Source organism: Mya arenaria, chromosome 9 (assembly GCF_026914265.1).
Source record: "Mya arenaria isolate MELC-2E11 chromosome 9, ASM2691426v1".
NCBI classification, from domain to species: Eukaryota; Metazoa; Mollusca; class Bivalvia; order Myida; family Myidae; genus Mya; species Mya arenaria.
Genome location: NC_069130.1, coordinates 62253397 through 62397575, shown reverse-complemented (window position 1 = coordinate 62397575; position 144179 = coordinate 62253397). Strand labels below are relative to the sequence as shown.

Here is a 144179-nt window from a genome sequence, read left to right as displayed (position 1 = left end):
TAATTCATTTATTTAAAAAGAAAGATTATTGCGTTCGCGAATTTCACTTGTAATAAATTAATAAAGAATGCAACTTATGGGAAGCGGTAATCATTAGTTTGTTCGAAAATCAACTCAGAGTTGTGGAAACCACTGGTTGTTTGAAAGTTTCAAAGTGCTAAACAAAAGGGAGGGATAAGATGTCGCGATATCGTTCACCTGATTAGACAAAGGGTTCTTAAATTATTGATCGTACAACACACTGGACGCCCCCGCATGTAAACCGCAGGTACAACTATAACACGTCATGATTAAATCGGGTTTTAATAAATTGAAAACGTGTGTTTTTGTTTAAAATGTTACAAAAGGCGTGTATTCTTACAATTTTTAAATATCTAAAGTTTAGGATATATAGTTTGTCACAAAAGACAATATTACAAAAAAAACATACATAAATATCAAAGTAATCCCTTTATATTTCCATATCGTGAAAAGTAGCCTAGCACCTGGCAGCCATGTTTTTTATGAATCACAATGGGATGAAGGAATTTAATAAATGTTCAACTTTCTGGGAAATTATATTGAGATCAGGTCAATGGTTTCTGAAGCGAGGTTTTTCATATAGAACAAATGATGGTAACTATGCAACTATGTTTAATATGAATCAGCATGGGTTGGACAGAGGATCACCATAGGAGCATTTCAGTGGAATTATTTTGAAATCCGGTCAATTTCTGAAGAGAAGGTTTTCAAAGTTAACCATAAAGGCAAATAATGAAAAGTAGCCACGCCCCTGGCAATAATGATTTCAATGAATCAACATGGGGTGACATAATTTGATAGAGTGTCACCTAAGAAACATTTCTGATCAAGTAGTTTAAATTCGGGCAAGGGCATTATGCGGAGAAGATTTTCAAAGTTTTCCAAATAGGCATATAATGCAATAGATCCTGCCGGTCATGTTTTTTTCGAATCAACATAGGGTAAAGAAATTTGATAGTAGGTGACCAAAGGAAAGTTTCTGAGGAATTATTTTAAAATATGGCCAGTGAAATCTGAGGATAAGAATTTCTAAGATTTCATATAGACATACAGTGACAAATACCCCATTGTCGGTCATGTTTTTTCACGAATCAACACGGGGTGAATACATTTGATGAAGGGTCACTTATGTTGTAATTGGGCCAGTGGTTTCTTAGAAAAAGATTTGCAATATCTTTCATTTTGGTTGCCATGGCAAATAGAGTTCTGCATAAAAAAACTTTTATTGAAGGAATCTGAAAGTTCACCCAAGGAATATTCCTGTGAAATTAAGTTGAAATTGTCACAGTGGTTAAGGTTAAGAAGTTGTTTAAAGGTCAATATTGACGATGGATTGATGACGAACGGACGTCGGACAATCACCCTATCACAACAGCTCAAGCTGAGCACATTGTGCTCGGGTGAGCTAAAAACTATGTTTGCAATTTTTTTACAGAAAATAATGTTCTTATTATGACAAACAAATTAATCTATGATAGGTCAGAGTGCTAAAATTAAATCCTACAGACTATTACAATTATTATGTAAACTACAAGTATTTTATTTATGAAGTTTGTCGTCGATATTTTGTTACAACCCTTGTATGTTTGCATATCGTAGGCTACGTGCTAGACGGTTGCAACTTATCATATAAATGAAGGCATTACAACCGTATTGTACTTATTCCTGGGTGTATATGTATCAACAATTCATACTCACAACGCATATATTGCTTCTTTAAGCTTTTTAATCCATTTCTGTAAGAAATAATACGCCATTGTTGTGTATTCTAAGATACCTTTCGAAGTTCTTTTGAAAGGCAGAAGTAAAATACTAAAAAGTAACAACGACTTCTTACAGAATTAATGAATATGGTGCAGAACAAGAAAGCAACGATTTTGTAAGAAATATATAGATTCTCTAAAGCGTTTTAGCGTCTTAGCTTTAACGTAATACAACTTGGGCGAGCAAACAACAACTTGCGCCGTGAAACAACTGTAAACATTGTAAAATACCTTAAGTGACCTATTTGTATCACAACAAAACACAATATGTTCCTTTTCAGGATCGCCGAAAATCAGGAAAAAACATTGCTCACGATCTATGTGAACGTCAACACTGAAAATGCAATGAAATAAAATAAAATAAGGGTGCACAATATCTTTGTTAATTAAATCACATACTCAATCCAAACAGTTAGCAGGCTAAATAATTTCATACCCGCTAACATGTGTTATTCAATTATGTATTCAAGTTATTTTATAAGCTCTGTCTTATTTCATTCAAAACACTTGAATTGTATGAATGATTACCATTTAAACTCTGCCATAGAAAATGCGGCCTCATACTTGGAACTCGCTTCGTCGCCATAGATATACAAACAACACTCAGCAAGAACTACAAATTTGTGAGGCCCTGAAAGATTTAGGTCAATTTAAACAATATGAAAACACTTTATGAGATTAAAACAACAACTATAATTCGAAAGAGCAACACCAGCAAACGGAAACTAACAGTTGTCGATGTTTTTCAGTTTAATTTGAAAATTTAACTCGGTTGTCTAACGGCCAAGGCTTTACTAGATTTGCACGCTGTCGACGACGACAACAATACTACGGATTTCACAATTCCTCGCCACTCTTTGTGGATGATTACTATGTGTGTACACTTATTAGGTTGGCGTTCAATTTACATAGAATAATCTTAAACTAAATAAACCACAGACCAATTTAGGGTGTTGGCAAATTAATCCTTCTAAAATACAAACATTTCAAACGTAAAAGGGCTCTAAGCTTAGGCTTATCCCGCTGCCTCAACTTCTCATACAAACACTTTGGGGCGACTTTTACCAACGTTTGAGCACCTGGAAGTAACAATATACAAGGGTTATCAAGACTTGTACACCTATAAAAACACAAATTCACAGTAATATCATTTCTTATACATTTTATGTTATAAATATCGCAAAAATATTCACACTACGACGTGTTCTTTTAAAGGCACATGTAGCAATTGAAGAATCAGTACATTTAAAACCGAAATGATATTGTTTTCACAAATCTGTCAATATCATCAAACCATTTTAAATTAACGCTTTATTTCGCGTCATCTGTTTTGTAGGTTTAGTCTTTTGAACCTCAATAAAGAGGACGGCAACATATATCAACATCAAAAATAGAGAGAGATAGAAAACAAGGCATTTTTGACTCTGAAACTAGTCTAATGAGAACACAAGTTTAGATGCATGTTTTTTTCCATAAACAAGGTTAGTTTAGTCGTTTATAAATAAGTACTTTATTCACAAAACTTCATATCCCGACTAAATCATTTTCCTATGTTAAGAATTGCACTGATCATGTGATTTAATAACTTAACAATATCTGTAAATAGTACGTTTTGCCTGAACCTTACATACATGTTTTATAACTAGTCGCCTTGCAGGTATATATAAACGTGTTGTTTTATTTGACCATGATAGTTGAGGCCCCTATCCAATAGTCTTAAAGAATACAGTCCTAATGTCAAACATGTTAAATTTGTCAGGACGCCACAATTGGCACTAAGTTAACTTTTATCGTATTCTCAACTAGTTCTGGTAAAATTCATTTTTTTACAAATGATTATGTATCAAAATCAAACAGCATTACTCTAGTAAGACAATTTCGGAGTGAAATATAATATGGACGGTTGTTGATACTTCGGATTTCTTTTTTCCCTATATCTGCTATTTTGTATTGTATGGTATAAAACAATTATTATATAGACAATTTTGACATTTATCATTTGGTAGTGACATTTGACATCCAATACAGACAAAAGAAATGAACAATAATGACCTATATCGTTCATTTATGGCATTATTGGGCTCTGAACGCAGTTGGGCTGAATAAATTTTGCGTAGGCTCTCCACACACGTTAGCCAGCCCAACTGCGTTCATAAAAACCTTAAGTAAATACCATACCTAAGTGGGTGGGTAGGCCAAAAATGGTAACGTTGCAAAATATCGTTATTATGTAGGTATGAGGTACATTTACTTTCATGAGTACAAAATACATGTTTTGCAAACTGTTTTGTTATAATAAGTAGTTAAAGAAACTAAAAGGGAAGCAATTAATTTTCCGAAAATTGTTGTAAATCCGTTTAAATTTAATGGAAGAGGTATCACGGCAATATGAATATACTTAGTATCATGTTCCAGACTATCCAATCAACAATGTGTTGTGGCTTCCTGGTGATGTCTTTCAAATAAAAAAGATATTCAATAAAATTTACTTCCTAGTTTCTAATGTCTTTCTTCGAATTGAATAAATCATCACAAACCAACAATAAATTGTTAACTGGATAGTTTCAAACGCTTGCCATCTGAAACTATTCATTTTTTGTGTAAAAATGCAGATATTTATCTACCTAATCTTTTATTGAAATTTATGCGAAAACCTACAGAAACCTAATTCGGCATCGTGGCAATTTCTTAACCCGGTAGTGATATTAATACCATATGAAGTCACCTGCCATATTGTTATTTAACCCTGGTTTAACACTTCCTTCTCTATAAGATATTTCGTTATAAAACAAATTTGTCATTTAAGGTTACAATAAAACAATAAAAGCAACAAGAACACGCCTAGTAGCTGAACATTCGAAAACATATCTGTTAAGAGGTAAAAGGCAAGGGACCAAACGACAATTCAAGACACAAACGTATACACACCATATACATAACTGCAAGAAGCACAAACAGACAAGACCACAAACGCATCAAAATAGTTCTACCGATAAATTATGAGATAACCGCCTTGGAACGGTTTATAATATGATATACCATGGTATTAAAAGATTAAAGCTTCTAACACCTCGAAAAAAGATGCTGAGATTGAGTCGGTATACATGTTTGTATTGCAATGTTTCAAGCATAATAGTACTTGTTCATTTGATATATTTCCTCCGACATCTGACAAATGCATGGCGACGGTTTTAGAATGATCTTTTTCACAAAATGTACGGATATAAGCTAGAACATACCGATATTTTTTAAGGGATTCTCCCTCGCTGTCAAAGACATTGCCACAAAAGTAGGCAGGAGTCAGTTTTCAGCCATACACCACTTTATCTATGATAGAAAAATTAGCTGAAACGATAGAAAAAATTCGAGTGTCATTTTATAATATGGTAAAACATGTTCCAAACACAGTATTATCACGTAGATTACTCCCAATATAAGGACAATTCTGAAGAGTAATACACAATTATATCCTTCATAGTGGTTTATGATCTAAGCAGTGAATAAACATTATCCTTCACTGCTTAGAAAAATGGAAAAACTGTTTGAAAGTGTTCAAGGCTTTTAAAATTTAGCCATCTCTTACTTCCTCACCATGTGTCAGCACTCACAGGACTAGGTTATTTGCAAAATAACGTAACATGCGTATACAATTTGGTGCGTCTTTTTGAAAAAATACAACTAGCAGTTATTTATATCTTTGCGGCCGTTTGGCCGTCGACTGTAAAATGCACAGAAATGAACTGAATAAAATTAAGGTTTTCATTGGTCATTAAAAACTTAAACTAGAAAGCCCATTGGTCGTTGTAAAATAAAGAAATAAAATAAATGGATATCGGAGCTCTAAAAATCTCTGATTATTTAATTATTTTGAATTTTTTTATATCCTTGCGTTAAAAGATATTCCCAGAAAAGTAAGGAAGGTCATATTTATACGGTAAAATGAGACATACTTAACAAAAAGCCCTTTCGGGTCGTGCCCAATTCTAATTTTGCCCAATTAGCTGATGATATAGAAAGAGAGGGATACTGCTGACCAATTGCTGACCATGTAGATAAAGATGGAAATTCTACTCTGAAAGTAGTATAAAGAGTCATTTTATATTTAAATACGTACTAGTTGTTACAGATATATTATTGTCCAAACGAAAGTTCTCAAAAACTTAGTTCCTTTTCGTAATATATATTGATGCCCTACAGTCTAATAATACAGCATATGGCGTCTCGTTACCTACTTAAAAGCGAAAACATGTTTGTTTTGTTACAAAAAGTTTATAATAGTAATTATACTAATGATTATGCTATTCCTTTCAAAAATCTCTACTGACTCAGGAATAAAACCCATTGGCAACAGCAATTAAACCAGCCATAATCTCTTTAAAGTGGCGAACATTCACACCATTCGGACATTACTTATCCCGCTGGTTTACCACGGCCGAGTAACTTTTGCTAGTAATATAGTAAATAGATTAACTGCTGTTTTAATGTAAGATCAATGAAGTCAAGCTATTTTGTAAGAGTGGCGTTGAAAAAGAACAATTATCATCCATATGATTAAGCACTGAGAAGATAAAATACCAACTTTAAAGTTTCAAAATATCGTATAATAGTATACATATACATACGAGGTTAAATTACTGAAAGACTGAATGTCGGAGCGGTACGTGTCAAATTTTATTACTATATGTATAAACTATATTTCATAAACTTTGAAATAGCGCAGGTCCCATTGTTTCTTCCTGTCACTAAACATGTATTCCGTTATAAATGAGATCATAACAAAACATTTCTTTCAACTGCCCATTTTCTTTAATCGATCTATTTATTTTTCAAGATTTAACTTTTGTTTTCCACATTCAACAAACAACTCCCAATCACCACTCAAGGTAAATAGACAGTATGCCACATATCTCTCTGAATTATTTACCGACAATAAATTTGATCGTCAAGCAAAACTTATGTAAAATACAATAAAATACATATATTTGAAAAGTAAATGACTTTGAAATGTTAACAAATGACTATTTAAAATTTTGAAATAGCTTCTCTTATGAATTCAGTTTGATACCTTCATATTTGAAAAATCACCTTCAAAATATCCATAACTATTTATAAATATCAAAGTAAGAAGGAAAAATCCCATTTCTACATCGTATTTGAATATTTATGCAAAAAGCTACAGAAACATGATCAGTAGCTAAATGTTTAAACATAAACTCGGTTTAGTGGCAATGGGCAAACGCCAAAGACATAGAACACAAAATCACAAACAAGCAACATAGAAAAGCACAAAACTCTACAAACAGCACAGTGCATAAATACTATATATATATAATTGGTATGTTTATCAAGAATCACTCGAACAACATTATTGCATTCAAGGTCACTGTAACCTTGACCTTTGATCCGATGACTTCTAATATTAATAGGGGTCATCTACTAGTCAGACCCAGCCTCCATGTCAAGTTTGATGATCAAAGCTCCAAGTTTAGTTTAAGGGCGATGGCTGCAGGCATTGTCGAGGTATCACTCGGATTCTTTTATCATTCTAGGTCACTGTGACCTTTGCCGGTTTCCCGATGACTGCCAAAATCAACAGGGGACATCTACTAGTCAGGTCCAACCTCCAAGTCAAATTTGAGGGTCATTGGTGCAGGCTTTATCCAGTTATAACTCAGACAACATTTTATTATTCAAGGTCACTGTGACCTTGACCTTTGGTCTGATGACCCCCAAATTCAATAGGGTTCATTTACTGATCAGGCCCATTCTTCAATTCAAGTTCGAGGACCATTGATGCAGGCATTGTCGAGGTATACCTCGGACAACCTTTCATCATTCATGGTCACTGTGACCTTGACCTTTTATCTGATGACCCCTTTTATCAATTGGGGTCATCTACCTGTCATGCCCAGCCTTCATTTCAGGTTTGATGACCATACGTCTAGGAATTGTTGATTTATCACTCGGACAAACTTTGGTGTACCGACCGACCGACCGACCGACTAACATGTGCTAAGCAATATACCCCTCTTCTTCGAAGGGGGGCATAATACATTTATTTCAAACATAAATTTCGTAAACAATTTGACGCGCTTGTCTAAAACACTACAATGGATATCATTAATGTAGTTGATAAAATGTTTCTAATGTGTAAGATCGCAATATAGTTTACTAATGTGAGAACTAAAAGCTGTATTGCAGGAGTGACGTTGAATAATTATCACTCATATTATCAAACATTAAAAAGATAAACAAACTGTTAGCTTTCACAATATCATAATATACATATTTAAATCAGAAGTGGTACATGTCATGTTTATATTTATAACCTATATTTTGTAAATTTATAAATAGCGGAGGTCTCATTTCCCACCCTGTCACCCCGTCGATACATATTAGATCATCACAAAACATAAATTTAAACTGCGTAGATTCATTACTACATTCATCTTCCTGCCTTTCAAGATTTTATGAACTTTCAATCACCACTCAGTGTAAATAATCGTTATGCCACATACCTCTGTTAAAGAGATACCGCCAATAGCTTTTATCGTAGGATTATCGAAGCTTAATACCCATGCAGATCAACACTGATTACAAATAAAATTCATTTAATAAAAACATAAATTATTTTATATTTAACAAATGACGATTGTAATAATACACAGTAATAAATTATTTAAAAATTGGAGATAGCTTCTCTAGGAAATTCTGTATGATACCTTCATATAGGACCTAAAGATGTTTACGAAAATGTTCAAAATATTCAAATCCTTTTAACAAATATCCAAAAAGGAAAACAAACCCCCTTTCCATTTCCACAACGCGTTTCGACTTTACTTAGTTTTTATCATGTGAAAGTATAATGATTTGAACAAATGTAGCAAACTTGACGTTGGTATTTAGTCGTAACCATTTCTTTACGGTGCTCGATGGCTCATGAAATATTCTTATTATATTATCTATTTATATATTTTACTAAAAGTATTAATTTTATATCATTACTTTAATATCATTTCATAATATTATTATAAGGCATACCTTACTTTTGAGTCTGAAATCCAATGCGCAAATGCGCAAATAATGATTAAACATTTGTCCAATCTTTATCTTTTAACTTCCTGATATGAACCTATATGATTTGTAGTCTAAATATAACACAATCATTATTGAGAAATATATAGAAATCAAAATAATAGATCATGGATATATACGTTAAGACGATTATTACAGAGGCTTGGGTTTAATGATGTATGGTTAAACCAAGGAATTGGTGATATAGATTTATTTTTGAAATTTTTTAAGCAAAGAGTTACTGATATTTTTATACAGGTTGGACCTCAGAATTAACAGTGTCTACCAGAGCTAGAACCTATGTGCTATTTGCAGATTTCAACATTGCAACATTTAAAATATGATAATAATGATAAGTATAGAATTGCAATGTCAGTAATAAAGATGTCTGCGCACGGATTACAGGTAGAGGCTGGCAGATATGGAAGGGAATATCCGCCAGGACATTCATACTGCTAAATGACATTGTGATGTTATTAACTTGCTTATGCGTTCTGCAACATGACAACTGCATTTTAGTTTCTTACATTTGATGTACAAGTAATTCATCTTTCTTGCTTCTTATTGTTAAGGAAACAATCGTTTCATGAATATCATTCATTCTTGCATGATATTGACAAGTGCGTTCAACCTTTTTGTTTGCTTACTGCAATATTGAAATGTTTATTTATACTATTCATAACTGCATTCTATGTTTTTCTTCGCGCCTACTGAATGTAACGAGCAATTAACTTCCTTGTGGATCTTTCGTATTTCTTAACTTGATTGTTACTGCCTTTTGGAATTTACATTATTCATGTTTGCAGCCATTTTTTTTTTTTTTATAGAACAGTTTCCCTGAAAAAAAAATAAACCAACACACACGGCAGTAATCAATATGTAAATTTGCAGTACAACGAAAATTTTATTCTGGTAAGTGCATTATAACATTACAGGGAACCAATAAAAATGTCAAATTCTAGCGCAAATTACTATATACGGGAGACCACTCTCGACAGCAAATTCAGGTGTTCGGCAGTTTCCGTGGGTTAAACGGTGAGAGAGTCCAAACTTACCCGTCTACTTCCGTACTTGTGTTGTTTTCGTTGGAAATGATGATGCGGGAAGTTTTGTCTTCAAATGAGTTATTATCAACAAACGAATAGATCGTTCGATTGAAATTACAGAACATACACTACTACTGACTGACAGGGATATATCCTGTCGGCAAAGGTAATTTTACAAGCTTTAAAAGCCTTTTCGATGCCTATTTCTTATTGACATTTTCTGTTTGCATACGGAACACATTATAGAAAATAAAAAAAAATGATAGAAATCAATATGTGACGTTTAATGAGTAGAACTACTCTTACCTTAGACTTAGTCAGTTCGTACCCTTGTCATCTCATATGCTGTTTGGTCAACTGGTTCTTGAAAGTTGGATATGTGTGTTGATTATGCACCAGTCAATTGCAACCACGCCCCCACCCCCATGGTCCGGGGAATAGCAGGGACTTTGACTTTCGGTCCAGCCAAGCTCGGGCAAAGTCCTCACCCTGCAGGGACAAACTGCTCGTGAAACCCCCGCCAAATGCCCCCGCACCCAAGGGACCCTAGGAAAGGCCCATTACCCACTATATTTGGCGGGAAGACAAAACCACCGCAGTCACCCGGCACTGCGGGGCCACCTGAAAGGTAAAAACACGGCCCATTTCCCCGGCTATCCCCGGTATACCCACGTGCCTGGGGGCCCGTGGTTACAATTAACTGGTGCATTATTATGTAGTGTTAAATTATATACCCATGTACATGTTAAATAAACAATGCATCTCATACTATTAATTATAATTAAATTTGCTATTAGGAGCTGGTCATGGACCTTTGCCGTCCTTTATCCAGAGCCTTCCACAGCGATGGCAGATATATCGCTGCTTGGATCAACACTTGACCACGCCGTTGAGTCCAGGATCTCAGTGGCAGCCATGACAACATCAACAGAATGACATCTGCATACATTTTGCACCTCTTCCTTGTGTAAGAATAAACTTTCCAAGACCTCAGCATCAACATTTCTGTATTTAAAACTAAAAATAATAACCTGTTTAAAACATATTAGTTTATAAATAATTATATACAGACAAAGTAAATTATATCATTTGTTTCATAAATGTGTTTTATTTTAAATGCTGTAAACGCCATAGTTTCATACCTGTAAAATTACTGTTTAATGATAGTCTGTTTAATCAGTTAATTGTATATGGGTAACATTTGATGTAACATCACTTAATGGATTTTTTTTACAAAAAAGTCATTGCGAATATGAACAGTTTTCAAATGAGTACATTTAAATTGCAGGCTGTCAGATTGAAACATCTCTACTCTGACAGAATGAAGTGAATGAATCCCCAGGATTGTTCCTCAGGAAAATCTCTTCAACCGGCTGTTGACAGTTTGCATGCTCTTTGGATGGAATTACCTTATCTTGGCTTGCAGAGAATCTGTTATTTAAAAAAACTGGGCTGCTTTGTGTTATTGATTTATTGACCTTAAATGTATTTTATATGTATTTTGCCACTATTGTAAAAAACAATGGGCATATACACTAGCATATGTTTGCAAACAGACACATTTTATTTTTGTAAATATCTTGAAAATACATTTTGTAGGTTGACCTCAGACCATGAAAGAATAATGGTAGGTTATCTTTGACCAGAACATGACCAGTATTGTTTTTGAAGTTTGTTGGTCAAAGGTGATGGTCATGGCAAAGAGTAGTTATTCTGCACAATGACTCTTAATTTATTTGACCTTATACCATTGATATTTAGTGATTGATATATCAGTCCAACACATATGTAACAGGGTCCTGCTGAAATTCAGCAAGAGCTTATTAGCATTGCAAATCATTATTTGTGCATGTAACTGTAAATACTATTACGCTTTGTGTCAGAAACTTGACCATCACAAATTAGGGTCATTGTTGATCTTTTCTTGTTTCATTATTTTGCATGTTTTGTCTCAGAAGCATCCTTCATTTAAGATTAAACAATAGAACAGATCTCAATTGTGTGAAAAACTGCTGAAAATTTTAATTTTCTTAAAGCGTCTTTAAGTAACTTTTGTAACCATAAAACATCAATTATCAATTCAAGGGGGTGAAAGCAAAAAGGTTCTATCTGCTTCTTTATTTAATGTCACTTGGAACCTTTTTGCATTCGCCCATGTTATTGGAAATTTAAGAAAAAACTATCTGATCTTTTGACAGCAGTCATATATATCACTGTTTTCTAGACATCTAGCAAAAAATACCTCATTCCAAGACAATTAAGATGTCAAATCAGTTGATCCGGCTGTGAGAGAGCAGCTTAAAACAAAGACTATATGATATGTTATGTTTCAGAGTCAATGTTTTTGTATAATTATATAAAAAGTTTTGCATTTACATGTTATTAAATCTGTGTAATTTATTCAACTTGCTTATTATGTCAATATTGTAAAAAGGTTATAAAATAGGCTAAATATGCACCATGCACATGAATTGTTTAAAATCACCCTGAGCCTCACTGCAAACATTTAAAACTGTATAATTTTCATCTCTGAGGGAGAGGCATGTGACAAAAGGTTGCGCCCTTAGTCATCTCCTCTTATATCAATTCCTGCTTGTATTTAATACCAGGAAATCACTGGTATAAATTAATAGTAAAACATTCTTTATGGTCAAAAGTCAATATTACAGTCATTGCTTTTTAATCAAATTATTTTAATAAATTTATGTAAGATCTTTGCACATACTGACAGATAATTGTCTTAATTAGTTAAATGAACAATAAAAGGTTAAAATGCAGTCATATTTGACTGACTTTTAAAAAAGCCCAGTGTACAGCTAAGGCGAAATGTTTTTTTGTTTGTTTCCACAAACCTGACTGATCACTATTTTTTCTGCTGGACCTACACTTTTTTGCTGTAGTGTGTATTTGTTTTCTTAATTTACCCAAAAAAACGTGTTTTTTAGTGAACATGTAAAATTTTAACCATGTTGACAAGCTTGACCATTTGAAGAATAAGGAGGCTGTTGGTGTCCAGTTCAAGGTTTGGGGCAAGTTGGCATTTTCACTTAAAACTCCAATACCTGTTACACAGTTGTTCAGGACCATCACACTACATGTACACCCTATAATATTCAAAGATATCCCAGGTAGTCATGATCAACTCTTCAAAGATACCTCAGGTAGTCACGATCATCTCTTTATAGATACCCCAGGTAGTCATGATTACATTTTCATAGAAACCCCAGATAGTCATGATCAACTCTTCATAGATACCCCAGGTAGTCATGATCAACTCTTAATAGATACCCCAGGTAGTCATGATCAACTCACCATAGATATCCCAGGTAGTCATGATCAACTCTTTATAGATACCCCAGGTAGTCATTATCACCTCTTCATAGATATCTCAGGTAGTCATGATTACCTCTTCAAAGATACCCCAGGTAGTCATGGTCACCTCTCAAAGATATCCCAGGTAGTCATGATCACCTCTCAAAGATACCCCAGGTAGTCATGGTCACCTCTTCATAGATACCCCATGTAGTAATGGTCACCTCTTCATAGATACCCCAGGTAGTAATGGTCACCTCTCAAAGATACCCCAGGTAGTCATGATCACCTCTCAAAGATATCCCAGGTAGTCATGATCACCTCTCAAAGATACCCCAGGTAGTCATGATCACCTCTCAAAGATATCCCAGGTAGTAATGGTCACCTCTCAAAGATATCCCAGGTAGTCATGGTCACCTCTCAAAGATATCCCAGGTAGTCATGATCACCTCTCAAAGATACCCCAGGCAGTCATGGTCACCTCTTCATAGATACCCCATGTAGTCATGGTCACCTCTTCATAGATACCCCAGGTAGTCATGGTCACCTCTTCATAGATACCCCAGGTAGTCATGGTCACCTCTTCATAGATACCCCAGGTAGTCATGATCACCTTTCAAAGATACCCCAGGTAGTCATGGTCACCTCTCAAAGATACCCCAGGTAGTCATTATCACCTCTTCAAAGATATCCTTTTGTAACGATGCAGTTGTGCAAGCATACTTTAAGACTACGATCCAATAGGCTGGTCGAGGGGAGATCAATGCAAACTGTACATGGATGGTTTGTGTGGTAAGGAGCCAGCTTTTTCAAGGGAAAGTTCTGTGATTAGTTAAACAACAGGTCAAATTACTGATGGTGTAATAGCAAAAGTTAGTGTTTTTTCAATGTATGAAGTTGAATGATAAGCCATAGCTGACTTTAAAGGAAATTCACTTGATGGTTTAAGCCTGAACAGACGCCAAGATCAATCAATGCTTCAGATCCTTGATCTAACGTGATTTGCAAACAGAAGTGTATAATAGTTACTGTGTACTTTCAGAAGAATTAATTTGTGACACAATTCACATTAGTTCCACTTTATGTTGATATTTCCATGCAGATAAGTAACCATACTTGTATGAAAAATTTCTTAATTTCACCAAGCATAGAAAACTACCTACAATAGAAGTGTTTTTTGTCACAGACTCAATCATGTCATCAAAAATCCACACAATTCTTTCATATTATTTCAATCTTCTCTTCAACTTTGGCCCATTTCAGATGAACTTTTTTCAAAGCACATAAAAAAAGACCTTCATCATATAGTTTCTTGTAATTCCTTAAGGTGAATCCAATTCTGTTTATCTAGTAGTTTCTTCATATAATTTCAATATTCTCTTTAATTTTGGCCCATTTCCGTTGAACATTTTTTTTAAAGCACAGTAAAAAGACTTTCATCATATAGTTTCTTGTAATTCCTCAGGTGAATCCAATTTTGTTGATCTAGTAGTTTCTTCATATAATCCATTCTATTTTTGTAGATCATCTTCTTAATTTGATGTTCTTGTAATATCTCAGGTTAATCCAATTGTTGATCTAGTAGTTTTCTTCACATAATCCAACCTATTCTTGTAGATCTCTTTCTTAATCCAATGGTTTTCTGACGTTTTCTCTACATGTAATCCCATTTTTATGTTTTTTCACTAAATTAAAAGTTATCTGTTTCTTTACACAACCAGTTAATTAAGACTTTCTTTCAAGTCTTTACTGATTCTAACCATATTTCTTCAATAAATCCTGTGTATTATCTGTAGACTTCAAGCATCATTATTTTAATTTCATAGTTTTTTTCAACTGAATCAAACTTAACATAACTTTTGAATCCAAAATCCAATCTTAGGTCAATGATTCCAGGTATTCAGTTGATAAACAGCATTGTTTAAGATTTAGAACTTCACATCAGGTGTCATCACCATAACTATTCATATGAAGGCATATATATACCAAGTTTTCTAGATGTAGTCCTTTAATTAAAGTGAATCGCTTATGTTTTTGGACCAAAAATTAGTTTTCCTGGTATTGCATCTGAAAACACTTCTTTTATCATTATTTTATGATATAAAAATTGCAGAAAAAAATACAGTGCTTAAAACAGTATTTCGGTTTTAGTGGGGTTCGAAACCACGCTGGTAAAACCAAGAAAACAGTAGAAAACAGCCGGCTAGTCCACAAAACCACCAGGACTTTAACAAAAATGGTGGATATGTTGACCTGTTAAGGAAACATTCATAATATCATGTGATAACATGACTAATGCATTTAAAATTGTGTTCATCAAAACGATATTGGAGCAAATATCAACATTTTCTGAAGGTTCCAGCTTTTGGTAATTTTGTTTTAACACTCCTTATGATTTGCCACTCTTTATTTCGGAATTAATTTTAAAAAAAGTGCATTTGACAAATCATGAGCAGGTCACTTTAAAACATATCCCCTAGCAATGGTCACCAGTATAGAAATAGACGGTCAGTTGTCTAACAGCAGCACCTTGAAATGTGTATGTCAACTATGAACATCAGTAAAAATGGTCATATGTCATCTACAGTGCTTTATAACGTGCCCCCCAGCTATGATCACCAGTATAGAGATTAGTGTTGTGTCGATGATTGATTATAATCGACAATTGATCAGAAAGACCTACGTCGGCAACAATCGATAGTGAAATTAGAACAATCGATTATGGAAACAAGGGATGTAGTCGCTACTGACTTATTTTCTTTTTCTGGTTAATTCTAGTTAATGTTGAAATGTAGAGGTGTTACTATATGCTAATTTATTTAGTCAGATTCTAAACAAGGCAGTAAGTCACTACATACCTTATTTCAAATTTTCTTTGTTATTAAACTACTAAAGGATTGGTTCTCAACTTCTCATGTTAATGGTTTAAAAGAGGTTTATAAGACATGTTACGGTTTACTTCATACCATGTAACAATTTAGTTTTCGCAGTTTTTTGAAAGAAAATTTCTTGCAAAACATAGAATATTCAACTGCTTGTTGTTATTCTTGTTACTGACTGAATAATAAAAATTATTATAAAATAAAATAATATTATGCACCAGTCAATTGTAACCACGCCCCCCCCCCCCAGGTCCGGGGAATAGCGGGGACTTTGACTTTCGGTCCAGTTAACCAAGGCTAAAATCCCTGCCCTGCGGGTACGAACAGATGGTAAATTCCCCGACAAATGCCCCAGAACCCCAGGGACCCTAGGTAAGGCCCATTTCCGGTTATATTTAAAGCGAAGACAAATCTACCGCATTCACCCGGCACTGTTGGGCCACCCGAAAGGTAAAAACAAGGCCCATTTCCCCGGTTATCCCTGGTATACCCCTGGACCTGGGGGGCCGTGGTTACAATTGACTGGTGCATAACCTGTCAGTGTATCATGTATGGCTATGCTCTACTGAACAGATTATTTGCATCAATGGCTTAATTTGGTAATATTATGCACCAGTCAATTGTAACCACGCCCCCACCCCCCAGGTCCGGGGAATAGCCGGGACTTTGACTTTCGGTCCAGCAAACCCCGGGTAAAATCCCCGCCCTGCGGGGACGAACTGATGGTTAAACCCCGGCCAAATGCCCCCGCACCCAAGAGACTCTATATAAGGCCCAATCTCCACTAAATTTGGCGCTATGACAAAACCACCGCGGTCACCTGGCCCTGCGGGGGCATCTGGAAGTAAAAACACGGCCCTTTTCCCCAGCTATCCCCGGTATACCCGTGGACCTGGGGGGCGTTGTTTCAATTGACTGGTGCATTAATAACAAATATAATTACAAAAATATGTGATACCGTTCTTCCAAAATTCTTTGTACTCAGGCACAAACAGAACAATGTCTTGTATTTTCTACCCTCATCACATGTGTGGTACACAGAAATCTTTGACCTAATTATGTAAACAAGCATCTGCCAAAATACACACTGTCGTTTACTTAAATCCACACTGTCTCTAGTTATTTACGAAAACTCTCAACTGTCCGAATTGGGGTCCTATTCCGAAATGTTCAAAGTGTTTTATGATAGTGTTATTGATACTGAACATATTTCTCTTCCTGACTAGGTTTTAACATTATTGGCACAATTAAATTGCATGAATTTTGCCAAATGCGCTTACCTAAACACTGAGTCTTGATTGTTTTCGGTTTGGTGTTTTCGGTTTGTTTTTTGGTTGTGGTCGAATCCGTCTGGTATTTTTTTTCTAAGACACCGTGCATGGTTCATCGATTTTAGTGAAACTGCCGGAAATTCTGGTTCCCAGCGTTATATGAATTACATATTACAAATAGTAAAGGCTCATTTGATTAACTTCATGTTGCTTAGTGCTTACTTAGTATTGTTTTCGCCTTGCATAACTTTCAATCATTTAATGCCTAAACTACTATTACTTGATATCTAATAAATATATACGTATATTACCATCCAGCATATCAAAGAGCACAGAGAGCAAGTATAGATAGCAAAAGTAAGAATCCATTTGACAGATTTATGAATGAAACCTACAACAGGGACCTATATACAAAACAACAACAACAACGGGCAACAACTAAATGTTAACATGCATGTGTCAGTATTAAATAATGGAGGAACGATTTAATCAATTTCACAAAGTAAAACGTACAAAGCAATAAGAACTTGTTCGTATAAACATTTTAAGATGGCATAGAATGGATGCATTTGCCATTTACACGCAAGAATATGTGATTCACATACATCAAATAACACAAGGCAATATGCAATTGTCATTTAGCAGCATGCATGTCCTGGCGGATATTCCCTTCCATAGGCAGATGTCATAAACCAGCTGCAAGACCTTATTCGGAAAGAAAATGTCATTTATGTGATTAACTAGAAGGTGAATATCATTTTGTCATTTTGTTCTTTAATGTAAATTGTATACGGATATTAAGAAAGCTTACATAGATCAATATTATTATGCAATAACGAATATAATTAAATTTCAAGAATGACTCACCTCTCAAAATTCTAATGTTAATAGAAAATTATCGATGCATTTATTCAAATCCTTCGAGTTGAAAAAGACCTACCATAGTTATTACGGATAATGTATTTATTCCTCTCGCTATAATTATGTTGTGCTATGATACTGTGATTGTTAAATCAATTTGTTATTGTGTGATTTAAAGATTTAATTACCATTGACTATGTTAAATGCATAAACGTATCTTATTGATTTTAATCGCATGAGCATATTGTCTATTGTATTATGAAATAAACTCTTAAAACTATTTAAAGGCATCGTTTTTTAGGAATGAACCAATTTTACCAAAGAAACAAACCGAATTCCGACTTACACTTTGTATATATTGGTAACAAATACATGTACACTCTCATTTCGGCCTGAGAACAATACAAAATGTTTATTTTATTCCAAAAAACTATTCAGGATTAAAATCAGAGTTTACCAGTCTTATAATAGACCATCAGATGTACAATTGTAAGCATTATCCCAGCATATCATGCACATTTTTCCCTAGGCGCACCCAATCGGCCATGGTTTCATAACACCTTTCAAAACCACGTTTTGATATATTGTTTTCGAAGAAAAGTTAAGAAAGGTTTCGACACAAAGCGGATGAATATTTGTTTTTTGAATAATTGCATTGAAGCATGAATCCCTCAGTAGAATAATTTCCAAACGACCTTCAATGTATATTTTACTTTACTTATATGGTGATATATGATAAATAAAGTGTTAGAATATATCATTATTGTGTTATCGTCAAAGCAACACATCTCTCTGTGATTTTCATTCAACATGTGCATTGTTTTTTGGTATTCAGGTGTTTTGATTTTGTAATCATGTTTTCATCTTTATGTGAAAGTATATATCTGAAAACGAAAATGCAAGGACTCAATATTATGGTCCGGTTGGGTTTAAGCCCAAATGAAATAAGTAGGCCAACTGAGCCTTTCGCATTACGCTAAGAGTTATTGAAAAGTATTCAGGGGATCTTTTCAACTCAGTTGATCTATGATTAATTTAAATAACAAATCAGCGAGGGTATCCCAATAACTTAGTCATATATATCTTTAAAAGTATCTTCCTGAAATTGCAAAGTTGTTAAATTTAGAGTTTCGAGTTTTAGAGCCTGTAAATTCTTGTTCTCCAGATACATGATTCAAGTCTGTTCATTAAATTCATTTAAGATATACATATATAAACCAAGACCATTCATTAAATTATATACTGTTTTAAGTGATTTTTTTTTGAATAAATATTATATTATCAGGAAAAATATCGAAATTTTGAAGACAACAGTGATTACATAGTTGATGACAAACATAACCCAGAAACAACAAGAACAACACCTTGACCACCACAACCACCACCAACAACAACAACAAGAACAACAAGAACAACAACAAGAGGAATAAATGAATGAAGACATACTAAACAAGCAAATAAGCAGCGGTATACTCAAACACAGATCAGCACAACAGGGTAAATAACTATTTGAGGTTGAATTGGGAACATTTCAAATGAGGGAAGGTTTGATCTGCTACTATCAATCTCGTGCTAAGGGATTCAAAAGCCCTACTCACTTTAAACTAATTTGCTGGCTAGAAATGATCCTACTCTGTTCTGGAGACGTTCATGAAGATCCTGGCCCCTCACATTCTCCACCCTCCTCCTTCTCTTCTGAAATCCCAGTTGCCGTTACTAGATGCCTTAAGCTTCAGTAGGAAAAAGTACATTTTGTTCGCTGACTTAGCCTTCACCGAAACATGGCTTACGTCTAATTCAGCAACCCCCGATTTGGTATTTCCAAATTTCCATGTCCCTAACAGAAGCTATAGACTATCCGATGCACGTAGTGGTATCATTGTATATATTTAGTCAGATGTGTTTGTAAAATCTCTTATGCAAAGACGTCGCGCTTATAGAACGGCAAAACGTATGAATTCCAAACACCAATGGTGTATATACAGGTGATATACAATCAAATACGAAATGCGTTACCAACTTTGTTCGAACTGCCAAACAGTCACATTATGACAAACTAACTACACGGCTTAAGGAAATCCACTTTTCCACATCCGACTTTTGGAAAACCTTATATAAATTTGCTATATCAGCAATTTCATCTAAAGCAATCCCTTCACTTAGCAGTAACGGTACTATATACGAATTAAATACTGACAAAGCGAATCTACTAAATAATTTCTTCCATTTTAAAACTCTATTAAATATACCAAACAGGCCCCTCCCTTACTCCGCCGAAAGTGATAATCCTAAACTACAAAACCTTGTTTTTTCACTTCAAGATGCAAGTGATTCAAGAATGGCTCTTAAATCCGGCAAGGCATCTGGAACTTAATAAATAGCTATGTACTGAGGAAAGTAGCAATTTAATGTTTTTACCCACTTCATAACCTTTGTAATACCTTATTTCGTTTCGGTAAAATACCATGTAAGTGGAAGCTGGCTATTGTCTGTGCTATTTATAAGGAGTCTGACCCTCAAGATGTTGGAAATTATCGTCCTATTTCACTTTTAAGTGTTGTCAGTAAGTTTTTTTTAAGAATTTTGCATAAGATGTTTAGGTTTTTGCGTCAAAACATCTAACATCATTTAAATCTGGTTTGTTCCAAAACAGTAAGACTCCACTGTTAACCAGCTCGTATCGATCTATCATTCTTTTTGCCTCGCTCTAGATGAAGGTAAAGAAGTAAAAGCAGTATTTTGTGATATTTCGAAAGCCTTTGGTCAAGTATGGCATGACGGTCTAATACAAAAACTTCGTGAAAGTGACATGATCGGTTCTTTATTGTTATGGCTTTGTGATTATCTCAGTGAACGTAAACAACGTGTTGTTCTTTTTGTTTCTGTGCCTGACACAGATACAATATCAGCTGGTGTCTGTCAAGGCTTAATTTTTAGGCCTTTGCGCTCTTTCTTATCTACATTAATGACATTGTTTACGATATACAATCACATATACGACTCTTCGCTGATGATACAACCTTGTATATAATTGTCGAAGACCCCATGTTTGCTGCACAACAACTTAATGATGACCTATAAAAAAACGTATGTGGGTAGAGAGATGGCGTGTTACATTCAATCCTGCAAAATACAAACGGTACAATTCACTAGGAAGTCTAATAGGCATGTGCACCCCTCAATTCATGAATAATACCCAAATATCTGAAGATACAACTCATTAACTCTAAGACGGCACATTTTCTAACAGCTGCTCCTGGCACGATCATATTCAATCCGTCAAACAAAAGGCTTGGCAGCGTATTCAATTCATGCGACTTTGTATTTTACATTTATTAGGCCTTTGCTGGAATATGCCGATGTTGTCTGGAATAATCTGACGCAAGCTGACGAGGGTGACGTAGAAAAAGTACAACATGGGACAGCCAGAGTTATATCCGGTGCAACTCTACCAGTATCTTTGACAAATCTTTATGTTGAAACTGGATTCGAACCACTCAAAGAAAGGCGACGTAAACATAAACTTATCCTATTTTACAAGATGTTTCACTCTCTTATGTCTCCGCATATCTTACTAATCTGATTCCAACGAGAATTGGCGATACTACTTTGAATAACCTACGAAAAGCAGCTAACTTTCGAAACATTTAAAGCATATCACAGTTGTTTACGAGTCATTTCTACCATCAAATATATCCGTATGGAACGCACTCCCGGAAGAAATTCGTTCATCGCCATACGTGCCCTCTTTCAAATACAAACTTGATAAGAACATAAATCAAGTTCCTTACTTCTACTACGAAGGTGACCGCAAATCTTGTGTCAATCACGCGAGGTTGCGTACGCCCTGTAGCAATCCTAATGAGCATCTACTCTCAAAATATATTGTTAACAATCCTAATTGTCAATGCGGTGAAATTGAAGACACCTTCCACTATTTCTTCACCTGTCCATTTTATAACGTCCAAAGAAATAATCTAATTGGTCAATTATCCACCGTTGGTCATTTGTCTCTTCAACTGTTACTCTTTGGATCGAAGGAAGCTTCATATCAACCGAATAAACTTATCTTTTACTACGTCCAGAACTCTTTTACTACGTCAATCTAAACGTTATTGACTCTGAGTACAAATTCCAACAAACCGTATCCCGATCCTGATCTGACCAGTCCCTGTACCATCTTCCTCATTACACCTTCCTTTTTTCAACCTTTATCCCTTCTCCCTTTAACTAATTGATTACAGACTAAAATAACTTGTTCGTTTACATAACATAATTTTCACCATACGACTATAAAATTATATTTATTCGATTCATTGCAACTTGCGCATCATCCTAGCAGCGTGAATGACTTACAGAAGAGGGACATAGTATAAGTCTCAAGGCTTTCTTCCCGTACGAAATAAAGGGCGGATTCCGGGCGGAATCGAGGCGGAATTGGCACGGAATCAGTGAATTCCGCCCGGAATATGGATGGAATAATTATTCCGCCTGATGTCAATTCATGTTTCTTGTAGATTCTGGGCTTAAAAATTATTCGAAGTTCCAGGTGTAAACAAATTACGGCCGTATTTTTATACTTTAACATTTGTGTGACACGGAATTTCGTACTTCGGTTTTTCTATGCAACCTTTGGGGCGGAACATCCTACTTAAACATTTTAGTGGAGCGTAATTTCGAACTTAATGTAATGTTTTCAGCCAACAAATCCAAAATCATTCGAATGTCATGAGAAATTATTGAATTGTTTGTGTTCCCTTTATCATTTACATTTCACATAACGAGGTAAAAGGTAAACATCTTCAATGCTATTATCTTTACACTGCATACTCCTTGTATTAAAATAAAAGATGCAACAGAAATATAAAACTAAAAAGGGAAGTCAAAAACATGGAAAAAAGAACATGAAACCATGATATAAACTTTACGCTCATTATTTATGAATTTTAAAGTCCACTTTAAATGTTACTTATGCCACTTGTTGGGATATTTCAACATTAATCACTTTTAGCAATTGAGCTAACCTCTGCCCAGTCGGACCATATATATTAAAATAATATGGATTGTGTAAACAACTAAAGATAAATCATCATTTAACTGTTATAAGGTAATTGTTGCAATTAATCAAACTATTTTTTACAGTTATCGGAGCAACCTAGAAGGTCAACTTCGCAAGAAAACTCATGTCAGCCATTTCCACTCTTGCAACCGCAGGCAACTCTAATGTGGTAAGAATACATTCCAATATTGATTGACCTTCTGTCATCACGTCTTCCCAAAAACATAAGCATGTTCTTAACTTTTTATTGTCATACAGATAACAGAATGTTAATCAAACGGTTGTAACAGGAGTCGTTGTAACATAAGTGAGTCCATCCATGAAATTTTAGTTACTAACGAAATTTTTTATGAGCAATATTTATCAGAAAATAATTAACCCCGCATTCAACGCTTAACTATTTAAAAGTGTGTGCTGTAAGAAACAATTTATTATACCTGTTTGTTTAATCATATGGTTATAGTACTATAATGGCATATATATGCTCAAGCCCAGAAGTCTGTGACTAAGTAAAAATTTAAAAAAATATTTTCTTCACAAAACTTACTTAAAAAAGCATCTATTTGAAATTCAATTCAGCCAGCCTTGTAATACGGCATGTTACGTATGACTTTATTTCTGTAATTGTTGACAGCATGTGTTACAGGTTATCCACAGATCATGTTTCAAATCAGGAGTGTAAATTATACAATAATATCAAATAAACCTTATATATACAATTTCAATAAAAGCATACCATTAAAACTAGTTTTCAATATACAGTACATGTATAAGCAAACACTACAAGGTTTCAACTTATTTACAGGTGAGGCTATTACAAACGAAATATGCACCAATGCTCTCCGAAAAGGGACAAAAAGAGACTACTTGATGTACGACCTCCTTGACCAAGTGTTCACCAATATTAAACTGGCGAACTCCATGGGAGATAGGTATTGGGCAGCTCCGCCCTGGAGAGGAAACAAAGAATATGCTAGACCACTGGCAACACTTGAAGGTAGATACTGTATTACAAGTACATGTTACTGTAAATAGTTTAATAAATACCATTTTAGGTACGACTGCCTAATATATAAGCATTAGACAGAAGTCAAAACTCATGGTTACCCTTTCACAAGTCATTGTGCAAAATAATCTACCTAAAACTTTGTTTATCATACACAGAGTTCAGCATTATAGCACTCTTCTCATAAAGTGTAACTTTTATTATACATGTTCTTGCAATGGTATTAATATTTGAAATGCAGAATAAATTGAGCAAGCTTTAGTATGGTTATTCACATTGTCTTTATAATTCATTTTTCTAAATATTTTTTCGCCTATAAATCATTGCGCACATAAAATTAAAATCAATTAAACTTCATGTGACATCTGTATGAAAATCCGCACGTTAACTTAAATTCCGCCCGTAACTGAAATTCCGTCTACTCCTGAAATTCCGCCCGTGACTTGAAATTCCGCCAGTAACTAAAATTCAAGCTTAGTGTGAAAATCCGCCCGTAGCCTAAAATTCCGCCCGGAATTTGGATCCCGTCCCACCTCATTAACATATTTCACCCCAATAACCCGGCCGGAACCGGCCGGGATCCGGCGGGGATCCGCATCAAACACTAAAATTTATATTATTCAAAGTACGCCTGGAAAAATTCTCCGCCCCGGAACTTATAGTAAAATTACGTGTCGATTCCGGGCGAAAAATTTCGTACGGGTTCTCACTTCTGTGTACACTATGGTTTTGTGCATAATGTATTTGTTCTTTTTTCAATGCATAACATATTGGGTCTTTGTTAATTTTGATTATGCTCAAATTTGTATAACTAAACTAATTGTAAATATTATATCGAAATAGATATTGTTTAAACTACTGTTTGAGGATTTGCAATATAACTCTAGCGTAGTATTGCCATTTTATATGCAAACTGATGGTATCGAAACAGAGGTTGTCATGATTCGTGCCAAAGCTTAGTAATGACATATCATGATACAAACATTACGTTTGGTGTTTTCAGTGGATTAGAAAAAATAAAAATAGAATAATAATATTGCAGTATAAAGTTGTGAAATAATATAAATAAAGTGAAACTGCGTTCCCTCGAACAAGCGGTCGCTCGAGAACCGGCGAACTTTTTTCCTTCTATTTTCATATAAATTATACCCACGCTGCCTCGAAACCTAATTATGTCGAGCAGTCGAGCTATATCCTCGGTCCCAAGTACACAAATCGTGCACAAAACCTTATGGCTCCCTCGAGGACATATTTTCGCACTTTTTCCCGAACGCGTTTTCCAAAATAAACAAACATTTGCTAGGAGTTAAAATTTTCGCAAGTTGTAAAAATTGCAATGACAGTTGAAAGGCAATTTGATAAGGTGTGAAAAACCGTTTTTCATTGTTAACGCATGACTGTTATTAGTTGATATGGGCATTTGAGATGATAATTATGAGAAGTTACTGATAAGAAGTTAATTGTGATAAATTTAAATGAGTAATAAAAATATGAATAAAACACTACCATATCAATTCAACATCGGATTGAACAGTTTCGCGAAACCGACATCTTGTCACAAGATGCGCCAATCAACAATCCTTGATTTTGCGAAACTTAAATCTGACTAATGCCACAATATGTACTGTGATACAAATGTTGCTTGTTACGAAAATGTGCTTTTTTGTTAAAATAAACATTTCTATTTATTCATTTATTTTTTTTTCAGGACAAGAAAGGTAAACAGTCTGTTTGACGACTTCAAACTTAAAATACACTGAAAGATATTTCATATCAAACTGGAAAATTGAAAATCGGGTCGTTCGAAACATCGGTTCCCTCGAGGTTTTGGCTCGGTCCCTGACGACCTCGAGCGATCGCAGGTTTACTGTATTTATCATTCTCATAAATATTTTGATAGTCGATGTGAGAAGCATTGTTTTTCTAAGAGCGTACTCACAGAGAGTTGCAGACAACACTGAAAATGTAAATCGATGCAGAAATAATATTGTTAAAATATCAAAACTCGTCAAAAGTCAATTGATCACATATCATGCCTTGTCTCCAGCTAACACCGGCTTACTGTAGGCTACAATTCTTTTCTGATTTCAGCTTGTGCAATTTAATATTGCTAATATCTACTGGTAAAAAATATATAACATCGCACGTTGTAAGCAGTTTTAGTAGAAAAAAATTCTGCTTAACTGGTAATACTCTAGCAAATCATACATTTGTTTCTCATTTTGATCAAAATAAAGTAGTTTTATTTTTCGACTAAACCGTTTAAGAAGAAACGTGATATTTCCCTTGATTTTCGGAAAGAATCTTAAGGACGATCAGTTCTTGCTGTTTTTAAACAATATTTAGATAGTTTAATAGTAAAGATATGTTCAATAGGACTATACAGTTTGTACTGTACACTGTTGTGGTATCAAAAACATCTTGACATTTGGATTGCACTAAACGCATTGCGAAAATTGCAAATACGTGCAGCAATCTTTACTCGCGTTTTCTAACTGGGTCTTATTGTTAACAAAAACAAGTCAAATCGAGTACCTAATCCAAATTTCACCTACATTTGGGGTCAGTTTTGTTAAGTCCATTTACTAAGTCATTCTGTCAAAGAGATTAAATCGGGTCTGAAATTATTGCAGTGACTATGAGGAAAAACCCTGTACTATTGGGAATGTTGCCTTTTGTCTAAAGCCTTACTCCCATTTGTGACTCCACATATAAAACATACACTTATTTGGTTTATACGGGATCACTTCATTTTAAACTGTGAGACCATTTCCCGGTAATTCTGAATACATATGCATGTCAGAGATGAGGGATTTTGCGGTCATCAGAGCAATTAACTATTTAATTGTTGGGAATAAATCGACACAGGTAAAAGGGTATGGCAGTAAACCCCATCACTTAATCTCAAAAACTGTTTGCATGAGTAAAGTCGATAAAAAACTACTTTTGAAATCGTTTTTTCTAAATTCATTATAACATTTCATAACTAGAACTTTCTGTAGTTAGTGTTCTGAGCAACGAATTGAAATATACTGTGCTCCGTTTTAACATTTTCTTTTGGAAACTGACTAAAAATCTAGGCAACTGAACTATTAACAGGTCCATGTTGTATTTAATACTAGTTGGTCAGCATCCTACTATATTAGACAAAAAAGGGGAGTTTGTAATGAATGACCAACGAATTGAAAAAAGAGCACATCAAAACTGTTAGATCCTATAAGGACATTGACTTTTAACTAAGGGAAGATGGGGACATACAGGGAAAGAGTCTCAAGATATTATGACACATTTCTTGGCTATAATCAAACCGCATCATGGCCATATCAAAGTTGATTGTAACTATCTTAAACATAAATTCAAAAGTCTTATCTCAGGTCATTCAACCGAGATTTCGGACCTCCAAATGTAATATACAGTTTAGCATCTATGACCCCATTGATTATGTTGAGGGACTGGTCCAGGAAGCTCGCATTTGGCAATAATACAATCAAAACTACAGGTCCAAGCGACCATTATTTGAAGTCAGTGAAAGTAGAATATACGAAATCTTTATGAAGGATTATGTTATGATAAATTTAACTATTTGATAGACTTCCAGATGAACTGTTAGTATTGTACAAAGCCAGTTACTTATAGAAGAACACAGCTATGTAATGTTTTTCTAGCAAATCACAGAGTTTTTTGCCAATAGTTTTTATAGTAATGAACTGTTAACCATTATGGGAAATGTGTTGGCGCAAGCTGCGCATATGTACAATGAAGAAAACCATACGTGAATGTACACATTGAAGTGGCAGCAGTGTCCCGATGTGTTGGTGTTGCCTATTACAATGAATGATAAGAAAAGATAAGATACATTTTATTTCCAATCATGTGTCATGTTAATATATGACATGTCAATCACAGTTTACATAATGCGTACAATAAATTGAAACAATAATGTAACATATTTAGTGAATGTAAATAAGGCTTCATTTTTATTTTTAAACACAAATAACATAAGCTCATTCGGAAATTAATTAAAGCGTTTCCCGTTTCCTTTTGATGCCTTACTTAATTCTGTTTTCAATTGTTGTGATTAGTGACAATAATAAAATACCATAATCTTAACTACTATTTAAATATCCAGATTTGATGTTTGAGTTTGTACAACATGGTGACTGGCAGACCCAGAGAAACTAACAAAATAGAAGTAATTGACGGTAAACATTTTATTTGAAAAAAAATTTTTTTACATTCTGGCAATACTGCTATAAAACAAATAAGGATTTAAAAATTATGTACTCATATTTATTTATTTCCGGGATAGTGACAGACGATAATTTTCCAAATTGTCCGTGGCTTAATTCCTGTAGATGTGTGTTAACGAATACGCGAAGACATTAGTGTCGTATAGCACATGTTTTCTTGATCATAAGTTCATAGACCCGCCGAACTTTGTTTTGCACTTTAGCATTTGTTTTAGACGAATATATAATAATAAGTTCATTTCTTTCAGCAACATCCTCGTTGTATATATAGGAGGCTCTTATACAACAGTTTGAGCGATCGAAGTGCTGTGATATGCCAAAATGGAACATTGTTGCAATGTAACGTGTGATTAAGATAAAACGTTCGATATTTAAGGCACAAAATGTTACGGTCCTTTGAACATAAATTATGTACTGTTGTAAATGCTTTGCCAGGTGACAACGTGCTAACAAACGAACCTATTAATATTTTGTAATAATATAATGTTATTAATTTGGTGATTTCATATTGGCCTAGTTATTTGTCCGAGGTTAGCTGTATTTGCCTGAGCCCTTATTCATTCATGGTGTCTGCTTTTCTAGTTTCTACTTTGCTGATTTTGACATGCCTCCTTAAAGTGACTTTGCACGTACTAATGAATAAAGCACTGTACATTGTAAGGAAGCATGTCTTTTTGTCTTAATTTCGTAAATCGTCTGCCAAAACATCAAATGTTCACCTTCGTCGACCATTTTGTCGGTGTACAAAATCATAATAGTCGTAAAATCCACCAACGGGTTAAATACAACTTAAATATCAAACCGTACAAAGTGGTTCAATCATTCAATAGGTTCAAGTATTACAAATAAGTTTATACGAAGCACAAAATTTTCAGAACAGTCGGAAAACGGAAAACCAAATGGCTACCTTTAAAAATAATTTCCAGCATATTTCTCATATAAGGCCAGTTTCAACAACCAACGAAAATGGCCCATTTCTCAAATCCTATATCAGGCGATTTTTGTAGCCAATCAAAACGGAGGAAACTCATATTAGACGAGTTTTGTTGATATTGGCCGAGTTTGTTCGATATTGAGCGAGTTCTGGCATATATTGTCTTCAATTTTCTGGTATTGGTACCGCATTATATCTGTATCTCGTCAAATACGTAATAGTTGATTAATAACGTGTTTTATTGTCATTTTAGAATATACAAGTAAAACATATATCGATATAAGGTACAATAACGCTCCGGATAATGAGGATTACATCATGTAAAAAAAATACTTGTAAAATGAATTTTGATACTGTTATTAAAGCTCCTGTTAAAATATCACAGTATAAATGAACAAAGATACATATGTGAAACTTGTAAATACAAATAATTATACAATCGTTCAAAATTTAACAAACACATAATGTTGAACATGTGATTTTGTTTAGGGGATATATTGCACATACATGCCATAAGAAAATACCTAAATAAAGCAGAGCATGCTCAACATCACTGGATATTGTATAAAATATGACGCTGACAATATCTAACAAATATTCATATATAAAATATATATTCGTAGTAAGGCATCGATTTCAAACTTACATTGTTAAATAAGATATTCAAAGTGAGAAAAATAAGAGAATGTCCGTGCATAGTTTATCCGCAATAGTACAAGTGTACACAAAACCGTTAACGAATGTGTTTCAAAACATACATATCAAGAGGGTCATAGTATCGAAATGTACATTCATAGTCATTTTCACTCGGCACTTTTGCGTTCATCGACATTTTATTTTGCAAAGTTCAGTTTTGTGATCCTTTTTTGTATGATATTTTTGTCTGAAAGGGATCGTAACAACATGGTGTGTTGTCTAAATATTTACTTATTCTTAACTTTTTTTCAACTAACATTGTGTAAAACAAAACATTATATGGTAGCATTATATGGCAACTCAATTTACCACTTAAGGCTATCACAGTACGCGTATATACTAGGAATTTCTAATCCTATCACACAATTGTTCATATTTTATAAACCTTTAATATCGCTTTAAATATATTCATGTGATGATAAAAACAAAACAATCATGTAAAAGAAATTCTTAAGTGATATGTACACTGTTAAAACAATACACATCATCGAATAGATGATCGAAGTCATGGTCTTTATATAACGTTATCTTTATTAAACGCTATAGCAAAAACGCATCGTCGAAGGGGGGTTCCGAAAAGCGAATCCTGATATAACTTTAACTTCATAAAACAAGATATATATTGGTACATTCAATTCGAAAGTTTTCGCACCGGTACAAACTGGTACAAAAAAGAAAAACAGCATGATCAATGAGAATAAGTATCATGACTATTAAAATTACTAAGTCCATGTTAAATAAAACAATAATATAATTAAATAAAATACAAAAACATTTTTAATGGAGAAAAACAAAATTAATACGATAAATTATAAAACCAATGATTACGAATTGTCTCTGTGTATTATATAATAAGCTACAGCAACAACAAACAAAATAATACAAACAGAATATAAACCAATAGGAACGTCAAAGGACCCACTAGACTGTTACTTAGTTGTAGCTCCGGCTCTCTTATCGTTTTTCACGGCAGGGTAATCCACATTCTCATACAGATCTGAAGAGGAAGAAATAAATGTAGACTCTAATTCAAGGAATACCGTCATTAATGAACATTGTCAATGTTTTAGGGAATAATTCCTCTATTCTGAATGTTAAAAATTGAATTGCTTTAGTTAAGCACTTTTAGCCGCGAAAAAGCAGTGGACAATAATATCAATACTATAACGTTTTTTATTGCAGGTGATCGCGTTAAATTTGAAACTGGTTTCCCGTTCAGCGATTTTGATTAATTCTCTTTTCCTTCCACTTTTTAGAGATGTACATGTTACAACGAAATAGCTGAACTATTACAAGAATATATATTTACAAATAATGGAGTCCAGTATATAACACATGAACCAGGCGATATACATACACACAATGCAGTATGTAATTCGTTTTAAAGTTTTTATTCGTTTAAACGTAAGCATGATATATATAACTGACAGGTTTTAATTCCTTTTAAGTAAAACTGAGTTAATTTGAAAGGTTTTCAAGTAGAACAGAAGTACATAATAGTTACCAAAAAAAAATGAAATTTTGTTTCACATTTATTAAGCATAAATAGATACTAAAAATACGTTTCAATATGATAATAAAGCAATAAAGCTAACAATGATCAAATCTTTAAAATGGTTGTCATCTCCTACCTTGGGAGTTTTCATAGATTGGATCCTCCTCTAACGGGGTTGTAGTTCCCTGAACCACGGGTATTGTTGTCTGTGCAGAACCTAAAAAAAACATCGATCTTAAATATGGGAAAAATTCCAAATCACTATGTGTACGGGTACATGTACGTATGGATCATTTTAGTGCATTACCTTATCTAGCTATGCGTACTTTGTACGCACTAGAATTACATGAATTACATGAATGATCGGTAGAGAAAGTTGTACAGTTTGAAGAGACGATTCCAATTTATAACTCAATTGCAACGTTACACGATACAATTAGCTCAATGAGACATTTTCCGACATGGATTAAAACATACATAGCATATTAAAACATTACATAAGAGCTGGTGACCTGGAAATAAACATTTGACTGTACGTGCAGTTACCCGTACATGTTCGCATACACTTTGTGTTCCTAAGACCCTCTAATGTTACAAATAGTACAATTACCAGTACCAGCAGTACATAATGGAAGTAAACATTAATGATACTCTTTTTAAGTATTTCCTTTTCTTTTGAGAAGTCAAAAATGATTATCTTTGTTGTTAATTGATATTACCGACTTTATCGCGATTCGAAAATATAAAACATGTATCAGATTGTAATGAAAAGTATTTAGCCGTACCTGAGTGTGGTTTATAACCGATACACCGGTTATAATGACTGTAAGGTTATAATCAGTTTTATACAATTTCTTAAAATCTCTTTAGGACAGAACGTGCCTGTACACCCACAAGAATAAGTTAAAGTCGCAAATGTTATTAGTAATATGTTTCATATCATAATACAGTTAAAAGATTCTCCCAATGCTTACATAATTTTCATCAACTAGATCAACCGTGTAAAACTCAGTATAATATCTTGAAACTAATTACATCTATCTTTATTAAGAAAATACGCACCATGCAATTTGGAAGATGGGATGTTTTTTGGAAGTTCTTTCCCAAACGAGTTTGCCGGTTTCAAAGACTGTTCGAATTCGTTGATCCGCATCCTCATCGATTGAGATTCCCCTTTTTTCAATACCGTCGAATAATGTTTTTCTTTGCCAAAATAATCAATCGTACCGTTTTCTGAATTTGTTTCCAAAGCTGAACACGAATTCGTACCGATTGGGTACCTGGTCTTCACATCCGTCTTTGTGTCAGTCTTTGACGGACCAATCTTGCGCCCTAATACATACAAATATAACAATATTTACTTTGTTTGTACATACACATACTACTATACAGTAACAGTAATTGATTTTCATCGCATATACAAAGGTTATGTATTTTAATATTAGTTAATCATATCGTTGGAAGCCATTAATATTAAAGACGATCATGGCATACCTCCTTTAATTTTTCGCTGCACATGTGTTTCTTGGTCAGGATTCTCCGGATACCCACATGATACTTTGTGTGCACCTACAAGTTGCAAATACATGTATATACCTCGTTGTTCATTGCAAAGTATTATGGAAAAAACACACATACATATGACAAAGCGTAACGACATTTTTAAAGCGTAATGTAGCTTTATTTTGAAGAAATATGGTTGTTTTAAATTCTTACTACATGTTTATTGAATAGAACGGATGTGCACACTCATACAACTTATTTTAATTTGCAAAACTGATTCATCAGTACGATGGTTGAATAATCACAATATAGTTCAAAGGATCCATTGATTTTAACATAATTTTCCGCAAATAAAACAACAATGAAAATCACAGTATATACTTAATTATTCTTTTTGTAGCGATTTGCTACCGGGTAAAATCTAAAAAAAAATACCTTGCAAATGTGCACATGAATGGCTTCTTGGAGTTCCTTTCCCCATCGATATTCCAAGTTTTAAAGATTGTTCGATTGCACTTGCCATCATCTTTATCGATTGAGATTCCCCTTGATTCTTTGAAGTCGACGAATGGTCTCTGCCATCCACACGAATCATAGGGTTTTCTGAATTTGTTTTCGAAGCCGAAGACGAATTTGTAATGGATTGTGGTCTCGTCTTGTTAGGTCTGGTCATTTTTACGTCAGTCTTTGGACGCACAATCTTGCCCCCTTATTAATACAATAAAAACAACAACATAAATTGATGACTATTTAAGTACCCTTACAAATACTTGTATCTACAAAGGCAATCTTTGATGGTGACAGTGAATCCTTTGATTCCGATAAAATATATTTGCTCTGAGGGTATGCTATGTTTTTGCCGTATAAGGTTACAAATGATTGTCATACAAGAAAGGAACAGTAATTTATGTTTATCGCATAAACCAGGGTAAGGTCATTCTGGAAAATTTCTCAGTCATACTAGTATTGTATGTAGCCATGTATATTTAAAAAGGCAATGATGTTATACCTCCTTTTATTTTGCTCTGCTGATGTGTTAGTTCTTTGTCCATCTTCGGATGTTGCATGGACATAGAGTGTGCACCTACAAATTACAAATATTTTCCATGTTGTTAGTTGCAAATATTTCAGACAACAAACATTCATTCATGTGATATAGCGTAAGGATAGTTCTATCAAAGTGAAGCTTAATATTAAAAAATCTTGCTTTAAGTTCACAGTGTTTTTAAAGGTTAAACGTTTAATAATTTGACATGATGAAGAATATCAACGGCATTTATCACCTCCGTGTAAAACATTTTCATAGACAGCATCATGTGTATCGCCCGGCTTGTCATCAACTACTTCTTTCGCTTGTTTTTTTTTTCAATGTTGAAGTTTGAACATCGGTTTGATCTGAAATGTATTCAAGTGAAATAGGTTAACAGAAAAAAAATGTATTTTAGAGTTTAACAAATGCTGATAGATACAGCAACATAAATATATATATACCAGCTGTTAATATTTTAATTAAAAAATATAGTTAAACTACTTTTTAAATGATTATGCAAGAAACTAACGAGGCGTTGTTTGTTTCATAGCTCCGATGCCGAAACAGGGCGCCAACATTTCTGTTTAGTGTGACTTCGGTAAAAGCAAGCTGGGGCTGTGTTCAAGGGGAATGGGTTTGCCCCGGTTATGCTAAGACTGATCACTATGATCACTAGCAGCAGCAGCAGTAGTAGTAGTAGTAGCACTAGTAGTAGTAGTAGTAGTAGTAGTAGTAGTAGTAGTAGTAGTAGTAGTAGTAGTAGTAGTAGTAGTAGTAGTAGTAGTAGTAGTAGTAGTAGTAGTAGTAGTAGTAGTAGTAGTAGTAGTAGAAATAGTAGTAGTAGAAATAGTAGTAGTAGTAATATTGGATTGTTTTGTGGGAACGACTTATTTCAATTGCTTTTATAGTTTTTTTAGATGCTTTGCTTAAGCTTTCATCAATTGTTAACGAATATTGTTTTTACCTATTTCCGATGGTGGGTTTTTCCTGTCAGTAACAATGAGGTAAGCGCTTTCTGAGTCCGTTGAACTTGAAGACGATGAAGAAAGTCTATTTGCGTTTTTTCGGCCTTCGAATGTGTATCCTTATCGTCTCCTGTTCTCATTCTCACATACGTTCCAAATGTCTGTGTTTTATTCGCTTTGCCTATTAACAGATTAATAATTAGCCAGTATTTGAATCATTTAACAATAAAATGTCTCTTGATAAAAACAGTTGCACATCAAACACAAGTATAAAAAACGGGTATGATCAGACATACTTTTACGAACCTTCAGGGGAGCAACGGAAACAATTGTCTTGCACCTGCAAGGGGTCGGGTATCTCATATTGAGGTTCTTCGCCGTGGTTGTCATTTGACGTAGTCTGGTCGTCAGCTTCAAACATAAATTATTTAAAATTTAAAACCAGTTCTTTAAGGTAGAACTGCAAGTAAATCGGTGCTACGCTAGTTGCAAACATCATACATGTCAATAATATTTCGGGAATGATATTTTCATACTTTTGTTTTGTTCATCCGAAATTATCTCTCCTGCCGATTTGTTCTACTGATCCTTTTTATATCCGGTATAACTAGGGGAGGGGGTCACTGTCGATGAAATTAAACGGTTTACATAGTTGCGTTCTTGATCTTACCATATTGAATAGTTACTTGTTTAAATGTAATTCAAATATAGATATTCAACCACATAAACCATGCTGTACCTGTGGGAAGTATGTCGTTGTCTTTTATTTGCATATAGCTGTTTGGTCTTTCCTTCTTATCACAGATATCTGCATTAAACAGAGCTTTGGTATTATAGTTGATTATAACAAGAGTGATTAGTACTTCGATATGTTTCTATTTAACTTAAAACAAATACCTGTTATGTGAGCTCGTAACCGACACTTAAATGTGTTTTTTTCTAAACGTTATAGAATTTAGATTTTAGTCAATAAATATACAATTAAGATTGCTCATTCAAAATGTGATTTCATTTATAAAAGTTTTATTAATAATATATGACAACAACATATTGTCAAATACCCGTACCGTCGTAGGACGTTTGGTCAATCGATTTGAAAGATTTCTCAAAATCTATTCTCTAAATAGATTTTTGAGTATAGTTTCAATGTGGTTGTATATGGGCGGTATCAGTTTTGGAAAAGGTCAACAATAAAATATAAACAAAAGAAGATACGTTCAAAATGTTTTGTTCGACAGTATGTAAAACAGGACGGCAACATATATCAACATCAAATTAGAGAGAGATAGAAAACAAGGCATTTTTGACTCTGAAACTAGTCTAATGAGAACACAAGTTTAGATGCATATTTTTTTCCATAAACAAGGTTAGTTTAGTCGTTTATAAATAAGTACGTTATTCACAAAACTTCATATCCCGACTAAATCATTTTCCTATGTTAAGAATTGCACTGATCATGTGATTTAATAACTTAACAATATCTGTAAATAGTACGTTTTGCCTGAACCTTACATACATGTTTTTTAACTACTCGCCTTGCAGGTATATATAAACGTGTTGTTTTATTTGACCATGATAGTTGGGGCCCCTATCCAATAGTCTTAAAGAATACAGTCCTAATGTCAAACATGTTAAATTTGTCGGGACGCCAAAATTGGCACTAAGTTAACTTTAATCGTATTCTAAACTAGTTCTTGTAAAAGTTCATTTTTTTTACAAATGATTATGTATCAAAATTAAACAGCATTACTCTAGTAAGACAATTTCGGAGTGTAATATAATATGGACGGTGAGTTGTTGATACTTCGGAAGTATTTCTTTTTTCCCTATATCTGCTATTTTTTATTGTATGGTATAAAACAATTATTTTACATGCAGTGACATTTGACATCCAATACAGACAAAAGAAATGAACAATAATGACCTATATCGTTCATTTATGGCATTATTGGGCTCTGAACGCAGTTGGGCTGAATAAATTTTGCCTAGGCTCTACACACACGTTAGCCAGTCCAACTGCGTTCATAAAAACCTTAAGTAAATACCATACCTAAATGGGTGGGTAAACCGAAAATGGTAACGTTGCAAAATATCGTTATTATGTAGGTATGAGGTACATTTACTTTCATGAGTACAAAATACATGTTTTGCAAACTGTTTTGTTATAATAAGTAGTTAAAGAAACTAAAAGGGAAGCAATTAATTTTCCGAAAATTGTTGTAAATCCGTTTAAATGTAATGGAAGAGGTATCACGGCAATATGAATATACTTAGTATCATGTTCCAGACCATCCAATCAACAATGTGTTGTGGCTTCCTGGTGATGTCATCAAAATAAAAAGATACTCAACAAAATTAACTTACTTGTGACTAATATGTCTTTCTTCGAATTAAAGGAATCATCACAAACCAACAAGAAGTTGTTAACTGGATAGTATCAAACGCTTTGCCATCTAAAACAATTCATTTTTTGTGTAAAAATGCAGGTACCTATCTATATTATCTTTTATTGAAACCTAGTTAGGCATCGTGGCAATTTCTTGACCCGGCAGTGGTATTAATACCATATGAAGTCACCTGTCATTTTATTATTTAACCCTGGTTTAACACTTCCTTCTCTATAAGATATTTCGATATAAAATAAAGGTTACAATAAAACAATAAAAGCAACAAGAACACGCCCAGTAGTTGAACATTCGAAAACATATCTGTTAGGAGGTAAAATGCAAGGGACCAAACGACAATTCAAGACACAAACGTATACACACCATAAACATAACTGCAAGAAGCACAAACAGACAAGACCACAAACGCATCAAAATAGTTCTACCGATAAATTATGAGATTACCGCCTTGGAGCGGTTTATAATATGAGGTACCATGGTATTAAGAAAATAAAGCTTTTTACACCTCGAAAATAAATGCTAAAACTGAGTCGGTATACATGTTTGTAATGCAGATTTTCAAGCATAATAGTACGTGCTCATTTGATACATTTCATGTGTACATTCGACAAATGCATGGTATCGGTTTTCCCAGCAATGCTTTATGTTTTCGGTACATTGTCCAAATAAACTGAAAATTCAAATATATATTTTTACTCTCTATACATAAATAAAACAGGGCTAATCGGTACAGAGTTAAACAATGTTTATTTGAACTGGTCTATTAATCTTTGTTTATATAATATATGGACTTGTTTTACTTCCATGCCATTTGGGTTATACCAAATATCCGTAAAACCTGCATTATTTAATAAAATCTTTACGTTTGATGCCCAATTACTTTTACCTCTTGCAACATCAACCTACATACTTTCATATAAACGCTTTACAAGTATATTATTACTTTCTAATATTTTACACCCAAACTTGATAATTCTAATACATCTAACATATCACGCAATTCATGTATTAATTAAACCTGGTTTTATAAGATTCCTTACCTATTTCATGTCCAGATAACATCACATTTAATCATTATGGTGGTCCATAACCTCTCAAATATATATTTTAAGATCATCATCGCAGAAGTTACTGTAAAATCTCAAATATCTTTGATAAGATATAATGATAACAATAATACAATGAATACAACAGTGGCACGATCAGTAGTCTAAAATTTAAATTGAATAAGCCTTATTTATAGAGAGGTACAAGGCCATGGCCAAAACGATTATGAATTAGTGACACAAGTGTATAAACACCACACGCATAAATACAATAACAACACACATACTACACACGCATCAAAATAGTTATACCGAAACATGATGAGATTACTGTCTTGAAACGGTATGTTTTATGGTATACTATGGTATACTGTGTTAAACGTTAGTTGCATGTCCAGAATGAATGCTGCGACTGTGTCGGCATTCTTATTTGTATTAAAGTATCTCAAACATAAGGTTGTGTGTTCACTTGATATATTTTATTTGTACATTCGAAAATTGTCTCCCATGTCACATGGTGTCGGATAGGATATTTTTTCTTTCAAATAACAACTTGTTAATATTAGTTGGAGCTTACCGATGTCTTTTAAAGGAGTCTGTCTTGTTTGCGACGCCATTGCCGACCAAATTTTCAGGTGTCAGTTTTTAGCAGTCTACAGATACAGATATGACTGTTATAAACACATTGCTAAAATGGCACAAAATGTATGGTGATCTATATATAGAAAACATGTTGCCTATCAGTAGTATCACGTTGCTAACTCCTAATCTTATGCTAGTTTTGAAAAAAACAAACCCAAAAAACAATAATTTATTTTAAATAATGAATGACATCGCAATATTAAAATAACGTCATTATATATTTCTTTTATATTTATCATACTTCACTTATAAAGAACATATAGTAAAAGCGCCAGGGCAGTATTTTCAACTATTACTCCGCATTATCACCCTCTGACGTCATGTTAGTGTTTGTTGGATATAATAAAATAGTTATTGACAGCCTTGAAGGCGACAGTACATGTTGTCAACCTTCGCCTCGGTCGACAGTATAAACCTCAGGTTGAAAATATGCACTGTCACCATCAAGGCAGTCAATATTAATATAGTATTACTAGTGTATTAACTATTCAAAAAGTGTGACGTTACGTCATTAATAAATAGGGTTAAAATGGCCGTGTTATATAGTGACGTATTTTATACTTCGTATTTTATGTACGATGCTATTTTGAACATAAGTATTCATGATAAAAATAGTACGTCTGAATAGTGGTATTTCAATACGACATGAACTAAAATCTAGTTTATAGATTAATCAACAACATGTCCTTTCAATGATTTCAGCAATGAAATAACAGTTTGATATTATTTGCTGCTCTTACAATTTTTTACCCGCTTTCACTTACTAAACAAACGTCAGCGCTCACGAAGCCGGGACACTATTTTAACAAGAGTTGTTTGTCAAATATAATTTCCCTATAATCAAACGAGTTCATCTTCAGATCAGGCCTAACCCCCAAGTCAAGCTTAAGGGCCATTGGTGCAGGCATTGTCGAGTAATCACTCGAACAAAATTATTGCATTCAAGGTCACTGTGTCACTGTGACCTTCAGCTTTGACCTGATGATCCCTATAATCAATATGGGTCATCTGCCAGTCAGGCCAAACCTTCATGTCAAGTTTGATGACCATATGTCCAGGAATTGTCGAGTTTGGTTTCAAGGTCAGTGTGACTTTGACCTTTGACCCGATGACCCCTAAAATCAAAGGTCATCTATCGGTCAGCCCCAACCTCCAAGTTAAGTTTGAGGGCCATGGGTGCAGCTATTGTCAAGGTATCATTCGGACAACCTTTTATCATTCTAGGTCACTGTGACCTAGACCGTTGGCCCGATGACCCCCAAAATCAATAGGGGTCATCTACTGGTCAGGTCCATCTTTCAATTCACGTTTGAGGGCCATGGGTGTAGCCCTTGTCAAGGTATCATTCGGACAACTTTTCATCATTCAAGGTCACTGTGACCTTGACCTTTGACCTGTGGCCCCTATAATTATTAGGGGTCATCTACTGGTCAGGCCTAGCCTTCATCTTAAGTTTGATGACCATACGTCTAGGAAATGTTTAGTTATCACTCGGACAAGCTTTGGTCTACCGACAGACCGACCAACCGACCGAACGCCCGACTATCATGTGAAAAGCAATATACCCCTCTTCTTTAAAGGGAAGCATAATAAAGTTAACATGAATTTCGTAAACAATTTGACACTCTTTTCTAAAAAACTACAATGGATATCATTTTTAGAGTTGATAAAATGTTTTTAATGTGTAATATTGCAATATATTTTACTGATGTGAGCACCAAATGCTGTATTACAGGAGTGACGTTGAAAAAGAATAATTATCATTCATATTATCAAACATTAAAAAGATAAACAGACTGTTAACTTTCACAATGAAGTATACATAAACATAATTAAATCAGAAGTGGTACATGTTATATTTATTTTTATAACCTATATTTTATAAATTTATAAATAGCGCAGGTGTCATTTCTCCACCCTTACACCCCGTCGATGTTAATTAGATCATCACAAAACATTAATTTAAACTGCGTATATACTTTACACCATTCATCTTTCTGCGTTTCAAGATTTTAAGATAGTCTGCCACTTTTAAACAAAGAACCTTCAATTACCACACAGTGTAAATTGTCGTTACGCAACATATCTCTGTAAAAGAAATACCGCCAATAACTTTTATCTTAGAGTTATCGAAACTTAATACCAATGCTGATCAAAACTGATTAGAATTAAAATTCATTAAATTAGATTTAAAATAATCTATTTTATATTTAACAAATGACCATTGGAATAATACACAACAATAAATCATTTAAAAATTGGAGATAGCTTCTCTTGTAAATTAAATGTTTGATGCCTTCATATAGGACATACAGATTTAAACTGAAATGTTCAAAATATTCATATCATATTAGCAAATTTCCAATAAGGAAGACAAACCGCCATTTACACAACGCGTTTCGACTAAGTCTTTATCAGGTGAAGCCCAACTAAGTATAATGAATTGAACGAATGTAGCAGACTTGATGTTGGTAATTCGTAACCACTTGTTTATTTCTCGATGACTTATACAATTTTCTTATTATAATATTTACTAATATATTTTACTACATAAACTAGTTTATTATCGTTGTTGTAAATTAATTTCATAAAATCATTATAAAACGTACCTTTCCATCAAGTCTCAGATCCAATACGCAAATGCGCAAATTATGATTTGTATATTCTTTTACTTCCGACTTCCATATATGAAACTATATGATTTGTAGTCTAAATATAATATAATCATTTGTTTAGGGTGAACTAGGTAGGACTTCATTGTTTAGTTTATGTAAATGTATCTCGATATTGTCTTATAATAGTAAATACGTAAACCATAAAATATGCAAGAGATGTATATGGTAAAATGTATTGAGAAGTAGATAGAAATCCAAATATTAGATCATGGATATATATGTGAAGAGGGATAATACAGAGGCTTTGGTTTAATGACATATGGTTAAACCAAGGAATTGGTGATATAGATTTAATTTTGAATGTTCTAAGCAAAGAGTTACTGAAATATTTATACAAAGTTGGAGCTCAGAATTAACAGAGTCTACCGGAACTAGAACCTATGTGTTATTTGCCAATTTCAACATAACAACTTATTTAAAATATGTTAATATTGATACGTATGGAATTGCATTGTCAAGTTTAAGTATGTCTGCGCACAGATTACAAGTGGAGGCTGGTAGATAGCAAGACCTTATTCGGAACGAAAACGTCATTTATGTTATTAACTAGAAGATGAATATCATTTTGTTCTTGAATGTACATTGTATACCGATATAAGGAAAGCTTACATAGATAAATAGTATTATGCAATAACGAAAATAAATAAATTTTTATAATGATTTTCCTCTCAAAAAACTAATGTTTTTAGAAAATTATCGATGGATTTATTTAAATCCTTCGAGTTGAGAAAGACCTACTATAGCTATTACGGATAATATCTATGTATTCCTCTCGGCATAATTATGTTGTGCTATAATTTTGTGATTGTTAAATCAATTTGATATTGTGTGATTTAAAGATTGAATGGCCATTGACTATGTTAAGTGCATGAACGTATCTTACTGATTATAATTGCATGGGCATAAACTCTTAAAACTTTTTAAAGCCATCGTTTTTAAGTATAAACCAGGTTTACTAAAGAAACCAACCGAATTCCGACTTACACACTGTATCTATTTGTACGTTGAATTGGTAACACATACTCTCTCATTTTGGCCTGAGAACAATAAAAATGCTTATTTTACCGAAAAACTATTCAGGATTTAAATCAGAGTTTATCAGTCTTATAGTGGAACATCAGATGCACAATTGTAAGCATAAGCTCAGCATATCATGCACATTTTTCCCTAGGCGAGAAGAAGAAGAGTTAAGAAAGGTTTCGACACAAAGCGGATGAAAAATATCACAATAATTGTTGGATTGTAGCATGAATCACCCAGTAAAATAATTACGAAACGACCTTCAATGTATATTTTATATACTTTATTTATATGGTGATCTATGATAAATATCATTATTGTCTTAATGTCAAAGCAACACATTTCCCTGTGATTTTCATTCAACATGTGCATTTTTATTGGTATTCAGGTTTTTTGATCTTGTAATCATGCTTTCATTTTTAAGTGAAAGTATATAACTGAAAATGAAAATGTAAGGACGCAAGATTATGGTCCGGATGGGTTTAAGTCCAAATGAAATAAGAAGTCCAACTGAGCCTTTCGCATTACGCTAAGAGTTATTGAAGAGTATTCAGGGGATCTTTTCAAAACAGTTGATCTATGATTAATAACAAATCAGCGACGGCATCTCGATAACTTAGTCATATATATCTTTAAAAGTGTCTTCCTGAAATACAAAGTTGTTAAATTAAGAGTTTCGAGTTTTAGAGCATGTAAATTCTTAATCTCCAGATACATCACTAAAGTCTATTCATTAAATTCATTTCAGATATACATATATAAACCAAGACCATTCAGTAAATTATATTCTGTTTTAAGTGATTTTTTTTTGAACAAATATTATATTATCAGGAAAAATATCGAAATATTGAAAACAACAGTGACTAGATTATTGATGACAAACATAACCCGGAATCAACAACAACAACACCACCACCACCACCACCACAACCACAACCACAACCACCACCACCACCAACAACAACAACAACAACAACAAGATCAACAACAAGTGGAATTAATGAATGAAGACATACTAAACAAGCAAATAAGACATACTAAACAAGCAAATAAGCAGCGGTATACTCAAAAACAGACTGGCACAACAGGGTAAATAACTATTTGAGGTTGAATTAGGGACATTTGGAATGAGGGTAGGTTTGTTCTGCTACTATCAATCTCGTGCTAAGGGATTCAAATGCCTCACACACCTCGAACCAATTTGCTGGCTAGCAATGCTCCTACTCTGTTCTGGAGACGTTCATGAACATCCTGGCCCCGCACATTCTCCATCCTCGTCTTTCTCCTCTGAAATCCCAGTTGACGTTACTAGATGTCTTAATGTCGTCCACTATAATGTTCAAAGCTTCAGTAAGATAAAGTATATTTTGTTCGCTGACTTACGCAACTTTGACATATTAGCCTTCACCGAAACATGGTTCCGTCTAATTCAGCAACCCCCGATTTGATATTTCCCAATGTTCATGTTTCTTACAGAAGAGATAGACTATTCGATGCACATGGAGGCTTTATTGTATATATTAAGTCAGATGTGTTTGTATTAGTAAGAAATGACCTCGAGATAAACGACATTGAATGTATTTGGCTTGAACTGCGAATTAAAATAGACGCCTTCTACTTGGAACATTTTATAGACCTGCTAACATCAATCCATATGTCCTTAAATGTATTACCAACTCGATTCCATTGGCTGTTGATACTGGTATTGAAGACATTCTTATCACAGGGGATTTCAGCCTAGATAAAAATAAACCCTTTAACCCGTCAACAGATTGATTATATCTGTCAACAGTAAAATTATTCAACAAGTAATTCGAGACCCTACCTATTTTACCGAATCCTCTGAGTCTCTCATTGACCTATTTCTCGTCTCTTCAAAATATATTGTTCTCGACTGTGGAGTAGGTGAACCATAACAGTAAATCCGATATCATTGTCCAGTCTATTGTGTCCTACGCTTCGATAAAACCGTCGGTTCATCATTTAAACGAAAGGTTTGGAAATTTGTTCAAGGTGATTATTCAAAACTAAGGAACTTTATCTCTAATTTTGACTGGCAGTCTTGTGTGCACACATATATCAATATTTATTTACCGATAATTTCACTAAAATCAATGGAAAAAATACATTCCCACATCCGACTTTTGGAAACCCATAAAGAACTTCGCAATATCAACAATTTCATCTAAAGAAATTCCTCCACTTAGCAATAACGGAACTATCTACTTATCAGATACGGACAAAGCGAACCTACTAAATAATTTCTTTCATTCTTAGACACTATTATATATACCAAACCGGCCCCTCCCTTACTCCGCTGACAGTGATAATCTTAAACTACAAAACCTTTTTTTCACTTCAAGATGTAATTGATTCAATAATAGCTCTTAAAACCGGCAAAGCATCTGGAATAGCTATGTGATGAGGGAAGTAGCAATTGAAATGTTTACCCACTTCGTGACCTTTTTAATACCTCATTTCGTCTCGACAAAGTACCATGTAAGTGGAAGCTGGCTCATGTCTTGCTATTTATAAGAAGTCTGACCCTCAAGAAGTTGGAAATTATAGTCCTATTTCACTTTTTAGTGTTGTCAATAAGATTCTTGAAATAATTTTGCATAAGAACAAGTTAAATTTCTTGCGTCAAAACGACTATCTAACATAATTTCAATCTGGTTTTGTTCCTAAAGACTTCATAGTCAACCAGCTCGTATCGATATATCATTCTTTTTGCCTCGCTCTAGATGAAGGTAAAGAAGTAAGAGCAGTATTTTGTGATATTTCGAAAGCCTTTGATCGAGTTTGGCATGACGTTCTAATCCATAAACTTCCTAGATGAGGCATTACCGATTTTTTATTGTTATGGTTTTGTGATTATCTCAGTGAACGTAAACAACGTGTTGTTCTTTCTGGTTCTATGTCTGATACAATTACAATATCAGCTGGAGTCCCTCGAGACTCAATTCTTAGGCCTTTGCTTTTTCTTAACTACATTAATGCCATTGTTTGCGAGATACAATTACATATACGACTCTTTGCTGATGATACAACCTTGTACATAATTGTCGAAGACCCCATGTTTGCTGCACAGCAACTTAATGATGACCTCTAAAAAATGTCATATGTGGGCTGAGAGATGGCTAGTTATATAGAATCCTGCAAAAATCAAATCGCTACTATTCACTAGAAAGTCTAATAGGCATGTGCACCACTCAATATTAATTAATAATACCCAAATATCTGAAGTTACAACCAATACAGACTTGGGCGTCACACTTTCTAGCACCTGCTCCTGGCACGTTCATATTCACACCGTCACACAGAAGGCTTGGCAGCGAATTCACTTTATGCGATTTTGTATTTCGCATTTATTAGGACTTGGTGGAATATGCCGATATTGTCTGGAATAATCTGACGCAAGCTGACGAGGATGACAACATGTAAAAAGTACAACATGAGGCGGCCAGAATTACATCCGGTGCAACTCGACTAGTATCTTTGACAAATCTTTATGTTGAAACTGGAATCGAACCACTCAAAGAAAGGCGACATAAACATAAACTTATCCTATTTTACAAGATGTTTTAGTCTCTTTTACCAGCATATCTAACGACTCTGATTCCAACGAGAATTGGCGAAACTGCTTCGTATAACCTTCGAAATGCAGCTAACCTTCGAAACATTTCATGCAAATCACAGTTGTTGACGAGTTCATTTCTGCCATCAACTATATCCGCATGGAACGCACTCCCGGAAGAAATTTGTTCATCTCAACCCGTGCCTTCTTTCAAATACAAACTAAATAAGAATATAAAACAAGTTCCTTACTTCTACTACGAATGTGACCGCAAATATCGTGTCAATCACGCGAGGTTGCGTATGCCCTGTAGCAAATTTTAATGAGCATCTATTCTCAAAAAATATTGTCAACAGTCCTAATTGTCAATGCGGTGAAATACAGTACACCTTACACTATTTATTCACATGTCCATTATATAACGTCCAAAAAAATCATCTCATTGGTCAATTATCCACCGTTGGTCATTTGTCTCTTCAACTGTTACTCTTTGGTTCGAAGGAAGCTTCATATCAAACGAACAAACGTATCTTTGACCACGTCCCGAACTATATACGTCAATCTAAACGTTTTTGAGTACAAATTCCAACAAAACTTATCCCGATCCCGATCTGACCAGTCCCTGTATCACCTTCCTCATTACACCTTCCTTTTCTTCTACCTTTATCCTTTCACCCTTTTAACTAATTGATTACAGACTAAAAGAACTTGCTCTTTTACATAACATAGTTTACACCATACGACTACAACATTATATTTATTCATAGATATGCCTTCTGTAAATAGATCGACCCGACTGTAACCGGAAACATTTTATCAAATTACGTCACAATAACGCGGGAAAAGATCAACCACTTTTAATCACTTTAAATGTTGCCTAAAATGTTGATATATATTACCGGGACCTGCTGACACAATACAAACAATACAAACATATCAGAAGATGTTGCGTTCATCGGATGATAACCGCAATTGCCGGAAGGCAGTTTATTTAAGGAATGGAAGTTGAGGTGTAAATATTCCTTTTTAAATGGATTTAGGTGATGGGATTTACATTTTGTTTTCAATTATTCCGGATTTATCCTTTTTGCAATGTATGTATCACATAAAGGTATGGTTTATTTTTTCCGCACTTCAGCAACGCCCTCAGGTGAAACAGTAAGGTGTTTTTGTGTGTTTTTTACATGGGAAAACATGTCGTAAAATAATCTGATAATCGTCCAAGAGTTCTTTTTCGGCTATACTGTGTTTGATTCATATTTCATTCTAATTATGCTGAATGTTTTACATTATTCCCTTTATTTCTTGATTAACATTAACGTATAGAATGGACTTAGCATTAATCGCGTTTCGCTAGAACCAAAGAACGGATTTTGCGACCTAGTAAGCTTCCGTTGATTAGATTCCATAGATTCGTATTAATTATGATAAGGATACAAAACATATCTGTGAATTGCTAGAATCAATTGCTTGTCTTGGATATAAATAACGTAAAGATACTTGTTGATGCAGTGTAAGTATTTAAGATCATGATTTTATTACAAGAGAACGTTTACATTCTTTAATTAATATTCAAAAGGTATGATTAGTTAGTGGTTACTAGGTATTAATACGAAGAAGATTTCGCTTATATATGCCAAAAGTTTTAAAATATTATATTAGTTGTTAATGGTTTAAGCTGTCGTAAGTTTACGGACTTTTATTGACAATCATGTCGATTCATTAACACATTTTGACTAAGCCACAAGCAATATAAGTTTGTTTGGCCCTACCTGACCGGCTCACAGAAATATCCGAAAAGTTATTAAGTCTCTGCAGCTGTCATGTTATAATTTTCTTTTTTGATCTTTGAACAATGAAAATCCCTCAGTATTACGTATATCATTATTCCTGCTAATCAACAAAGCTTATAAAAGTAAAATAAGAAATATTTTAGCAAAGCATGCAAAATTATATCATCAAGAAAGTAAGTCCCTGGTACCAATTTATCTGGGGAAATGCGACTTTTAAATCTGAGCCGCCTAACAATAATCCTAGGTACCGACATATTCAGATGGACATAATTTCAAAGATCTAAAGTCTTGTTTACAATAGAATAAAACAGACATCTGGTTCTGAAAGATGCATATTTTCATGAAAATAGTTCAAGTTATCCCTTCAAAGGTCTAATTTAAGGAGTGTTTGGCATAATCATCCCCTGCTGTGCTTCTCCTGATAGTTGCACAGGTGTTTCAGTAGGGGCCAATATCCTGTCTATTCGTGTATTGGCTCATGGCTATTAATAGTCCATTTCTACAATGAAACCTTCAAAACTGCACAGCAGGATACTCACATCAGATTCGGGGAGGGGAGCGTCACTTATAGAAGGTTTCTTTTGCTATTTGTCATTCCAGTGTTTTGATGTTGTTTTTGTTTTTGTTTTTTTCTCTGGTAAGGCTCTGACGATTAAAATATCAAGCATGCCTAGCAGCTGCGTATTCAGAGGGAGTAGCATACCGCCTCCTTAGCATATTCTTTTGCTCGGCGATTGGCAACTCTCAAATAACGTTTATGGACAATTTGTGGTATTTAGATAGATTGGTCGGATCTGATCATAGATACCATGACAGAATCGTTGATATTTTATCTACACTTTGTCCGAGCCTTGCCCATTATTTTCCGAACATAAGATAAAGACAATGAAAATGAAATAAATATTGAAAAAGTTATGTTTTCTTTGATTGTAATGATAGGTAATAGGATATCAACTATGGGCTTGCCTTTTTTGCTGCTCAACTTCCGATCATAAGTATACCAATAATTCAATAATACTATAATAGATGGTACTGTACACTGGTCTGGTATCAAAAACGTCTTGGCATTTGGATCGCACTAAACGAATTGCGAAAACTACAAATACGTGCAGCAATCTTTACTCACGTTTTCTAACTGGGTCTTATTGTTAGCAAAAAACATGTCAAAACGACCGGGCCAAGCAACCATTATTTAAAGTCAGTTAAATTTGAATAAACGATTTTTTTATGAAGGTTTATGCTAGGATATATTTATCCATTTGATAGACTTCGAGATTAACTTTTGCGTATTGTACAAAACCAGTTACTTATAGAAGAACATAGCTATGTATTTTTTCCGGCGAATCGCAGGTTTTTTTGGTAAATAGTTTTTATAGTAATGAACTGTATGCCGTTATGGAAAATGTGTTTGCGCAATCTACGCATGTGAACAATAAGGAAAACCATACGTGAATGTACACATTTAAGTGGCAGCAGTGTCCCGATGTGTTGGTGCTGCCTATTACAGTCTATGATAAGATAAAATAAGATAAATTTGATTTCCAATCATGGGTCATGTCATATGACATGTCAATCACAGTTTACATAATGCATAAAATAAATTGAAACAATAATGTAACACATTTAGTAAATTAGTTTATTTTGATATTTAAACACAAATAACATCAGCTCATTTGGAAAATTAATTAAAGCGTTTCCCATTTCCTTTTGATGCCTAACTTAACTCTGTTTTAAATTGTTGTGATTAGTGACAATAATGAAATACCATAAACTAAACTAATATTTAAATATCCAGATTTGATGTTTAAATATGTACAATATGGTGATTGGCACACACAGAGAAACCAACTATATAGAAGTAATTGAAGGTAAACATTTTATTTGAAAAAAAGAAGATACTTTCCTAATTTTACATTCTGGCAAAACTGCAATAAATTAAATTAGGATTTAAAAATTATGTTCTCATATTTATATATTACGGGGCTAGTGACAGACGATGATTTTTCAAATTTAATTCCTGTAAATTTGTGTTAACGAATAAGCGAAGACATTAGTGTCGTATAGCACATGTTTTCTTGATCAAATGTTTTTAGACCCGCCGAACTGTTTTTTACTCATTGGCAGTTGTTTTAGACGAATATATAATAAGTTCATTTCTTTCAGCAACATCCTCGAAGTATATATAGGAGGCTCTTATACGAAAGTTTGCAGCGGTCGAAGTACTGTGATATGGAACATTGTTACAATATAACGTGTAATTAAAATAAAATGTTCGATATTTAAGGCACAAAATGTTACGGTCCTTTGAACATAAATGATGTATTGTAAAGCGTTGCCAGGTGACAACGTGCTAACAAACTAACCTGTTAATATTTTGCAATAACGTGTTTTATTGTCATTTTAGAATATACAAGTAAAACATAGATCATTATAAGTATCATAACGCTCCGGATAATGAGGATTACATCATGTAATAAAATTTCTTAGTAAAATGAATTTTGATACTGTTAGTAAAGCTCCAATTTATATATCACCGTATACATGAACAAACGTACATATGTGAAAATTGTAAACATAAATAATTATACAATATTTCAAAATTTAACTAACACATAATGTTGAACATGTGAATTTTTTTAGGGAATACATTGCACATACATGCCATAAGAAAATACCTAGAATAAAGCAGAGCATGCTCAAAATCACTGGATATTGTTTAAAATATGACGCTGACAATATATAACACATCGATTTCAAACTTACATTGTTAAATAAGATATACAAAGTGAGAAAAACAAGAGAATGTCCGGGCATAGTTTATCCGCAATAGTACAAGTGTACACAAAACCGTAGTCGAATGCGTTTGAGTACATACATATCAAGAGGGTCATAGTATCGAAATGTACATCCATAATCATTTTCACTCGCCACTTCGCGTTCATCGACATTTTATTTTGCAAAGTTCAGTTTTGTGATTCTTTTCTTTGTATGATATTTTTGTCTCAAAGGAATCGTAACAACTTGGTGTGTTGTCTAAATATTTACTTATTCTTAACTTTTGTTTTTGTCTGCTAACATTGTGTAAAACAACACATTATATGGTAGCATTATATGGCAACTCAATTTACCACTTAAGGCTATCACAGTACGCTTATATACTAGGAATTTCTAATCCTATCACACAATTGTTCATATTTTATAAACCCTTAATATCGCTTTAAATATATTCATGTGATGATAAAAACAAAACAATCATGTAAAAGAAATTCTAAAGTGATATGTACACTGTTAAAACAATACACATCATCGAATAGATCGAAGTCATGGTCTTTATATAATGTTATCTTTATTAAACGCTATAGCAAAAACGCATCGTCGAAGGGGGGTTCCGAAAAGCGAATCCTGATATAACTTTAACTTATAAAACAAGATATATATTGGTACATTCAATTCGAAAGTTTTCGCACCGGTACAAACTGGTACAAAAAAGAAAAACAGCATGATCAATGAGAATAAGTATCATGACTATTAAAATTACTAAGTCCATGTTAAATAAAACAATAATATAATTAAATAAAATACAAAAACATTTTTAATGGAGAAAAACAAAATTAATACGATAAATTATAAAACCAATGATTACGAATTGTCTCTGTGTATTATATAATAAGCTAAAGCAACAACAAACAAAATAATACAAACAGAATATAAACCAATAGGAACGTCAAAGGACCCACTAGACTGTTACTTAGTTGTAGCTCCGGCTCTCTTATCGTTTTTCACGGCAGGGTAATCCACATTCTCATACAGATCTGAAGAGGAAGAAATAAATGTAGACTCTTATTCAAGGAATACCGTCATTAATGAACATTGTCAATGTTTTAGGGAATAATTCCTCTATTCTGAATGTTAAAAATTGAATTGCTTTAGTTAAGCACTTTTAGCCGCGAAAAAGCAGTGGATAATAATATCAATACTATAACGGTTTTTTTATTGCAGGTGATCGCGTTAAATTTGAAACTGGTTTCCCGTTCAGCGATTTTGATTAATTCTCTTTTCCTTCCACTTTTTAGAGATGTACATGTTACAACGAAATAGCTGAACTATTACAAGAATATATATTTACAAATAATGGAGTCCAGTATATAACACATGAACCAGGCGATATACATACACACAATGCAGTATGTAATTCGTTTTAAAGTTTTTTTCGTTTAAACGTAAGCATGATATATATAACTGACAGGTTTTAATACATTTAAGTAAAACTGAGTTAATTTGAAAGGTTTTCAAGTAGAACAGAAGTACATAATAGTTACCAAAAAAAATGAAATTTTGTTTCACATTTATTAAGCATAAATAAATACTAAAAATACGTTTCAATATGATAATAAAGCAATAAAGCTAACAATGATCAAATCTTTAACATGGTTGTCATCTCCTACCTTGGGAGTTTTCATAGATTGGATCCTCCTCTAACGGGGTTGTAGTTCCCTGAACCACGGGTATTGTTGTCTGTGCAGAACCTAAAAAAAAACATCGATGCTTAAATATGGGAAAAATTCCAAATCACTATGTGTACGGGTACATGTACGTATGGATCATTTTAGTGCATTACCTTATCTAGCTATGCGTACTTTGTACGCACTAGAATTACATGAATTACATGAATGATCGGTAGAGAAAGTTGTACAGTTTGAAGAGACGATTCCAATTTATAACTCAATTGCAACGTTACACGATACAATTAGCTCAATGAGACATTTTCCGACATGGATTAAAACATTCATAGCATATTAAAACATTACATAAGAGCTGGTGACCTGGAAATAAACATTTGACTGTACGTGCAGTTACCCGTACATGTTCGCATACACTTTGTGTTCCTAAGACCCTCTAATGTTACAAATAGTACAATTACCAGTACCAGCAGTACATAATGGAAGTAAACATTAATCATACTCTTTTTAAGTATTTCCTTTTCTTTTGAGAAGTCAAACATGATTATCTTTGTTGTTAATTGATATTACCGACTTTATCGCGATTCGAAAATATAAAACATGTATCAGATTGTAATGAAAAGTATTTAGCCGTACCTGAGTGTGGTTTATAACCGATACACCGGTTATAATGACTGTAAGGCTATAATCAGTTTTATACAATTTCGTAAAATCTCTTTAGGACAGAACGTGCCTGTACACCCACAAGAATAAGTTAAAGTCGCAAATGTTATTAGTAATATGTTTCATATCATAATAGAGTTAAAAGATTCTCCCAATGCTTACATAATTTTCATCAACTAGATCAACCGTGTAAAACTCAGTATAATATCTTGAAACTAATTACATCTATCTTTATTAAGAAAATACGCACCATGCAATTTGGAAGATGGGATGTTTTTTGGAAGTTCTTTCCCAAACGAGTTTGCCGGTTTCAAAGACTGTTCGAATTCGTTGATCCGCATCCTAATCGATTGAGATTCCCCTTTTTTCAATACCGTCGAAAAATGTTTTTCTCTACCAAAATAATCAATCGTACCGTTTTCTGAATTTGTTTCCAAAGCTGAACACGAATTCGTACCGATTGGGTACCTGGTCTTCACATCCGTCTTTGTGTCAGTCTTTGACGGACCAATCTTGCGCCCTAATACATACAAATATAACAATATTTACTTTGTTTGTACATACACATACTACTATACAGTAACAGTAATTGATTTTCATCGCATATACAAAGGTTATGTATTTTAATATTAGTTAATCATATCGTTGGAAGCCATTAATATTAAGCGATCATGGCATACCTCCTTTAATTTTTCGCTGCACATGTGTTTCTTGGTCAGGATTCTCCGGATACCCACATGATACTTTGTGTGCACCTACAAGTTGCAAATACATGTATATACCTCGTTGTTCATTGCAAAGTATTATGGACAAAACACACATACATATGACAAAGCGTAACGACATTTTTAAAGCGTAATGTAGCTTTATTTCGAAGAAATATGGTTGTTTTAAATTCTTACTACATGTTTATTGAATAGAACGGATGTGCACACTCATACAACTTATTTTAATTTGCAAAACTGATTCATCAGTACGATGGTTGAATAATCACAATATAGTTCGAAGGATCTATTGATTTTAACATAATTTTCCGCAAATAAAACAACAATGAAAATCACAGTAGATACTTAATTATTCTTTTTGTAGCGATTTGCTACCGGGTAAAATCTAAAAAAAAATACCTTGCAAATGTGCACATGAATGGCTTCTTGGAGTTCCTTTCCCCATCGATATTCCAAGTTTTAAAGATTGTTCGATTGCATTTGCCATCATCTTTATCGATTGAGATTCCCCTTGATTCTTTGAAGTCGACGAATGGTCTCTGCCATCCACACGAATCATTGGGTTTTCTGAATTTGTTTTCGAAGCCGAAGACGAATTTGTAATGGATTGTGGTCTCGTCTTGTTAGGTCTGGTCATTTTTACGTCAGTCTTTGGACGCACAATCTTGCCCACTTATTAATACAATAAAAACAACAACATAAATTGATGACTATTTAAGTACCCTTTCAAATACTTATATCTACAAAGGCAATCTATGATGGTGACAGTGAATCCTTTGATTCCGATAAAACATATTTGCTCTGAGGGTATGCTATGTTTTTGCCGTATAAGGTTACAAATGATTGTCATACAAGAAAGGAACAGTAATTTATGTTTATCGCATAAACCAGGGTAAGGTCATTCTGGAAAATTTCTCAGTCATACTAGTATTGTATGTAGCCATGTATATTTAAAAAGGCAATGATGTTATACCTCCTTTTATTTTGCTCTGCTGATGTGTTAGTTCTTTGTCCATCTTCGGATGTTGCATGGACAAAGAGTGTGCACCTACAAATTACAAATATTTTCCATGTTGTTAGTTGCAAATGTTTCAGACAACAAACATTCATTCATGTGATATAGCGTAAGGATAGTTCTATCAAAGTGAAGCTTAATATTAAAAAAATCACAGTGTTATTAAAGGTTAAACGTTTAATAATTTGACATGATGAAGAATATCAACGGCATTTATCACCTCCGTGTAAAACATTTTCATAGACAGCATCATGTGTAACGCCCGGTTTGTCATCAACTACTTCTTTCGCTTGTTTTTTTTTCAATGTTGAAGTTTGAACATCGGTTTGATCTGAAATGTATTCAAGTGAAATAGGTTAACAGAAAAAAAAATGTATTTTAGAGTTTAACAAATGCTGATAGATACAGCAACATAAATATATATATATACCAGCTGTTAATATTTTAATTAAAAAATATAGTTAAACTACTTTTTAAATGATTATGCAAGAAACTAACGAGGCGTTGTTTGTTTCATAGCTCCGATGCCGAAACAGGGCGCCAACATTTCTGTTTAGTGTGACTTCGGTAAAAGCAAGCTGGGGCTGTGTTCAAGGGGAGTGGGTTTGCCCCTGTTATGCTAAGACTGATCACTATGATCACTAGCAGCAGCAGCAGCAGCAGCAGCAGCAGCAGCAGCAGCAGCAGCAGCAGCAGCAGCAGCAGCAGTAGTAGTAGTAGTAGTAGTAGTAGTAGTAGTAGTAGTAGTAGTAGTAGTAGTAGTAGTAGTAGTAGTAGTAGTAGTAGTAGAAGTAGTAGTAGTAGTAGTAGTAGTAGTAGTAGTAGTAGTAGTAGTAGTAGTAGTAGTAGTAGTAGTAGTAGTAGTAGTAGAAGTAGTAATATTTGATTGTTTTGTGGGAACGACTTATTTCAATTGCTTTCAAAGTTTTTTTAGATGCTTTGCTTAAGCTTTCATCAATTGTTAACGAATATTGTTTTTACCTATTTCCGATGGTGGGTTTTTCCTGTCAGTAACAATGAGGTAAGCGCTTTCTGAGTCCGTTGAACTTGAAGACGATGAAGAAAGTCTATTTGCGTTTTTTTCGGCCTTCGAATGTGTATCCTTATCGTCTCTTGTTCTCATTCTCACATTCGTTCCAAATGTCTGTGTTTTATTCGCTTTGCCTATTAACAGATTAATAATTAGCTAGTATTTGAATCATTTAACAATAAAGTGTCTCTTGATAAGAACTATCAATACAGTTGCACATCAAACACAAGTATAAAAAACGGGTATGATCAGACATACTTTTACGAACCTTCAGGGGAGCAACGGAAACAATTGTCTTGCACCTGCAAGGGGTCGGGTATCTCATATTGAGGTTCTTCGCCGTGGTTGTCATTTGACGTAGTCTGGTCGTCAGCTTCAAACATAAATTATTTAAAATTTAAAACCAGTTCTTTAAGGTAGAACTGCAAGTAAATCGGTGCTACGCTAGTTGCAAACATCATACATGTCAATAATATTTCGGGAATGATATTTTCATACTTTTGTTTTGTTTATCCGAAATGATCTCTCCTGCCGATTTGTTCTACTGATCCTTTTTATATCCGGTTTAACTAGGGGAGGGGGTCACTGTCGATGAAATTAAACGGTTTACATAGTTGCGTTCTTGATCTTACCATATTGAATAGTTACTTGTTTAAATGTAATTTAAATATAGATATTCAACCACATAAACCATGCTGTACCTGTGGGAAGTATGTCGTTGTCTTTTATTTGCATATAGCTGTTTGGTCTTTCCTTCTTATCACAGATATTTGCATTAAACAGAGCTTTGGTATTATAGTTGATTATAACAAGAGTGATTTGTACTTCGATATGTTTCTATTTAATTTAAAACAAATACCTGTTATGTGAGCTCGTAACCGACACTTAAATGTGTGTTTTTTTCTAAACGTTATAGAATTTAGATTTTAGTCAATAAATATACAATTAAGATTACTCATTCAAAATGTGATTTCATTTATAAAAGTTTTATTAATAATATATGACAACAACATATTGTCAAATACCCGTACCGTCGTAGGACGTTTGGTCAATCGATTTGAAAGATTTCTCAAAATCTATTCTCTAAATAGATTTTTGAGTATAGTTTCAATGTGGTTGTATATGGGCGGTATCAGTTTTGGAAAAGGTCAACAATAAAATATAAACAAAAGAAGATACGTTCAAAATGTTTTGTTCGACAGTATGTAAGACACAGTATTTTATTTACCATTCATCAAACTGATATTGATGTTCAACTATGAACTTCAAGGTTATTTAAGTAGACTTGTGACATTTTAGTGGTCCAAGAAGTATCTATTTGCTTTAATCTTGCATATACGTACATACAAAACAAGAACAATAACAACAACAACAACAACAATGCACAAACAACATAGCAAAATAATAAAGTCATTACAATTTCTAATGAACCATTTTCGAAAATAGACAAATACAATAGCAACGCAAAATAACATTTGACTTAAAGTGAACAAATCACTACGGCTGTACGACGACAATAAAACAAGCAATATGCATTAATTCTAGTCATCTAAGAATATGCACTACTTCAATCATAGCCAATTAAAGGATATTTCAACGACTATAGCAACAAATCAATTGCTAAAAAGATGTTCTTACCCTCATCGTCTGATTCTTCGGCCTCATCGTCTGATTCTTCGTAATCCTCCTCATGGCCTATTCCGGAGTCGCTAATGTAGAAAGAAAAATTCGGTGAATATACGTTTACCATCACGATGTTCAAATAACATGTAGAGCCAAAGACAACATTAAAAAATGTTATATATGCATATCCTTACAACTGCGTTATTGATATTGATCAATTATCCTGCACAACAATTTCAGTTATTCATGAAAGCATTGCATGGTTTACACATGTAGATTAGGTTGTAATCCTTAGCTTGTCTCTATGATAATTATAGTCCTACATTCTTTACTCCAAAAGCTAAAAAGTAAGACTTTAATTTGAAAACCAATTGAAAATGCACAATCCCCGGTCGTTGGGTACTTGAAATTACTTCATCAGTTTATGTATTAGTTTTTACTTTATTCTTCATTTAAGTTGATGCTTGATCTGATAGATTTATGCGATTATTGGTAAATGTTTGGACAAGTTGGAGATCATGGCAATGCGAATTTGTTTAAGCTCCAATTAAAAGTGTTTTCATTTTACGTTCCATTTTACTGTGAATACTTTGTTGATTAATGTTGGGATAACTGTGAGGTTGATCCCATCATTTATCGATAAAGCTATTTTGATGAATGTGTGGTCTGGATATGGTGTTTGTATTGTATATTGTGTATCGAATTTTCGTGAACAATATAAATGTATGGGAAATGCATAGTATGTTAATATCAGTACGTTTTTCTAATAACTGTCATTAATTCATTTATTTAAAAAGAAAAATTATTGCGTTCGCGAATTTCACTTGTAATAAATTAATAAAGAATGCAACTTATGGGAAGCGGTAATCATTAGTTTGTTCGAAAATCAACTCAGAGTTGTGGAAACCACTGGTTGTTTGAAAGTTTCAAAGTGCTAAACAAAAGGGAGGGATAAGATGTCGCGATATCGTTCACCTGATTAGACAAAGGGTTCTTAAATTATTGATCGTACAACACACTGGACGCCCCCGCATGTACACCGCAGGTACAACTATAACACGTCATGATTTAATCGGGTTTTAATAAATTGAAAACGTGTGTTTTTGTTTAAAATGTTACAAAAGGCGTGTATTCTTACAATTTTTAAATATTTAAAGTTTAGGATATATAGTTTGTCACATAAGACAATATTACAAAAAAAACATACATAAATATCAAAGTAATCCCTTTATATTTCCATATCGTGAAAAGTAGCCTAGCACCTGGCAGCCATGTTTTTTATGAATCACAATGGGATGAAGGAATTTAATAAATGTTCAACTTTCTGGGAAATTATATTGAGATCAGGTCAATGGTTTCTGAAGCGAGGTTTTTCATATAGAACAAATGATGGTAACTATACAACTATGTTTAATATGAATCAGCATGGGTTGGACAGAGGATCACCATAGGAGCATTTCAGTGGAATTTTTTTGAAATCCGGTCAATTTCTGAAGAGAAGGTTTTCAAAGTTAACCATAAAGGCAAATAATGAAAAGTAGCCACGCCCCTGGCAATAATGATTTCAATGAATCAACATGGGGTGACATAATTTGATAGAGGGTCACCTAAGAAACATTTCTGATCAAGTAGTTTAAATTCGGGCAAGGGCATTATGCGGAGAAGATTTTCAAAGTTTTCCAAATAGGCATAATATATAATAATGCAACAGATCCTGCCGGTCATGTTTTTTTCGAATCAACATAGGGTAAAGAAATTTGATAGTGTGTGACCAAAGGAAAGTTTCTGAGGAATTATTTTAAAATATGGCCAGTGAAATCTGAGGATAAGAATTGCTAAGATTTCATATAGACATACAGTGACAAATACCCCACTGTCGGTCATGTTTTTTCACGAATCAACACGGGGTGAATACATTTGATGAAGGGTCACTTATGTTGTAATTGGGCCAGTGGTTTCTTAGAAGAAGATTTGCAATATCTTTCATTTTGGTTGCCATGGCAAAAGAGTTCTGCATAAAACAACTTTTATTGAAGGAATCTGAAAGTTCACCCAAGGAATATTCCTGTGAAATTAAGTTGAAATTGTCACAGTGGTTAAGGTTAAGAAGTTGTTTAAAGGTCAATATTGACGATGGATTGACGACGAACGGACGTCGGACAATCACCCTATCACAACAGCTCAAGCTGAGCACATTGTGCTCGGGTGAGCTAAAACTATGTTTGCAATTTTTTTACAGAAAATAATGTTCTTATAATGACAAACAAATTAATCTATGATAGGTCAGAGTGCTAAAATTAAATCCTACAGACTATTACAATTATTATGTAAACTACAAGTATTTTATTTATGAAGTTTGTCGTCGATATTTTGTTACAACCCTTGTATGTTTGCATATCGTAGGCTACGTGCTAGACGGTTGCAACTTATCATATAAATGAAGGCATTACAACCGTATTGTACTTATTCCTGGGTGTATATGTATCAACAATTCATACTCACAACGCATATATTGCTTCTTTAAGCTTTTTTATCCATTTCTGTAAGAAATAATACGCCATTGTTGTGTATTCTAAGATACCTTTCGAAGTTCTTTTGAAAGGCAGAAGTAAAATACTAAAAAGTAACAACGACTTCTTACAGAATTAATGAATATGGTGCAGAACAAGAAAGCAACGATTTTGTAAGAAATATATAGATTCTCTAAAGCGTTTTAGCGCCTTAGCTTTAACGTAATACAACTTGGGCGAGCAGTGCGCCGTGAAACAACTGTAAACATTGTAAAATACCTTAAGTGACCTATTTGTATCACAAAAAAAACACAATATGTTCCTTTTCAGGATCGCCGAAAGTCAGGAAAAAACATTGCTCACGATCTATGTGAACGTCAACACTGAAAATGCAATGAAATAAAATAAGGGTGCACAATATCTTTGTTAATTAAATCACATACTCAATCTAAACAGTTAGCAGGCTAAATAATTTCATACCCGCTAACATGTTATTCAATTATGTATTCAAGTTATTTTATAAGCTCTGTCTTATTTCATTCAAAACACTTGAAATGTATGAATAAATTACCATTTAAACTCTGCCATAGAAAATGCGGCTTCATACTTGGAACTCGCTTCGTCGCCAAAGATATACAAACAACACTCAGCAAGAACTACAAATTTGTGAGGCCCTGAAAGATTTAGGTCAATTTAAACAATATGAAAACACATTATGAGTTTAAAACAACAACTATAATTCGAAACTACAATGAGAGCAACACAAGCAAACGAAAACTAACAGTTGTCGATTTGTGTCAGTTTATTTGAAAATTTAACTCGGTTGTCTAACGGCCAAGGCTTTACACGATTTGCACGCTGTCGACAACGACAACAATACTACGGATTTCACAATTCCTCGCCACTCTTTATTGAATTCCTGCTTCACATAATCATGATTACTATGTGTGTACATTAATTAGGTTGGCGTTCAATTTACATAGAATAATCTTAAACTAAATAAACCACAGACCAATTAAGGGTGTTGGCAAATTAAGCCTTCTAAAATACAAACATTTCAAATGTAAAAGGGCTCTAAGCCATGGCTTATTCCGCTGCCTCAACTTCTCATGCAAACACTTTGGGGCGACTTTTACCAACGTTTGAGCACCTGGAAGTAACAATATACAAGGGTTATCAAGACTTGTACACCTATAAAAACACAAATTCACTGTAAGATCATTTCTTATACATTTAATGTTATAAATATCGCAAAAATGAGTTCACACTTCGACGTGTTCTTTTAAATACACATGTAACAATTGAAGAATCAGTACATTTAAAACCGAAATAATATTATACACAAATCTGTCAATATCATCAAACCATTTTAAATTAACGCTTTATTTCGCGTCATCTGTTTTGTAGGTTTAGTCTTTTGAACCTCAATAAAGAGGACGGCAACATATATCAACATCAAAAATAGAGAGAGATAGAAAACAAGGCATTTCTGATTCTGAAACTAGTCTTATGAGAACACAAGTTTAGATGCATGTTTTTTCCATAAATAAGGTTAGTTTAGTCGTTTATAAATAAGTACTTTATTCACAAAACTTCATATCCCGACTAAATCATTTTCCTATGTTAAGAATTGCACTGATCATGTGATTTAATAACTTAACAATATCTGTAAATAGTACGTTTTGCCTGAACCTTACATACATGTTTTTTAACTACTCGCCTTGCAGGTATATATAAACGTGTTGTTTTATTTGACCATGATAGTTGGGGCCCCTTTCCAATAGTCTTAAAGAATACAGTCCTACTGTCAAACATGTTAAATTTGTCAGGACGCCACAATTGGCACTAAGTTAACTTTTATCGTATTCTCAACTAGTTCTGGTAAAATTCATTTTTTTACAAATGATTATGTATCAAAATTAAACAGCATTACTCTAGTAAGACAATTTCGGAGTGTAATATAATATGGACGGTGAGTTGTTGATACTTCGGAAGTATTTCTTTTTTCCCTATATCTGCTATTTTTTATTGTATGGTATAAAACAATTATTATACATGCAGTGACATTTGACATCCAATACAGACAAAATAAATGAACAATAATGACCTTTATCGTTCATTTATGGCATTATTGTGCTCTGAACGCAGTTGGGCGGAATAAAGTTTACGTAGGCTCTCCACACACGTTAGCCAGCCCAACTGCGTTCATAATAACCTTAAGTAAATACCATACCTAAATGGGTGGATAGACCGAAAATGGTAACGTTGCAAAATATCGTTATTATGTAGGTATGAGGTACATTTACTTTCATGAGTACAAAATACATGTTATGCAAACTGTTTTGTTATAATAAGTAGTTAAAGAAACTAAAAGGGAAGCAATTATTTTTCCAAAAATTGTTGTAAATCCGTTTAAATTTAATGGAAGAGGTATCACGGCAATATGAATATACTTAGTATCATGTTCCAGACTATCCAATCAACAATGCGTTGTGGCTTCCTGGTGATGTCTTTCAAATAAAAAAGATATTCAATAAAATTTACTTCCTAGTTTCTAATGTCTTTCTTCGAATTGAATAAATCATCACAAACCAACAATAAATTGTTAACTGGATAGTTTCAAACGCTTGCCATCTGAAACTATTCATTTTTTGTGTGTAAAAATGCAAATATTTATCTACCTAATCTTTTATTGAAATTTATGCGAAAATCTACAGAAACCTAATTCGGCATCGTGGCAATTTCTTAACCCGGTAGTGATATTAATACCATATGAAGTCACCTGCCATATTGTTATTTAACCCTGGTTTAACACTTCCTTCTCTATAAGATATTTCGTTATAAAACAAATTTGTCATTTTTGTCTCTAAATGTACTTGATATAAAATGAAGGTTACAATATAATAATAAAAGCAACAAGAACACGCCTAGTAGCTGAACATTCGAAAACATATCTGTTAAGAGGTAAAAGGCAAGGGACCAAACGACAATTCAAGACACAAATGTATACACACCATATACATAACTGCAAGAATCACAAACAGACAACACCACAAACGCATCAAAATAGTTCTACCGATAAATTATGAGATAACCGCCTTGGAACGGTTTATAATATGATATACCATGGTATTAAAAGATTAAAGCTTCTAACACATCGAAAAAATATGCTGATACTGAGTCGGTATACATGTTTGTATTGCAATTTTTCAAGTATAATAGTATTTGTTCATTTGATATATTTCATCCGACATCTGACAAATGCATGGCGACGGTTTTAGAATGATCTTTTTCACAAAATGTACGGATTTCAGCTAGAACATACCGATATTTTTTAAGGGATTCTCCCTCGCTGTCAAAGACATTGCCCCAAAAGTAGGCAGGAGTCAGTTTTCAGCCATACACCACTTTATCTATGATAGAAAAATTAGCTGAAACGATAGAAAAGGTTCGAGTGTCATTTTATAATATGGTAAAACATGTTTCCAAACATAGTATTATCACGTAGATTACTCCCAATATAAGGACAATTCTGAAGAGTAATACACAATTATATCCTTCATAGTGGTTTATGATCTAAGCAGTAAATAAACATTATCTTTCACAGCTTAGAAAAATGGAATAACTGTTCGAAAGTGTTCAAGGCTTTGAAAATTTAGCCATCTCTTACTTCCTCACCATGTGTCAGCACTCACAGGACTAGTAAATAATTTCAACAAAGTTATTTGCAAAATGACGTAACATTCGTATACAATTTGGTGCGCCTTTTTGAAAAAATACAACTAGGAGTTATTTATATCTTTGCGGCCGTTTGGCCGTCGACTGTGAAATGCACAGAAATGAACTGAATAAAATTAAGGTTTTCATTGGCCATTAAAAACTTAAACTAGAAAGCCCATTGGTCATTGTAAAATAAAGAAATAAAATAAATGGATATCGGAGCTCTAAAAATCTCTGATTATTTAATTATTTTGAATTTCTTTATATCTTTGTGTAAAAAGATTTTCCCAGAAAAGTAAGGAAGGTCATATTTATAGGGTAAAATGAGACATACTTAACAAAAACGCCCTTTCGGGTCTGCCCAATTTGCTGATGATATAGAAAGAGAGGGATACTGCTGACCAATTGCAGACCATGTAGATAAAGATGAAAATTCTACTATGAAAGTAGTATAAAGAGTCATTTTATATTTCAATACGTACTAGTTGTTAAAGATATATTATTGTCCAAACGAATGTTCTGAAAAACTTAGTTCCTTTTCGTCATATATATTGATGCCCTACAGTCTAATAATACAGCACATTGCGTCTCTTACCTAATAAAAAGCGAAAACATATCTGTTTTGTTAAAAAAAGTTTTTATAGTAATTATACTAATGATTATGCTATTCCTTTCAAAAATGTCTACTGACTCAGGAATAACCCATTGGCAACAGCAATTAAACCTACTATAATCCCTTCAAAGTGTCAAACATTCACACCATTCGGACATTACTTATCTCGCTGGTTTACCACGGCCGAGTATGGTTTTTAAATATAACTTTTGTTAGTCATAAAGTAAATAGATTAACTTCTTTTTAGTGTACGATCAATGAAGTCAAGCTATTTCGTAAGAGTGGCGTTGAAAAAGAACAATTATCATCCATATGATTAAGCACTGAGAAGATAAAATTACCAACTTTCAAAATATCGTATTATAGTTTACATATACATACGAGGTTAAATTACTGAAAGACTGAATGTCGAAGCGGTACGTTTCAAATTTTATTACTATAAAATTAAACTATATTTCATAAACTTTAAAATAGCGCAGGTCCCATTTCTTATTCCTGTCAATAAACATGTATTCCGTTATAAATTAGATGACAATGAAACATTTCTTTAAACTGCCCATTTTCTATAATCGATATATCTATTAATCAAGATTTCACTTTAGTTTTCCACATTCAACAAACAACCCCCAATCACCACTCAGGATAAATAAACAATTTGCCACATATCTCTCTGAAATATTTACCGACAAAGATCGTCAAGCAAAACTTGAAAAATACAATAAAATTACATATAATTGAAAAGTAAATGACTTTGAAATGATAACAAATGACTATTTTAAAATTGGAAATAGCTTCTCTTATGAATTCAGTTTTGATACCTTCATATTCGAAAAGTCACTTTCAAAATATTCATATCCTATTTATAAATATCAAATAAAGAAGGAAAACTCCCATATCTACATCGCGTTTGAACTCTTTCTAGTTTTCACCAGACGGAAGCCAACTAGAATAAATGAAATAATAAAGTAATATACTATTAAAAAATCAATGTAACAAAACGTCCTGTTCGGTATTTGTAAACAACTCTGCGATATTTCGATAGCTTATGAAATTGTCTTGTTATAGTACCACATTGTATTTTTTATTACAATTTACTTATTAATATTATTATTATTACGCATTATATCATTATAAAACGAACCTGACCATCAAGTCCAAAATCCAGCACGCAAATGAGGCTTATATTTACTTCTAGCTTCCTGGTTTATGAAAATATATGATTTGTAATTTAAATATAAAGGCTTCTATGATAAACATACTTTTCCACTTTTAACGAATGGAATGTTGTCTTGCTTGGTTAGTTATCGCACATGAAGCGATGAAATTTCGGTGAATAAATTGGTCCAGTAAAATCTGTTTTAAATAAACTAAAGTTTTCGGAGAGCGCATTTTCGGGTAACCCAGAAAACTTTTCTTTTTAGGCCTTATCATGCGTTGATGTTAAATGATTATAAATGATTTCAGTATCACGTTATTTCAAGCAGAGTACGTTGTCGAAATCAATATAGTCTTTAGAACCCCAGGCGGCGAACGCGCAATATACGGCTGAACGTCAATTTGTTTGGTAACCAAAGGCAAATGTAAAAACAAGATTATTTACACGAACTTAAGGAGATTGCAACATATTTTGTTGCCTTTTTTCCTCAACTTTGCTTTTAATTTAAACGACAGCTTTAGTTAAAACTGTTTGTTTCCAGTTTCCTACCGAAGCCCTATTTCATATTGCCACCGGACAAAGTTTCTGACTTTTAATATTTTTGTCTTTTAGGTATTTATTTTCGGTGGCTTATGGCCCCGGACGCGCTAGTGTACTCTATTGTTACAGAGCGGTCTAGTCAATGTTGGCCCTGACAAAATCCCATCGGTTTTAATTCTAAAACAGCCTAACCTAACAATCGACATTTCGCTATACCAACCCTATGTACTTAGCAGTAAAATCGAAACAATTGGCTTCCATACAATCAAAATATATCAGCAAAAAAAAATAATCGGGCGATTTTTTTATCGCAACAACCAAAAACATTACACATTGAAGTATACATGCTGAGGCGGCTGATATTAATTTCCAAAATAAATTTCTAAATCAATAATAAGTATCCAGTTCTTGTCAAACTTTCAAAAAAATGTCATAAATAGTTGAACTAAAAATAGATAGCGCTTTACATAAACACAGACTAGCGCAAAATCAAAAGCGTACATTACTTTTTCAGGATGTCCAATATAACACTAGCATTGTCATAATATTGAAATGATATAAAAACAAACAGTATTCAAAGATAATATTCTCACTACACTCCAAAGGTCGAAATAGCATATCAAATGAAAAACAGTTGAATGGAGTCAATAAAAAATAATAATATCAATAAAAACACAATATTGCCGACTAGAGTTATAGAATAAATAATAAATTAGTCATTTTTATTTTTATTAAACCTTAGCGGAAATTTTGGAAAGAAAAAATGACACTAAAAGAAAAACAAGGAATACATGATATGCTATATAATGAAGCATTATGTTGGTACATGGTCAGACAAATGATGATATCTCACCAACGTATTCTAACTACTCTCCAAAGTTACAAATATGTTTATGCTTTCGGTCGGTAAGAGTACTAATAAGAATAGAAAAATAAAGTTCCGGTATAGAGTTGTTCAATAAAATATATATTTATTGTTTTCATTGATATAACACGACGTCGGTATGTCTGACCAGGAATTGTGCCAGTTGATTTAAGTAGCCGTATTTGCGTAGAAATGTTCTTACTAAGTGTGACCGAAAACTTAAATGTATGTCAAATAATGAATTTTATCTTTAAAGCATCAACACATGCAATTGTCAATAAATCATATGCTATACCTTGTATCCGGTCCATTGTGGTATTAATATAGCCATAATATTCACTTCCTAGTTACTTCTGTGAATATCATTCTTGAAATTGAAGCAGTACATTATAGACTGGATAGTGTCAAACAATTTGATACCTGGAGACATTTATAATCTTGTGACACTTTTGTATAAATATGCAAATACCTTTCGTGTCAAAATTTAATAAGATCTTCTTTCATAGATTTTGCAAAACTCTTTAAACGTCGGAAAATAAATAATGTAAATATTATACTTGTTGCATATTGAAACTTAAGAAAACACATTTTTGCCTCGTTGCGATTACTTAGGCCGTGGCGATATTAAGTGATATTACATCACCTTTGATTTTAACATATAAAACTAGTTTTGACACTTCCTATACTAAAAGATGCCTCGATGAAATAATAATAGTCATTATGATGTTCCACATCCTCTCTTAATCTATATCTATTTTAAGGTCAATATCGTAGAAGAAAGTTGTTTACACTCGAGTGTCTTTGATAAAGTTTAGTGACCACATCACTATATTTTTTTGTAATGTCAACTTCGACCGTTTTCGAAAACCGCTTACATAATACAAAAGATGAAAGTAAAGTAGTTTCACAATAGAGTAAAACCGTTTCCATGACAGTATTGGGATGAAGATTACTCCCAACTTAAGGACTGTTCTGTAGAAAAATAGTGACAAAATAAATACAACATATTTCATGCAAACAGAACTATATCACAAGTTAGACGCCTACACAAAATATTGTTGTCATTAGTGGTTCAATTTTACGTTTAAAGGTGTTTTGAGGTGATTGATTTTTACCACGTGATTGTAACACAGTTTGATTAACTGTTTCCGGTTACGGTCGGTTGTTATATTCACAGAATGGGTGAGGAAGAATCACTGTTAGGTTTTCTTAAAGGAGCTAGACACATGATGATAAATTTGAAAGAAAAAAGAAAACTTAAATAAAATTGTCATCATTGCGTACAACACTTTGAATCTTATTTTCTGATGTATCACACGCATCTTTCGCAATTTTGGGCGCATTTTCCAATTTGAAATTCGCAAGTGTCTACCACGTAAATATAAGAAAGTCTAAAAAGAATGTCGGTATATTTATCTGTACTCATACAAGTATATTATTTAAACTGGGAAACACAGATGAGATTGCAACATGAGTGTTGCGTTCATTACTTTAACCACGTACAATGATGTATAATCGGCCTCCGACTAGATCGCATTGGCAATTCTAGGCTTGTTCTGAGGAAATACTGTGCTTTCCGATTTTTTTTAACCATCTTGTGTCTATCCCTTTTCAGTGAAATGAAAAAAAACAACAGCAACAATTACTGAATGAAATAATGACCTATTGGTGAAAACATAAGTAATAAATTGAGTGATTGATGTCACAATCGGTGATATGAACGAAGTTGGGCTGGTTAAAGTACACATGGACTCCACACACTTTAAACAGCCCGATTGTGTATACACCCCGATAATGACATCGATTCCGCAATTCATTCATGAAATAAAAACCATGTGCTATAATTCATTTACGGAATATCTTTATTGGCCGAGAGGATGGTTGAAAGACGACCAATTCATGCTAATTGTTACAGACAAAAGTAACTTCCCTCTTGTGATGGGCTTAAAATTAAAAGTAAATAAAATCGTATTTTATTGCTTATATCATATTATACCCACATTTCGTAACAGTTGAATCTAAGAGCGGACCATATCATATTTAATTAACGTATGCATAGCCCATGAATTATAAATATAAAATAGCGCAGATCTCATTTTTATAAACTAGTCATTAATCTTGTTTGTTGGTATACAATTTATATATAATTTCCTCTAAATTATGAGCAAGATCTCAAAATCGTCAAATGTAACTTCCAATCACCACTGAGGTTAAGTTAACATTATGCAGAACAATAAGAACAATAGACAAACACCTTTATCGTATACACTTAGTAAAAGTGACATAACATCACGAGTAATTAAAGCTAATAAAAAATAAAAATAAAAATCGTAAATCTTAAATCTAAACGACTTTATTATTTACAAATGATTTTTACCTTTTTGCAGAAATTGTTTTAAATTAGAATGGATATTTCCTGTAAATGTTTTGATACATTCATACATGACTTTAACGTCGAAAACAATATTCAAATTCATATGATTATTTCATAAAATTAAATGTAAAACAGTTATTTTTGGAAGTCCGTAAATAATATGAAAAAACTGGTTATAAGATAAATTTGCTATTCCACATACATACTTATACCATTTATCATATAGTATTACACTAATTTATATCACTATTATAATTTATGATTATAATATAAATAGTTAACATACCTATCTTCTCAGTTTCAATGCGTCAATAGGCTAGGTACTGAAGATCTTAAACTTTCTGAATTCATCTCTTATGTTCAGGGTTTATGAACCTATGTAATAATAATGTAAGCTAATGATAAATGATTATACGATGTAATTTTACTTCTTATTTAATATAACCTGATACAATTTTGGCTTGGTTGGTTTTCTTAAGTGAGATACCACATAATTTTTCCTATGATAGAACTGAACGTAAATATGATATCGCAAGGGTTACATAATTCATGCATATACGTGGCAGTAGCACAGATAGACATTATTTATCAACTGAAAGTTTAGTGATGTAATAGTAAACCGTGAATAGCAAGGAAAGAGTGATAACTAGCGCTTCTTGTGACTTTTACTTTCATGGGTACCTTCCCGCCGTAATGCGTTTATACAGCATGAATACAGGAAAATAGATAAAACTTTTCATTTACATTTTAAGTATTCATCAAAATTACAAGTTATTATGCATTTGTACAGCAGCTTTATAGTAAATTTAACGACGATTATTTATCGAAATAGATAATGACGCCATAACCCCTTGCGGGATACACAAACTTAACGTCAGATTAAGACTAAATGTAAATATTGTTTTCATGCATACACAGTTGATACTCCACGACCATTAAAGGACTTTTACGAATATCAACACGTAATGTTAAAAACTTACGCAAGTTCAAATCACTTGCTCGCGTATTATATACCGATTTGTTTTTGTACCTAAACAACTATAGACCTTACTACAATGTATTTAATTTAATACTGTCAGTATTTGGAACATTTGCACAAGTAGTTTTACTCTTAGTACTTCATTATATATATATATATATATATATAGTATGTATGCAATGTGCTGTTTGTGGAGTTTTGTGCTGTTTTTCCATGTTTCTTGTTTGTGATTTTTTGTTTTTATGTTCTATGTCTTTGGCGATTACCCAGTGCCATTAAACCGGGTTTATGTTTAAACATATTGCTACTGAGCTTGTCTCTGTAGTTTTTCGCATATATAATCATGATGATTCAGTGTCATTTATGACCTAGCATAGAAAACCGCTATAACAAGGAAAACTTTCTATGATCATTTCATTTTGCCTTGTCATCTTATTTTTCAGCGACATATATGTGGCATATCGTCAGTTTGTCAGATGGTGTTTGAGATAATTGGAAAGAGAGTGGCGTGTTGTATTTCCATCAAGTTTCTATTACCCCAGCAGCAGGGACTTCAGAAATCCTAAGCAGAAAAATGTTTGTGACATATTTATGTTACCTTTTTTCAAGTTTCACAATATCACAAGTTTGTATTTAGTTGATAGTTTTTTTATATATCAAGTGAATCAATTAAAACTGATTTTTGACCGTTTAAATCATAGTGCCTCTGTTTGAACTATGATAATGTTTCATTAATGCAAGACCAAGCAAATATTCAAAATCCATCATATGACTTTGTGCATATTGCACTTGTTTCGTGGTAAAATGTTGCTCCTGTGTATTTTTTGTTTGAAATTGATAACCAACTATTTTAATTATCTAAACGAATATTGACCTTGGGTGATCGAAAATGTTTCTCTGTTCATTTTAGTAGGGTTGCCCAATCAAACAAGTAATATAAAAATAAATCCTTTATCGTGAAGAAAAAATGTTAGAATGAAAGGTTGCAGGTAAGCGGACAGTAAAATGTATTGCTTTTGTGCTTGTGAACATATTATGTGATTTGTCTTCAGATTATGGATATTAAGGGTTTCGCTTGTTTCGTTCTAGATTATGTCCTATAATGTTAGTCTTTTTCATACAACTACTTTCCATTGCAAAGACGATAAGAACACAAAACTTGCAACACCTGTTTTGGAAGAGAAACGGCAATTCAGAAGTTCCATAACTCTTTATATTATTTCTGTAGTTATGCTCCTTAGTAAAATTAGTTAAACATATAATGACAACCATTAAAGGGCCAGTCTGAAACGTCATTTATAAGTGAAAGTAAACATCTGTTATTTGAAAGACAAATAACAAATGGTGTTGGTTCAAGTTTGACCTATAACGAAACTTAGTATGCATGTAATTTTAATCAATAAAAAACAACAAATAAAATGTAAATCAAATCTCTGATAAAGAGTCAATGTACAAATAGATAATAGAACGCAATTTGCACTTCACAAATGAAAACAATAAAATACAGATACAAAAGCTGAATAAGGGATATTGTTTTAAATATTTTAATCCAGTAAAAGTAGGTTTAGGCATTACAAATCATAAAGATACCATGGCGTTACTTTTAAAACCTAAGTGAAAAGACTTTACCAAAAATACATTCCAATGAAACCCACACTATTCAATAAGAGAAGTATGGTAATAGATAAATGCAGAACAACACTGGTAGTAATACTCGATAATTACATATAATGACCAATCTTGTTATTCATCATGTACAAAAGTCACAATCTATGTTGATTATTTATTTACAGACTTATAGCTTTTTGCTTGTTGCTTTTGAATCCTCTGGTAGACATCTGGAAACCACCACCTTTGTGAGCTTCCTTTTCCCTGATATGAGGGCAGACGGGTCTGGTGTTGATAGCGGGTTCTTTTTCTTCCACAGAGTTTCATGATCACTTCCAGAAATTCCTTCATAAATTCAAATGCCATATTACCATTTACAATCTTAAATGTTCATTTCATCCTTATAATTGGGGAATACTATTTTCAGGTTAAGTTTTTCGTTTTTTTATTACTTTATTTCTCTGTTAAAATTCTTATTAAAACGAAGAGCTGACACGTACTGGTGGCATACATGTCTATGACATGAAAAAACTATCATTTTCATTGTAAAACGATTAATAATGATATAAAATGACGCCAGAGTTGAAATCCAAAATACTGTGTATGTATTTCTATATCCATACACAGACTCTTGTTGACAAAACATCTTTATTTTGTCAGCTGCCTTAGGGCCCCTTTTCAACCATTATTGGGGTTCGAAGGAGCCATGCCTGAACTGCTGGTCCAATATGTATTTCCTAAACATTGTTGACCACTGAAGTCCACTTGGCCGCAATCATGGAGGCCTTACCCTGGGAGGATACCGCCGCCCAATACAGGTGATATGTAATACTTTTCATCCCCTTGTAGACTATGCTGCATTCATTCTCTTTCTAAAGCGCAAGGAGTTCCTTAGAATTAAAAGAGCATATTTAATATCAAATCAACTAAATCAATCCATGGAGTATCGTCAGCCATTTTCAAAAGTCTTCTTGATATGTTTGAACACCCCTTGCAGTAAGATCAAATCGTACATAATTGTAACCGTTTATGCAAAATTTGGTTGAATTAAGGTAAAGATACTTAATACTGATAATGAGCAATAACATTTGCTCATCTTTTTCATTTCTTTGTTTAATAATGGATGCCATATTGTGCTAAATCATTGTGCAACATATTATTATATTGTTCGAGAGAAGTGTAGACTGAAAATAATCTAGGACAGTCCCTTTGATTAAACCTAAGATAAAACATGTATGTTTTCATAGCTAAACAATATGTTTGTTACCTTTTCCAATTTGCCACATATTGAAAGAATGGACATTCCCATGTAAGTCTCTGTAATGCACTTCTGTACTTGTAGATGCCTGTCTGTATTGTATCTGTATCTGTATTTGTCATTTTCATGTAGTCGGTCAGTCGATCTCTTAAGGCTCTCCAACTTCATATGATAGCTCGACTTTTCTTCTTTGGAATGAATTAGAATAGGTAATCAGACATGATTTTCTTTTATACTTTATTTTTTTTCCGCACTGCTTTTTGCAAACTTCCAAGATGGATTATATAAAAAAAAACATCAGATCAATTTACATAATGCCAAATCACCCTGGTATAAACAGTTATGCAATGTAACGGTTAAACTATCACATAATAACCCTGAACTTAGAATCATTATATCATATTGTTGAACAAACTAACGAAGAAGGTACTTTTCAAAGGCGGTACATTCCCCATAAATTTTGTGTGTAACAGAATATATTTGTTCTTGCCAAAGAATAAAAGTGCAATGTTTTATCAATCTTTGGTGACTCCGGTAGTAAGACTGTTTCCGGTATGATTATGTAACGGACAATGTTGCTTACCTCACTTTGTCGCCAAAAAGGGTCGGAAAAACTTTGTTCATCAAAACAGCTCTATATGTGAGACCGAGAATCCAGCTAGTTTTGATATTCATCGTGAACGTTGTCAAATCGAAATATTCAGAGCACAGTTGCCACCTTGCCATCCGACCCTGTGATCTGCATTGCACGAATCATTTCTTTCCGGAGTTTCTCCCCCGTTTCTCGGCGCATTGAAAACATTCTTTCTAACAACACCGAGACCGTTTAACTATTCACAATAATCAATATTTCTTTCTTACATTCATGTCGTTCTTTCATTGAGAATACATTCAAAACCACAAAAGATATCGTTCAAGATATGTGTGAAATCGTGTCACTTGTATCCCCAATATACCTTATATTGTCAGTCCCTTCTTTAGATTTCCAAGTGTGTACATGTCGCTGCAAAACAGAAGTGCTAAGAAACTGACCTGAACTGTTTTCTGTATTAGAGCAGTGTGAAATGAGTTTGTTGCAAGAATTTAAATTGGAATCAAGTTTTACATTCCAGGGGACCTTCATTTGCATTTGGTTTATCGCCGCTGTAGTCTGTAAGTTCGTAATCTAAATTCAAATCGTCATGTATTTCTCTCGGAAAAAAATCTCCTAGCTGCAGCTTACATCTGACTTGACGTTGTTGTTTTGTGAGTTATTCCAATAAAATGATTGAACTGATATAGGAAAAGGTCTTATCGAAGATGATTTAAAATGTGTTACATCTGATCAGAGTAATTGTTAATGTACAGAAGTAACGGCATTCAATGTCATTCCCTGTGCCTCATGTATTTTCTGGCAAATTAAAGAAATTATGCAATTTGGAATCTTTTTGCCAATACTCTTTTCTAAACAGGATCAAATTTCACAAACAGATTTGGCTTCAATTTCACAAGCTGCTAGGGCTTTTTAAATTACACAACCACAAACCCGTCACCTATTTCATTGACTGTACCAGAGAGGCCATCTACAAGCTTGTCAAATATGTTGTAAAGAAGTATAACGGGAACGTTTAATTTCAGCATTTATATGACAAATAACAGAAACAAGCTCAGTAGCCGAACGTTTAAAAATAAACCCCGTTTAATGACACAGGCTTAGAACACACAAACAAACAATCACAAACCAAAAACACGGAGCACAAAACTCCACAACTAGAACAGTACATATATACAATATAAAAACTAGGTATGCTTATCAAGGATTGTTAGATACCGCCTTGGAACGGTCAGTAAAAGTAAATGTACTAAGGATTAAAATGACCCTTATCTTGGTGATGTTTGAAACTTGGTCATGTGGAAACTGTCACCTTTGTGTTTAGATTTGAATATTTTCACATCCTGTTCCAATTGCCTTAGCTTATTATAGTTGAACATGTTTGATTTGTAGCTCATATCAAACAACTCGACAGTGTTTCTGTTTCATGTATGCTCCTGCATTAATAAACTGTCACGATTTGTCAGATACAGTCCTTTTCTCAAATCCATGTATGGAATTCACATTTCAGTGTCAGTTTGCCTTGAAACTAATTTTAAAATTATCCTATGTGGAAGAGAATTATATAAAATGAAACGGACTCAAAGCAGAAGTTGCCGTTTTCTCTGTACAGCTGGTAAGACATATGAGGTGGTAAAAAACAAAAACAAGCATTGCTTAAATTCCCCCAAGACAAACATTATTTTGTTCACAGTCCGACAAAATGACTCCGTGGTTTCATTCATTTTTTTCCAAGCAGGGAACAGTCGTCAAAACTATTCTATCCCAAACTGTAATTCAATCTTAAAACGATTTAAGTTTGTCTTCTTTCAAAATCTAATTGCCACCGGTATATAAGATGTCCTTTTGCAAATCTCGTTCCTGAAATTCATGCCGTTGTCAGGTGCTAACCTTTATACCTGCAATCATTTGCTAATTTGTCAATTACAAACGTTTTTCCGGTGCCTGCTTGGCCAGTAAGCACAGTATTGTACCAATCGAGTGCTTTATTAAGGATGTATTCCTGCCCAGGCGATAAGCAGTGTGGAAAAATAGGAAAGAAATTGTTTACAGCTTGTACAACTAACTTCTCGTCCAAATCATTAACAAAACGGGTCCCTGTAAATGCACATTTTTGCTTGTACACGACGCGAGAAGATAACCATAGCAAGAGCGTGGGTCCATCGTGTGACGCAATCAAACTGTCGTTATTGGTTACGGAAGTAAGGTCATAGTCATAGTTGACTCCCTTGGTAAATTCATTATTGTGCATAGTGACGGATTAAATGACACAATGTTTAGACTTTTTTCGCCATTGTGAATATAAAGCATGACTTGGTTAATGGATATCGGTATGTTGTTTGTATTTGTGAAACATCATCACAACGGTCCAGAAACGGCATGTTTCCCCACTTCATTGGTTAATAGCTACTAGTATTAGTTACGAATTTTTAAATTTCTTTATTATTGCTTGATTTGTGGTTGAAATGATAAACATTCATGTCAAGCATTGTTTCTTCACATTTATTGACAAAACGGACGATATTCTTTTTCCGAAATCCAAGCCACTATGTGTGAACTTAGTTCTGTAGAATTGTTATTTTACAATAACTAAATAACAAATTGATAGAAAGCTACATAACACAAACGCAGAGAATAAGGCCTTATCATGAATAAAGGTTACCGCATAATAAATGGAATGTTTAATGCTATTTCAAAAACTCATAATAAAACATTAGTGTATCAAAGCAAAAACGTAAATAAGTGATAGCTGTACAGAAAAAAATAATATTTGAAAATTAACAATCAGTCAGGCTTTTTCAAGACAAAAAAAGTTGCATTTGTTGATTCTCTACGGGATTATATTACACATATTGCCGATGGTATTGGAAAAAAACTAGTGAATGCATAGATGCCAGTTTAAGAAGAAAGGGAACGTACATAACAACACTGACGACATAAAAATGACTCCGACAATATATATCACAGATACAAAGTTAAGACAAAACTTTCAGTACTCATCTTGCGGATCTAGTTATACAAGATAAATAAAGAGAGAAAATAAACTGAAAGTGCACGTCTATGGAATTACATTCTTACTCAATATTTATTGCATTCCTCCATATATCAACTGCATTCGTCAAAAAATGTTGTCCGTGCAAGAGTCTCCCCAAAATAACTCCAAGAATGTATTTGTTTAAGATTCATCTAAAGCCCAGGTTTTGGTTAGCGTTTTCAAGATATGTTAAAACAGTTTTGAAAATAAAACAATAGGCAATGAGTTTGAATGTATCTTAGTGAAAATGCATTTTCTGTTTTTCGTATGCAAACATATAGGGTCCATTCGAGTGAGAGCATCATAATGTGTCTATTGAAATATTGGTATCTAAAAATCTTGTTTTATATCAAGGTTGAGCATTTAAATAATTAAAATGATAGTGTACGTGCAGAATACAAGATACAAGAATCTTAATCTAAAGTGGAGTGTATGATAACAAGAATCATTAGCTCAATGAGCTATTTTCCGACTTAAATAACACACATACATAACATCAAAACATAGTAATGAGCTTGTGACCTGGAAATAAAAGCCTATAGTTTTAATTAGGCACACATATTGGAAAAAGTATTTACAAAAGCCGTTCCTTATTATATTCATGCAAAAAATTACAAAAAGTAAGCTGGATTAGCGCACTAAAAACAGTGATAAAATCAACTTATTTTCCTGGCTGTACGGGCAATCCACACGCGCATGGTTCCGCTTGTTGACATTCTACTGTTAAATGGTTAGTTTTTTCAAGAGTATAACTTAAAGAATATTCGTATGCATTTTAACAGCTACATTGTAGGTAGCATTATTAACATGGGGTTTAAAGCATCGTTCAATGATGTGTCGTTGGTTACAATGTTATAATTAATCTAGTGTCTTAAAACTTACAAGGTTTCGCACATATTCTGGTGTGATACCCTAGTGGCATTTGTAGGTTTCAAGCGATGTATCTTACCCTGCTCAGATGTTATGCTGGCAATCGAACTCAAAAAAGAAGATTTTCATAAGTTAAGGAGTAATCATTAACACAATTTTAAAGCTCTGTATTGAATCTTATCATTTTTTCTGTGTTGGTCTTGCTACAACAATACCATACAACAGGACTGTAATTTTGGATCTGGTACACTATTTAAAGGCAATAGGCTTAGTATTGATAGTCCAACACTTGCCTAGTCTTTGTAGGATACTCAGTTGCTTAGCTGCTTTTTGCACATTTTAGAAATCTGGGTATCATAATTTAATAAACCTTTACACCCCAAAGTCTCAAAGTTTAACATGCTTTTGTCAAAAAATAGTGGAATGGAGAATGGGTCATATTGAGGAATTTCTACGAGTTAAATAACGTATGTGGACAATGTGATTGGTGTGATTAAACATTTAATTAATATATATGATTTATTTTAAATGGTTGCAAGTCAAAAAAGTAAATTGATACAAGCATGTCAGGATAATCGAGGTTTTTGCTTTCCGTAACTCGACAGTCTTTTTTCAAGTTTAGTTATGTGAATTTTAGTAAGACTGAAAGGCATATTTTCTGTATAGTAGATTGTCTTAATTATAGCATCTTAACATGTTGATATAACATAGACTGTCGACATAATGCAGAACAAAACAACTTTAAAAACAATATATTGTCACCCACATGTCTACTTGAGTCTACCATAGTTTTTTAATGAATGAGGATTTCCTTACGCTGTCACACAATGGAACATTGTTATGAACCCATACTATCGTTTCAAGTACGTACATATTGGCGAAAAATACAAAAGTATTGTGTAGATGAAATGTGAAAAAATACGTACAATGTCTCAAAAACATGCATCATAGCTTGGAATAATCGGAAAGCGGATCTTCAACATAATGTTAGCTAAATAAACAAGATAGCCATTGGTATGATGTTCTTTAGTGTCTTTCACACATGAAAAAGGATATAAAAACAGAATGGCAATTAAAAAAAATATCATGGTTGTATATAAATATCCCAAATGGCCTAAGACTATGTAATATATACAAGAATCAAATAAAAAAATAAAATAAACATCAACCCCCCCCCCCCCATTAAATTTACGCAGAACACTAAGATTCTTCATAGAATATATAGAAACAACAATGAAAATAAACATAACAATACAAGCACAATAATAACCAATGTAACAGTCCCAGTAGCCAAAGACCCACTTCAATGTTAATTAGTTGTATCTGTGTCTGTCGTATCACTGTTTTGGCCAGGTATTTCCACATTCACATACAGATCTGCAGAGAAAAATCATAATTTAACACTTATAAAAGGGATTCTGTCGTTCATGTACAATGGTAAATTTAACCTGGGGAATAAGAAATCGTTAGGAATAATGCGAGTTACAAAAGACCAAGTAGTTGGCTTTGAACTGCTTATATAAGCCATAAGCAGCGCATGTACAGCGGAGAATAACTGTCACCAGGTAAACCTTACATATCCTTAACAAAATGAATAAAAGTGTGTATTATATGAGACTCTTGACAGTTCCTAGATATGAAAATTAGAGATACTATTACATATGGTTTTGATTGATTCCTTACGCCTTCGACATGTTGTTGTTATACATTATACAACCAAATACATGCAGAAACGCACATTAAATATTACTAATATTTTTACAACTATTTTAGAGAAACCCTCACACAACAATACTCAAATTCAATGAATCGAGCATATAACACATGGAAACTGCAATAAACGTACACATATTGCAGTATATAATTTGTTTAAACCATGATCTGTCTCAATTCGTTATTGGTCTTATCTTAAAATTAGTATCATATAGTATCAACCTTACTTCTAACAGTTTTAAGACAAGTATGTTTAACTTAAAAGTCTTTGTTAAGAAAGATCAAATGAGTTTAACTTGTATTTTTCATTTTTGTTTAACGTAAAGCGAAACTGAACTATTCAATGGATTAAATACATGTATTCGTAAGTAATAATAAATAAATTATAATTACAATATGTGAAGATAAAACAATAGTGATAATATAGATCGATACTATAAGATTGTTGCTATGTCCTACCTTGGTAATTTTGATATAATGGTTCCTCCTGTACTTCGTGAGCCACTGGTAAAGTATGCTTTGCAGAACCTATGTGCATCGATATTATATATATAAGAGAGGTAGAGTAACACTGCGTTTACGGGTATATGTACATACGATCACTTTGTCGGAGGGGTTGGTGTACGGTTTAAAGAGAAGATTCGAGAACGAATAGAATGGACGTAGACACTGACAGGAATAAGTTCAATTTGCAAATCTGATTAATGAGAACGAACAATGTTTCACAATAATAAAGTTCAAAGCATCTATTGATATTCTAACATCTAGAACACCCGAGAAAATTTCAGTATAATGCGACTAACCCTTTTTGTGAAGACTTACTACACGGTTCAGATTTACAAAATTATCACCTTGCAACTCTGACGATGAATAGCTTCTTGGAAGTCCTTTCCTAATCGTATTTTCAGGTTTTGAAGAATGTTCAATAATGTTGACCCGCATCTTTATTGGTTGAGATCCCCCTTTCTTGTTTAATGCTGTCGAAGAATAAGATCTGCCAGGCACATGGACCAAGGCGTTTTCTGTTTGTGCTTCCGAAGCCGAAGACGAGTTTGAAATGATGGGTTGCCTGGCTTTGTCATCAATTTTCGCGTCAGTGTCTGTACGATCACTCTTGGAAAATTCTATAAAAATGTAAAAAACATTTATTGACGTTTGTTTAAGTACATAAACAAACATCTGTATTTATAAATGCCAATTTTGTGAGTGACAATGAATCCTTTGATTCCGAGGTAAGATAGTCGCTCTAAAGGAAAGCGATATTTAGGCCACACTTTATATGTGCACATAATATGCTTTATCATAATTGCTAAACAAGAGGAGAACATTAATTTCATTTCATCCCATAAACCAGGGTACGGCTATTATAGAATTATATTCAATCATACTAGTATTGTTTGTAATAGTGTACATTAAATAAGGGAATGACATACCTGCTTTGATTCTGCGCTGCCGATGAATAAATTGGTCAGCATTCTCAGGATGCTCCATGGATATATCATGTGCACCTTCACATTGCAAGTATAGACCGTGTTGTACATTGCAAACAAAATATTACGGATAGTACGGATTTTTCTGTTTAAGGGCATTTGCTAACTCTTAATTTTGCTGATATTTGACAGTATTTTGTTCAGAGGGCAAACAAATATACTATAATTTTGTTTTGCTGTTATTTCAGAAGTTAATGTTCTAGTACTTACCACTTATGTTTGACGTATTCTCATAGCAATTCTCATCAGTAACGTCCGGACCATCGTCTTTTACCTCGTTCGCTCTTTCCATTTTAAATGTTGAAGTTTGATCATCGGCTTGTACTACAATGTATTCAATTGATGTAGTTTCAAGTTAGTATAACACATTATTACAGATACGGCAACATACAGGCATGTACGAATTATCGCTTATTTTTAAACGTTTTATTTACTTTAGAATCACTGTGCACTTAAAGGCCGTGTTTCTGGATTTGAGCAGCCGAAATCTGTTAATAGAGCTAATTTCTGTAAATTGTATATTGAATAATTGCCATTTAAGGCCTTGTTCAAAGAAAAAGGGCGGTTTTGACGGATTGATATTCATTAATCTGAGATATAATTTATTATATTATTAAAGACACCAGACGGCAATATCGATGAAGCAAATTGAACAACCGTGAGTATTTTCTAAAGGAGCGTTTAACTAGACTTCTTAGAAGTGATACCTCTTTCTTAGAAAAAGAAGTTACAGATAAATAGGTGAAGAAAACAACAATGTTGGACATATTTTGGTTTTAACGTACCTCCGGAAACAAAAGTGCATTGCTTGTGGGTAAGGCTCTTCTCAAATGTAATTGAAGATTTATGAGGACGATGGGATGCCTTACTTTGAGCCATCATTGATTGGGAACCACTCTTGGTTTTGTATGTTACCACTGGAGGACCTCTGACAGAAACACAAAGGAAAGCGTCAGAATCAGATGAACTTGTGGACGATGACGAATTTCTATTTTCCGTTGGTTTCAGCTTCAAATGTTTGTCCATATCGTCTCTTTTGTCCATTTTTGCATTAGTTCTTAATGGCTCCTTTTTAGTCGGTTTGCCTAACAGATATGGTATGATCAGTTATTAAGTTAAACAAAGCAAGCATTAGTCTAGGGATATTGCAAGTTAAAAGAGTTCCTTTAGCAAATGTGTGGATGATAAATATCGTTGCAAACCTTTAGGTGTGTGGTGTCGCGGATAAACAGCGGATGTCTGTTTAGGAATAGCGGATGGCTGCTTATCCTGTCTTGTTACTGGCTGAACTTGTTGTAATGGATCAGCGGATCGTGGCTTGTTCTGTCTTGTTACTGGCTGATCTTTCGACAACGGAACAGCTGATGGCTGCTTATTTTGTCTTGTACCTGGCTGATCTGGTTGCAATGGATCTGAAAATTGCGGCTTGTCCCGGCTTGTTACTGGCTGATCATGTGGCAATGGATCAGCGGATCTCAGCTTGTCCCGTCCTGTTACTAGCTGATCTTTGGGCAATTGATCTGCAAATCGCGGCTTGTCCTGCTTTGTTACTGCCCCAACATGTCTGGCTAAATTTGGAAAGAATAAGTAGGCAAGTGCTGTTTTTATATTTTATTACAATAATTAATTAATTTATTTATTAATTAATGTTGATGAAGAAATCATTATCTTGTTTTAATTACACTCAAGTTCATGTAGCATATTCATCTCATAGCTAAAGGCAGGAACTTACATAATTGTCTTGCACCTGAATGGTTTTGGGATACATTTTCATACTGAGGTTCTTCACCGTGGTTGTCATTCAACGTAGTGCAGTCGCCAGCTTTAAACAAAAATAACTACACATGTAGATCCGATTCTTGGGGTAAAAGTTTTTGTTGTAGATACCCTACCTGTCAATAAAATATCAGAGGCAAGCCTATACTGATGTTGTTTGATAGAATTTTGTGTTTACGAAGTATGAACATTTAATAAGCATATTTATAGTGTTTTTTTTTCATTTTCAAGCTTATCTTAGAGGGGTTAATACTTATCATTTATAAAATAGAAACGGTGTATTTATTAAAATGTCGTAATATGTCTAAATATTTCATATCATGATTAATAAAATTGTTAGTGCTAAATATCTGAGTATTCTTTCATTTATACACGTTTTTGAAACAGTTATAATGGAAACAACAAATGTTCATACTTATTTTCTAAACAAAAGGTTCACACTCTGCTTGTGTCGGTATCCAATTTCATTGCGCAACAATAAAAAAGTAGGTACAGATATTTTCAGTTAATTTCTTTCTTAGTTTTATTTTTAAGGTCAGAAAAGGTTGCTAGATTTCTGATGGCAATAAAACGTTGCGACAACAATTAAGATAGGTCGGGAAACGTGAAAGCATACAATGTAAGTTGTTATGCCACACACACACACACGCACACACACACACACACACACACACACACACACACACATATGTATATATATACACATTGTTTACTGCCAAAACTGACCTATCTAAAGATTTTCGAATCCATCCATGTGTAATTGCAATGAATAAGACTTTGTCATGTTCCTTAGAGGGGTGTTTGTTCTTTCAATAACTGTTATTGATAGGTTTGCCTAGGGTTTGCCATTGCTGTATTGATTGGTCTTGAAGGTGTTATTAAACGGTTTCAATTAAACCGATACTAATATCTAATGCATTTTTCCAAGTGGCGTTATTGCACTAACCATTTGTGCTATTAAACGGTTTAGTCAAACTGAGACTGCTATTCTATACATTTTTCCGAGGGGGCGGTCTTGCACGTTCCATTACTGTAATTGAACGGTTCAGTGAATATGAGACTGCTATTCTAAACATTTTTCTAGGAGGCGTTCTTGCACTTATCATTACTTACTGTAAATGAACGGTTCAGTCAATCTGAGACTGCTATTCTAAACATTTTGCCGAGGGGGCGTTCTTTCACTTAACATTACTGTAATTGAACGGTTCAGTCAATATGAGACTGCTATTCTAAACATTTTTCTAGGGGGCGTTCTTGCACTAACCATTTCTGCTATTGAACGGTTTAGTCAATCTAAAACTGCTATTCTAAACATTTTGCCGAGGGGGCGGTCTTGCACTTATCATTACTGTAATTGCCCGGTTAAGTCAATCTGAGACTGCTATTCTAAACATTTTTCTAGGGGGCGTTCTTGCACTTACCATTACTGTCATGAACGGTTTAGTCAATCTTAGACAAAAATGCATTTCCAAATGGGGCGTTCTTGCACTTACCATTACTGTTATTGATCTGTTTCAATCAAACCCATACTGCTACTAGATTCATTTTCCTAGGAGTCATTCTTGTACTTGTCATTTCTGTTATTGAACGGTTAAAATCAAGGATGAAATGCTATTTAATGCACTCTTTTATCTAAATTTCATTAAATGACTACAAATTTTGTTCTTAATAAAATAAAATTTAAACAAAGACATTAAACTATAGAATATATGCAGTACCTTGCAATACGTCACTGTCATTTATTTTAAAATAAGTGTTGGGTCTTTTCGCCGCTGCCATTGCCGAAGGATGCTCCTCATCATCGCTATCTGCATACAATGAGTATAACTGTTTCGCATACCGAAGATTCATGTGTTTTGGGAGCTCACAAGTTACAATGAAAGTTGTTTACATAACTATTTTTAAATTTATACTTTAAGATTATATTTGCAAATTAAAATTGTAAGACAATTTAAAGAAGTTATTTAGTATTAATGAAAAAACACTCATTTCCCTCATGAAGAAATTCTGAATGTTTAAGGACTTTGGTCATTTGATTTTAAAGAATCTTGGTGTTTCTTTTTTGCGATTTATGACAACTATAATTACTGAGTTGTTTAGTTGTTATTGTTTTTGATGTTGGTTTTACGTAACAAAATTGAGGCTAAAATTACTCAGATCAGGTTTGGCATAGTAATTTAATGACGATGTAATGTAACTGTTCCCGACGTTCAACTAAGTCTATAAAAGTGATTAAAGTAGGCTTTTGAGTTTTAGGACACAACAGTTGTTTCATTTGCTGAAATCAACTATATTTGGAACCGAATAATGCTTATGCTCAGACAAACTCCGCTCCCCCCACAAAACAAAAACAACAACGACTTAGTAATTATTATTGTCAAGAATCGCATTCATCTAAAATCAGACAAGTCCACTAGAAAAACAAAATAACGTAAACTTCAATAGCAACAATACACAATAGCGGTTAGACGGAAACAAAGCAAACAAAATCCAGCAAATATGTTCTTACCCTCATCGTCTGATTGTTCAGCCTCATCTTCAACATCATGGCCTATTCCTGAGTCTCTGTTGTAGAGAACAAGCAAAAGGATGTACATTCACCTTATTATGTTCAAATAAGCTTCTCATAATATTAAGCCAATGACAATCCTATTTAATGTTAATTCTATGTGGTAATCATTTCAAAGGGAATGGATAGCTAATAACAAATGGGTAAAAAGGACCAACGTACACTATTCAAATTGATACATAATAATAATTTTACTGTTTAATGTTTATTGTTCTATGTTGCATTTAAAATTATGCATGAACTACATGTAATAGTAAACCTATGTGAAATATCAATTATCTACACTTAAACCCTTTGAACAAAATAGTATTGAGTCACAAAGCAAAAATACTTAATACTATTGAGTACAGTATATCATAAGGCAAGGTAGCGTTATTTTAACTAACAAGTGTTTTTAAACCTCATCACAACAACCACTTGTGCAAAATGGTCAGCCAAGTTTGTTCAGAAACATGGTTTTAGTGTCTTTATGTCCTTACACGCTGAGGTTTTGTTAATATTACTACTTGATTATGTTAGTTTAGTGACAAACCTATTACTCGATCGAAGGTCCGTGTACCAAAATGAAATCATACGTAGTTTGACAATAATTATGCTATTTTGTTATTTATGTAACGAGTCTATGCAATCTTGTAACAACATAGTATATAGACATGTCGCAATAAGCTTGCGATTTATCATTAAAGTAGAAGGCATTACAACGGTCTAGTGTTAAGCCCGCTATGTATATATTGAACAACTTCATACTCACGTTGCCTCATCGATTGCCTCTTTCAGCCTTTTCATCCATTTCTGTAATGAACAAAACACCGAATCTAAGCTACGTTTCTTGCTAATACAGTGGTCAACCCATCATCAAACATCAATAGTGTTATTAAACGGAGTTTACATGGGTGATTCAGAATAAGAAACCAACATGTTGTAATTAAACACAAATTCTCTTTAGCGCCTAGACGCTAACGTGAAAGGGCAATATTAACTTTGAGCGCGTAGTACGCCTACAAGGAAATGTGTACAGGCTAAATAACCTTTCGCGACTTGTTTGTATCACAGCTGAAAATGATGTGTTCCTTGTCCGGATCGTTGAATGTCAGGTAAAAATACTGGTCACCCTTTGTGTGCCGGTTAACACTCAAAATAAGAATAAACCATAGTTAATACAGTTATAGTTATATAGTTATGTACATTGACATAATAGTTTAAATCTAACAGAATATCAAAGTTCATAACCGGTATCATATAACGTAATATTTTATCGAGAATTTTATTATAAGCTCAACTTTAGTTCGTTAAATTGCTCATTAAAATGTGAGTGATTACCATTTAAAGTCTGCCATAGAGAATGCATCTTCATAGTTAGTACTCATTTCATCGCCATAGATATACAAGCATGCACGGGCAAGAACGACAAATTTTTGTGACCCTGTGAGATAAAGGTAAATTAGAACATTGATTACGAAGACTACTTGTGGTATGAAAACAACAACAACAATCACAACTGCAACAACAGCATTATATAACAAAATTCAAATTTTAAGTTATGTAAGCTCTGCTTAAACGTGTTATTCCACACATCATTAATCCCGACCGGTTCCAACATTCAGGTTATATGATGCCTATATTTTATTTTTTGGTCAAGATGTCAGCATGACTTTATGTGAACAATAATTATGTAATGTACATACTAGTAGCTGAAACTAAATAAATAACAGAGCAGCTGAGTTATTTTCCAAATAAACCCATCTGAAGTACGTACATTTCAAACCAAAAAGTGCCCTGAACTTATTCCGCTTCCTCAACTTTTCATGCAAGCACTTTGGGATGACGGTTACCAACGATTGAGCAGCTGGAAGTAATATAAAGCCTTTCATACTGCTGCAGGAATAAATATAAGAATAAAAGATTTAAAAATATATAATTTCTAACAAAATTTATGTTGGAAAGATTGCAAAAAAGTTTTTAAAAATATATATAAGTTCAGTTACAAGTACATGTAGTTATTGCAGATTAATGAGATAAAAATAGATTACAGAAGCACAATATTACTGTTTAAACGAATATGTCCATATAATAATACCATTCAAAATAAACTCTATGTTTTGCTTTATTTGGTTAATAGTATTTGTACTATTAAACCCTAACAACAATAACGGCAGTAGTATTAAAAAAACAAAGCAGCGAGAGAAAAAAACAACACATTTATAAACGTAACACTGATAAAATAAGTTTTGATTGATTTAATTTATAAACCTGCATGTCAATTTGAACTGTTTTTTTCCTTTGTTAGCAGGGGCGTTGTTTCAATAAAGAATCACGGTCATAGATTCAGATATCAAAACTCTGAAGGAACGCTACAGTAAGCTGCACGTTAATTATTTTCGCTTCATCATCTGTGTTGTTTTCAACTTTACTAAAACATTACGCTCAGCCATTTTTGCTTTACGAAACGATTGAAACGGGCAGAACTTTGTTATTTGATTGTATCTAAATAATTCACTATTTCTTGCCTCCAGATCCGTTTTTTCATATCTGGTAGATTAGATTCGAATTCGGGAATTGGCTCTTAACATATAGAAATATTTGCTACATTAGACAAAAAAAAAACAGTTATTAAATAATGACAGTTTGCCTTGTTTTGAAAATAATAATAAAATATTACGTCCCATGTTAGTGCAGACATCAAAAAAGGCATTTGCATAAATGAAAATTAAATTTTGACTAAGAATTAAAATAATCATCGGTCCTTTTTCATGTATTGATGATTAATATATGCATAATAGCAATTGAAACTAATGTACATGATACATGATTTTGGTACATTAACCCGGTAGTTAGAAGTGCATTACATCATCAGTTTAACTTTTAAATGTTTAACGCTTACTTCTTATTAGGTGTTTTGTTAAAAAACCCATAAGTCAAAATAATTAGAAAACCTCTTATATATATATTTTAAGATAAATACCATAGGCGTCAGTGTATTACACTAACCTATCTTTTGTAAAAGAAAATGATCATAACAAAGCTTGATAAATTTCAATGGTAATGGTTATTAGCTTGAGGAAAATAAATGCGGTTACAGTTTCGGCATAATGATTCATATTGCAATTTGTCAAAATATACGATTACGTGTTTATTTGATACATTTTATTTATACATTTGAAAATAGTTGGTCCATTGTCATGGCATTGGCTGAGGAATTATGTATCGAAAATAAATCTTTGCCTACACTTAACAGAGCATAAAAAACGTGGGTAGAAGCTATAACATACAGATGTTCTTTAAGATATTCTTGTTTGCATCCTCGCCACTGATATTTTTTAAGGAATTCTGCACTCCTTTCGCAGCCATTAGTGGGGTCAGGGCTCAGGTCGTCACAAATACTGTTTCATCAACGAAGGCAACTACTGAAACGGTCCAAAAGGTAAAGGTAGAGCGATATGTCACTATTACAATACAGTAACACATGTTGCAAAAAAGTATTATCATGTAGATAACTCCCAATCTAAGGCAATGACGAGTTACATTCTAAATAATTCCCCGGACATAACGGTATCAAAAGATGGACATTTACAAACACGTTTGTAAAAGACAAAATGTTTTTCCTGGTGGGTTGGAAATTAACCATAAAACGTCAATACATTATTTTATGCTTTCTAGAGGTTTATAAATTTTTCAGTTAATAAAAATGATATTTCTCTATTTCGAACAGTTAGATATGTTTCACTGTTTTACAATAATGGTCCATCCCCTTCCAACTCAAACATCAGCTCTCACAGGACTGGGACACAAATTTAAGTTATTTCATATATGACTTTCGCACAAAATTTAGCTTGATATTCTAAAAAGCTACAATCAACTGTAATTTCTATATTCAAAGTATAAAGAGATAACAAGGTTGTTTTTGATGTAAGATCGCAAAAAGTTTCACTGATGTAAGCACCACAGGCATTGGATTTTTTTTTTATCTTTATATTCAAAATTTAGTATTTTACAAAATGGTATATTTCAAAATATCGTACAATATACCTTAAAAGCTCGGAAAAGTTAAATTAGAAGCGGTTTATGTCATTTGTATATGCATAACCTATATTTATTATTGACATATTAACAGTGCAATATTTATATGAAAAACTACAGAAACAAGCCAAACGTTTAAACCGAAACCCCGTTTAATGGCACAGGGTGAACGCCAAGGCCATATATCACAAAAACAAGAAATCACATACAAGGAACATAGAACTTGTCTTTTTCCTTCATCACGCCACTAACCGTGAGTGTCGCTTAAAATGAGATTTTAATAACCCATAACTTAAAAACCGCCCATATGTATTATCGTCCTCGATCTATCTACTGTTCTAGATATAAAGTTAGTCTTAACATTCAAGTATTTTATTAAACTCACAACCTACACTCAGGGTAAAAAAACATTACAAAACATATATCTATGAAACATATATAGCCACTAACTTTAATGGTAGAGTGATTGAAACAATAAACTTCAATACAGTAAGTTAAAATATAAATTACTTTTTAAATTACAAATGTCTATTAAACAATCACAAAAATAGTTTTAATACATTGAACTATACTATTCAACATACTATTTTGACGGTAAATCTTAAATGGTGAAAGTAATTAAATTTAGGAGTTCGACAAAGTCGCATTCTTATCAAAGCACTACTCGAGCATAATTCATTTGCTTATTAAATGTACTTATTTTAGCACATTCTAATATCTTTAATGATATATAATAATTAAAATCATAATTTTCATATACTCTTATATTCTTACTATAAAACCTACCTTACTATCTAGTTTAAAATCCTCAAATAAAGCCGATTGAGCTGTCTATCAAATCACCTCAATGACCTCATCAATTTCCAAACTTAAACTTCCAGCTTCCCGGTTCATACACCTAAATATTGTGCAATCTACATAATGAATCTATAAATATCTTAAATTTTTGAAGATGTGCTTGTTTACGACGCTTCGCATTCTGATTTAAGTAATATTTATATATTCCTCCTTCTCCTCCTCCTCCTCCTTCTCCTCCTCCTCCTCCTCCTCCTCCTCCTCCTCATCATCATCATCATCATCATCATCATCATCATCATCATCATCATCATCATCATCGCTTAATGCGTTTTGTTTTTCATTAACCAAGAAAAAATCATAAGTAGGTTACAATGCTTATAGTCACGAATTGAATTTCACAATCATATTTCTAAAACAATAATATTCACATTCGTACTTGATTTACTGAACGATAAAAAATGATAAAATTTGAGTTCATGTTGCATAAACCGGTCGACCTTTCGTGACCTTATTAGGCGGAGTTTGGCAAAAAGCAATGCTCTGATTGGGCGCTGGTGAATCACCGTGCGTAGAGATTTTACCATCTACGTTATTGCTAAATATAGCACGGTACATGTACATTAAACAACTGATAAAATGTTTTAAAGTATGATGCGTCAACTAATGTCAAAATGCATTTTCTCATCATTATAATGTAATGGTATCTTTTATATTATAAAAGAAAATTTTAAAATTGCATAACTTAATTTAAAACAACATTTAAATAATGAAATGATTGGAGACTTCTAAGTGTCATGTAATCGTTGAGTAAAAACAATGGTCTAAAGTTGTCAATTCGAGAATACTAGGACATAATAAAACTTCAATTTGATGGAATACGTTAGAAGACAACAAAGCAAAACTAAAGTTATGACGCTATTTTAAACCTTGAACTGAACATAATCCATACAATCATCGTGACCACAGTTTTTATGCCCACTCACGTTGGTCATGCACATGAAAAACAAGAGTCAAAATATATCGCTAAATTTATTAATTAAAACAAGAATATTACAACCTAAATCATTATTACAACCATATATTTTACAGTTAACACCAAATGATTAAAAAGAATCTTGGATTATTTTTTTCTGCCAATTATTTCTTGGCTGATTATTTTGCGGAGGATGAAAAGAACGCATAATTTAAAACCCAAGGGCGACAAGTGCTCTTACCATTTACATTTGCTCTCGCGTTTTATCCCCTTTATTGTTATCAAAGATTTGTTCTCGAACTCTTTTAGATCGAAAATTAAATAAATATAAAGGGAAAATGTAATTATAAGGACGCGCGCTTCATGGATTTGCAAATCCGCGGCCGAGCGTTCATACTGCATTGACGCACGAAGAATAAAAATCAGTCCATTAATAACTATTCGGTAATTTGTCAAACAACAAGGAAATGAAATGAACCACATGCAAACTTTTGAATAAATAATATTACAATACAAACGTATGAAATATATTATTTTATCATTCCTATTAATATTATCCCTTTGCAGTAGTTGTGGAGAGGACATATGCTAGGCGATTAACGATGATTTCGCTATGTTTAAAGTTACTTGTTATGGCAGTGGCAATATTTCCCTGTAATTCTTGATTTCTACGAACAGTTGACTTTCTGCAGAAACACCACCGTAACAACTAATGCAATAGTCAACGCCATCAGCCTTAGGTCACAAACAATTAGGAGGCCAACATTGCTGAAGTTTAGAAATAAAAATGTTCTATAATAAATTTAATTCATTAAAGAACAAGAACCATACCAATAAGACATTTTTCCCTTTGACCACGTGTTAGTGTTTGATGCAACTCATATAGATTTCGTTAAAACTACCAATTATCGGCACATCTTGGAAAATGTGTGAGGTGCAGTACTCACAAATTAGTATAAAACACCAGTTAACCCATGTTTTGCCTACTGTGGCGGTGATTTTAATTTAGCCACATCAGATTTTATGTCTACTATTTCTTTCATTGTTTATTTATTTTTTACTATTTTAATTCCAAACCAACATTTTGTCACATATCCAATTTATAATTGCTGGTCTGATGTAACACAGGTACGATGTTTTTAACTCTTTTGAAGTTTTTTTTAAACACCACACAAAGGTCTGTTATAGTATGATTTAACCGCAAACCAACATGAAGTGCACGAGTTTTTTTGATGGCACGAACGCAGGTGTTATCGGTGCGACACTCAGAAATTGGGACTTCAGTTTTTTATTCTGATCACGTTTTGGTCTTATTTTACTTGACACACAAATATTTTCATTGTAGGCGTTAGAAGTCTTATAAATAGGCCGTTGTTTCTGGGGTCCAACAGCCTTTCGGCCTTTTCGACCTTTTAATTTCTGCAATAGTTCACCCACGACTTAATATGTCTGCTTGATTTATCTTGGTGTTTACGTATTGACATCTGATATAAGATTACGTTCTTATTTGTATTACTCTGTTTTCGATGAACAACGTTGTATGTAATTGTATCCACTTCAACACACATTGGGAATCTGACATCACTTCTGTTGCTTTCAATTTTATCTTCAATTGCGTTTCCAAACATTGTGCACTTTTCACACCAATGAATACTGCAACCAAATTTTGGTATTGTCATTTCTTTTACTGATTAAAGTATTCTTTTAGCAAAGATCGAATCACACGTTTTGCTGCATTTGCTTTCTTGTAAGAACTATATCGATGAAGCGTATGCCAGGTTGGAAGCGTCACAGAAACACAAGAGGGTAAAAATTACATATTCAGATTGCTCCGAAAAAGCTACACAACGTTTCACTCTACAATTTGCTATGTCTTGCAAATCATCTTTTATTCTACACCATTCTTTTTTATTTTGACTTTCATGACGATCATCCTACCCTATGTTCTTTTTCCGTAGGCTTTGAAGCACTCACTTTCCTGTTAAGGTTCCAGGAGATAATAATCACATGGGATCGAATACCAACGCAATCTGTTTAAGCACTTCGTAATTGCCTTGTCGATCCCATGACGTGTATTCACTTTATTCAATGCTAAACAGTGTATGTATACCATGTGAGAAAATCACATCATACATGCTACGTCGGAAGTAAACATTTTGCTTAAAATAAAGATTTAAAACAAAGATAACTTTTCTGTTTCTTCGCAATTTTATATGAAACAGAGGGCAGTTTATGCCGGTTAAGGAGCCCCGCCTTCTTCTGAAATTCCTCATTGCTGTTTGATCTTTCGACTGGTTTATCGGATTTGTTTTGCCGATCGTTTCGACAGTCATGAAGTTCTTAAGGTAAAGTTTGATAGAAAGAGACTTACCACCATCCGAGAACAAATTCGATTTTAAAACCATTTTTCCATAAGTGAGAATGAGCTTAAATAAATCTTCAAATCAATAGTCAACTTCGTTTGTTCTTCCTGAGTGATACCACCAAAGTATTGACGACAGCAAAGGTCTGGTTGAACTTCTATTCCGGCAGTTTGAAGATTGTCCATATATAAATAATTCCTAATTAATATGTCGATAGGACCTGATTCAGTTTCCCTTGGTACAGTATCTGTTTATCTCAGATTGCGGGTCAGGTATTTGAAATCATCCTTTTTATAAATGCTAGCATGTTTTCTTTTCGAAAAAGGTGTCTACAGTAAGCAAACTTTACCGGAAATTTAATCAACATGCAATATAAACAGCATCGACATTTTCCTTACCAGACTTACCAGAGTTATGGACTTTGACTAAGCAACGACATATCATTTACATCTTATGGTATACGTTTCGCTAAACGTGTATTACTAACGAGCACGTACGTAAGGGAGGACAAATCATCCAAGAAGCGCTAGTTCGGCTATTTAATGCAATATTTTACCATGAAAATGAAAAAAATACAGAAGGTGAGAAACGCATTTTATTCCATGGCTGCGCAGGGAGTTATGCCCCAAGAAATCAACCAACTGATCTCTATACATCTAAAATTTTCAAACCAATACCTTAATATGGCTGTGAACTATGGTGTAACATGGCAACCATATGCTTACTTAGTCAATAGGTTTCAACACTTTATTGTAAAAAAGATACTGGGATTTACGAAATTGACTAGATCTGATATGTGTGAAGCGATAGTGGGCTTACATAAACTAAGTTGTGATATTGAAATTAGAAAGCTTTTGTTTTTGCACAAGCTCCTAAGCTTAAACGTCCACTGCATTAGAAGGAATCTGTTTATTCGTAGGTATCTATTATATTTATCACACGTTGAATCTCACATGTATGGTTTTGTACCTGAAATATGTTGTATTATATGTAAATATGGTTTGCAGACAACTGTTAACGATGTGATTGTTAATCCATCGTAGCTGCCAAAAAATCAATTTGGATGAGCCACGTTAAGACCTTAGTTTAACAGTTTGAAGAGAGCGAGTGGAACTCACGTGTGCTTTGTGATGACAGTTTTAAATATTTAAGGGTTCTTTACCCAAACGTCCGTCCATGTATAGTATACAAAGTGTGTTCTCACAGCGGATACAGATATATAATGAACACTATTGCAAGACATTGGTGCCGCAGTGTCAAAATCCAGCAAAATATTTGCGATCAATGCTCTACAGTGCTAGTACATAGTGTAAATGTATGCGTTGTGACATCGACATTTCGCACGTCATTTTTATGTGACATTTATGTTTTTGGGTCGCACTTCCTTGCAGACTTGTTGCATCTAGATGGAATTTTCTTTTTACTAAGACTTCTCGATACTCCTATCTTACCACTGTTAAATGAAGAGCGTGCTTCTATCAATGCAATCGTAAGCTGTTTTGTAATCAATAAAACAACAGCACAACGCCTTTTATCTTTCAAACTGCTTCTGAATCAATGCGTGTAAAATGACACAAAGATCAACAGTACTGTACTTATCTTTAAACCTAAACTGAGCATCTGTTAAGATATTGCTTTCCTCTGCAAACGCATTAAGTCTTCATTCAATATAACGGTAAATAGTATTGAAAAACAGTTGGTACGAGTTATCCCCCTGTATAATTTTCTTCTTATTGCCCTTTTTATGGATAAGTTTAAGAAAACCAAGTGCCCAAAAATTTGGAAATGACTTAATGTCCTATAAATTATTAAAAAGCGAATTCAATGGCCCAATGATAAGTCAAATTGACTTCTTAAAAAAACTCTTATAACAAATTATCAGAGGCTTCCCTTTTAAAACTAATTTCCCAATTGCTTTCTTTTTTATTTCACCATAAAAGAAAGGATCATCGAATTAATCAAACGTAACATTTTGTTCTAATTCTGCATAAAACTGATCAACAAAATCATCGTTGTCATCATAATTACGATAATCAACATCTTACTTGAGGTTACTAAAAAAGGTACGAAATTCCTCGATAGTGATATAATCGGCATCATTGGCCAATTTTGATGGTTAAAATATTTTTCAAAAAATTCTAGCGGACTTTCGTCTAAGATCATTCATTTTACGACGACGTTCATAGTTAAATGTTTATAAAGACCACCGGCACTGATACTTGTCCATAACTCGCTTAATCATATTATGTCATATTTGCTAAGTGTAAGCCTGCTTCAATACAAGATATACACTTCTGCACACTCTCACTAGCGTCCTGGCATGGTCCGTGGTAAAGCTGGCTACAAATAAACAGTTTAACGGCCTTAATGTAGGCCTTTTCCGTCCATCTGGGACTGAAACATGATGGGTATCAGCTTCCGCTGTTGCTCGATGACCTCTCTCGAGTGATCACAATTTGAGCGTGTTACATATCTTCATTAGGCAGTAGGGGAATAATTTAATCTCAGATAACATTTTCTTTATTTGTGTTTTTGCTGGAAACACTAATCTCTTAGTATCATTCGATTATTTAGGTGTGTATTTTTCACATATCCAAATGGAAAGAAGTCCATTAACAATCAAAACGAGTAAACTTCCGTCGATATCGACCCTTTTTTAAGACAATATCAAAGGTCCATCACAATGAGCATTGACCACCATTAGTGTAATGCAAAATAACTATAAAGTAACTGGTTAATGGACAAAGGGACATTCAAGTGTAGTAATACCATAATATAAATCAGCGTTTGGCTACAAAAATAACATAGCTCTTCTTAATTGCCAAGTGAAAAAACAAAGATAATCCACAATACGCTCCGATAGATCTCATTTGGCTTAATGTTTAATGTTGCTATTAGTAGCAAATGGTTTGATGAGTATAGATGATAAGGGAATCGAGGTCCAATTGTCTCAGGAAATGAATTAAAACAAGGAGAACTTGACTTGACTAAGAACTATATATATGAAAAGCTATAGAAACAAGCTCAGTAGCTAAGAGTTTAAACATAAACCCCGTTTAATGACACAGGGTAAACGCCAAAGACATCAGACAGAAAAAAGACAAACAAGAAACACGTAATAACAGCACAAAACTCCACAAACAACACATTGCATATACTATACAAAAACTAGGTGTGTTTATCAAGGATTGTTAGTCTAATTTCTTTTTGAATAAAAAATGACAGGTCGTTAGTAAACATATGTAGATATCGGAAACCCCTTACGCCAATGTAGCTCAAAAGAATAACATTCGCAGAAATTCTGATTTAAAAATCGTGGAAACACATACATGGGAGGACAATAGAGTACTTAGAATGCAATGAATTTAAACACAATAAAAAAACAACACTGTCAATATGAATATGTTGATGTACTCAAATTCAAACATAGTAGTATCTTTGAATACACCGCATATCTTATTAATAACAATATAATGTTTGAATTGACACAGTTAAGTAGCAGAACCCCATCAAAATATCGCTTCAAAAGAAAGAGACATGGAAAAGGACGTCATTCCTGATATCAAATAACAGTTTGATGTCAATGAGCGCACATCAATGGTCGACAAATAGTAATAGTAATAGTATTTTTTTTCTGACAGCGCTTAACGTATTCATGTGTCAATAAAAAGTGAGATTTGCACAACACATAAACTAAAAATGCAAATTGCACATACATAACACATTGATGAGACAGACGCTGTCTGTTTCATATGATACGACTTCGTAAGAAGCCAATTTAAAATTGAAGCGTGTTTAATATCAGCCACCGTAAACTCTCTGTATCTCCCGTGTAACCCCACAACATGATGAATGGAAAGTACCGCCTCCTTTACAGTGTATTATATGCAATGGGCACCTATACAATGGAACATGTTTTACTCTATGATATTGAAATTGCAGAAAAATATAGTTATAGAGTAGGTGTTTGCCTTGAATAAAGTTTAGGCGTAAATAAGCCGTCTCCACGGGACTTATTGGTGCGGGGACCAGTTCTATAGGACTGGTTTATGTTACCCTGCCGATGGTTGAACCAGCCTCCTTGGCGACCTTAAGCACCGTCAGTCTCCTGAAAGTTACCCCCGGACACTGTGGCGTTCAGTGTACTGCTGTAGACTGTCCGATGCAAGTGTTTGCGACGTGAGTATCTCTCGGATTACATCCCATAAATGTGGTCTTGTAGTGGCCTTAAAGCATTATTGACTCTCGCCTCGACGAGAGCAGCTATTTCTGATGACATTTAGACTTTGAAGCGCTGCGCAATAAGGATAATGCTCATGTAAGATAATACAAAGGGTTGGTTGTGACTCTGAAGTGCAGTCTGAGCTTTTGGGTCTGCGGGGGTTGAGACATACATGGGCCCCTGTGACAGATGGAAAATGTTATAAGGGGACTGAACTTTCGTCCTCGAACGTTGTGCCGGCATAAGGGTTGTGCATCACAGGTGTGTTAGTTGTTAGGTAGGAGCCAGACATGCATTCGGTCCATTCGATCTGTAACCAATCACTGTTCCTATTACATACACTTTCAGTGTCTGACTCTTCTTCTGAAATAACCTGGATGAACTGTATTTGTTGAAGACATGTGTCTTGAATTCTTTTTCTAATTTGTTTTCAGACTGGGAAATAACTTTCTCTAATAACTGTTAACTCATATGTTTTCTTTTTCTTTTTTTGAAACTAATAATTGTGAGCCTTTTGCAACGAACTTTGTCTTTACCTGTTTATATGATCTGCCTGGATTATACCTTGTCGGGAATTGAGTTGAAACTCTTTGTGAATATTTATTCTATCACAAGTAAAAATAAGATGTTTTCACCGGAAGCGTATGTCTGAAGAATATTTATGAAGGGCTCTTCCTCCGATTCTGCCTTGTCTGAGAATCCTAGACAGTTTTTGCAGCCATTTTGGTTTAAGTTGTCCTCGTGCCTTTCTAGGGTGTCGAGCCGTTTTTCCTGGTCGGAAACTCTATTTCTGAGAGCCTTGTTTTTATTCTAAAGCTCAGTAGCAATCGATTTTCCCTTATCATAACATCATTAACAATACTGTATTCGATATCCGATAGCCGATTGGAAAATGTAAAATGTACACTCTCAGCAGTGCCATTAAACCGGGTTTATGTTTAAACTTTTTGCTACTGAGCTTGTTTCTGTTAATGGAGTACTGTTCAGGTTGTTCCTTTGTACTGTCTATGCTTCCTAAACAAGCAGTTCTTGACGTGTCATGATTCAAAGATGATTGGGCATCGCGTTTTTATTACTACAGACTGGCATAGAATTCACCGTGAATTAAGAAACGTAAAACAAATGTTGCGCTATTTTTGTGCTGCAGTTTAACCGCAAATTGTTTATGCGAGAGTTGTAGGTGCATGTGCACTTTCAAAACATGATCACTCAGTACGTTATATTGCAAATAAAGTTTAACAATGAGTTATTATCGATGATCAATGTAGCATTACACATGGAGTAAGCTTTAAAACTTGCGAACAAAAAGAACCTTCGCATTTGCATAACGTGAGGAATTTATGACATTTTCGTATTATTGAAATACCAATCATACATTTGGAATGATGTTTTCAAAACAATTGCCGGCTAATGCTTCGTACCGGATACTGCTCCTCAACCAGTACATGCAGGTTTTTCGAGGTTATCAATAATAACCTCTTTTTTCTTTTGAAAGTATTCCGATTCTTTTTGATAAGTTTACTTTGATAGATATCGAAACGCAAAGTTATTGGTCAAAGCTAACAGTTTCGACTTGTAAAAAACGGATTGTAGATGTATATCATCAACTGTCTTGTGATTTACATAATTCAACCCACTACCAGGGACACCGCTGGTTATTATGTACGCGTAATGTAAGCTATTTCAGTATTTGTTAAGCAATCGATGGAACAAGCCAGGTCTGGATTACATTTCTGGTGCGTAAACCAATCAACCACGGATTTGTTCTGAATAGGAATGAATCGCTTTCCTGCTTAACATTTTGAATTCCAAATAAGAAATATGTGATATTCGCGACTTATGCCTTCATTTTATGTTATTGTTAGTGTTCAATTATATTTTCTTTGTGTTTTTCTTCTGAGTTTGAACAATAATACCTTCATAATGCGACTTAATAAAGCCATCGGTTTAAACCTTATTAAGACAAACTTTCCCAGATGGTTGTCTTTGAATCACTTTATTATACCTCTTAAGAGCTTGCACTATTCAAATAGGTTGTTTTGCGATATTCTTGATTGTTTAACTTGATGCGTACTCTGATGAATCTTACCTATTTTCATTAGTAATTATTTATAAATGAAGAGACAAGTGTGAGGTTATAGCCATGCTTACTAGTTTAAGCCCTCGGTAGACTCGAGTTCCATTGAACTCTTGTTTGTTGGGTTGTATTCAATATTAGTCTTTATTAGATCGAATATTGGTATAGGTAATCAGATTGCGTGGTATTAATGACCACAATATACCAAAATATCATTGAAGTATGACCGTATGACTGACTAACATTTTATCGATTTTCAATCAGGAGAAAGTTTTCACGAGACAAACTGTGATAAATGGACGGTTTGGTTCAGATTGTTTTTACATCGGCGTGAATGTCCACAATCTTCTTTAGCGAATGGACACATTTTAAGCGAGTCTAGTCAATATTTTATTGACAAAAATATTAGGTACATTGCTGTTTTACTGAACAAACAAACATGGTGGTGAAATTTACAATTAATCAGCATAATTATACCATCACATTTGGGAGAAAATTATGCAAACTATATGGGTTGAGGAAATCATCTTTAACAGTAGGCATATCATTCTTTTAGTATTTTATCAACATAAAAGAGTACTGTCCTCGCCTTTTAAAAGCTTGATATATATAAATTGCAATTTTGATAATGACATTTACAGTGTTGTTGACGACAATATTACAAATTTGGACAAGCATGGCCAACTTCTATAATACTTAGGCAAGAAGAAGAAGAAGAAGAAGAAGAAAGTTTATTCAAAGAAATATATCACACAATACATATTTGAAATAGGCCAACATGACCCGTGATCAAATCAATGTAATACAATGACTTATATATACATGTATGGCGGAACAGATTGATTGACTCTATTCATATATTCACAGATTTAACAACTATATTCATATAATTTAATATAATTGTCTTTATCGGTTATGAGTTATAACTTAAATACATATCTATCAACCGTATGACGTATGCACAACACTACAATGATACCATGAATTTTGATAAGCAATTCTCGTTACTACTGTACTCATTATCTACAAATAACTTCATATGTGCAAGTGAGGTCACGATAAAATGGACATATTAGAAGGAGCCAAACACAACACAAGTTTTCTTAATATTGACAGATATACCTCACGTATTATAAAAATTAAACAGAATATGTTTGAAAACAATCAACAGTATATAAAAATAACACAGTATCAGCTACAAACAAAAACATACCTATACAAAAGTCATCTATACTAACATCATCTACGTTATCGCTGGTACATATCGTTAGAAAGGGGTAGTCCACGGAGGATGACCAGATCAAACGTGACCACATTAGGGGAATAATTTAGTCTAAGAAAACTTTATTTGTGCTTTTTGCTAGAAACGCTATTCTCTTCGTAGCAATCGATTTTTAGTTGTGTATATCCGCAATATGCTCCGATACATCTCGTTTGTCTAAATGTTTAATCTTGCTATCGGTAGCCATATAAATTGACTGATTAGTACATATAATACGGAAATCGAGATCCAGGTTCAGGAAATGAATTCATACAAGTAGAAATTGACTAAGGAAGACTTATTTCTTTTCGTATCGTAACGTAAGCCGTTAGTGAACATATGTAGATATCGAAAACCTTTTACGCAAATACAGCTAAAAATAGCAACATTCGCAGAAATTATTATTAAAAAACGTGGAAACACATACATATGAGGACAATTGAATACTCAGAATGCAATGCTTTAGTATCTTCCAACACACCGCATATATTATTAAAACAAATACACTATCTTACTTGACACACCAGTACCCCATCAGAATGACGCTGCAAATCTCCTGAAAACTTGTTAAATGAGGTACTGGAGTAAATCTCGTTCTTGGGATATGAAATAACAGGTTGATGTCCATAAGCGCACAGCAATGGTCGAAAACTAATCAAACAAGTGCTTTCTGACAGCGCTTGACCTATCCATTTAGTGTCCAATACAACTTTAGCACAACACATATACTACAGACACGTATTGTACACAGAAATAACAGTAATGCGACAGACGCTGCCTGTTTCCTAAGATACGACCTCGTTAGAGACGCATTAAGTATTATAATGGGAATCATTGGTCTGTAGTTTACGCCGCAAGAGCAACTGGCCTTGTATAGTATCAGCCATCGTAGACTCTCTGTATCTTCCGTTTAACTCCAATTAACATGATGTCTGGGAAATATCTCCTTGTTAACAGTGACGTCAGTGCAGTAAGCACCTATAAATTAGCAAACAATTAAACAGATACCTGACATTTCTTTTTGTTCAAATCATTGAAATATCTAAAATCTATTTAAATGATAAAGATCAATGCAACAGTATTATTATTATTATTATTATTATTATTATTATTATTATTATTATTATTATTATTATTATTATTATGTGGAAACATATTAAATTCGTTTTCTCGAGAGGTTGCACGAGAATGCTGTCTTTGATTTTGGGGTCAGAGTAGCCAAAAGAGACCACCTTGTACAGCTTTGCGGCCTAAAACCAAACACACATACGTAAAAAACTATACCAATACATGATTGGTCAATGTATTATCCGACCTGGTTTCATTATGAGATACGATCCATGGGCTGTAATCAAAACATTTATTGTTTAGCTTTTGGTGTTTTTGTGATCCGTATGTAATGTACGGTTCCTCTTAACAGAGGTTTAACTTGGTTTTCGAATATTTGCCGTGCTTCAATGTAGTTTTAACAAACACTTATTCGTCATTACACTGGAATGATTGTTACTACATAAAGTATAAAGTTTATACTGTCTAACAACATTGTAAAGTATTTGCATCTCAAAACAATCACTCACATATGTATCAAAATTGAATTTGAATTTAATTAATCAAAACGTGTGTATTTTGAGAGCGTATATTTTCATCACCTGTGTTGCCTAACACAGAAGGACTTTATTGCCGCCTCTCAGTTCTCGCCCCGTCCAACGCATCACGTGTACCAACAACTGCATAACCCGACCCAGATTCATCTGCCAATGACATACAGACAGGGTTTATGCTTAATGTTTTGACAACATGTCTTGACCGTGTATATTTCGTTATTTTATTCAAAAACACCCAGTCATTATTTGACCGCACAAATTATATCACTTGTTATATTGAGTCATTAACCAAAGAAAATCTAACACTTTACTAATTAAACATGTAAATCGTTAGTAGTGAGATGTAATAGATAAACAAATACAAACATCGGATGGATAGAAAATGAAGGGGGTATGAACACCTAAATTGTATCATTTCGTACCAGTTTAAAGCATAATGTTTGACAGGGCATCGCATGAAAATCACATTGTTACGGTAGAAAAAACAAAAACCGTTTTGCTTTTTTTTGACAGTTTCAATGAAGATGATAATGTTATAGAAATATAATATTATCGAATAGACTCATAATGTTTATATAAAAATGAAACGCTATATAGTAACAGATGATAAAGCTGGCAAAAACTACCTAAAATAAATTCCGTTTATACATGCCGTATCAACAGACAGTAAACATGTGTCCCCAGTGTAGGATTCGCCCGATCAATAGAAGAGCCAAGATATGCTTATTATCTTATGGTTTAATTTTGAAGACGCTAATTGTTAAACCTAAGTGTAAGCCTTGTCTGCTTTCACTTTCAAGACCATGACAAGGATAGTTCAGGAATGAGGAGTATGGAATACAATAATGTTAATCGTGTTGCTCCAGGAAACTATTGTCCCAAATTTGTATGTTTACGATAATTCTGTATGTATATGAAATACAACAAAATCATGTACAGTAGCCGAAAACTTAATCATTGACTATGTCGAAAACACAAATGCTATACTATAAGAAGGGCTGCTAGGGACTGGAAAACAGATTCGTCAGGGATGTCCCTAGATATGTTATGATATATTACGCTCATTACGTATTGTGGTCTAGTAAAGTAACTCTAGATCTGCAATTGCGTAAGGGTGACTTCTATTAGTGTGATGAAAATGTCAGAGGTAATCGCTTCCGAAATGATTTGATAATGTCAGTCACTTAAGAAAAATAATAAATGATTCAATGGCAAGGTCATCGCAACGAATCCGTAGCTGACTGTTGATTATAGTCACATGACCATAGACATAGGAAATTTAATTTGGATACACTTGAACATTATTGTTTTGTAATACGAACATTTCGCAAAGTTTTAATAAAGTACAATTAATACCCATATTCATTTCGAGAGTGACTTAATATAACCTGAAATGTTTGACTGAGGAAAAACTTTGTAATGGCGGCCTGCCATTGGAATGATTTTTACCACACATCATTAAACCTAACAAATTCAACTTTGATACACATGGAAGTGATTATTTTGAGATGCAAATTCTTTAAAATGTTGTTAGATGGTAGAAACAAAACAGTTCGTTTTTTTGAGAGCGTATCATTATTTCACCTGTAATGTCTAAAACAGAAGGACTGGATTGCCGCCTCTCAGTCTTCCGCCCTCTTAGCGTACCATGTGTAACAACAGCTGCATAACCCGACCGAGAGTATTCTGCCAAAGAAATACTGACAGGATTTCAGCTTAATATTTTGACTACGGGATTTGTCCGCACATTTTTCGTTATATAATTCAAAAACATCATGTCGTTATAAGATCAAACAAAAAATATCACTTGTTATATTGGGTCATCTGCCAAGCAAAATGTTATGTTTCACTAATTGACCATAAAGAAAATCTTTAGTAGTGAGGTGTAATAGTTGCACAAATCAACGTTGTTAGATAGTATAAAGAATACCCGTCTTTATTTTGAGAGCTTTCAATTATATCACCTGTAATGTTCAACAAAGGACTTGATTGCCTCCTCACAGTTCTCGCCACACCCAAATCATCACGTGTACCAACATCAGCATATCCCGACCCGGTGCTCCCTGCCAAAGACAGGGTTTATGCTTAATGTTTTTACTACGGATCTTGTCCGTGTATTTTTCGTTATATTATTTAAACACATCTTGTCGTTATAAGACCGCACAAATTATATCACTTATTATATTGAGTCATCAGCCAAAGAAAACAATTCACTAATTGACCAAAAAGTAAATCGTTAGTAGTGAGATATAATAGTTGCACAAATAAAAAAAATGCATTTATAAAGAATGAAAGGCATGATAACGTATGAACAAATAAGTTGTACTATTTCGTAATGTCCAAGCAATGTAATGATTCCACTGAAATCAAACCACCTTTTTCTGTTTAGACGAACGATAAAAGCAATGTCGTGAACAACAAATATACTCGCTAACTTCATGATCTTCTAGTTTCTGAGTTATAAATTTCCCTTTTCTAATTTTATCATAAATTTGATAAGTTATAACTTATATGCATATGCCCCCCCAAATCCTCCATCAGCTGAATTACATCTACCGGCAGTCCTAAACCAAAGGAATGTGAAGCCATACACAAAATGAATTAGAAGAAAAGCTTTCTGCATTTAATAAAATTAACCTCATCTTGTTTTTATATATTTATAACCACTGACGGTAAAACACATGTTTCCCAGACACGCAACCAAAGGACTCTCTCCTAATGACATCAATAATATTAGGAAAATTTCGTCAAAAACATCCATTCTTCAATCAATGCTATTAAAGGAAACATACTGTCTGAATAACCTTGGACCATCGATAGTGAGATAACAAGCCATAATCTGTAGCCACCTCATAAATTGATTACATAAACTAAGTGTCTTTTAAATCCTTATGATATGTGGGAACTAAGTTCGATTTCCTAGCAAACATAAATGAGAAAATACACCTAAAATATATCATAAGGATTAGACAAATTAATCACATCAAAGCATTTCAAAGAATTTCATAAGGCATTGGCAATCGTTCTCTTAAGAAATTAATCTATAGTTAAACCTTTCAATGAAACATTTAACAGAAAATAACGATCTATGCTAGAACCTAACAGAAGATGCATTGTTTGAACATCACTTAGGTAATTTCTAGTGGCCTCAACTGACTTGAAAATTCGTCGCAAAAACTTATGTAAGAATAAAATTAATGATTTTGTTGAACTGGAAAAACTGTAAACCCAAATTATATACAAAACATCGAACACGACTTGAATTCAATCCTCAAATTACTTCTGGTGCCTACTGCATTGGCCTGTTTATTAGGGCTGCTAAAATCCCTTCTCAACCACTGTTTAAACAAAACCGACATCCTACATTTCAAGAGACAAGACAATACATCAATTAAAAAAAACAACAACAACACAAACCCATTAAGTACCAAATTTTCTTCCCTTGACTCCGAAGTTTAAAATCTATTTTTGTCACAGTCTTATCACAACTAGATATATTATCAGCGATCCTATTCTCACTGGAATACAGATTGTTTGCCTTTACAAACGCAATTAAAATTCCCTTAAACAATCCTGTAAGAAGGGACATCAAACCTCCCCTTAGTTAAATACAATACAGACTGCCTGACTGTCAAACAAAATTGTTCTTCTCAAATTTCTTAAAATCTTGCCCACATGTGTGAAACAAATCACTTACTGAGACATTATTAGGACCATTTATAGTTGCAGAATACTACTCTTACTTTTAACCTTTATCTTAAGCAAGGTAGAAAAAAACGGGAAATGTTTTTTATAAGCCGCCTTTCTGGAGCCCTTGGAATCAAAGTCCGACAGAAATGGGGTTATGACGTACAACGTTTAACGTGTATTTATTGCAACATTCATGCTCGGACATTAACTTAATTCACTCGACAGCGTGATGGAAGAATTATAACCGACATCTTGAAATCTGATTTCTAATAAATAACACAGACTTGAACCAGTTTTAACTTGTTTGGCACTTTGCTGTAACAAAGGGAGATATAAAAACAATATGGGCACGAGATTGGTGCAACAAATCCCGGGGTACTTATGCCACTGTAACTGAGAGAAAAATTGTAGCCTAGAAAATTCTTTCGTTTGATGCGAATCGGGACTTTTTCACTCTCGTAACCCATGTCAAACATACTCATTTAAGACCCTTGTTACGTTGAAAATAGATGATAAAAAACCCATTGAAATTTGATAAAAAAATGTGTTAGGCTTGCTATGTTATGTATAACAACTGCGAAAACTTCCGTAAATCGGAAACATATCCCTGTTACAAGGGGCTGCCACCTTGTTTCGTTCATGTTACATAAGTGACAGGCAGAGAAACAAATCGCGATTTTTAAGACCCTGTTACACCTTGTTACGATTCTTACGTGTTTAATGTACAAAAACTTCAACTTCGTCGTATTCTTTTTACAAGGTATTACACATTCGTTACGTTTATGTTACAAGCGGTACAGCAGGCAAAGTAGTATGTCGCGATTTAGAAAACCATGTCACACTCTGTTACATTCTAACGTGATGCTTATGACTTTATAATTTATATCAGTATCAAGTACATAGGAAGTGGAAGTATAACTTCTGTAAAATGTACCAAAAAAAAAGGCGTTAAGACATTTTATGACGTTAATTTCAAGATCTCGTCCCTTCAGATATAATGTAAACAATGACACAGACATCTGAGCCAGTTGTCCTAGGGACGAGTAGATTTAAGGTAAGGAGAGAGTCATGTTTCAGAAAAAATTGTCAAAGTTACGTAAGTAAGTACAAATTATACCTCTTCATGTCGTGAGAAATCAGCACATTATAATAATTTATACTTCAGCTACCATCAACCGCTGATGTTAAAAGAATTGACAACTAACTCATTAATTCAAAGAAATTAAATATTGAACTCAGTATGCTAGATTCTGATAATAGCAGAACAAACTGACTCTTATTCGGTATGTGCCTATTAGAATACACATTGCTAATTTACAACAACACACGTACTGACCTGTACCACGGATAAATAAAGAGAAGAAAGAACAAATGTATGAGGGAAGAAAATGTTTCTTTTGTGAGACACAACTGAATAACTGAATAAACGTAAACTTCCGTAACTGTTTAAAAGCATGAAACTGTTGATAGACACTTTAATGATCACAACGTTGGAATCCCAATATAAGTCGAAATGAGGATGTTATTATTTTAAGATCAGTTCGACGTTAGTTTCACTGTTTACTATGTGTAATGTTGTGTGTTTTTCTCAATGGAATATGAGTATTTTGTTCCGTATTTATTTAACACAAATTAAGTCGCTTTAGAAAGAGGTTTATAGTCATGCATCATTTCTGAACCACTTCCTTAATTTCATAACTTATATTTTATTTTATTTCCTCAAAGTAACTAGGTTTATTTGCCCTAGGATTCTGAAAATTACTAGATGGTTCATTTATAAAGGCCGATCAATAAAATTACACCGACAAATAGAAAGTAGAAATACTAAATGGTTAAAGCACATCGTAATGTATATGTTTTTAACTTCTCCCTTATTACGTTTTAATTTGAAGGACATTTATATCTACGACAGCAATTCGAGTTTTTTTTTTTTTTTAAAAATCTTATTTTCTTTCGCATTTTAGCATCCAAACATTTAATACAACCATTGCCTAATAATGCAATTCAGATCAGCCTTTTTTGATATTTGACATCTGAAATCAAAGTTGACATAGAAAATAACTTATCAGCGCTCTAAAGCGGAAATAATTTATGATATATGGTTAAGACGTTCAACATCAATGAGCATTATATGAGTGTTTGGCCCCATAAGCACGTACGATACGTTATTATAAATAAAACTTGTAATGATTGATTTTCATTATCTTTTAATAAATAAATGGTTCTAAGTTAACTGAAAAATGCATTTCTCTTTACAATGTACGATGATAAAAGATGTGGTACAGTCTGATGGTGTGTCATGGTAATACAATATCGGAAATGGGCATGGCGTCTAGAATCCTGCTAATTTTGTTATTGAAATACTGCAAAAGATTGTTACCAATTGAGGCTTCTGTTTTGGTCGAAGCTGGTTTGTCATCCCTCTCAGGATCGATGTTTCCATCTTCTTCCTCTCAAATGTGAGATTTCGAATAAAAGTAGTCATACAATCTTTTTTATTTGTGAGTACAGGCAATTTCTCGTGTAAGGTTTTGTTCTTCACGGTGAAAGTCCTAACCAGCAGATTGTGCTATGGACATTTACTTTAACTTAACATGCGACTCATTCATGAATTTTGTATGGAAAAAACAACATAGTCATACCTGCTTCAGAAGTGCTTGGCCAAGATGCAGTGCTGGAATATTGGCTTGTTATATATCCGGAGTCTCGAAACCTGAAAAGGTTATCCGATTTTGCCGAGATATAATTTTCTCTTGGACCATATATATATATATATATATATATATATATATATATATATATATATTATGATTCTGAGTAACAAGTATATTTTAAAAATGGGAATTCCTCATACATTTACGGTATATTCCGTGCGTGCTGAGTAGTTTCATTATGGCTGAATTTAATCCCGACCGAATACGTTATACGGGGTGTTCTAACCACAAATAATCTCTTCGGTTCTCTAACTTAATATTTACATATGATGCCTGGTGACATTATCCTATAGAATATTGGTATCAGTTGTGAGGTGTTTTCTGGCAGATTACTTGCATAACTATTGCAAGTACGACACACATAAAGGTATTTGAGTTTGTTTATTTGGTCTTTATTTCAACTGTTATTAAACGCAAATGACATACTTTACAATATTTGAGACTCATACGAACTTGTTTTTGAAACTATTGTTGAGAAACGTTATGCGTTCCATGCAAAATCCGTTTGAAATAATATGGTCGCAAAATTCAATAGTGGTCTGGTGAGCTTATTAAATGTCTTCCAAGAGATACATGTAGCAAAAAGCGGCATTTTCCCTTCTTCAGTGGGTCAATTAAAAGAGTGGTTGTATTATGAATGACTTCTAAAAAGTAACATTATATAGTAAAGATAAAAAAGGAAAAGCCAGCACCGGTTTAAACAAGACCGACAGACTTAGAAGAGCACATCATATAACACCGTTTTGGCTTTGATTTTCATCGGATGGGATAATAGTGACGGGGCTGTCCAATTGCATCCTGTTGCAACCGAGTCCTAGTGTTGCACACAAAACCTTGTATGTGCCATTTAATCGGTGCTGAATCCCCTGCTTCTTTTCTCTTGGTTGTATTGCGTTTAGATGCCATTCTCTTTGGTATTAATATTTATGCAAAAGGCTACAGAAACAAGCTCAGTAGCAGAAGGTTTAAACATAAACCCGGTTTAATGGCACTGGGTAAACGCCAAACAGAACATAAAATCACAAACAAGAAACATGGAAGAACAGCACAAAACTCCACAATTTTTAAGACCCTGTTACACCTTGTTACGATTCTTACGTGTTTAATGTACAAAAACTTCAACTTCGTCGTATTCTTTTTACAAGGTATTACACATTCGTTACGTTTATGTTACAAGCGGTACAGCAGGCAAAGTAGTATGTCGCGATTTAGAAAACCATGTCACACTCTGTTACATTCTAACGTGATGCTTATGACTTTATAATTTATATCAGTATCAAGTACATAGGAAGTGGAAGTATAACTTCTGTAAAATGTACCAAAAAAAAAGGCGTTAAGACATTTTATGACGTTAATTTCAAGATCTCGTCCCTTCAGATATAATGTAAACAATGACACAGACATCTGAGCCAGTTGTCCTAGGGACGAGTAGATTTAAGGTAAGGAGAGAGTCATGTTTCAGAAAAAATTGTCAAAGTTACGTAAGTAAGTACAAATTATACCTCTTCATGTCGTGAGAAATCAGCACATTATAATAATTTATACTTCAGCTACCATCAACCGCTGATGTTAAAAGAATTGACAACTAACTCATTAATTCAAAGAAATTAAATATTGAACTCAGTATGCTAGATTCTGATAATAGCAGAACAAACTGACTCTTATTCGGTATGTGCCTATTAGAATACACATTGCTAATTTACAACAACACACGTACTGACCTGTACCACGGATAAATAAAGAGAAGAAAGAACAAATGTATGAGGGAAGAAAATGTTTCTTTTGTGAGACACAACTGAATAACTGAATAAACGTAAACTTCCGTAACTGTTTAAAAGCATGAAACTGTTGATAGACACTTTAATGATCACAACGTTGGAATCCCAATATAAGTCGAAATGAGGATGTTATTATTTTAAGATCAGTTCGACGTTAGTTTCACTGTTTACTATGTGTAATGTTGTGTGTTTTTCTCAATGGAATATGAGTATTTTGTTCCGTATTTATTTAACACAAATTAAGTCGCTTTAGAAAGAGGTTTATAGTCATGCATCATTTCTGAACCACTTCCTTAATTTCATAACTTATATTTTATTTTATTTCCTCAAAGTAACTAGGTTTATTTGCCCTAGGATTCTGAAAATTACTAGATGGTTCATTTATAAAGGCCGATCAATAAAATTACACCGACAAATAGAAAGTAGAAATACTAAATGGTTAAAGCACATCGTAATGTATATGTTTTTAACTTCTCCCTTATTACGTTTTAATTTGAAGGACATTTATATCTACGACAGCAATTCGAGTTTTTTTTTTTTTTTAAAAATCTTATTTTCTTTCGCATTTTAGCATCCAAACATTTAATACAACCATTGCCTAATAATGCAATTCAGATCAGCCTTTTTTGATATTTGACATCTGAAATCAAAGTTGACATAGAAAATAACTTATCAGCGCTCTAAAGCGGAAATAATTTATGATATATGGTTAAGACGTTCAACATCAATGAGCATTATATGAGTGTTTGGCCCCATAAGCACGTACGATACGTTATTATAAATAAAACTTGTAATGATTGATTTTCATTATCTTTTAATAAATAAATGGTTCTAAGTTAACTGAAAAATGCATTTCTCTTTACAATGTACGATGATAAAAGATGTGGTACAGTCTGATGGTGTGTCATGGTAATACAATATCGGAAATGGGCATGGCGTCTAGAATCCTGCTAATTTTGTTATTGAAATACTGCAAAAGATTGTTACCAATTGAGGCTTCTGTTTTGGTCGAAGCTGGTTTGTCATCCCTCTCAGGATCGATGTTTCCATCTTCTTCCTCTCAAATGTGAGATTTCGAATAAAAGTAGTCATACAATCTTTTTTATTTGTGAGTACAGGCAATTTCTCGTGTAAGGTTTTGTTCTTCACGGTGAAAGTCCTAACCAGCAGATTGTGCTATGGACATTTACTTTAACTTAACATGCGACTCATTCATGAATTTTGTATGGAAAAAACAACATAGTCATACCTGCTTCAGAAGTGCTTGGCCAAGATGCAGTGCTGGAATATTGGCTTGTTATATATCCGGAGTCTCGAAACCTGAAAAGGTTATCCGATTTTGCCGAGATATAATTTTCTCTTGGACCATATATATATATATATATATATATATATATATATATATATATTATGATTCTGAGTAACAAGTATATTTTAAAAATGGGAATTCCTCATACATTTACGGTATATTCCGTGCGTGCTGAGTAGTTTCATTATGGCTGAATTTAATCCCGACCGAATACGTTATACGGGGTGTTCTAACCACAAATAATCTCTTCGGTTCTCTAACTTAATATTTACATATGATGCCTGGTGACATTATCCTATAGAATATTGGTATCAGTTGTGAGGTGTTTTCTGGCAGATTACTTGCATAACTATTGCAAGTACGACACACATAAAGGTATTTGAGTTTGTTTATTTGGTCTTTATTTCAACTGTTATTAAACGCAAATGACATACTTTACAATATTTGAGACTCATACGAACTTGTTTTTGAAACTATTGTTGAGAAACGTTATGCGTTCCATGCAAAATCCGTTTGAAATAATATGGTCGCAAAATTCAATAGTGGTCTGGTGAGCTTATTAAATGTCTTCCAAGAGATACATGTAGCAAAAAGCGGCATTTTCCCTTCTTCAGTGGGTCAATTAAAAGAGTGGTTGTATTATGAATGACTTCTAAAAAGTAACATTATATAGTAAAGATAAAAAAGGAAAAGCCAGCACCGGTTTAAACAAGACCGACAGACTTAGAAGAGCACATCATATAACACCGTTTTGGCTTTGATTTTCATCGGATGGGATAATAGTGACGGGGCTGTCCAATTGCATCCTGTTGCAACCGAGTCCTAGTGTTGCACACAAAACCTTGTATGTGCCATTTAATCGGTGCTGAATCCCCTGCTTCTTTTCTCTTGGTTGTATTGCGTTTAGATGCCATTCTCTTTGGTATTAATATTTATGCAAAAGGCTACAGAAACAAGCTCAGTAGCAGAAGGTTTAAACATAAACCCGGTTTAATGGCACTGGGTAAACGCCAAACAGAACATAAAATCACAAACAAGAAACATGGAAGAACAGCACAAAACTCCACAAGCAGCACAGTGCATACATAATTTATATAAATCACTAGGTATGTTTATCAAGGAGTGTTAGGTACCGGCTTGGAACGGTCAGTAAAATGTAGATTTACTGGGGGTTTAAACCAGTTTAAATGCACAAACCTCACTTTTATCCCATCAATTCTAAATTATGCCTAATTCAGTGAATGTAAATTACCCCTTTTTCTAAACGACGCCTTAAATATGCTACGGGGCTTGTGTTACGGTCATAACGCGATGCATCTAATAGACGCGGGCGGATATTAAACACCGTTTAACATCAACAAGAGTACCGTACAATTGTTCAGCTTGTAACGTTACGATAAATTATCCCTAAAGTAGGCTCAGGACCCTATGTTTCGCATCCTTTACCATTCCTGTTTCCCCAAATAATGAATATATAGCCAACCATATTAAGAACTTAAAATCATGTTATGAATATATTATAATACGTACTTTGGGTCATCCACAGATTGTTTTAATTTTGAATACCATATCTGAAGAGATACACATAGAAAAAGCATTAAAATACATTTCTCTAACAGTAAAAATTGTATATTGCAAACTATATCAGTGGTTTATTTTCACAATTATGACGTATGCGATAGCATACTCACTCCGAACTAATACCATGCCAATTTTTTTAATTCGTCCATTTATCAAAATATAAGGTACAGACCTTCATTATTGAACACATTGTGATTAAAGCACTTAGGCATCGGCACAAGAACAACTCAAAGGTCCATGGGCTTGGTACTTAAATGTTTATAACATTAAAACAAAATATTTTACCTCTCTTGACTTTGTTGATACACATTTGAACATAAGACTTTCGCGGTTGGGCTCAGTAAAGAGCACTTGTACGATGCGAGGCTCCGTTTCCTTATAGTCCTCAACACTGCAGATATAGAGGCAGACAACATAAGGTGTATTTTACGTTTACATGTCTTAAGCATTTATTGTAAACATAGTATTCATAAGAAAAAATCACTCAAAGGAGTGTGGTGAAACATATTATAAATATTGTAACAAACATTACGTCGAAAAAATGCAACAGGAATATAATTTTGCCTTTATTTAGTAATATGAGCACTTTTGTAGATTAGCTTAAGAAATCGTTACTAAACAAAGACCAGGAAATAATACTCATTAGTGTTTACCCAATGAATCTCATTAAAACGACATATTTCGTCGGATTAAATATCCACACTCATAAGCATAACAATATATAGCACAGTTTCACAAAATTCTTAATGGATATTCCAATATCAAATCAATAGGGCTTTTCATTAAGTAGACTAGGGACTGTCTTACTCAAGTGATAGGATATACATTTAAACAAATTGTTTTAACCTTAAGCTTAGACATTTTAGATATTTCGTAGTATAATGTATTGAAAATTCACGATGTTTGCGGTATCGCAATGCTTAATTCCCCTTTACAAGCAATATACCCGTTCTCGTATTTACCTTTTAAATTCTTTAACGGGGAAAACGTTCGCTGCATCTTTACTATCCTCGTCGTTAAAAATGTAAACCGAATTATTCGCCAACACCAAGAATACATGATGCCCTGCGAAAAGATCAAAAATTTATCATTCATTTATTGTATAACTTGAATTAAGCGTAATAAAAAATATTTTTTGTTTCCGATTCCTTTTCCCAAAAACATAGGATAGTTAGCTCGATAAATGATTGTATTTGTATCCTTACAAAGTTGTAAAGTTATATCTTTTTATCAATTCTTATCGTTCAAATATTCGCTAATTGGTCTGGGAACATTCACGTGCTTTTCCCGTGAAGGAAACTACTAAAACATATCCAAAAAGAAGTAAGAAATGTCGAAAATAGAAATAATAAATCTTCTGTCAATGACTAAATTAGTGTCGGGTGTGAAAATTAGGGTAAGTCAGGAACTCGGAAACAAAATGCTTAACATGGTAATTCAATACAAGAAAAAAACACGGAGATGTACGCACGTGCAAGAGACAGTAATGGACAAGACAATTTGTCAAATGCAAAGGGGGTTATTGTATTGGCAAAGGGTTATTCGGCTAAAGCGCAAAAACGGACAACAAAATCAAGAATAAATAACGTTATTGTACAATGCATGTCAATGATCTCGTCTTAATACGTATATATATTAGGATATTTGTACACTTCCAACAAAGGTAGCGCTGGTCTTGTATCTGTGTGGTGTTTGTATATGTGTATGTAGTGTCCTTACGTTTGCGTCTCTTGTACAGTGTCGCTCTAGCCCTTGCGGTGTGCTTCTTCACAGGTTTTATATTTTTCGACAAATTGGCTTATCCTTGTTATCTTAATTGGTTATCGAGAACAATATTTAAAACATTATAGGTAATATACTTGTTAATACATTGCCTAGTGTGTAGAATATCCTGAATCGGACTTCGATGTGCTTTCAATCTGACAATTTCACCATGGCTGGTCCGAGCAATCCTCATCAGTTCTTGTGCACCTAGGTTTATAATGGACATCATGCATAATTAATGTGTGTGTTTTTAATTTCTAACTAATTGTAATTACATGTTATGAGCTTAAATCAGTGTATGGTTGAAAATAATTTATAAAGAAATAAGGAAGAGGAATATAATAATTTTATTTCTACCGATCAAATTTATATTTCAAGGTTGTAATTATATTGATTTGTATGCATTTCTGTGTTGAGATCAGGAAGGAGTATTCTAAACGTTTACTAACCTATGTGCCTAAGATCGTATGTGTTGTGCTGTTCCATTGATGGTGAAAACATTCCACTCTCATACCCGAACTGCCTTGTGTCCTATAAGCTAAATGTAAATGGACACACATATGATTAGTAATAAAACAATCTTTGTTTTAGATCGTTTTTATTCAAATGGCATATAAGAACTAAAACCATAAAACAAATGGCATAACGCAATCCCTATCAGAATCAATAAGGATTTGAAGGCGATAATAAATGTTTGGCATCAATGAAATATTTTACAGACGGCACTATATGTATAAGCTCAGTACACCAGGCTGAATACTCGTGATTAACAAAATAAGGTGACTAGAAGAGACCGATTACTATTTTTAGTCCAGCTTTAAGTATACCTCTGTCGTTTTGAATGCAATCATCCGTTACAATATATTAGAAGAACACACTTGATGCAAACACTCAATGGGCGCCGTAAAATACATTTTAGTATAGCATGATCTAATGTATTACATATCATAAACAGAATGATTAGTTAGTGATACAAAAGATAAAATACACATTGTATAGCAAGATTCAAACATGTTTACATATTGTGCTTTCAGTACCTTGTCATTTTTAACAAATTTGTTGAAATGATAAATACACGATATGAAATTTGTACTAACGTTCGTATTAACATAAAAATGTGTATACTCCATCAATATTACTTTAAAAACATTATCCCTATGTTTCGCATGCAAAGTTCAATTATATGAAGTTTGTATATAATGTCATGTTTATAAATGTTTTTTTGTATATCATTGACAATTTCAGCATAGTAGATATAAAATATATTGATAATACCTAGTGTACTGCAGACTAAATTATGTATGCAAAGGTCGCCAAATGACAAAAAGCCTCAGCCGTATGCATTATTTCTTGAACTGTAAGCTGTGTTCAATTGAATCCAGACGCAGAATAGTTGTATTAATAAATTAGCCTACAAACCATGATGTACATATGATCTAAATATGTACATGTCTATACATACTATAAGCATTTACGATACAATAAATTTCAAGAATAGTTATTATGCCTATACGAACTACATTTGGATCCGTTTGAGCGTGAAACACAATAGCTTTGAAACATTTATTACCTGTTTACATGAAGGTAATTATAACGCGTAATAAGGCAATTGTATACACATTAATCATTATTCTAAACATTTATGTATTATTTATATATTTTATATGCTACGATGAACAATATTTTCATATATAAACGTATCATACATATATTCGTGCATCGTGCGTGGTTATACATTTCCAATATCCGCTTTCATTATAGTTTATTAACTAAATTCCAATTTCGTAGCTGCTTAAGAGATCCAATATATATATATAATATTCGTATAATGCAATTTGTGCCCGGGTATATTACAAAGTTAACGTTTGCGTTCATTTTTTGGTATTATTTATGGTTTATGCCATATACCAATTTTTATTTCTATCATACATATACATCAATCACTCTTAATCGTGTAAATTACCGCCTTATTTTTTTTTCTCAATATGACTGAAAAGTAACGTTTGAATATAATATTTATTTTGAAGTTCTTAATAATTCTTTTGTACCATGCCCACGGCTCCGTTGAACTCCTTTCGGAGATCTAGAAAGTAATCAAGAAGTCTGTCTATTTCCTTAATTTATAATCAGATGAAACACTTATGAGTCAACGGTAAGAGTGATGAAATATAAATCATCATCATTAACCAACATGTCATTATACGAAATAATGTTTTCTATATTGTTAGATAATTAACCATTTAATTTGTTTAACAAAACGAACCAAAATCGCAATTTAAGTGGATAAAACAAGCTGGTATAATTAAAACAAAATAATGCATTTCTATAGGCGAGATTGGTGCATAAGCCGGATGGAAAATATATCTCAGTCAGTCATAAATAACAGAACACGATCATCCTTAGACCTTTATACACATATTTACATTCATATGGCTATTAAAATTTATTTAACGATTCTCCAAAACATTTGCAAACCTCATTGCCATACACATTTACTTAACCTAATATTTTCTTAACAAAACTCTTCTCGAATACATAGAAGTCAAAAGTCTAAATTACTCCGACAAAGAAAGTCACTTTTAGTGTATTGTCAATACTGTATTTACCCAATGTAAAGGGACGATACAAAAAGACAGAAAAGAGTTTGCAACGATTAAGACAGATTATAGCTCTCCCATTTAACATAGATTTGACATGTATTTTGGACGACATAACTCATTGGTTTTCAAAAAAGTTGTATACGTGACAAAAAATGTATGATTACAGGAGATCAAATATTTCTAAAATTATGAAACATGACCGAGAAACAAAAATACTTTCCAGAATGTAACTCATACACAACCTCGTATAGCGTAAAAAATACATAAATTTCATTACACAAAAATATTAATATTTACAGCATTACCATTCTCGCAATTCTTTAGTTAATGATATTGTTCCGTTCTCAATATCGTCAGAAATTATCTATTTTCTAAATCGCGTTTTCTATGAACACATATCGTTGCATTTGAGGAAGTTTTGGTATGTTGTTAATTACCTATATACATTGTGTGTCACAAATATTTCCTCATAAAACATGCACTTATTGACAATGAAAACCGCAGCTCACAATGATCGCTGAAATATTTACATAACGTAAATACATGCAAATGTTAAATACATACTATACGGCCAAAGCTTTCCCTCAGCCGAACAAAAACGAAATATATCCATCCGTAAGTGATCAAGTCTCGAAAACAACTCGTTCAGTTCTTTACTGATTGCTTTTTCGTTAACCATGCGCGCGTTTGTAGCTGTCTTTCATGACATTAATTAAAATGAAACTGAACTAATAGCATTAAAAGAATATATTCTATCAGTTTAATCCACTCCAAATAAATGACAGCAAAAAGAACAATATACTAAAACACATTGAATATGTACATGAAAATGCACATACAGTGAATACAAACAGTAATGAGGCAAAAATAATTTGAATGAAAGCATGGCGAATGGTAGTTATATATCGGTCAACTTGATATTTCAGTGACACATACTTATTTATTTCATTTATTAATTTTAAGCGAAAAATTTACAAAAAATCTAAACAAAACAGATTACTCACCATCAGTCAGTCCAACCTGATACTAGCTTCTTGGTTTGTAAATATTATTACGCAGTTATATTGTTATTTCAACGAATTTCACCAACATTTAAACAATACTGCGTTGCACGGTACATTTAAGATAATTCAAATGGGCTGCGTTTAAAATTACAAAAAGGAAGAAAAATGCGATACTCATTCTTACATCGATTGGCAGGTATTCACTTTACTGTATAGCATATTTTACTGCAGGCGAAACAAACATCAAGTTTGGTGGATTTATATACATGAACTCTCGTATGAAAGACAATTCAAACCGTCATTACATAACGTACCAGACAATGTAGTACTATAATCCGTGAAATCAGCAGATTTATCTGATCTGTGTTCAATAAGACAAGGTAAAGAACTAAACTGACGTATCTTGAAGATGTAAAATTAAAACAGTCTTTAGTACTGGTTGCTTACCTTCTTTACCACAACTTTATTTTCACCGAAATTTTATATCTAAGAATTTAAACATGGCGATGTTCATAACATTTGGGCCGCCTTATCCCGATTTTGTTCTGGAAAACGGAACCTGCGCTAGTTCTATGGTACCATATAACAATAAGTCTAAATACAATATGGCTTTGAACACTTGGGATGACACTCCCAATGTTATGTTTCCACAATCGTTGTCAGCCATACGAAGTCAGCGTCACATCTCTCCAATTGTGCTGGCGCTGATAACCTCCTTGCTATTATGAAGGGAAAAAACAGCCAACTTGTTTAATACCTCAACCAAGTACAATGCCGTCGTCGAGACAAAAAAAAACCCAGAAATATACGTATCACAGAAGCCATAATTTTCCTGTGGGAAACCACCTCAGATAAGTAGATCCAAAAATTAGACCTTGCTAGATATTGCTATCTTGCCCAGGGGAAAAAATAAAACAGGTACCCGTATGGAAGTCCTTTTTAATGGTGATCACATTGTAATTACCTCCCTTGTTGCAAACTGTCATCTATAGCATCATAGAAACCTTGTTTAGTGGCAATTTTTAGAATAATTATTAATAATGTCACCATAAAAAAAGTTACGCATCTTTTAAGAAATAATGCTTCACCCTCCTCAGAACTATTTAAAGAAATATGACTTTCAACATAATCTGAATCACTGCGCGCATATCCATGACAACCACAAATTATCGCACATCCCTACGCATTAAATTTCACTGCGCACAAAAGAGTTCCAACAAAAAATACAATTTTGTTTTACTAAGTAAAACACCCTAAACTCGGGTCGGGATGAACCTTTCTTACACTTTCGGCCATGGCAGACACTTATAATCTTATCCCGGGCATAAAAAAAATGAAATCATTGCTGTATGCGGTATTTCAATTACTGAACAAAATGTCTCAGATTGCAATATATACCCCTGGTTTGGACTTATAGCTGAGGAGGCAACTGATACCATTACCATATATAATATGGTTATGTGGTTATGTGTTACTGGTACTATGATGATTTACGGGAACATAGGGTTTGCGACTTTAAGTCGACCACGGGCGAGTTGTTGGCCAGTCCGTTCCTTACCAGCTTTGAACAGCGAATGTTAACTTGGACAAAATGCGTATCGCAAACATGTCTGCCATTCATTGAGTTGTACAAGCGTGGATAATACATCAAATCACTGGAACTGTGTACAATCATTGTAAAGCCGCATATCAGCAATCATTCATGATTCGTCAGTATGCTAAACATATGATGAGGACCGCATGTACAGCAGATAGCATTTTCGTTTCGCTATTCAGTTAAACGACTGCTGCGGGTCTAAGAAAACATTGACCATGATGAAGCAGCCCGTGTAGAGATGGAACGAATCTTCAATCTTTTTGCAAGAACATTTTTAGGTAAACTAACGAACACAATAAAACAATCAAGTACTTTGATTCTCAAACAAAACAATTGCATTGGTAACTTATACCAAATTACCTAGCAAGTTGTGAAGTATATATTATATGCGCTTATGTGCATGTATATATTATTCAGAGTTGCTGATCTTAATTATTTTCCAACCGTGTCCTTGAGGCTTGTACAATTTTTCGACATTTCATCGGTCATGGATGAACCAATGGTGATAGGGAGAAAGGCTTTAACCGTCATGGATGAACCCATGGTGATAGGGAGAAAGGCTTCATCGGTCATGGATGAACCCCTTGTGATAGAGGGAAAGGCTTCATCGGTCATGGATGAACCCCTGGTGATAGGGGAAAGGCCTTCATCGGTCATGGATGAACCCCTGGTGATAGGGGGAAAGGCTTCATCGGTCATGGATGAATCCCTGGTGATAGGGGGAAAGGCTTCATCGGTCATGGATGAACCCCTGGTGATAGGGAGAAAGGCTTCATCGGTCATGGATGAACCCATGTTGATAGGGAGAAAGGCTTCATCGGTCATGGATGAACCCCTGGTGATAGGGAGAAAGGCTTCATCGGTCATGGATGAACCCCTGGTGATAGGGAGAAAGGCTTCATCGGTCATGGATGAACCCATGGTGATAGGGAGAAAGGCTTCATCGGTCACGGATGAACCTCTGGTGATAGGGAGAAAGGCTTCATCGGTCACGGATGAACCCCTGGTGATAGGGAGAAAGGCTTCATCGGTCACGGATGAACCAATGGTGATAGGGAGAACGGCTTCATCGGTCACAGATGAACCCATGGTGATAGGGAGAAAGGCTTCATCGGTCACGGATGAACCCCTGGTGATAGGGAGAAAGGCTTCATCGGTCACGGATGAAACCCTGGTGATAGGGAGGAAGGCTTCATCGGTCACGGATGAACCCCTGGTGATAGGGAGAAAGGCCTTCATCGGTCATGCATGAACCCCTGGTGATAGGGAGAAAGGCTTCATCGGTCATGGATGAACCCCTGGTGATAGGGAGAAAGGCTTCATCGGTCATGGATGAACCCCTGGTGATAGGGAGAAAGGCGAAACCGCCACCGCCAGCAAATTGACGAAAGCATAAATAGTTAAATACCAATGTAGATCAATCATACAAAGCTGCTTGTGGCAACCTTTGACGAACTGGGTAGTGACTATGGGGACACTATAGCGGCGGGGCGCAGTCGTCCGATACAAAACTCCATCTTAATCATAACGTTAGTGGCCTTGGAGCATGCGTTGTCGGGGCTTGGTCACCTGTCTTTACTCCTCCAAAAAGGATGTGATTTTAAACTGCCTTAAATATTGAACATTATAGTAAAAATGAAAATTTATTCTAATGTTTTTAATGAATTAACGACATCTGCCGTTAAATTACAATATATTTCAAAGATTTCTTAAAGTGAATTTTGGTTAGGTCTTATTTTATTTCACTTTAAATTTAGGTTGAATCTCAATTATCTTTAATCACATAACCGATGCAATCATATGTAAATGCCGGAACACTTTCATGATATTTTGTTCTGATTATAAATGAGTGTGGTTGGTTTCACATTTGATCCCATACTGTAATACCACTTGTATGACAAAGGCGTGTCTCTGGCAGGAGACATCAGAGTGAAACCCTCTATTCTTCAGCATCCGGGGCGGCAAGCGACCCCCACCCCCACCCCCTCACAACCTCGCACTGTTGGTCAACATGTTCCCTCTGCGAACAAACATATGTTTTCATTTCGTTTCTATTAGAATTTATTTTTAATAATTTCTAACAATGATTATAGTGTATTCATGTTATTGTATATGGTAATATTAGCTTTTTATACATAGGAGTCTATATACTAGCTTTATACAAGTACATACATGAAGAACTATCGTTATTACGAAATAATATATTGTATGGACTTTTCATGGCGGCATCATATTGCCATAGTTCAATACACCTGGTTATGTTATGGTTATTATATGAACAAAATATTTTCTGAGTCATGTTATTTTAAGAAGTTGATGACCTGGAATTAACTATCGAATGTGAACATATTTTATGTATATTTGAACAAAACTATGTTTAAACGTTTGCTGTTTTACACATGCATTGCGCATGTTAAGTAAAGAAAATCTGTTTGTTTCATTCTAGTCTGCTGAAATTTCTACTGCCAGGGCCGCGGGTATATTTGTAGAGAATAGGCCAGCTTTGAGTGTGACGAAGAGTGAGTGCTAAAGATGGGTGGCCAAATGGTGCAAATCAATACTAGCTCAGTATCCTGACCGGGCGTAGCAGCTGATGCATCTTATCCAAATATCAGGCTGTGCATGGTGGTCTTGCTTTGTATGCCCGTATCTACAATACGGCGGAGAGATCATTCTCCACGATGAGGCTAGCTAAAACATACTTCGGCAACACCATGGCCTCCAATAGGCTGTACGGACTAGGGTTATCAAACATTTACCAACAGCGTTAAATCAAGCCAAGGCATGTTGTTGATGTTTTTCCGCTGAAAAGAGCGTCGGCTAGCCTTGATTTTCAAGGTTGAAACTGCATTTGCATTTATCAAGTTCATGATTTGAAGACCCGAGCAGAACATCACATTTTAAACGAAACCAAGACACTTAAAAAATAATAAGGCAAGCCTTGCTATGGAAATCGCTATGCGCATTCATTCGTTATATACTGTTCACATAAGAATCGGCACCATTTTTCCCATTTTGTTTTTCGCAAAATTTTACCACACCGTGCACATATCCGACAATTTTTAAACTGTCCTGGATGGAAGTGCTTCGAATTTCGCCCTAGCTATGCCGCTTGAATAAATAAGAGTATCAATGAATACACATAAACGCTGAAACAGTTTAACTAATCAAAGAAAGTTATTTTGTATAAGTAATCATAATTTCCTCACAATCGTTATTAAATATATAATGTTTAAACTTAATACTCAACAAAGTCAGTTCCAGTGTTGAGTTCCAAGGTAGATATTGTCCCGGCCTCTCAGAAGGGAAACCTAGGACTCGAACTTCTGATTTAATCTTTAGGCTGTCTTAACGAACGAGAGTACATGTATATAAATCCATCAAACTTAATGTGACACTCTTATTCAAAATCAATTCATATACATGTACAACAAATATGAATTTTGAGGGATAAACCTTAAACTACATACTAAATAATACATTTATGGAAAATATTAATTACTGATAACAGGATTGTAACCGTGTATTTAATAGCTGAAAAAGTAAAATTATTAATTGATTGTGAATGCTAAAAGATTAACTGTGGTATCCTATAGTCTCGTAAGGTAGAAATACCTTATTTAATGCGTATTTCTTTCAAAAATCAACTCGGTCACTTTCGTAAGAACCATTCATTTTACAGTAGTTAATTTTTTTGAATATTAAAACAATATTTATAATTGTGATAAATCTTATATGGAAGTAAGAGTGCATCTTTAATGTCCGTTTCACCTGCATTAAGGTATGCTATACTGTATAGTAAATACATGCCGAACGATGTAAGAATGATTATTATCATTTTTCTTCCTTTTTGTATTTTTAAACTTTTAAATATATGAATTGTTCCGTGTTTCTTGTTTAAATTTTGGTTTATTTCTTGAAATAACAATAAAAAAGCCAGTTTCACGTAGGAATGACTGACGGTAAGTGATGTTTTTGTGTTGTTAAGACTTATTGTAAAAAGTTCTCTCAAAATAATACATAATGTCACTCAATTATCAATTTGACCGATATTTTACTACCATTCGCCATGCTTTCATTCTTGCCTCATTACTGTTGGTATTATACATTCAGTCTGTTTTTGTATTATTTTTTTTCTGTCATTTGTTTGGCGAGGCACTGAATTGCGCACCTCTTATGAAACCCGAATGTGTTGATGTGTCATATATCAAAACTCAGGATGGCATTACTCCATTTGAACTTCCTTATTAAAGGGATATGTGAATATTTTCTTTTAAAATTATAAGTTCACTTTCATTTAAATTGATGCTTACACGACAACTCAAAACGCGCGCATGCTAAAATAAAGTTATAGGTAAGGAATCGGTTATTTTCGCGACGGGAACACGAACGAATGGATTTATTTCGTTTTGGTTTAGCTGAGGGATAGCTTTTACCGTATAGTATGTATTATAGATTTTTCACTTTATTTACGTTATCCAAATATTATAGCGACCATTGTGAGCTACCGTTTTCATTGTCAACTAATGCATGCTTAATGAGGAAGTATTTGTGACACAATGTTTAATATGAATTTACAACAGATCAAACTTCCTGAAAGGTAATGATGTGTTTTCACAGATTGTTGACAATAGATAATAACTGACGAAATAGAGAACAACTCTTTTGCGATCAAAACGGTATGGATATGATAAAATTACAACTGAAAAACAATATAAGGCTTGATACAAAACATATATTGAAAAATTCTATAAAGCCAAATCCGCAAAAAATAATTCATCATACGTATCACTTTCACAGTTTGAGAAATGCTTCAAAGTCATAAATAATCCGGACTCTGCATTCTACCAGGAAGAGGAAGAATCTGAAACATTCAGTGATTATAGGTACATGTTCTAAAAGTTTACATTGATATTTCTAATGTAGAAAAAAACAAACAATTTATCGAACGGTCGTTCAGGTGGACCAGAGAGAATCTTATAACATTTTATAAACGCTGTGTTCCATATTTATCGCGAAACAGTTATCGGGAAGGCTACATAGTATCATTGTTGAAAATGGAGGATCCTAAGTTATAGCCGAAGAGCTCTCTTAAGCTAATTAATATCTTTAAATAATCGAATGAATTATAACAGATTCAATTTTGGGGCAGAAAACTACTTCACTTTTTTTAGAACTACTTTAAAATAATAAAATATAATATCAAGTTATATGTATGTTTTGTTGGCTTTACAAAGCATTCAATTTATTACTTAATGGTTATATCTTTTACACTTAATTGAATATGACATACGGGAGAACATAATGTAAACCATACATTCGCTATATATCTTATTCACGCATTAAACAATAAAAATGAGTTGAGTGAGATATCGAGCGACCCCCCCCCCCCCACACACACTTGGTTTGACCCGATCATTTGTAATTTTATTTATGTAGATTATCTTGAGGAAAACTCTTACTTGATGAAACTAAAGGAATCAATACTAACACATTTTAACAACAACTATCGTTTCACGCAGATGATATTGTTTTATTTTAGGATGGAAATTTCAGAATCTCAGATAGACCTACAAAATGTATTAACTATTTTACAAGATTGTTGACAAAACATATTTACTGTAAATTTCAACATCGCTATGGTCATAGTATTTAAAAAAGGAGAGAAATTGATAAACAGGCTTAAAATCGATCATTAAGAGAAAGGTCTTGAAATAGCTAATCAATTTACATGCCTTGAAATAATGTTACTCAATAGGTATCTCATTTAATGAAACCCTAGGAGGCAAATCACGTAGAGCTTTTTTTAAACTATAAATGATCTTATATGAAATTAAGCAATGTTTCATCATACTTGACATACTTTTATTTCCGATACCGAATTACGGCTCAGAAAATGTTTTATTTTGGAATTTATTTTGGAAAGTAAATGGAATTTAGATGATTCATTTTAATTCATAAGTACAATGTTACAATCATAATAATTTTATATAAGGTGAATAAGGTGGAGTTCCATTAATTGCTTTTTATCAATTACTCGATTTTTGTTAAATCATAACAATAACCGAAGAAAGAAAAGCCATCAAACTTACATATAATGCAATATCAAAATATATTAAAATAATACAAAAGAAACAAAGCTAGCGAAGTTAAAACGTTATCGGAATCTATTGGATTTAACTGGTGTTATCTTAACGAAGGGGTTGGCCAAACAATATGCATTTTTATCACATTGAAAGGGCCCAGCCCCTTGAAGCTGCTATGTCCGGATTAATATTACAACTTCATTGGCTCAACGTTTTGGTAATGTCTCTTTTCATTGGATGAATACAATATTGACAATAATAAAAGTTGTGTCCTTCCTCGTCTCTGTCACTTTTATGTTGATTTCTATGTATTTCAGAAGAGATTTTTACAGAAATATTCTGTACAGTAAATGTTTATAGCAATGCAGTTTGTGAATATTATGGAGACACGATAAATAAAGTTTTGATAGATATATGAATGTAAATATGTGTGTAAATTTCTAAAAATCATCGTTTTCTGTTCATTATGACTGACTGAGAAGCGAAATAATTTCTATCTTGCTTATGCACAAAATTCGCCTTTAAGGCTTCATCATTTCAGTCATTATTTTGTTTGATCAAATTAAATTGCAATTCAGTTTGTTTTGTTATTCAAATTAAATGGTAATCTATCTAACAATATTGAAATAATAATTTCGTATAATGACATGACTCCTTCATGTTTCATCTGTTAATAAATTTAGGAAATAGACAGACTTAGTGATCTTTTTCAAGATCTCGGAAAGGAGTTGAACGGTCCCTAGCGCATGGTACAAAAGTATCACCAAGAGCTTCAAAATCAATATTATATTCAAACGTTATTTTTCAGTCATATTGAGAACAAAATAAGGCGGTCGTTTTCACGATTAAGAGTGGCTTCATGTTTATATATGTTAGAAATAAAAATTGGTAGGTGGCATAAACCACAAATAATACCAAGAAATGAACGCAAACGTTAACTTTGTAATACACCCGAGGACAAGTTCCATTATCTCCTAGAATATCCATCATATCATGAGTAATGAGCGATACTTCTGGCACAATCGAATGAATTTCGACATTTTTCTCCAAAAAATAATTATATTGGATCACTTTAGAAGCTAAGAAATTGGAATTTAGATATACTATGGTATACATGATGCACGAATATAGGTACTCTAAGTTTAAATATAATACTTGTCTGGTGTTCATTGTAGCCTATATACCATATGAATAGTACATTTATGTTTGGAATTACGATTCATGTGTATACAATTGATTCTTTAAACAGGTAATATATGTTTATAAATTATTGTGTTTCTCACTCAAACGGATCGAAAAGTATTTTGTAAAGGCATAATTACTGTTCTTGAAAATTATTGTATCGTAAATACTTCTAGAAATGTACATATTTATCCTATGTAACTCATGGTCTGTAGGCTAATATCTTAATGCAATTATTCTGCTTCTGTTTTTAATGCATATGGCTGAGACTTTTTGTCATTTGTCGACCTTTGCATACAGAATTAGTCTGCAGTAAAAAGGGTATTTTCAATACAATTCATATCTACTGGCATGCTGAAATTTGAAATGATATACAGTATACATTGATAAACTTAACATTATATACAAAATTCATAAAATTGAACTTTGCATACGACACACAGGAGCTGGAAGGGATTATGCTTTTAAAGTAATCTTTATCGAGTATACACATTTTTATTAGTACATAGTTCTTATTGTGCATTTATCATTTCAACAAGTATAGTTAATAAAATGACAAGGTACTTAAAACACAATATGTAAATATCTTTGAATCTTGCTATAAAATGAGTATTTCGTACTTTTGTATCAGTCACTAATCATTCTGTTTTTGGTATGTAATACGTAAGATCATGCTGTACTACAAGCGTAAGATCATGCTGTACTTACGCCGCCCTTTGATTGTTTGCATCAAGTGTGTTCTTCTTATATATAATAACGATTGATTCCATTGAGAACGGATGGGGTCTTCTAAAAGCCGGATTCGAAAATAATAAACGGTCTCTTCCAGTCACCTTATATGTTAGTTACGATTGTTCAGCCTAGTGTACTGAGCTGATACATATGGTGCCGTTTGCAAAATATTTCAGCGATGCCAAATATTTATTATTGCCTTTAAATCCTGACTGATACAGATGGTAATAAGGGATTGTATGTTAATGCCAACTATTTCAGGATTTAAGTTTCTTATATGCCATTTCAAATTATCAATATTTACAATTAAGATTTTTTTTATCACTTATCATATATGTGTTCATTTGGATTTAGGTTTTAGGAAACAAAGCAGTTCGTGTTTTTGAGTGGAATGTTTTCACCATCAATGGAACAGCACAACACAAACGAACTTAGGCATATAGGTTAGTAAACGTTTAGAATCTTCCTTCCTGATATCAACACAGATGTACAAATCAATATAATTACAACATTGAACGAACGGTAGAAGTAAAAAAATAAGTTCCTCTTAGTTCGTTATAAATTATATTCAACCATACAATGATTTAAGCTCATAACATGTAAATACAGTTGGATGAATATTAACAAAATACAAATAACGTTATTATGCATGATGTCGATTATGAACCTAGGTGCACAAGAACTGATGAGTATCTTTCGGACCAGCCATGGTGAAACTGTCAGATTGAAAGTACATCGAAATCCGATTCAGGATATTCTACATACTAGGCAATGTATGAACAAATATATGCTCTATGATGTTTTAAATATTTTAATCGAGTAAACAAATAAAACAACAAGGACTAGCCAATTCGTCGAAACATATAAAACCTGTTAAGAAGCACACCGCAAGGGCCAGAACGACACTGTACAAGAGGCGCTAACGTATAGACACTACATACACAAATACAAACACCACAAACATACAAGACCAGCTATATATGTATACATTGTATGATAATGCTAATTATTCTTGATATTGTTGTCCCTCTTTAAATTTATTTTGCAAGTGCGAACATCTCCGTTTTTTCCTCTTGAATTGAATTACCATGTTCAGCAGTTTGTTTCCGATTTTCTGACTCACCCTAATGTTCACACCCGGCCCTGATTTAGTCCTTGACAGCAGACTGTTTCTTTTTCTGTTCGTTTTTTTTTCCATTTTTGGGAAAGATTTTCAGTAGTTTCTTTAACGGGAAAAAGATGGATTGTTCCTAGACCAATTGGCGAATATTTTAAGGATAACAATGGATAAAAGGATATTACTTTACAACTTTGTCAGGATTCGAACAATATCATTTTTATCTCGAGCTAACTATTCTATGTTTTTGGGGAGTGGAATCGGATTTTTTTTATTACGCTTTAGTTAAGTTATACAAGAAGTGAAAGAACAATTGTTAATATTTTTGCAGGGCATCACTTTTTCCTGGTGGTGGCGAATAATTCGGTTCACATTTTTGACGACGAGGATAGTAAAGATGCAAAGATCGTATTTCACGTTAAAGACATTAAAAGGTAAAGACGTAAAAGGATATATTGCTTGTAAAGGGGAAGAGAGCATTGCGATACCGCTAAGACCGTGCGATTTCCATACAATATTCTTATATTTTAAATGTCTAAGCTTAAGTGTAAAACAATTTGTTTTTAAGTATATATGACACTACTATCACTTGAGTTAGATTTTCTCTAGTCTTCTTAACGAAAAGTTCTTCTGATTTGATATTAAAATATTCATTAAAAGCTTTGTGAAACTGTGCTATATATTGTTATTCTTATGAGTATTCATTATCTATCCGACGAAATATGTCGTTTTAATGAGATTCATTGTGTAAACACTAACGAATTATTTCCTGGTCTTTGTTTAGTAACGATTTCTTAAGCTAATCTACAAATTTAGGTTTATCAATGGTGATAGTAACGCCAATATTATATTCCTGTTGCATTTTTCGACCTTATGTTACTTGCAATATTCATATGAAAACTGCTATACATAATATCATCGTTGTGTGTTATTTCATAACAATGTTTCACCACACTCCTTTGAGTTAAGTTTTCTTTGAATATATATTTACGATAAATGTTTACGAGAGTTAAACGTAAAATACACCTTATGTTGTTCGTCTCTATATCTGCAGTGTTGAGGTGTATGAGGAAATGGAGCCTCGCATCGTACAAGTGCTCTTTAACGATCCCAACCGCGAAAGTCTTATGTTCAAATGTGTATCAATAAAGTCAAGACAGGTAAAATACTACGTTTTAATGTTAAAAAAAATTGAGTACCCAATTTTCAACCAACGGACCTTTGAGTTTTTCTTGAGCGGATGCCTAAGCGCTATAATCACAATGATTTGCAAATGAAGTGCTGTACCACATAGTTTTATAAATGGACGAATTAAATAATTTGACATAGTACTAATTCGGACAATGTATGACCTCCTATACATCATATTAACGGCAAGATACTACTCAATCATTTTTAAATCTTTAATTATTTGCTGCTAAAGAAATGTATTTTTATGTTATTATTACAAATATGTATCGTTTCAGACATGGTGTTCAGTAATAAGAAAATCTATGGAGGACACAAAGTACGTGTAATATATTCATAACAGTATTATAGGTTCTTAATATGAATGGCTATATTTACATTATTCGAGTGGGACAAAAATGAAAAGGCATATGATACAACGGCTTCTTAGCCATCTTTAGGGATGATTTGTTGTAACGATACAAGCTGAACGATTGTACGTACTCTTGATGAAGTTAAACGGTGTTTAGTGTCCGCCTGCTTCTACTGGCTGCATCGCGTTATGACCACAATACAAGCCCCATGCAGTATCTAAGGCGTCGTTTAGAAGCATGAAGCTTTCTTGCATGACACTCATTGTAAAATATTTCATGTACGTTCGATATTAGTTGAAAGACCAAACAAACAGACCCTTAAAACCTTATATGTGATGTACTTTCCCATAATTTATAAGTAATCTCCCAGAAAACACCTAACACATGATATCAAAATTCTATTGGATAAGATCACCATGAATTATATGTAAATTCTAAGTTATAAGTGAATAGGTAGCTTATTTGTGGTAAGAATTACCAGTATAGCGTACTCGTTCGGAATCGAATACAGCCAAAATGCCACCCAGCACGCACAGAATATACCTTGTACACATAAGGAATTCCCATTTTTAAATGTTAACTCAGAATCATAATAATATATCATGGTCCAAGAGAAATCATATATCGGCAAAATATGATTACCTTTTCAGGTTACGAGACTCCGGATGTATAAGCAGACAATATTCCAGTACTGCATCTTGGCTAAGCACTTCTGAGGCAGGTATGATTATGTTGTTTCCCATACGTGATTCATGAATTTTAATATGAGTCGTATAATAAGTTAGCTGCTTGTCAGGAGTTTCAGCCTTGACTCACAAATAATATAGATTGTATGACATTACGTTTGTTTGAAATCTAACATTTAAGGTGAAGAAGATGGAAACATAGATTTCGATCCAGAGTGGGATGGCAAACCAGCTTCGACTGAAACGGAAGTCTCAATTGGTAATAATCTTTTGCAGTATATCAATTAAAAAAAACAACAGTATTTTAGACGCCATGTCCTCTTCCGATATATTATTACCATGACACACCATCAAACAGTTGCTCATCCTGTTTCATCGTACACTGCACCTTTTACTACTGTTGATATCAGTAGAAATATTAAAGAGCTGAATCTAGGTCGAAGTGCTGGGCCAGATAAAGTTTAAAATGAGTTTTTATATTACAGAAATGATACATTTTCTCCAGTATTATCTTTGCTGTTCAATAAACTTTTAGAATTAGGTCATTTTCCGGAATTGTGGAGTGATGGATATTTAGTGCCTATTCACAAGAAGGGCAGTCTGTCAGACGTTAAGAACTTTAGAGGCATCACATTATTGAGTGTATTAGGGAAATTATTTACTAAATGTATCAATGAACGTTTGGCATCATGGGCTGAAAGAAATTACATATACGTTGAATCACAAGCCGGGTTTCGTTCAAAAATGGGAACTACTGACAATATTGTTGTTTTACATAGCTTGATAAATCATGTCCTTAATGCGAATGAACAATTGTATTGTTTATTTGTTGATTACTCTAAAGCATTCGATTATCTTGTTCGACCTAACATATGGTATAAATTATATAAGTTAGGTCTTCGAGGACAACTTTTTAATGTTATAAAAGGTATATATAGTAGTGTCAAGACAAAAGTGAAGCTTTTTGGAGAAACTGGTGAATTGTTTGAAAGTTTTCTTTGTGTTCGTCAAGGGGAATGTTTAAGCCCGTTTATTTTTTCTATGTACCTAAATGACTTAGAAGATGAATTATTTTTGAATGGAGCCAAACGAATAGATATTGATATAATCAAGTAATTTCTATTGATGTATGCAGATGATATTGTAATATTTGCCAAAACAAGTGAGGAAATTCAACGTAATTTAAACATTTAACATGACTACTGTAACAGATGGAAGCTATCTGTAAATAAGGATAAGACTAAAGTTGTTGAATTTAGGAAAGGCGGTAGACTACCTCAAACTTTGAAATTCCATTATGGTGACTCAGAAATAGATGTTGTATCAAGATATTGTTATTTAGGTATTGTTTTCACATCTGGGGGCTCTTTTATGGAATGTTATAAAACACTATCAGGTCAGGCAAATAAGGCTATTTTTAAACTAAAAAGGTATCTTCAGAGTTTTGCCAACATATCAACTGAACATGTGTTAGATCTATTTGATAAATTAGTTAAGCCCATCTTATTTTATGGTTGTGAGGTCTGGGGATTTTCCAGTGCCAACAATATAGAAAGAATTCATACAATGTTTTGTAAGAACTTATTAGGGGTTAAAACTTCGACACAAAATGATTTCGTATATGGTGAATTAGGAAGAATAGATTTGTTTTCTATGCGATCGACGTACATTTTAAAATACTGGTTCAAAATAGTAGATTGCTGTGACAGAAAGTATTCAAGATTATGTATAAAACGATGTTAAATGAAATTGAAAATAACCCAAGAAAAATTAATTGGGCAGTAAATGTTAAAAATATGTTGTGCAATTATGGTTTTCATGAAGTCTGGATTGCCGAAGGAGTGGGGAACACAAAAACATTTATCAGTATTTTTCAGCGTCGAGTAAAGGATATCTTTATCCAAAATTGGTACAGCAGACTAGAAAACTCAACTAGAGCGTCGTTCTATAAAGTGTTTGCAAATTTTGAGTTTCAGTCATATTTGAAGAATGTAAACATTAATAAATATAAAATAGCATTAACTAAATTACGATTATCATCACACCGGCTCTCGGTTGAGACTGGAAGATGGACAAATATTCCTAGAAATGATCGCTTATGTAGAGCATGCAATAAGTTAGAAGATGAGTACCACCTGTTTTTTGAATGTCTTTTGTGCAACGACATACGATGTAAATACATTAAGAAATATTATAGGGAGAGACCGAGCATGTTTAAGGCAGTTTCGTTGCTAAAGTCTGAAAATGCAAACATCTTCAAAAATTTAGCTGTATATATATTTAATGCATTTGATATAAGGAAAACGTATGTTCACGTATAGATTTCTAATGAGTAGAAACTATGTGTGCTTTCAACTGTATAACATTTTCTTTGAAATCACAATGTCTTTTATTTGGTAAGCAAAACAATACTAAGATCGGCATAGCTTTACCCTGTAAACCCTCCTAATATTTCGTTTTCGCTCTTTTAGTGGGGGTGGGAATCGGACATATTCATTTAAGTTAAACACGTTTGTACTTCTAAGAATATAACGCACAAGTAGTATATTTTGTAAAATAATTAAACTTCAAATTCAATACATATCATATGCATGTTGTATTATTGTATTTTGTAGACACTGTTGTTAATACTATGACATAAATATAATATTTCATGGTTAAGATCATTTATGTATTTATGATATGTATATCAAACTCTCCTAGGTACAGCTGCTATTTATTTGATACAATTATACTTGTTTACTTGTTCGCTATTTGAATTTTGAATTTGTATACGTAAGCTATTGTATTCGATGAATTTGATCACGGGTCATGTTGGCCTATTTCAAATGTATATTGTGTGTTATATTTCCTTGAATAAAATTTCTTCATCTCACAACTTACAATTTACTTTATGATCAATTAGTGAATTGTTAGATTTTCTTTGGCAGATGACTCCACATATAAGTGATGTCATTCGTGCGGTCTAAAACGACTGGATGTATTAGAATTATTTAATGAAAGTTAGAGAACAAAAACCGTAGACGAAATATTAGGCATTTTACAATGTCAGTTTACATTGGCAGATGACTCTGGGTCAGGTTATGCAGCGGTTGGTACACATGATGCTTTGGGCAGGACGAGAACTGACAGTCCTTCTGTGTTAAACATTACAGGTGATATATCTTTACGCTCTCAAAATAAACACTGGTATTGTTTATACTATCTAACAACACTGTCAAGTGTTTGCATCTCAAAACAATTACTCTCATGTGTATCCAAAATGAATTTGCTATGTTTTATGACAATGTGGTAACAGTCATTACAATGGTGTAATGACGAATTGGTGTTTGTTAATACTACATTGACAAATACAGAAAAACGCCAAATATTCGAAATCCAGGGGAAAATCATCATAATAGCCAAACAATAAATGATGGGATTATCGCCTTTGAAATGTTACTGAATCACGAATTCACTGATGGTTTAAGCTTGTTTGTGTGTATTTAAACTAACGCTCAGCATAACATAGCTTTAACAACTTGAGCGTATCTCATGATGTAACTGGCATGGAAAATACATTGACCAATCATGTATAAGTATAGGTTTTTTACGTGTGTGCGTGTGTGTGTGTGTGTGTGTGTGTGTGCGTGTGCGTGTGTGTGTGTGTGTGTGTGTGGTCTTAGGTGGCAAAGCTGAACAAGTTGGTTTCCTATGGCTTCTCCGACCCCTAACCCAAAGACCACACTCTTGTGCAACCGCTCGTGAAAACAAATTTAATAAAAAATAATGTTGCATTTATCTTTATCATTTAAATAGATTTTTAACTACTTCAATATTAATCACGTTTTTGTTAAATCATTTGCCAATTTATAGGTGCTTATCGCACAGAAGTCACTGTAAAGAAGGAGATATTTCCCAGTCGTTACTGAGTGGATTGGAGTTTAACGAAAGCTACAAAGAGTCTACGATGGCTGATAATAAACAAGAACTTTTGCTCCTGTGGCGTATACAACAGACGAATGATTCCCACCCAACTGAAATACTCAGTTAGACTCATACGAGGTCGTATCATATGAAACAGTCAACGTCTAGCTCATTATTATTATATATGTGTACGATACGTGTTTGTGGTATATGTGTTGTGCTAATCTCATGTTGTATTGGACACTTAATGTATAGGTCAATGATGACATTCTCTCCAATACCTCATTCAACAAGTTTGCAGGAGATTTGGAGCGTTGTTTTGATGGGAAACTGCTACTAAAAGGTGTCAATTGAGACAGTATATTGGTAAAGAGATACTTATATGTTTGGCTTTATCTTTTCGAAAAAAAGATTAGCTAATATATGTCGCTTTTATTTTTAAAAATGTTTTTTTTTATTTGTTGCCAGTTTTAGTACAATGATGCTTTTTATTATAAAACTATATGAACACACAGTTTTAAACTTTTTATTTTCTAAGACAGACTGTGTGTGATGCTCATAGTTTCAAACAATGACTGCATCGTATCCTTAAAAAGTTTTTGCATTAGGTATTCTGAATTGTATTCCTCCGTCTGCAGATAGAGTTGGGATATCTAATCATTGAAGTACTTGGGGTTTACCTAATAGTTTATTAATATTTTCTTTATATAAAGTATCCTCAAGTTAATGAATACTTTGATAAGATTTATATTTTACGTTGTTTTTTATTCAGGATTGTAGGGATAAGAGTGAGGTTTGTGCATGTAGACTGTTTAAACCCCCCCGTAAATTTACATTTTACTGACCGTTCTAAGGTGGTACCTAACAATCCTTGATAAATATCCCAAGCATACCTAGTTTGTTTTGTGGAGTTTTGTGCTGTTGTTCCATGTTTCTTGTTTGTGATGTTTTTGTTTTTGTGTTCTATGATTTTGGCGTTTACCCTGTGCCATTAAACCTGGTTTATGTTTAAACTTTTGGGTACTGAGCTTGTTTCTGTTGTTTTTCACATAAGTATTTAAGTATATAAACTTTATTTCAAGTATTCATATTGACAGTATCTCATTTTTGATTGTGTTTAAATGCATTGCGTACTGAGTATTCTATTGCCCTCCCATGTATATGATTCCACGATTGTTTTTAGAATTTCGATGAATGTTGTTCTATTAAGCTACATTTGTGTAAGAGGTTTCTACATATGAGTCTTGCTTAGTAAATTTCTCCTTTGTTTGAATTCATTTCATGTGAACCTTGACCTCGATTCCCTTTCATGTCTGTACTCATCCGTCCATTTGTACGTTTACCAATAGCAGCATTAAACACGAAGACAAATTATATAGTACAAAAGTATATATGTACTGTAATGTCTGTGGAGTTGTGACCTGTTGTTCCATATTTGTGGTTTGTGATTGTTTTTTTTGTTCTATGTCTTCGGCGTTGACCTAGTGCCAATAAATGGGGTCTATGTTTAAAACTATGACTACTGTGCTTGTTTCTGTATTTCTTCATATAAATATTTATCAGAGCATATTGCGAATTATCTTTGTGTTTTTTTTACTTTACAATTTTAAAATGTCATGCTATTTATGAAGCCGCAATAACGATAACACTGATTTCCATTATGGTCTTACTAGTTTTCTAACCCGTGGTATGAAACGTTCGAGTGCCGCTTTGTCCGTTTACCAGTTACTTTATGGAAGTGTTGTATAAGAGAAGTGGTGGTCAATGTTCATATGGACCTTATGATACTGTCTTAAAAACGGATCGATATCGACGGAAATATACCCGTGTTGATTGTTTAAGAATAACTTTTAATTAAGATTTGTAAAAAAATGCACAGCCGAATAATCAACTCCTATGAAGAAAATAGTGTTTCCAGCAAAAATCACAAATAAAGAAAATGTTTTCTAAGATTAAATGTTTCCTTAATGTAATCACGTTTGATAAGGTCATCCTCCGTGGACTTCCCCTTTCTTACGATATGTACCAGCAATGACGTAAAAACTGTTACTATAAATGACATTTGTAAATTGATGTTGTAGTTTGCAGATAATACGGTGTTATACTTTTTATATACTACTCATGGCTTCAATCATTTTTAAGTACTTTGTTTTATAATTGTAATACATGGGATATCTCGGCCAATATTGAGAAAAGTTCTGTTATGGTATGTTAAACAGGCAAGCAAACAGAAAAAGGAGAAATATATAACTACGATACGAAATTGAATGTCGTCGATAAATTTACTTATCTCGATGTAATGCTTTATCGCAACAGTAATTTTTTGCAGACTCAAATACATTTATCCCAACAAGCCTTAAAAACCCTTTCTAAACTATTTGAGGTTGTTGTGATAGGAAAAAGAGATCATCCAAATATGTTTGATGTCCACTAATTTATTATGGTTCTGAGATTTTGGGATTTCCCGTGTTCATCTTAAATTTTACTCAAACATATCCATTGTGTTAGATAACAAACAAGTAACGTCGATGTATACGGCGATTTAGCAAGATTACCAATGATAGTATTGCAAAAAATACGTGTTTTGAAATTCTGGCTTAAATTAAAGTGTAAATTGGTTCCGTTATCTATTACAAGAAATATGGTCGTGGGAAGTACATTAACACAAGGTCTTCATCTGTACATACATTTTGAAACTATAGCATTGTTATTTGCAAATGTCATTAACAAATGCAACTTATTTGAATCAAGTTTTTGAAGGGTGAGAATAATACTCTTGTTCATGTTGGTAAAATACTTAAATAATGATATGCTTAATGTTGACGATTAACCCATATAGTTTGCATACTTTTCTCCGTATTATTGTGCTTTATATATGCTGATATGTTGTATATTTCACCACCATGCTTGTCTTTTCAGTGTTATGACAATGAATCTTTGCCAATAAAATAATGACTAGACTTGTTGAAATTTTGTTTATTCGCTTAAGAAGATTTTGGACATTCACACCGATTTAGAAAACAACTGAACCCACCAGTTAATTAATGAAACTTTGCCTCGTGATAAATTGACCATTGTTGAAAACCGATCAAGGTAGGTAATAAAGATCAAACTTAGTCACTTTTTTATGGGTATATTGAATTTGTGGTTATTAATACCACGTAAACCGATAAGCTATATCAATTTTCGATCTAATAATGATCAATATTGAATACTATCTAATTCTTGGTCGTTTTTTCCAGTATTAAAAACTGAACCGAACAGTCTTACAAAAGCTGATTATCACAATGCAGTAGAAAATTCAATTGATTAACATGTGATGGAACGTAGGTAATACTCGTTTAGTGAAACGTTTGCCATAAGATGTAAATAATATTTTGTTGCCAAGTCAAAGGCCATTACTCTGCTGATTCTAGTCTGAAAATGTGCAGATGCTGTTCAAAGTGCATGATGATTAAAATTTCTGTAAAGCTGCTGAATGTAGATTCCTTTTTTCTAACCCTTTAATAAAACAGGATTGTCTTTTGTTGTTGTTTTATTAAGCTGAATAGATAAAAGAAAGAAATACATTTTGTTAAATTATATATTCAGTGTATTCCCATCACCCGAAACAGTGTTCCTGTATACTATTTTAGGTAATTGCTAGATTATCACATCCTTTTGCTCGACTTAAACTTTACATAACTCGTAAAAATTATATTAATTTATTATAAAACGTAACAAATACATTTTCTGTATGAATAAGGATACCTGATCACAAATCATTACGATTCTCCAGCAGATATTTTCGGTACACACACGCACTTTTTTACAGGCGTGCAAAACGAATAAACTAAGTCGAAAAGGGGTTTTTATGTATAATTTGAACTTCTTATATTTGTTATATGCAATAAAAACTGCAGGGACAAGCCCAATAATCGGAAATTCAACAATTAACCCTGTATAATTGGGCACAAAGTCGGAGCCCAAAAGGCAATGAACTATAGACACAAACATGTTAACATCACGTACACAAATACAAACACGAAAAAACAAACTTGCGCCACATACACAAATACAAACACCACAAACAGACCATACCCTCGTCAAAATTGCATTACCGTTAAATGATGGGATTACCGCTTTGGAACGGTCAGTGAAACAAGAGTTCACTGGAACTCGAGTCTACCGAGGGCTTAAACTAGTAAGCATGGCTATTACCTCACACTTGTCTCTTCATTTATAAATAATTGCTAAATTTAAAATGTAATCTTTTTCAGACCAGGCAAACAATGAAGAATATCGCAAAATTACCATATAAACTGCTTAAACATTTTCAACAGCACTTATAAACGAAAGAATCAAGCCTGAATTACAGTAGTGCTAGCGCTTAAGGGGTACGCTAAAGTGATTCAAAGATTATCATCTTTCATAGCTCGCCTAAAGAAGGTTTAAACGTATGTCTTCTTTAAGTCTTATAAAGTAGGTATCATTGTTCAAACAATGAGGAAAAGCACTTTGAAAATATAATAAAAATAACAACATTAACCTAAAAAAGAAGGCATACGTCGTGAATATCTAGTATTTCGTAATTAAAATTTAAAATCTTTTTAAGGAAATGGAATCATTCATAATTAGGAAAATTCCGTGGTTGATTGGTAACGCACCAGAATTGTAATCCAGACCTTGCTTGTTCCATCGATTACTTAACACATACTAGGAAAGCATATATTACACGTACAAAACAACCAGTGGCGTCTCCGGTACCGGGATGCATTATGTAAATCACAAGACGACTGACTAATATGCATCTACAATCCGTGCTCATTACCAGTCTAGGAAGTTGTAGGTTCTAGCAAACATATATCTACTTCGCATCACATAATACACTGTCACTCAACAATGTTTACAAGTCGGGACTGTTAGCGTTGACCAATACCTTATCGTTGCTATGTAAATATCTTTTTGCAATGGCTTGACACCCATTTCACAAATTTTAAAATTTGAACATGTGCGTTTGTTTTGAGGGCAGAAACACTTGCATTGGTGCTTAATTTGATATCATAATATAAATGTCAGATGTACAAAACAGCGTAAGGCAACATCAAATTAATCTTCTGTTCTATGGGTTTTAAAGTAAAATGGGCAAGCTAGCCAAAAAATAACCTTTTTTCCATTTTAAAGATATAACGAGGCGGCGAAAGGCGATTTTGAGTTGTATTTCTTTCATGCTTTAAAAAAAAAGAAATATGGAGTTTTATCAATAAAATTACAACAGTGAAAATATCAATTTGATATTTTCACTGTAAAATAAGGAGAGAAAATATCAACTTTCAGAACTTTTTTTTAAAATCCATTGTAGTTACTTCCCCTTGATCAAAACAAAACACTTAATAAAAACATGTAACACAAGTAAAAATAAAGATATATTTGGAAATTAACAACTTTTTATTAGAAAAATGGTTTTTTAAAAGTTTTTTAACTTTTCCTTAACAAACCGGAAATAGAAAGTTGACAGCTACCTCATGAGCTATTATATACATACAAAATTGCGTGAAGGGCGTCCCATGGGTAACCGCGTAAAAACACCCTTTTCAAAAAGGGGGTAATTAAGAAAATAAATAAAAATACTACCTTCACATATTTAATGCACAACACATTTTACTCCGATGAATGCAGGTTTTGTAAGCATATTTTCTTTAACTATACAAATACAACATAAAATCAAATCACCATATCAGAAGTTTTACATGAACAGCGCGTTTGAAATTGAAAGAACACTTCATTAGTTGTACTGTTTTGTTGAATACAGAATGTTACATCACTTTGTATTAAAGTTTTATACATTGTTACACACTGAGTAGTTGACGTAGGGAAAATATATGTTTAAGCACCAGTAGTTCATGCGAAAGACCCAGGACACGATGACATGTGAATTGAACATTGTTACAAGACCGACTAATCTTATTCTCTTTCATGCCACTTGCAAATTGAGTCGTCAAAAGCTGATGTAAATTAAACAGGGTTTTATATCAGAAGTCAATAGTATTCCATATAAACAGAAGGTCAACTGTCAATCACTGGGCAGATTCTCTGGAAAGCCAATGTTATTATTGATTCTAGAGTTTGAATCGTGGTCAAATCCTCATGTAGTTTTTTCTTCAAATTCTCAAATACAATCTGTTTACTGCCATGATTTTGCCCATCTAATTTCTTCTTGTCTTGTTGATGTCGCAAGAAGAAGAACATACAATCAAACTGCCTAGCACAATCACATTTTTGGCTTTCAGGTTGTTTAGAATTCCTTTTCTGGGTTTGCTTCATAAAAATAATCTCCTGTTAGTCATGACAAGTAGAAATGCTAAATGATGTCTGAAAACTCATCATGCTCGTCATGGATGACAGTAATTTACCACGACATTAACAGTTGTACCATATGGTCATAACCAATATGGTTTCAGGTTCAGTTTCAGGATAGTTGGTACCATCTTCATGTGTTAAACACACATATTAGACAGTTGGACAAATACGTTTTTCCGATTCGTTATTTTTTATATTCTCGAAATATCGATTAATTATCGATTTCCCGTTCTGCGGAGGCTGATGAAATTTGACGGTTTATTTGAAGATCTACTTATTTTAAACAAAGCTTATATGATTTTGACAAACAGGCATTAATAATTTTGATCAGTATATTTAAAGGACAAATTTAACATTTATTTTGTAAACTCATCGTTTCAGGTGGATTATTTTGTATAAGGTAATTTACCAAAGTGGCATTATAAATTTTGAAAAGACTCATAACTTCCCGTTGATAGAAAAAGAAACTCCTAAATCGTTGACATCGTATTGAAGTTCATGGCGAACATTCTTCACAGTTGCTAAGGATTAAGCATACTTTTCACACGTTTTCCACAGACCGTATGTTTTCATGTAAAAACAAAACATTCGTTAAGAAATATAGCATGGACAGGCATAAACATGCAACCCATGAAACAACGTCAGCCGATTTTCTTTGACGACAAAGTGTCAATAAATGGTAAAAGGACTAGTGTTGTTGCTGCTGATTTAAACAAACTCAGCTACATGATGAAATACATGGTGAAGAAGGCTGGGTTTGATCCAAATGAATGACTCATAATCACATCGCGTGGAAACACCTCGTCCAGAAATTGTATGACAACAATGTTCCATTGACACAGATTATGCAAATATTAGGACATTGCATCAATTAACAACTTTATAACATAATCAAAATAAACACAAGGAAATATCCAGCATCCTGTTTTCTAGTGGAAAATACCACGTTTACTTTTATGCAGACTGCTCGGTCTATGAAGTTGTGCAGCATTGCAGAAATTCACATAGTCACTTATTCACCATCACATGCCACAGTTTCTAGTGGATTTTACAAAACATTTGGTGCTGAAATTGTGGTGGTAATATTCATGTGCACATCCATCAACATGACAAAAGGCCATGTGGAAACCCACCCGCTAGTACGTTGTAAGCGAAATACTTCCATTGAAAGCGACGAGGAATTTCAAACTTCAACTGCCATTTGACATGAATACACTGGCGTGGTTATGGCTTTGTCTCTCATATCATTTGATGGGCCTTTATTGATCGAAATATGTATTCTTTTGTTTTTAAGTCAAACCTTTGAAAAACTTTTATTGTAAATATAATATTTTTGTTGGATTATTTTCTATCCATCGGATATAGCAATCTAATAACATCCAATATTATTATTTTTGCACCAAGAAATGAAAATGTGATAACACTTTGACCTAGATGTCGACATTAAATGAGTTAAAATCAAAATTTATATCTCAATCTCGTGCTTTATCAAACTTATAATTTTCGTACTTTAAATACGATCGAAGAACTCGGCAGATCATCGATATGTTCGTGGTAAATTGAACTAGTTTAAAAATTTAAATACAAAATATGCACTCATTTGAGATCCTCTATGCATAACCCTGTTTAGAGACACAAAGTCATAAAACAGGAATAACAGAGCGTACAAAAACTACATGCAAATTAAGAAATTGGTGTCAATACTCAATACAAAAGGAGAACTCGCTTG

At 33.5% G+C, this 144179-nt stretch overlaps 6 protein-coding genes and 1 long non-coding RNA gene across 15 annotated transcripts in view; 2 read left to right on the top strand and 5 right to left on the bottom strand.

Annotated features, from left to right (window-relative positions):
* The window catches only part of LOC128246496 (uncharacterized), a 15285-nt gene extending 8955 nt beyond the window's left edge, over positions 1 to 6330 (bottom strand). Inside the window, exons 1-5 of one of the 3 annotated variants that reach the window (XM_052964724.1) lie at positions 5024 to 6329; positions 2768 to 2863; positions 2313 to 2415; positions 2016 to 2118; positions 1720 to 1757 (exon numbers count right to left, since the gene is read on the bottom strand). In XM_052964724.1, the coding sequence (XP_052820684.1) occupies positions 1720 to 1757; positions 2016 to 2118; positions 2313 to 2415; positions 2768 to 2863; positions 5024 to 5063 (380 nt within the window). In that variant the 5' untranslated portion in view covers positions 5064 to 6329. Of the gene's footprint in view, positions 1 to 1719; positions 1758 to 2015; positions 2119 to 2312; positions 2416 to 2767; positions 2864 to 5023 lie in introns of all 3 variants that reach the window. The other 2 variants (XM_052964722.1, XM_052964725.1) reach the window with 2 other exon arrangements.
* A 2577-nt stretch (positions 6331 to 8907) lies between these two features.
* Positions 8908 to 12367, top strand: LOC128246499 (uncharacterized). Its single transcript, XR_008263262.1, has 3 exons — positions 8908 to 10070; positions 10702 to 10871; positions 11193 to 12367. It is a non-coding gene; the product is annotated as an uncharacterized LOC128246499 (long non-coding RNA).
* Positions 12368 to 30461: 18094 nt separating this feature from the next.
* On the bottom strand, positions 30462 to 35981 carry LOC128246498 (uncharacterized). The gene is made up of 10 exons (XM_052964728.1): positions 35908 to 35981; positions 35475 to 35579; positions 35168 to 35349; positions 34457 to 34568; positions 34183 to 34257; positions 33609 to 33881; positions 33165 to 33239; positions 32898 to 33002; positions 31807 to 31887; positions 30462 to 31172 (listed from the first exon to the last, which is right to left on the bottom strand). The coding sequence occupies exons 5-10, from the start codon at positions 34244 to 34246 to the stop codon at positions 31105 to 31107; spliced, it is 666 nt and encodes a 221-aa protein (XP_052820688.1). The 5' UTR covers positions 34247 to 34257; positions 34457 to 34568; positions 35168 to 35349; positions 35475 to 35579; positions 35908 to 35981; the 3' UTR covers positions 30462 to 31104.
* A 13963-nt stretch (positions 35982 to 49944) lies between these two features.
* On the bottom strand, positions 49945 to 65876 carry LOC128246497 (uncharacterized). Of its 2 annotated transcripts, none has more exons than XM_052964726.1 (16): positions 65827 to 65876; positions 63678 to 63783; positions 61407 to 61502; positions 60924 to 61026; positions 60632 to 60735; positions 60345 to 60382; positions 57858 to 57928; positions 56488 to 56592; positions 56171 to 56353; positions 55410 to 55520; positions 55148 to 55222; positions 54574 to 54846; positions 54130 to 54204; positions 53700 to 53969; positions 52772 to 52852; positions 49945 to 52138 (listed from the first exon to the last, which is right to left on the bottom strand). In XM_052964726.1, the coding sequence occupies exons 9-16, from the start codon at positions 56310 to 56312 to the stop codon at positions 52071 to 52073; spliced, it is 1095 nt and encodes a 364-aa protein (XP_052820686.1). In that variant the 5' UTR covers positions 56313 to 56353; positions 56488 to 56592; positions 57858 to 57928; positions 60345 to 60382; positions 60632 to 60735; positions 60924 to 61026; positions 61407 to 61502; positions 63678 to 63783; positions 65827 to 65876; the 3' UTR covers positions 49945 to 52070. The 2 variants fall into 2 exon arrangements, with proteins under 2 accessions (XP_052820686.1, XP_052820687.1); XM_052964727.1 differs by having other exon boundaries at positions 53865 to 53969.
* A 10674-nt stretch (positions 65877 to 76550) lies between these two features.
* On the bottom strand, positions 76551 to 90429 carry LOC128202674 (uncharacterized). Of its 2 annotated transcripts, none has more exons than XM_052903717.1 (16): positions 90313 to 90429; positions 88779 to 88913; positions 87266 to 87355; positions 86830 to 86932; positions 86538 to 86640; positions 86261 to 86301; positions 85450 to 85505; positions 84659 to 84748; positions 82897 to 82986; positions 82367 to 82732; positions 81950 to 82249; positions 81375 to 81488; positions 81108 to 81182; positions 80526 to 80798; positions 80134 to 80202; positions 76551 to 79338 (listed from the first exon to the last, which is right to left on the bottom strand). In XM_052903717.1, the coding sequence occupies exons 2-16, from the start codon at positions 88855 to 88857 to the stop codon at positions 79271 to 79273; spliced, it is 1917 nt and encodes a 638-aa protein (XP_052759677.1). In that variant the 5' UTR covers positions 88858 to 88913; positions 90313 to 90429; the 3' UTR covers positions 76551 to 79270. The 2 variants fall into 2 exon arrangements, with proteins under 2 accessions (XP_052759677.1, XP_052759678.1); XM_052903718.1 differs by having other exon boundaries at positions 90318 to 90429.
* Positions 90430 to 100676: 10247 nt separating this feature from the next.
* LOC128202675 (uncharacterized) lies at positions 100677 to 119385 on the bottom strand. Of its 4 annotated transcripts, XM_052903719.1 has the most exons (11): positions 119265 to 119385; positions 116110 to 116198; positions 115766 to 115867; positions 114859 to 114961; positions 114182 to 114287; positions 113846 to 113886; positions 109157 to 109227; positions 104789 to 104887; positions 104409 to 104510; positions 102870 to 102971; positions 100677 to 102198 (listed from the first exon to the last, which is right to left on the bottom strand). In XM_052903719.1, the coding sequence occupies exons 2-10, from the start codon at positions 116159 to 116161 to the stop codon at positions 102895 to 102897; spliced, it is 753 nt and encodes a 250-aa protein (XP_052759679.1). In that variant the 5' UTR covers positions 116162 to 116198; positions 119265 to 119385; the 3' UTR covers positions 100677 to 102198; positions 102870 to 102894. The 4 variants fall into 4 exon arrangements, with proteins under 4 accessions (XP_052759679.1, XP_052759680.1, XP_052759681.1 ...); XM_052903720.1 differs by lacking the exon at positions 102870 to 102971; XM_052903721.1 differs by lacking the exon at positions 104409 to 104510.
* A 9829-nt stretch (positions 119386 to 129214) lies between these two features.
* Positions 129215 to 139069, top strand: LOC128246487 (uncharacterized). Of its 2 annotated transcripts, none has more exons than XM_052964715.1 (8): positions 129215 to 129304; positions 130310 to 130412; positions 131033 to 131138; positions 131445 to 131485; positions 132170 to 132240; positions 132387 to 132464; positions 135271 to 135360; positions 136061 to 139069. In XM_052964715.1, exons 1-8 carry the CDS (start codon positions 129253 to 129255, stop codon positions 136114 to 136116), a joined length of 597 nt encoding a protein of 198 aa, XP_052820675.1. In that variant the 5' UTR covers positions 129215 to 129252; the 3' UTR covers positions 136117 to 139069. The 2 variants fall into 2 exon arrangements, with proteins under 2 accessions (XP_052820675.1, XP_052820674.1); XM_052964714.1 differs by lacking the exon at positions 129215 to 129304 and adding an exon at positions 129537 to 129634.
* The last annotated feature ends 5110 nt before the right edge of the window (positions 139070 to 144179 follow it).

What these genes read in the sequence shown, in the direction of transcription:
- LOC128246497 (XM_052964726.1), bottom strand. Translation starts at nt 56,312, where the DNA reads ATGAGAACAAGAGACGATAAGGATACACATTCGAAGGCCGAAAAAAAC. An exon ending in TGAAAATGTTTTACACGGAG is followed by an intron (nt 55,223 to 55,409) that starts GTGATAAATGCC and finishes TGTAATTTGTAG; the next exon opens with GTGCACACTCTTTGTCCATG. An exon ending in CCCATCTTCCAAATTGCATG is followed by an intron (nt 52,853 to 53,699) that starts GTGCGTATTTTC and finishes GTTTTTTTTTAG; the next exon opens with GTTCTGCACAGACAACAATA.
- LOC128246498 (XM_052964728.1), bottom strand. Translation starts at nt 34,246, where the DNA reads ATGTCCATGCAACATCCGAAGATGGACAAAGAACTAACACATCAGCAG. An exon ending in GCAGAGCAAAATAAAAGGAG is followed by an intron (nt 33,882 to 34,182) that starts GTATAACATCAT and finishes TGTATTAATAAG; the next exon opens with GGGGCAAGATTGTGCGTCCA. An exon ending in GGAAACAAATTCAGAAAACG is followed by an intron (nt 31,888 to 32,897) that starts GTACGATTGATT and finishes TGTTTTTTTTAG; the next exon opens with GTTCTGCACAGACAACAATA.
- LOC128246487 (XM_052964714.1), top strand. Translation starts at nt 129,547, where the DNA reads ATGAGTATCTTTCGGACCAGCCATGGTGAAACTGTCAGATTGAAAGTA. An exon ending in GCTAAGCACTTCTGAGGCAG is followed by an intron (nt 132,241 to 132,386) that starts GTATGATTATGT and finishes CTAACATTTAAG; the next exon opens with GTGAAGAAGATGGAAACATA. An exon ending in TTCTGTGTTAAACATTACAG is followed by an intron (nt 135,361 to 136,060) that starts GTGATATATCTT and finishes GCCAATTTATAG; the next exon opens with GTGCTTATCGCACAGAAGTC.
- LOC128202675 (XM_052903719.1), bottom strand. Translation starts at nt 116,161, where the DNA reads ATGTTTTCACCATCAATGGAACAGCACAACACATACGATCTTAGGCAC. An exon ending in TATTCTACACACTAGGCAAT is followed by an intron (nt 114,962 to 115,765) that starts GTATTAACAAGT and finishes ATCTTTTCGCAG; the next exon opens with GGCATCATGTATTCTTGGTG. An exon ending in TCCTTTGTTGAACATTACAG is followed by an intron (nt 104,511 to 104,788) that starts GTGATATAATTG and finishes TTTCTTTGGCAG; the next exon opens with AATACTCTCGGTCGGGTTAT.
- LOC128202674 (XM_052903717.1), bottom strand. Translation starts at nt 88,857, where the DNA reads ATGGCTGCGAAAGGAGTGCAGAATTCCTTAAAAAATATCAGTGGCGAG. An exon ending in TGACAGTGACGTATTGCAAG is followed by an intron (nt 82,987 to 84,658) that starts GTACTGCATATA and finishes TTTTGTTTAAAG; the next exon opens with CTGGCGACTGCACTACGTTG. An exon ending in TTCATCGTCAGAGTTGCAAG is followed by an intron (nt 80,203 to 80,525) that starts GTGATAATTTTG and finishes CGATGCACATAG; the next exon opens with GTTCTGCAAAGCATACTTTA.